Genomic DNA, 121,896 nt, shown 5'->3' on the forward strand with positions numbered 1-121,896 from the left:
GAAAGTGCGAGCTGGAGTTTGCTGTCAGCAGTTTATCTTATTCGCCTTAAACTTAAACTTTATTATCAAATATGTGTTTAGGTTAATAGGCTAAGTTGTACTTCCGTAGCTTTCTTTACAGGTTTCTATAGGTAAAATGGTGCAGTGTTTATTAAATATGATGAATTTTGTGATGTTTATGAAAATATTGCAACTATATCTAACTTTTGAAACAAGCTTTATTATATCTTTGGAAAGTTTGCATATCTGGGATATTGACAATGGATATATCGGCATAAAGTGTCATTAAATAGAGACTATTCTGTGGAATTTGAAGACCAGTTACATGTTCCTAATTAAGTCGGCTGCTGATCAAGGTAACGTTGTAATTTTTTTAATTTTAATTTACTTAATAGCATACTTAATAAATTTATTACATAACCTGTATGATTTTTGTTCATTTTATATGGGCAACAGAGTTTTTTTAACACTTTTAAGACTTTATTCTTATATTTGAGTTGTGCCCAAACCGCTATTATTACATGTTCATTGCCCCTTTCAGAATTTTGCACGTCCAAACTTTTTACCCACACAGTATCCCTACTGCATTTACTTTTCTTTATTTGGTGGATCCAAGCTTCCATTTTTAGTAACAGTCACCATGGTAGAAATCATGGGATGCTTTCACAGACTACGACAAATTACTTCTTTTAAAATATTTTTTAATGTAAGCGTGGAGGATGCCACATTTGTTTAACTTTTATCCATAAGTAAACATTAGGATTTTTGAATATTATATTTACATGCAGTTTAAATATTGAAAAATACACATCAAAAGCAATTTTGTATTGCACTTATAGATTTTAACTAAAATTTAAGGCAGATTTACAGGACTGCCTAACAGATTACGTTTGTAACCAAGTAGGCTACATCACAGATTACGTTTCTTATCAAGCAACTTAAAAGGCTTAAACATGAAAAAAATTTTTAATTGTGTTGTGTGGCACTTTCTTCATAGGACAAAATATATTCGTTCGACAACACCTGGTGATTTTGTGGGTATTTATCACATGAAATGGCTTTAAAACTATCTTTCTGCGAAACCAGCAAAAACAACTATTTGCGATTGAAAAATAGAACATTCAACCCAAATATATTCCTTAAGTTGAACTATGCACAGTTGTCAATGTTTTTGTGCGAAATGCTGTATGCAATTCCAATGGAATCAAATATTTGCAAGCTTTTATTATTGCGTTTATTATTTAAACAATTTATTACTCACGCCAGGGGTGCACAACCTGCGGCCGTTGACTATTACATGTTTAGGAAAATAAAAGTGTTGGCGGCCGTACGTTGATACCAACTCGTGTTTACTTAATGCCAAAATAGGAATTTTAAAAGTGGTATAACTTTTTTTATTTTTTTTTTTATTTCCGTCTGTCTTTATTCTGTTTTACAGTCCATTTGCACTATTTGTTACAGCATGAAATTGTAATATTGTGCGCCCTGTTACTAAAATAATATAAATCTATTTTCTGTTAAATTAAGACATAAATGCTGGTATTTTTCAACAATATGGGATTCTTTTTATGTGCCTAAGTCCATTTCATTTGAATTGAAAGTTTTGACAATTTAAACCCAATAAACGAATTTTTTTGCGCTTTACGCGATTAGACCGGTTTTCAGTTGTATGGTTTCGCACGAGTTCGTTAGAGAACTTCATGTATTTTTAGAATTAATTGGTTTATGACGCCACGTTATGACGTCAAAAATATTCCACTGGCGGCCGTGAGAAAAATATAGACTATCAATAGGGCCGTTACAGCTAAAAGGTTATGCACCCCTGACTTAAGCAAATAAATCGCAATCATATAGAAATGTATATCTAACAGGTATATATTTCTGAATTTCGTTATTTTATTTCCATTATAACACAAAGTTATTTTTAGGAACATCGAATTGCCAGTATCCAGCAGCGACATGTCCTCATGCTGCACAGCAGTACCCCCTACGTTGGATCAATCCGATTAAATGTGCCATTGATTCGTTGGGCGAGACTAATATTTGTTTAGTTTACGTCGGATGTCACCTAATATGCCATACAAACACGAATAATACCACGGGTTCTACTGTTTCGTTTCTTTTCTCAACTTTAATTTTTAATAAAATTTTAAAGCAAGCACAACGTTGTGAGTACGTTTCTGGTAGTCTACACATTTAAGTCCATATAACATTTTTGTACAACGTTATAGGAAAGTCAGTAATAAACGTTTGCGTTTAACTAACACATTCAGATCGCTACTTGAATTTCAGATCGGACCACCCTTTACAACACAAACTCTCGGTTGTGAGTTCCCTGCTACACCGAGCTTCAAAACTTTGCAGTAACTATCAGGACGAAGGCAACGAAATTAAACATGTTAAGAAGGCCATGAGATTAAACGGATACCCCGACTGGTTGTCCAAACCTCGTAACAAAACCAACCATTTAACACCTAAACCAGAATCTAAAGGTCTGGCCATTATTCCCTACATTCCAGGTCTGGGAGAAAAATTAAAACGCATTTTGAAGAGCCACGACATCTCTACAGCTTTTAAACCAGCCAGAAAAATTGGAAACATTTTACCTTCAACTAAAGATCCAGTCAAACCAGAAAAAACCTCAAGGGGCTGTTTATGAGATTCCCTGTGGAGGTTGTTCAGCAACATACATAGGGGAAACTAAACGTTCCTTTCATACCAGGAAACTCGAACACATGCGTGATGTCCGCCACGAAAAGGCATCCCGGTCAGCTCTGGCAGAGCATGCGGTTGAACTCCGACACGGAATTGATTGGGATAATTGTAAAATTCTAGACTGGGAACCGCACTATTACAAAAGACGGTTCATTGAATCATTCCGGATTGACAAATCTCCTAACACCATGAATAAAAAGGATTCATGGTATCCGGCAATCTACTCGTCGTTGTAGCTATACGCAATAGCTGATAAACGCCCGTTGTCCGACGGCGCAATTTTGCACCGGATGACTCCGGCGCGTCACAGCTTATCGCATACTTCAGCGATGTCTAGAATTATTAATTTTAATCTACATTTTTTACTTCCCAGTATATAAGATGGCTAACGCACTCTCGTTTTAATTATTAACCCTGATGAGGTCAGCTGGTATCTGCTGCCGAAACGTCGGTTTATACTTCGTTTACACCAGAAGAGCGATTTATATTTATTGTTTGCGTTTTACGTTTGTAATATTTATCGTTTTACAAACGGTAGTTAGAGTCTACACAATTACTTTCATACAACATTTCCGTACAACGTTATAGGAAAGTCAGAATTGATGTAAGTTATGTCGTTTTAAAAACAATGCTGGGAGTTCTACACTTCACGACAAAAAAACGGTCCGAGAAAACGTTATTGGGAGTTTAAATAGACCTTGCTGGGAAGTGATATATATTACACTTACAAATAATACTAATTATCGCATTTTGAATCGCATTGGCAAGTGCCCCCCCCCCCTTGCCCCTCCGTGCGGGCGCCCATGAGCACAGGGGTGGCCAACACGCGGCTATCTTCACCCAGATAAATGCGGCTCTTATGTTCATGCTGCGTTTATGATTGGTTAAAATGTTTCGATTTCGTTTGGTTAAGTTACGGAATATTGCCGGTTCCGGCTTAGACTGTTTATTTGAAGTATTTAAAACTTTTGAAACAAGATAAACTCAATATGCCCAAATAACATTGATAAATGACATTATATCGAGAAATTTGTATTTTTTCATTCAGTGTGTGGCGTATTCTTTAAAATTAATTTGTTTGTCTATTTAACGAAATAAAGAAACTTTTTTGCGCTTCGTGCGATCGCTTTGTGGGAGTGAGTAAGAAATGGAGTGATAGGCTATTCTTTTCGTTGCATGTGTATAAGGTGTGGCTCTTTGCGGTTAACCAAATACCAAATGCGGTTCTTGGTATCTGATTCGTTGGCCACACCTGATATAGCAGATGCCACTTGTAAATATATCAACGCTGTTAACAGTACAAGTCAAAAACTAAGAATGTTAGTTTTCAAGCGGATAACGGACTGGCCGCAGTATAATCAATAGCTAATTAGCATGTAACACTTTGGTGCGAGTTCACGGGTTGAAAGCTGATTTACTTCTGTTTACCCACACAAAATTTGATTTGCAAAATATGGGCTATGGCCCCTGTGGCTCCCCCTGGCTACGCCTATGTATTGTATAGGCCCGGTGAAAAGGAAGTTTGTATACGTTTATTGTATTTGCATGGTATCTAAGATTTACACACAGCCTCTCAATCTGTGATTCGAGTGTTGATGGGCCATCAAGAGGACAACTAAGAGTTTTGTGGACAAATGTGACTATGACACCCGTATTTTTCAGAGTTAGTTTAAAGTTGGGAATAGCTAGCCTTTCTTCTTTGTTGTAGTGCGTTTTCTGAAGAATGACAAGGACTAGGGCAGATGATAAAAGAAGCTATCTTGCTACCAGTAAGTCCCTCTGTGTTGAACTGCCAAGTGGTGGGTCGTAGGTACTTTTCGGCAGCAGTCTTGCCACCTCGCCTTGAAATTGGCGTTTTCCTCTTCACCTAGCGTTAAACATGTTTAGACCTGGCAGGGGCTCAAATTTTGCAACTTTCAATAACTCTGTATATTTTCTTTAATACTAACTCACGTCCATGTAATGTCATTTTAAATTAATAGCCAATTCAGTTAAGTCCAGTCATTTTTGCTTCGACGATTATCCAATCCAATTCGTTGAAGCAAAAAGTGAACCAGGTGCAGTTGACGAGGTTACGGTCACGGTTCAAGTCGTCGTAATAGCAAGTCAACTATCGTGCTACCACCTACTGAAATCACTAAAGATACATTTTTTCTCAGAAAAACCCTTCAGGTAAAAGGTAAATATTAAGTCAAACAGGTGAATTTAACCAACCACAACAAAAAACATATTTCAGTGGATATCACCCTAAACGCGACTAAATACCACTGCATGTATAAATTACAGGCAAGATAAGTCATTTAATTTATTGTGGATGAAAATGACAGGAACTTGTAACATTGTCGCAAATACCGAGTTTACATATTTAGTTAAATACAATGTGTTAAAAGGGTATAAGGCAACAGACATGCATATTGAACTAAATAAATGACCATTCTTGATGTTTTACGCCTTAATAATTCAATATTTCAGGCAAAATTACGTTCGTCCGATCCAAAAACGCAGTATTAAAAAAATAAAAATCAGGGAAAGCTTCATCTTCGTTCGTTAATTTACTGTTTTCTTAAAAGATTATTTGAGTAATCGTTGTTTGCAATTAAAAGTTATGGCTATAATCAATAATGTATATGTCATTGTGATATCGATTGATCACGATACACCAAGAAGACTACCAGAAATATAATTTAACCTCGAGTGTCGTCTCCTAACAAAAACTTTTGGCTAATTTATTTAGTAAGATACTCCATTATACAAAAAATAAACAATATAGATACTGCATAAAATTTATACAAAAACAATAAAGAGGCTGAGAAGTATAAATCAAAACGAATAAAACAATTATAGTATTTAAATGTTGATTCACGAAATTTTTTTCACAAAAATCACAATGGAATGATAAGAAATATAATGGCTAGTAATTTTACATAAAGCCAGTCATGCGGAATACATATACCCACTTTGCTTGAATAGTGTCAGGGTCAACAACAGGAAGAACTATAGAAACCCCTGTGGGTTTTAACTCTTCCCATGAGAGATCCAAAGCAGCACCAAGAAGGTTAATTGAAGCTTTTGTCCCAGTTGAAATGGGGGAGCCAAGAGTCAGTATACCAGAGGCTGGCCATTCAAATACAAAAGCATAAACTGTGTCTGTGTTTTTCGTGTACCTGAACAATACAAAAAAGATGAAGTAAGTAAGACAAAAACTAACCATTATTTTTTTAGTTCTTTAAAAATAGAAAAAAAATGGTGGTTCATTTACCATACACCAGGTGTAATTGAATCATTCTGATGTTTCCATGGTTTGCTGTAATAAATTCCAGCACCATTAACTCCAAGCCATTCACCCATTTCCTTGAGACGTTCTTCAAATATTGGGTCGATAATTCCGTCCTTAGTAGGACCCACATTGATCAAAAGGTTGCCATTGCAACTAACAGTAGTAACAAGCTCCTAAAGTGAACAAACAATGTAATTGATCAATTTATTTTGTGCAACTTATTAATAATATATCTTTTTCTTTAACGAGTTACAATTCTGATCAAAAATACACAAGAGATGGACACTTGTTTTTAACAAATAATCTGTGCTGTTAACAAATGTAGTAAAAAATTCTCATACAATATTGTGGATTAGTAAATAAAATATATGTCAATTTTACACCATTTTCGAAAAGATTGATACCTGTAACAATTCTTTAATGGAAATATAGTTTGACAGCTGTGCATTTCTTCTAAACCCCCATGAACCCTTGTCAATTGTCATGCAATTTTCCCATTTGCGAGGTTGCAGAGTTCCAGGATTAAAATGGTCAGAACATGTTAAAAATCCTCCATGTTTGCAAAGTGTATCAGAACCCCATCTATCATTTGTAACCACTGTATCCTATAAAACAAAAATAAAACATGCTTGATAGGCTGTTAGCAAAGTTTAAAAAATGTCAACAAGCTATTCTGCCTTAAAAAGGATACCCATTCATCAGGATGCAATTGAGGATTGGCTGTCTATTCCACAATAATTGTGCGACCAAAATAGGAAGGTTAGATACGTTTTTGTAGATATTTTAAAGTGCAAAAAATATTTAGATTCTGCAGTGCAAATTTTTTGGCACTTAACACTTTTCCCAAATTTCCTGACTTACACTGAATTGCTATACCATTAGATGAACTACTTTACTGGTAAAAAGTAGTGGCGTGTTTCTCTGTGTACAGGGTTTCCATACGATTTTATACAATAAATTGAAATACATTGAAGGTTTTTTAAATATATTTTTGGGTTACTCATAAACATACCATGCACTTAAAAAAAATCAAAATGTTTTCAAAAAAACTTTTCAATATACTAAATAATTCAATAACTAGTCAAAAACATATAGAGTTTTAAAGACTTTGTTGCAACCCTGGACTATATTTACACAAATCCATCATGGCGATTGGCGAGGCTGTGATTTTACTTCACAACAAGTCGGCAGAAGTCAACTGTTGGTATAGATAAGTGGCTGTTACACTTTTGGTGTTGCAAGCCTTTGGCAAAGTTTTGCTGGCATCGTGATGCACACAGCGATAGTTATTTTACTAATCACTTTTACTGATTGATTTGTATAACCAAATAATTAATTGCTGCAGGGTTTAACTTGAGTTTAGACACAAAATGAAATCCTTATAATTATGTTTGTTCTACAAACTTATACTGATGCACCAGTGTTTTGCAACGCTCAGTTTGAAAATACCTGGTTTAGAGGTTTAAGTTAACTAGACAAGCTTTTGAAATGGCAAAACTAGTATATATATATTTTTTTTTTACTGTTTTTTCAAAATCTTAGCTTTTTTATTCTAATTTAAACAAATAGTCTATTATGTATACCTTGACAGGACTTTTATTGTAAAGCCAAGCAATGAATTCTGTGCTATTCCAGTATTTTGAAGTTGCTTCCCACTGCCCATCTGACCAAATAACATCAGGCTTATAGTGGTTGACTATGTCGTACAATTCTGGCATTGTTTTTTCTCTATTGAAAAAGTAAATCGTAAATGTAATAATACAGGACAGGGGTATAAAGACAGTCTAGTTGGCTAACACTAACGGGCTACAGGATAGTCCTGTGTTAGCATAGGCGCCGAACTTTCTAAATTCCAGGGCGTTTTGTTTAAATCAGTCCAAAATGCTTTGTTTATCAGTAATTACCAACACATAACAAAACTTGGGAGCAGATTTAGTGCTTATTCCATAAGTTATTATTGAAACAACGCGGTATGTCTCTCGTAATTTCGTCATACCAAATTGCAAATGCGCGCTAAATGCTGAAAGACAATGTAGTTCATCTATATTCTGCTTGCAGCAAAAAAGTGGTCTGTCAGTGAACGACATAATACTTCGCAAATACACAGTTATTTATTATTTTTTTGTTGTAGTTGCTGACAAGTCGTAGCATATCTGGAGATCTGGGGAGCAAAGCGAGCGCAAAATTTTTTGTGGCATATTTGGAATTTTCTTGAATTGCTTGAAAATTTTTATTATGTAGGCCTTATCGTTGTGTTAGTGCTGCACACCAAATTTGTTTTATGTTGTATTTTTTTCGCTTTGGATTACCGTTTTTATCGTACTTAGCGGCCTAGTGTGACTCCTGTTTTAAAATAGAAGAATTGTTACGTCACACCAAGAAGTGTGCTATACGGCGTATCAAAATTAAAAAAATAACAAGCTCAGTTAATGGGTTGAGATTTTACCAGATGAGGTTAAACCTTAAACACAGAATTCTTATCAGCGTTTAAGGATTAATCCTACATCAGGGTTCGGCAACGTTTTTTTACACTCTTGTCAAAGGTGGGTCCATCAAAAATGTTTCAGAAGTGAAATTTCACATTAACTGCACCTGTAAATCGGTCAAAGAGGCTACTTTTGAATGTGTTTGCAAATTAGAGTAGATGCAATTCAACTTACATGGAGTTTAGCTTAGCACTTGTCAGGGGGTTAGTGGAGTACTATGTGTTACTGTGATAAAACAATTTAATGAAAACCAGTTATACCATGGAAGCAGAATTAACAGCGGTCAATACCAATGTTGGAAATCGCAAAAAGTAGGTTGGTTATAACAGAGTTGAGCATACCCAGTATGGCAGAATGCTGGTGACTTGGCGACTATGTCGGCCAAAGGATCAGCCGAAAAACAGAAATTGGTGCTAACAAATTTTGCTATATATGCCTTGTTTATCAAGTAAATTTACTAGATCGGGGATATTTCATGTAAAATGACATCACTGGCATACTTTTTAACAAGCATTCCATGCAGAAGATCTTGAATGCAATGGGGCACTGTGTGACTCATAAGCTTGGCAAACAATTTATATTAAATTTGATTATAAATATTGTTGTTTTGAGCAAATTCATTGAAAATTTCTCCCAATTTAACCCTGATTTTTTGTGTGCTTTTTAATCTGGTTTTGAGGTACGCATATTTGTACTCAAGTATGCCCAAAAACAGCTTATCTATGTTACAGTATTTGAGTGAGAAACGCAGACATGTGCACCCCCGGGCCTCAGGTTGTACTTTAGCATGCCCCTTATGTATTTGTTAATGTCACAACAAATTTTGCCTCTTCGGCAAAGCTTTTTGTTAACTAATTTACTTGTTAATAGCCTTGTTCATCGCCCATACATGGCAATGTTGTGTGCGACCAAAAAACCTAAGAATTTAGGTAAGATTCTTCCAGCCTGGGCACACCCTTAGGGTTAGTGTTTATCAAGGGCATCAATGTGCTAGCTAGTTCAAAACAATATCACAAAATGAAAGATAAACCTACAGCTTAACAGACAGACAAATCCAAGGTAGTTTACAAAGTAAGTTATTTCAAAACAATTCATATGATGCAAATTATGCAAAATTATCTTATTATATTTATTTTCCATTTTGACCCACAACAAAACAATCTTAATTTTACCAGACATTGATATACATTCAAAATATTTAAACGACTTTTAGACAAAATAGGTTTTCAAAGAAATTTTTTATTGTGCTCTTGAAGTCGCCAACATATGTTTATATAGCAAGAGAGAGACATAGAAAAGTCACGCACATTGCTTCGCCTTAGGGGAGGCAAATCGGCTAAAATGAAAAAGAAATAAATCATTTGCTTCCAGAGATCACAAAATTAGTATGAGAGAAAGGCGAAGCAACGAGTGAGGGTCATCGCAATACTCTTGAAAATGGCCAAATCAATTTCCATTGCCTTTTTTTGTTTTACAATTTAGGCTGTGTTCTCCGTATAGGGATGTTCGAAGTAGAATCCCAGGGGTCTTAGAATATTAGGTTTCAAATCTAGGATAACGAATCCAGAATATTGAATCCTAGCATTTATTTATTAATCATTTAACTTCTATTTTGTTTTAGGAGAGGATTGATCATAATATTCAGAGGGCGTACAGTGACAGCAAAAAAACGCAAAAAACGTTGCTAACATATGTTTAAAAAATAATTTTCCACATGTTTACCATTCTAAACAAAGTCTGCCATTTGAAGCAGTTGTGTAAACTGTAATGCATAACAATATAAAAAACAGGATACAAACCAGATTGTTGCCAAAACCGAATATTTAGCTTGTCCATATAGTGAGTACAATGCAACACAATAAACTCTTCAGCAATTTAATCCTGTTTTTTACAGCATTGTTGTGTGTCAGTTCTCACTTAACTACAAACGTAATCTGCTATACAGTCAAATAATGTGTTGCAAAGAATACAAAGTTACTATTGCCAGTAATGAGTAACCAATACTTTACAATTACACTGTGCATAACCTCGCTGAATATTGGCCTAAAGTTGACCTGAAGTAACCCCATAGTGCACTTTGTCCAAAGACAGCACGTTTGAGAATGAACTTTTGCATCTGTTACATTTAAGGAAATTGTGAAATCTGCACCTGGTATTAGATTTTGCTTGCCCAATAACGCTTGATTGACACTTATCGCGAGATGCGAAGTAATTGATCGTCAAAAACACACCGCACTACCTAGCAACATTTAAAGTAAGCAAGGCCTTTACTTAAACTTTGCCACTCGCCGCAACCATCCGCTGTAAAACGAAAAAATTATATGGGTTCCAATCACGGTACCCGCAATAAATGACAAAATTGGAGTTAGATTCGTAACCAAGGATTCAATAAACTTCTTTGAACATCCCTATCTTTGATCGCCTCGACATGCAAAATAATTCTATTTACCACATGTGTAGCGCCACATAGTGCAACGTATTTTTGCATTTAGCACTCTGACGAACCCATAACATTACTCTTTGGATATGTTTATTGCAGCAGTAAACAGTTTTAAACAGTAAGCAATTTTATTTTAAACGGGTTACAGGTTTATCTGACTTTGGAATCACCTTTTGTGTGACCCTAAAAATCAAATCAAAGTCATCGTCAAAACACTGTGAAATTACAAAGTGTAATCAGTAACTTTGCGAATTAGTTTGTTAGTGGTGGCTTTTCAAGTAAAATTTATATTTTTGTCACATATAAAAAACGGTAATACACGACTTTAGCAAACTTACTTTGGTATTATGTTACTGTAATGGCAATATACGTTGCTGATGGTGTGCTTACCGCCTCATTATTGAACCCAAAAGTAACATAATATGCAACAGCGATGAACACCCAGCATGGATTGTTTTATTTTGAATAATCACAAAAAATTTAAGTTGGTTTTATAAATTATCGTGCCTATTGCAGGTGTAATTAATTTGCATAGTCGGTAGAACTACATTAGTCCTTTAGCAGTTAGAATTGGACTAGTAAACACTCTTTTTAACCCAGGCAATGCCGGGTATTTGTCTAGTTTACGATAAACACAGATTGTAAAACCTGGTGTATGTATAATTATGCAAAACAAAAATGTTTTAAAGCAAATAATAACGGATCAGTTTGATGCAATATTCAAGAAACGATAACCAGAAATTCAAAATGCAATTCACTTACTTGACAAAATTACTTGTCTTAAAACCATTTTTTTTATCTTCCAAATACAATGGATGAAACCATTCAAACAGAGAATGATAAAGACCAAAATGCAAATCAGTTTTTGCTCTAATGGCCTCTGCTAATTCCCCAACTAGATCACGTTTAGGGCCAACATCCATTGAATTCCAGTTCCACGAGTTCTTTGATGGCCAATTAGTAAAACCTTCATGATGTTTGCTGGTTAAAACAACATACTTTGCACCAGAATCCTGAAAATGCAAATCTAGTTTTTGTTGGTGTTTTTCTGAACCAGTAAAAAAATACTTATTAACTTATACATATAATGTAACATATCATATGTAATAACAATGATTCAAACAATAACAGGTTGGGATTTTGCACTTGCATGCTAGCCTAAGCAAGTACAATTTAATTTGGGTTGAGCGAGTGCATGTCAGCCAACTCGACCAACCCAACTGCTCAGTGCCACTAGCAAAAATAAGTTGTTGTTATCAGACATGTTAGAGTACTAGACTTATTTTTGATCTGTGACAAACTATCTGAAATGCCCTGCTCCAGTGTTCCATGAAATTTTTTACTGCAGAAGCAAATGCTCAAAATTTTGACTATTAGGAGAAATCAGTGTCCATGGAAGGCAAGTTTTGCTCTTCACTTGCATTCAGTCTGCTAACTTAATTATCAAGCAGTGCCATTGCCTTCTAGCAATTCATTTGTTGTTCAAATAATCCTGTAGACATACCATTTGTCTTTCCTTTGACATCATGAGAAATGTGGAAACTCAACTAACTGGTAAATTTTATAAAAGTTGTTGAACATAAATATGTAATTAGTTTTAATATCTCTGTCTTAAAAACTCCCAAATATAATAAAATGTACAAATAAATTTTTCTTGGTCTGCCAGTCGCTGGGACAGCGCAATGCTGTAGCAAAAAAAGATAAAACAATGTGCATGACAGAGCCCGTAACTTAAGCAACCGGCGTCACAATGCTTTTCAGGTAGAATGAAAGTAATTTTCTCCCAGGCAGAAAAAATTAGATGGTTTTATATAGATATAACTTTAACCAATATTTTATCCTATATTTATCCATGCTACTAATGTTGCTTTTTGTTCTACTGTACAATAGTAACAAACATATATAGTTTTTACTTTTAATTGCTATAGACCAGTTTATATGTTTTAATGTTTTGTTTATTTCTAGAGACTTGTGATGCTTTACTTTGAACTTATAAATGACTGAATTTGATTACGACAGGAAGGCCTAAAGAATATTCGCTTAAACATGTACTCTTTGTCGCTATTTACCTGCAAGGGCAAGGAGATTTATTTTTTCACAACAAGATTGGCGCCAAAATGTTAGCATGCCGTTCGCTAGTCTTTGTCCTGCCTAATTGTTTTTCACAAATGATTTTACCTGCCTTTTATATGTGTGGTGACATACTTCTCTTATTGTTGGCCTCAATTTTCACAGTACTATTAAATACGTAAAACTTTTTTAACATGTGCAGTACGTTTGTATAATTAGATTTAGTAATTGCAAACGAGTTAACTTTTATTAGACATAGTTTAAATAAAACTAATTTAGGTGCTTTTTTGTCAAAGGTGGTTTCAATAAAACTAATTTGGGCAGTTTTTATTCACCGGTAGGTTGAATAGAAATAATATGGGCGATTTTTTTCCTACTTGATTTAAATTAATCAAATTTGACTATTTATTCAAAACAACAGAGACAACTGTATTAATGCTCTGAACAAATAGGCAGGTTAAATTATTGGTGAAAATTAATTAGACAGGGTTTGGGCATTTGGGCAAGTGTTATTTCATCTAGAGGAGTGCAAATTTTAAATCAATATCCACCCTTCTTTAAGAGAATTATGGGAATTCACCCAACTGGAAAATTATAAGAATTCACCCAACTGGCAAAAAAATTCCAGATGCAAAATATAGTTATTTTGGGTCCGTTTGTTTTTTAAAATCAGATATAGTCTTTTTAATCATTGAGCTTAGTTTGTCCCCTGATAATGTTTGGTTCACATAAAGCAGGGGTGGCCAACACGTTGAAAGCAATCAACTGATTGATCGCCACATCTAAGCTGGTCAATCGCATCAATCATGTGTCGGATTTTTAAAAAGAGTGTTCTTCAAGCAATACTTATGTGAATATAACTAAAACAGTCCATAAACTTGGATAAAATCAAGCAGCACAAGTAGTTTAATAGGGGCTGTTAATCCAAAGACTACCAGCTTGTATTAAAAGGTTTTATCATACCAGTTAAAGTGCAAAATTTCTTGAAAAAATTATAACATTTATTAATAGGGTGTAAAAATTATGATATATTTACATATTTGTTGCACTGCAAGCAAAAAGTTTGTTAAAATTTGAAAAACAAATGACACTAAAATTCTTTGCTGTACCCTTATCTTTGGATCAATTACTACTAGCTTGTCTTGTAAATTTATGAAGGAATATCATCCAGGTTCGTTTTTCTGGCTACATAATTACCTCAAAGTATGACATTTGTATTTTATATTTTAAATATATTCAATAGTTTCAAGCCTTACACTAATTAACCATAAAACTATAATTCAAGCATACAGAACATAGCAAGACAAGAGTACCTACTTGAAAAGTTTGTGCCCATTTTGCTGGATCATAAAACGAAGCCTTAAATTCTGGTGCAAAATCTGCATATTGAAAGGATGGCTTATAATTCTGTTCCATAAAATATAATGCCGCAGGACTGGCAACTCCTTTCCAGTTCCACCAAAACCATTCAGAAGCGAAACCCTGTCCGAAACTAGGAACTGAGAAAACACCCCAATGAATAAATATTCCAACCTTTGATTCATCATACCTTAAACACATTAAATTCATAAATTCATGTTGAGCAACACTAAAGTGGTAATGATTTGTCTGAAATGGCATAATCATGTTTTTTTTTAATTTTAAAACTAAACTCCAGGGTTTCCGGACAGGGGCATTTACAAGAGTGATCCTACAGTTTTTTTTAGAAAGTTTTTTATTTTGGTGATGTCTAAGGCACGTACAAATATTCATCATTTCAGAATTTAAATTTAATTCATTTTAATTAAGATGTCACTCAGAATTTGACGTGCTTACTATTCTATTTGAATAAGGGATAAGATAATAAAATCTACTAAAAAAAATTTTCTGGATTTACGCCATTTTTGGACTTACAACAGTATTTGTTTTTAGCGATGATATATTGTTTATCTACAAACTGTTAATTTCCAATTAGTGTTACTTTTAACATTGACACTCAATCTATTTTTTTTTTGATGGGCAGCCCGACTCAATGGCCGAAAGGTCCTTTCGCTGTCATTGTGTCATTCCTTGTGGGTTTTTTTCAATGTTTGCAAAGATCCACAAAAATAAATTAAATCTGAATCTAATTATGTAAAATGCGATATAAGCTAAATTACAAATATAATGTTTACAATACAATAGCAACAAATATAGTTACAAAATGTACTGATCAAATTTGTGCATCAGAATAGCCAAGAAGAGCTAGTTGTATTTTGGTGTACAATATACATAATAAGCCACATCCATCTTAGGGGCTGCGGTTTGACAATCCCATGTATAATATATATATACATAATCCCAATTTAAAGATAAATTTTTTGCGCAACAATAAGAATCCCAATATATGAAAGCTTAACATTGTTTCCGGTATTGATTTTGGTATTAATAATTAAATCGGGCAAAATTGGTGTGCAAGATCTTTCTGGTCTGTAAATACAATGTGGCTATCACTGCTAAATATAGCTATATTTTTTAATTAAAATCACATACGAAAAAAGAGTCAAAGTAAATATGAAACTGCAATTCAATTATTTGGTGTGTTTCCAGAATGAACTGCATCAAACATTCAGTTGCTTGTCAAACAAACGAAGCCAAATATATTTAGAGATTACTAAAAGTTATTCAAAACAGAGCCTTGTCTAGGTAAGGGGTAATCAAACATTTTAGCAAAGGCCTGATAACTGTAAATGGAATACTTTCAACATAAATATTTTTCCATTTTTTTATTTTTCTATGGCATTAAAAGGCTTGTAAAAGTGTCTTGTTAAAATTCTGTTCAATTCCAAATTTAATTTGGCAATTCACAGGCGTTTAAAAATTACAGCAATCGGTTATATGAATATTAGTATCGGTTATTAACAATCAATATTTCCCATGTCATGTGTGGCACCGTCAGAAAAGTTCGATTAAGCGCTACACAAATTTTATCGTCTTTTGGTGCATAAATGAATATTTCTGCCAATTTTGGTCAGATGTTGCTAGGATGAAAGTTCGCGATATTACACAGATAAAATGTTGAATATATATATGAAATATTGTCAACATTCATATTTTTAAATAATTTTTCTTTTAATGGCATTATAAGGTTTGTAAAAGTGTATAGGTAAAATTACAATTTGAATTGGGCAAGTCACATCTGTAAAAATTACTGCTATTGGTTATGAATATCGATGATAAAAACACATGGCCTCAATATTCACCGCGTCATGGGTGGCATCTTTGGAAAGGTTTGTTCAAGTGCTACACAAATTTGTTAGTCTCTTGGAGCATACATGATTTTTTTCTTTGAAATGATGGCGAATATTAGTAGAGTCAAACCATATCAAATCAACACACCCATATGACATGACCTCCTTTAATTTTATTCAAATTTAACATGAATAAAGTAGTTGTCATTAAAGTGGGATTTACCAAATTTCAGCCTGATCGGTCGAGAAATGTAGGAGTAATGATAGAGGAAAGTTTTTGCATAAATTCCACACGAGGGCGTACTTTTAGCATTGTTTTGTTGATAACTTTTGACTGGAAAATGACAAAAGCTTTTGTAATATATCAAAAGAAAGGTGAGAATGTATAGCATGCTACTTATTGGGTTATAAATTTGCTTTAGACCAGAAAAAATATTATAGGTGATTTTGTACTGAAGTTTCAGGGGGTAATTGGATGACTCCTGACATAAAAATAATATAATTTTTTTTTTTCAGAAAAATTGTTTAATTACTTCTTTTTCATAAAACATTAACATTTTAGTGGGGTTTTGTCCAATATATTTATAAAAAATATGTTATGTATCTGTAGTAATAAAAATCTGAAAGTTGCATTTGCAAAGAAAAAACAGTTATAAAGATTAAGGAAAAAAGGTTAAAAGGAAAAAAAATTACATTAGACTCTTTGTTATTAAGTAATGAATAAAGAAGGTATCATTTTTAAGCTGTGCTGGCAGGCAATTGAACAGAAAACTAGTGACAATAAAAACTTATAATGGCTTGCAGACTTGTAAGGCCTAAACAATAACATATTGTACATATATATATTTTTTTGGTAATCTTTAAAATGAACTGTGACATTGGATCAGTGTTAAATGAAGATAGCAACTTCTAGTAAAGAGACAATTTCTGAGTTAACAGCTGAGAAGCTTAAAATTATAAGAAGAAGGTGTAGACTTACAGACAATCTTACAACCCTGTGTGTTGTCATACAACAAAGTATTTACAACATTATGCATATCATAACAAAGCTTGCTGTGACCTATTCAGCAGGCACCAAAATAATGAAAAATGTTAGAAAAATGTATCTTCAGTTTCTGTTTGGAACATCCATATTTTAATCTGGTGCCAGAAAAAAAATTCTGCCATCGTTATCAGTAAAAAAAAAAAGTAGTGTGTTTACAAATGGTGCTGCTGGACAATATAAAATCAGAAAAAATCTCCTAAATCTAATGTTTCATCAAGACTTTAATTTATATGTTAAATGGCATTTTTTGCAATTTCACATGGCAAAGGACCATGTGACGGGTTAGGTGGAACTGTAAAAAGATTGGCTGCTCGGGCAAGTCTGCAGAAAATTGGAAAACATTGTATACAAACCCCAAAAGAGAGATGCCTGATTGGGCCACATTATCTGCAATATTAATTTTTCATTTGTATTGAAAAAGAAAGTAGAAAAAGAATGTAGATGGTTAAGAAGAGATTTAAATTGGCTAAATTACAATTTGTGGAACCCAAAAGTACCACTGCTTTATTCCAGAGGAATTTTGCCAGACTTACATCAAGGTGTCTGAATTTTTTGCATGTTTAGATTATTAAAAGGTCTGGATTTGTGACATTCCTTAAAACAACTATTACACTGGGATGAGCAAAGGGGGTTTGTTACTTGCAAATACAACAGCCAATGGTGGCTTTCCTGTATTTTAGACCTATTAAAGAAATCAGATGAAGTGATGGTTACTTTTCTACAAGTTTATCCATCAGCGGCCACAGAAAGATTTTTTTAATTGACCAGCAAAGAACAACAAAATGCATAACATGTCTTAAATATGTAAAGCAAAAAACAAAATTTGACTACAGAAATGTGGAGTGGAATTTTGTTTTGTACTTGCAATTTAGTTAGGTCCAATGAAGAAATGGCTCAGAAAGTGGCAATGTATGTTATAGATAAATTTCCATAATTGAATAAAAGCAAAGAACACCATACCCATTTTCCTGCTAGTTACCAAACAAATATAACTCTTTACCCTAAAGAAAAAAAATCGTAAAATAAAAGTATCAGAAGTGCCCGTTTTAACGGTTACATTTTTTTAAATGTTTACCATGTAGGGGTTATGTCAGATACTTATGTTCAAAAGATCCTTTTTAGGCCTTTAAGGCACAAAATTACCTTTCAAAGGATACATTACATGTTAATCTAGCTTTTGTATATCCAAAGATATGGCTGTTTTTATGCAGAAACAGCGCCCTCAAGTGGAAAATATGCATATTTTTAAAACCTAAATAACTTTGCAAATACACAACAGACTAGAATAAAATTTGGCACACATCTTCAATTATTTTTTTTTTTTTTTTTTTTTTTTTTTTTTTTTTTTCAATATTTTAATTTTTGTTAGAATCTGAGAAGGTCATGTCAAAAAAGTAACTTTTTTGTGTTGATTTGACATGGTTTGACTCAGTATTGAATATTAATATTTTTTTTAATTGGGAAAATATAGACCAAAAAAAAAATTTTTACAGTACTGTATTTTCATGTGGATACCAATTTGTATTTGGCATAAAAACATATGTAGCCATTCTTATAGTTTTAGTATAAATAAATGCTAAACAGAATAAAATTTTTGAGGCTGCTATTCTGTTCCCTTTCTCACATCATTAGAGCTATTATCAACATCCACTGCATCCACATCATCCACCAAACTTATCATTTTCCTTACTGAAACAATCTTGCAGCTGTAGCACATTACTTTTAACTTGTAGGGTACATTCATATAAATAAAGCACCATAAAAATTAAAGCATGTCAAATATGTTTACTATTCATATTTAGTGGATCACCGTGTTGTCAGGTTTGGCTGTGGTGGATCATGGCAGAAATCATTTGAACACCCATTTGAACATTTGAACATGATATAGACCAGTGGTTCTCAACCTTTTTAGCTTACGGACCGTTAAATTTTAAAACAAGTTTTGCGGACAGGTGGACCTTCAAAAATCAATCCCAAAATTTAATAACGCAACAGTAATGCAACTAAAACACTTCTTAGCTTTCACATACAACTGGTCTTAAAGTTTAAGACTTAAACGAGTTGTAGCCTACTTTTAAACAGTTGTCCGAAACACTTGCAGCATTGTGACGTACAATGAAGTCCAAAGTAGACCGTTGACTCTATGTTAAGTGACAATGCTGCAAATTACGGAGCTGGCAAAGTTCTAAATTTGATTGATAAGCCTTCAACATCTTGCATTTTGCAATTGAGATATAAAATTCTAATATATTTGGCTGATCGGCAGAGAAGTTGACGCGGACCGGCAGTTGAGAACCACTGATATAGACCATTAAAATTACTGTGGTCAATTTTTTTCCCAAAAAATTTAAGACAATAAGTTTATTTTTCAGTTAAAATTTTTTCTGAAATTTTGTGTGCTGGGAAGCTTTTGGTGTAAAGGTCTTAAGTGTGTATATTTCAACAGGTGAGACATAACCACTTATTAACCACCGTACTATCTGAACTCCACTATATCGAAACTAAACAAACTGTCATTGCATTTCAAAGTGCATACTGCCAGATCGCTTATAGATTTATTGTACATTCAAAGTCAGCATAGCTCGCTTTCAATAAAATAGCTTACAGCGCAGTAAAAGCGCGTCTTGCAAGTAAGGCATGCATTTGTTTGTGACTGTAGTTTTTAAATCCAGCAGCCACTTGACACTATATAGCACAAGAGCGACTGCGTTGGGGATTGGCTAAGTGGAAATGCCGGCTTGCCAGAACGGTCAGCAAAGGAAAACGGTATCAAGGTGAAATATTTAACACTTTACCAGACGAACACTCAATTTTACAAGCACAAAACAGACATGCGTCGTTTCTATGCAAGTGTAATATCTTACCATGATGGTAAAGGTCTGGTGTCCAGTGAGTCCCATGTTGGATTATATGTTGTAACACCTACCACACTCAGTATTACACAGCATAAAACGGAAGCACTTATAAAAACATTCATCACACAGCAGCCTTAAAATAGGATTGCCAAATTTGAATTTGAGGTATAACTAAACCGTACGAAATAAAACAAAGTATTTATATAAAACGCAGAAATAGACATTTAATAAAGACACGTATCGGGTAAACAATAAATTGAAACTTGCACTCAGCACATGGACACTCGCCTGGATGAAATTACACATGCTAAAGATGTTACAATACCATCTGCCTGCTCTGCTAAATTCTTTCCTACCGAAATATTATACACCACTGGTTTAAGCTTTATTTTCTATTTTGATGTGTTTACATAGTTCGCCTAGTGGGGGCGCTATCTGAACTGGAATGCATACGGTAGGTCAAGGGTTCTTAAACTTTTTTATCGCGGACCCCTAAAATTTTCTTTTACCTCGCGTGGACCACTGTAGGCAAAAAAAGATTCAAAAATGACGTCAGAAATTGGCGTCACAGTACAAATAGACTTCATAAATTTGCTGATTTTGGTCCAAAAATGTTGAAGTGAAGTGGAGTCTAAATACATTCAGTGCAAAACCTGTTTATTTTTAATTAAATTGTTTTCTTTGATTAATTGATTACTTCTTAAATATACGCTAATATTTCAACTAGGCCTTCATGGACCGATAAAAAATACTTCACGGACCCCAAGCAACAGGACTCAAAACCAAAACGTGACTTGTGATATGTGCACGGTTCGGTGCACATTCGAAGGTGCAGTTTGTGCACACATTGTGCACTTGCCATATGAACGCGAACCAAAACGTGCACATTGTGCGCACAAGGTGCACTTACGATATGTGGCGATTAAGTGCACATTGTGCACTATCGCTCAATGTGCAACTTACATGTACCAGTGCACGTTATACAGTAAAATAAATAACTTCATATGAAACGATTTTTTCGATGATGTTTTTGTATTGAGAAGATCAAGTAACGCATGTTATCTTTCGTGTAATTCTTTTTATTATTATATATTTTTTAATTGTGTCCCAATTCTATGGATTTCCGATTATATGGAGTGGATTTATTATGCATGTTATTTTTCTATCGATTCTTTTTTATAATTATATTATATTTTTTTAATTGAGTCCCATTTGTATGGATTTTTGATTATATGGGGTAAATTTACTAAAAAAATAATTTAACAACTGGAGATAACTAAACCTGCAAATTTAGCCTTGAAACTTGTAAAAAAAAATTAAACGTTCATAATTTTTATCTACTCTGCTTATGTGGGCATGGTTATGACGTCATTGGGTATCGGATTGTAAAGCCTTTTGTCCACGATATTGGTTATCGGAATAAAATGTCAAGTTTTGGGAACCCCAACCCAATTGCATGTTGATAGAACCTTTTAAACGTAAGGCAACACTTCTTGTATTTAAAGATCTATGTTTGACCATTTTTAATCTAATTCGACTTCAATATTGCTTTTTAATTTTTTTAACTTAGAACAAAAAATGTTAGAATTAGTTGAACATTGAATAGCGATACGTCAGCTTAGATTGTTTGTTCTTTAAATGATCAATGACTTCTAAAAATAACTTTCGTAATTAGTGGCTCTATCGACTCTGATTCACTGCATTTAAAAAAAATTCAAGCATTTTTATTATGAAATACATTTAAAATGAGTGATTGTACAACGTTAAGTCAGGCCATAGTTCCGTAAATTAAAAAAAAACTTTAACACAAAAGTTTATTTTACAAAACCAGAAAATTGAAGGCGTCACGGCACGCATATAGCACAAAAACAATTAAGGGAACAAAAAATACTCACTACAGGGCATAAACCAATCGTAACATAAAAAATGGAAATGGTTGAATACAAAATTTTTAAACAAAAAGCGCAACCTAAACTGCAGCAGCAATATTTGCGAAATAACCTACTTTAAACAAGATTATAAACGAAATACTATCGATAGATAGGTAATATAAAAATGCAACAGAAAAAAATTAAATATAACCTCAAACGATAAAGGAAAATGGAATTATAGTAAAAATAAAAGAAAAATGAACAAAAAATAAAAGGCTATCGAAATTAAAAAAATTAAAAATCAATTACACTGAAGGGAAATTGAAGACGAACGTAGAAAAATGCTACAGAAACATAAAAAAATATATAATGTTAGATTACAGAGAAATAAAATTACTGAGAATAACAAGTAAAGGCATACATTTATGCATCATCCAAAAATATAAAGAATCAAACACAAACTGAACAACGTTCCCCTAGCTTTATTTTGCAATTTTTTTCCACGTTAATTAATTGCACATTGCAAACCTATATTTCTTAGCCACGTTAACATAAAAACTTTTACTGCAAAAGTGCACACTTAAGTTTTTAGCCCTGCACCTGAATGTATTCATTTTCCTTTTCGTCAAACACTTCGAGCAATCAATACTTGTTTAATAGCCCTGTAAGTGACATTATCTGACGACGACGTGGCATGCCATAGCATTGTTTTACATTAAAATATCGCTTTTCGTGTTTGTAAATATATATTGCAGAATTGCTCATACAATTTTAAGTAACGAAAAATCTGGCGAGAACTGCGCGGTTCTTCTCCACGGAGATCGTTTTTCTTTTATCTGTATATCTCTAGCCACAAATCCTACATCTGCCTGTCTGTCTGATTTTAAGTTCGATTATAATCGGCTGCCGGACAAATACCGCCTTACCATCACAAGCGGTGGAAAAAGTAATCAGTGAACACAAAGTGTGAACCTTTTTAGCCACTTTTGGCGCACAGGCACATTAAGAGCACATCAAATTCACGTAAGGTGCACATTAGATGCAGCATCAGCGCTTTACCTCCGTTGCGAGGACACAAAGTCAAAGAAACTTATGCTGCGACAACAGCAGGGTAAAGGTACCCGAAATGTGCGAAATCCTTTTCTAGCAATTCCATAGTAGGTTTGGATGACATGGACTGCGTTCGGTGAATGCACGGATACTTCGAGTATGCATCGATTACCACCAGCCAATTGTAGCCCATAAAATTTACTGCATTATCAATGTGAATTCTGCTCCACGGCTTCTCTGGCATCATCCACGGATGAATGACTGATTTGGTTGGTGTGTTCTGGTGCTGTGTACAAGTAGTACATCGCTGGCACAATGACAGTATGTCTGCATTAATATTTGGCCAGTATACGGCAGTTCGTGCCAATTGCTTCATGCGCTGAACACCAAAGTCTTGGAGTCGAAAGGCTGAGCGGAATTACTATTCGCGATCCATAGAGCAAACATCCATGGCAAGTACTTACCGAATAGGATATTTTCCGAAACTTTTCCGCTTCATCCTCAGCACTTCGATTGCATTTAGGTGGCCAGCCTTCCATTGTAAATGGCACAACACGCGATAAGACAGAATCCATTTTGGTTTCCTTCTGGAGGGTGGCGCTATCGGCGGGCTTAACTTGTAAGCTCAATGTAGTGATGGAGCAAACTGTGTCCGGACGTCATCTACACTCTTCTCTCCGTCGAACTCTTTATCTTTACCCACAGTTAAACGACTGAGTGCGGCAGCATTGCCGTGTTCTGACATCTTTCTATACACAATGTCATAGTTAAATTGACCGAGAAAAGGTGCCCATCTTGCGTGTCGATTTGCCGCAAGTACCGGAGTAGGCTTGCTGGGCCCGAATAGTGCCAGTAACGGTTTGTGGTCGGTGACAAGAATAAATTTCCTCCCGAACAAGTACTGGTAAAACCAGTTCAAAAATTATAGAAAGTGCTTCCTTTTGAATTTGACTGTAATTGCGCTGAGTGGTTGAAAGCGTCTTTGAAGCATTAGAAATAGGCCTTTCAGTACCGTCAGGATGACGTTAAAATAAAACGGCGCCAATTCCCACATTAAATGCATCGCATTCAATTCCGATCCAAAGCGACGAATTGAAGTGAGTTAAAACATTATCTTCCGAAAGCCAAGCTTTTAACTGATCGGAAGATTTTTGTTGAACCGCTCCCCATTTCCAAGAAATGTTCGACCGGGTAAGTTGATATAAAGGTTGTGCCACATCGGCAAAGTTGGTCGGAAGAAACTTTCCATAAAATTGAACTGACCATAAGAATGAACGTAGAGTTGTTGACTCCTTCGGAGGTGACATATTCAATACAGCATCAAGCTTGAAACCTTTTGCAATTCCACTTTTAAACAATGTATGCCCCAAGTATTTCACTTTGGGTTGCGCAAACACACATTTCTCCAATCGGCAGCAAAGCCCTTTGTCATGCAACCGGTGGAAAACTTGACGAAGATTTCGAAGATGTTCCTCTGCACACGAACCAATGACTAAAAGATCATCCAAGTAGTCAGCAACTCCTGGAATATCTTTTGTAAGTTCATTAATTTTTTCCTTAAATATCCTGGAGCGTAGTGTATACCGAAAGGTAAAACATTTTGCATAATAACTCCACGATGTGTGCTAAGAGCAAACCTCTTCCGGCTTTCTGGTCCGAGGCGTATCTGATTGTACGCATCAGCAAAGTCGTTTTTCGTGAATGCATATCCACCTTGTAGCTTGCGTAACAAATCTTCTGGAAGCGGCAAAGGGTGGCGGTGCGTGGCATGTTGCGGGTTTACCGTCACCGAATAGTCACCACACACTCGCAATCGACCGTTGGATTTCCCTGGAAGCGGAGTTTTCCGTATGGGGACTACAGGCGTACCCCAGTCGTTGAACTTCGCTGGAGTCTAGATTCCTTTAGCGATGCCAACATCATATGCTTGACACATCTTGTTGAAGAGCAAACGGAACTGAGCGAGCTTCACAAAACACAGGCTTCGCTGCGGATTTGAACTGTACCTTTAATTCAAAGTCCTTTAGAGTTTAGACAACCTAACTCTTCTTTAAATCGGTCCGGAAATTGACTGCAAAGTTTCCGGCAATCCCTTTGTAAATGAATATCCGGTTGAGTATCGACAGATAAAGCACGTATAGTGGAACAACATCGATAAATATCAATTTGTCCGCTGATATTTTTAGCGACTGAATAGCATTTCTTCGAAGTAAATTAAGGTTCGGTATCTTAGATACGTGGAACTCTAGCGCAGTGGTTCTTAACCAGGGTTCGATCGAACCCTTGGGGTTCGACGCAGCTGTTTCAAGGGTTCGGCTAGAACAGACCTGGGAAACATGCGGCCCGCGGGCCGCATCGGGCTCGCCAAGCAGTTTAATCCGGCCCGCGGCTTATTTTCCTTAACATATATAAGCTAAGTAAAAACAAGTGAGAGTTCGACATATTTTGTTGTATCGTAAACACTCTTTTCAGGGCCGGATTTAGTCCGGCAAATGTAATTTTTAGCCTCTTTTAAATACTGAAACGTAAATTATTTTCGCGCTTCGCGCGAATCTCTTCTGTCTTTCTCGTATGTTCAACGCGCATCTTTGCAGACAAAAAGCGTCTTCTGCACTGTGGCAGTTAAATAACTTAGCTTAATATTTATATACTTTGGCGCTTATGTCGAAAGTATTACGCCTATAAAATATAAACTAGATACCGACGGTTTTCTGAACTCTAAAATATACCGTTTCACATTTTGTCAACCTAATTTAGTGAATATGATGTTGTGTGTTTCTCCCGATGGATAAACTTTAATATCAAGCAATGTACATTTTTAATTTGTGCTCAATCACGTCCCCCTCTAAATCTAAATTAATTTTGCATTTTAGAACAAATATAGTCGCATTTTTTTTCCGGCCGCCACAACATTTTAATCTTTCTCATGCGGCCCGCTGTTAAAAATAGTTGCCCACCCGTCGGCTATTACGTCCTCTGAAACATATGCTGTTATTTCAAGCTAAATTCGAATCTTTTTTATGTGCCAAAGTGTCATGTAACGATATAAATTGAAAGTTTGACCAATTTAACCTACATAAATGCAAGTTTATGATTTGAATATGCCCAGTTTCAGCTGCTAGGAGAAAGAAACGATACTAAACGAACATTTGGGGTTCGACGAACGCTTGCAGAATAACATAGGTGTTCGACAGGTTACCAAAGGTTAAGAACCACTGCTCTAGCGTATACACTTGGTTTCGTCATATGCTGCTTGTGCTTGAAAAATACCGATTAGGCGCACTGAATGCTCTGTCGACGAATTAAAACGATAAGTAGGCGTCTCCAGCGTTGGACTGCCAATTCGCTTCCATGTATCAACAGATAAGAAGTTGCCGGTAGTTGCAGTATCAAGCTCCAAGCAACACATCTTGTCTGAAACGTAAATATTGACGTCCAGCTTCGGAGTTGCCCCCAATGCTTGAAATGGGCTTCACCGTATGAACCACGCTAGATGGTTTTGTTGACGCCAGTTTCAATCGACAAGCCACTTCCAAATGACCGATACGTCTGCAAAATTTGCAAATAGAACTTCGGTGACGACATGTAGAAGCAAAATGTCCAGACTTGCCACAGCGATAGCAACATATGTTTGTCGTGGCTTTGCTGTCCCTCTTTAGAACAGACTCGTTGCCGATCGAGCAAATCAAACGCATGCGACGGGTCTCTGATTGCCGAAAAGTCGCAACTGATTGCCTCAAGACGAATGCGTGCAGTCAATTCTTGAACAGTCTCACCAGGCTTTCGTTGCCTATTGCTCCAAAATTTGAACCTTTCCCGAATGACGAATCGCTTTGGGTCAAACTGGTTCTTCATAAAACCCTCAATTTCGTCAATAGATAGATCATTAACAATTTTGGACGGGCTGCCCTGAAGTGCCTAGTTAGATAACAGCTTGTAAGTTGTAAGAGTTTGGTTTGTTAAGAAAACCGGAGCCTTTCGTTCGTCCGGGACCGCATGTGCTTTGATAAACGTGCTGAACCTCGACCAATAATCATTCCATAACTCAGACGTAGAATCAAATGGATTGAAACTTGGTACTGCTTCGGATGACGTAGCTGCTTGGGGTAGCCCAGCCTTTTCAACCAGAGCCATCATTACATGCATTTGTTCTTCGTAGCGTCTGGACTGTTTTTCGTGACGTTTGGATTGTTCATCCTGGCGTTCTGCTTGCTGTTGTAGTTGTGCTTGCATGAGCTTCAATATTTCTTCCATTGGTCAAAACAAAAGTAGTCATAATAGTCAACTGCGTAGATACCACGTTCAGAAGACCTTGAATCCTATATCCTCGTCGCCCAAACTCTGTTGTGTTTCTAACCTCTGTTTGCCTCGGAAGTATAGTAACAGAGTCCAAGTAAGCCAATGGTTTAATTCGACAAGGAATAATACAGGGAAGGACACGAGCATTTATAGGCGAGTAGTCGAGTAATTTACATTGCGATACAATTAACGTACAACACAATCAAAAAGCCCGTTTATATGCACCTTTCGCGGGCAGATTAGATTAAGGTTCAATCCGGATGGAAAAGTAATCCGTTCCAGCGTCGTAATTACATGACGCGAAATTCAAGCCAGCTTAAGTGTACAAAATGCACTGATATATATTACGTAACATTCCAGTAAACTTATGAAGCACAACCGCTTTTTCGGCAAAAAAAAGAATTACTTGCTATAGGTTTTTTGATTAAGTACGCTGTTGACTGTATAGTGCTTCAGTTTGCCTGGCACACAGAATGTAAGTACAGGAAAGTTGAGCTAATGTGTGCTGGTCAACGCTATAAAGCAGGGGTCGGCAACCTTTTTCTAGTCGCGGGCCAAAACCAAATCAGAAAGATCTCTGCGGCCCGCACAAAATGATAACTAAGAATCGTGTTATTTTCATGTTAGAATAACTGTGAATCAGCCGCGCCTCGGATTGTTTTTGCACTTGAAAACGTGTGTAATACTACTAATGAAAAGTGTAATAAATTACTTTGAGGGAACGCGATAACATTTAAAGTTGCTAGGTCAGGGTTTGTTAACCCTTTTTATTCAAGGCAGACCTGGCGAGCGAAGCGAGCGCGATTTTTTTTGGTATACCGGCATTTCTTTTAAATTTCATGCAAGTTTTATTACATTGCCGTAAATAAAAAAATGCTGGCCTAGAAACCTACCCAGCGTTGAGATAATTAATAAATCAATGCACAAGATTTGGGTGAAAGTGGGTCAAGTATTGCTATTTAATAACATTGCTTAACCTACCCAAACGCGCATCCTAACCCAATAATGTTCGCTGGGGTAGAATTCTAGACCAGTGCCTTAAATGTCCTTATGATAAAAATAAGACTAACAACCACACTAGATATACTTTAGCAGCCTAACTAGTGCATTTGCTGTTCTCCCCTGTCAAAAACTAGCAACTACATTTCATTTCGGAAATACTCTACTTCACACTTTGCTGTCGTAACTGTTAAAAATATAGTTAAGCTTCAACGCTCAATTTCGGCCGTCAGCGAAACAAACAGATTAAGCGGCGAACGGATTGAAAACCACTTCTTTTGACGGATTGAGAAACGAGAGAACCTAATCCATTCCAGCGCCAAAACGAGAGAGAATAGATTAACGAAATGGATTTGAATCCGGCTTAAACGTGCATATAAACGGGCTTAATGATTACAAACACGTGACTAGAGCACGCGGCTCAAGAGCCGCGGGCAACCTCTCGCAGGAGAACCATGTGAACACTCCATGACACAAATTTTACAGTAATTACAACGACGCGGGGGCTCTCCTTGTTCCGGGGCCCCGATGCACTCTACCGGCTGAACCGGTAATAGTTACGACCAGGGCTGCAGAGTCGGTTAAAAATAACCCGAGTCCGACTCCCGAGTCCGGCCCGGACCGGACTCTACAGCCTGTATTTCATCAAATTACGTAACTAAACGTGGATCTTCAGCAATCCACTTATATGGTTGTCAAATAATTCATTCACTCACAATACATTGTTGGAAAATATTCCACCATATATTATTCCACCTTTACAATTTCCATTTGGCGGCCATATCAGTTTTAAAATTTGGTACTGCGCATGCGCATGTCGGACGTTAGACCTTGTAAAACTACCCGAGTTCCGAGTCCGACTCCAGCAAAAACAAATCGACTCCTCGAGTCCCGAGTCCGACTCCGCAGCCCTGGTAACGACCATGCATAGATTGGACATCGAACGGTTTTATAATTTAATAAACATTCGTAACATCGTATTTTCTGTTTTTTTACTGCTGAAACTTGAAGGTCGTTTATATTGTGCAATTGTTTGGTAACCTAAACTTGCTGAGTGATTTTAGTTAGCCTCTTCGAAGAAATCTTGAGAACTATATAATGGGTGCCGATATCGACCAAGGCTAGGACCCAGAAGGGCTTGGTCACAGAATAAGCCTTCCGTTTCAAAAATACGGGTAGTTAATCGAGTTGTAGGCTTATGTAGCCTACGAATAGGATGTATAGCAGGCAATGGTGCTATGGTTGTTTCTGAACTCGTACCCTTCTGAGCCCGCGCTGTTCAGTTAGTAGGGCGACGCTCCCGGTATAGCCAGAGGTCGTGAGTTTGAACCTGTAGCGACAGGGGTCAATTTAGAGGTTAATTGAATATTTTTAACGTTTATAGAATCTGTGCATTTATCAAATATGTTATGATTATGTTATGATTTATGATTCTGTCATTCTTGCTCGCCTTTTACTAAAAGCATCCTCCGTTTCTGCTGCCGCTTGAGACCCGGGAGTCAGGCTCTTTCACATATGATTAATGTATATTATGACTTATTATTTCCGCTTTTCGCCGCCTGTGAAATGTCTCTCGGCACGTTTCACAGTAATCGCCAGGTAAAAACTTCCGCACCTTTTTGAGAATAAGCTGCTGTAAAATGTCGCAGTTTTTCATGCAAATTTTCACCTTGTTATAAGCAGCGCGTTATATCAATATATACCCAGTCTTGTCTAGTTAATACAGTAAGCGGTTGTGTTGCTTGCCAGCTTCTGGCTGGCCAGCTCAACACCAGCCAACAAAAACTGTGTGGATTTGTAATCAGACTACAGCAAATACCTTGAAGTAATAGTGTGGTTGATTGGTCGAGGCAAATTAGTTTAATGAGACTTGCAATTAAACGCTGCTTCAAATTGTTGCCATCGAGTGAGGAAGAAAGAACTGAGGGGGTGGGTCAGATTAATGAGTCTTCATTTATATAATTGCCAAGATGAATCGACCACACTCCTTCAAGATTTGAGATGGCCTGTCTTCGTGAGGCCAGATAGGTCCAATTCTTTCCTTTAGTTCAGATACATGAACAGTCCATTTTTGCTGTCTTCAGTCACAAAAGCACTCGAGTTTGCTGTCTGAGTAAAAGCTGTAAAAGCCTTCATTTTATATTGATTGAACACGCTATTTATAGACGAGAATCAGTTAAGAAAATTTCTGCGAACAAAGAAAGATTTACGTCATTAATTCTTATAATACTTAACAAAATACCACGTGACAAAAAGGGCGTGGTCTAAACCTTTTTCTCTCGACTCTTATAGACGGAAATAATATTTTTGTCCCAATATGGCTTGAACAATAGCGCTTCGATCTACATTGCGACGTAACTGGCGTTCGATTCTAAAAAATACCGGATTGTTGACAATAAGGCGAATTTCAAAACATGCGTTAACTTTAAACGGATGTTTGTATGAGCCGGCGAGGCCTGACTCAGTGAAAAATGATGTCTTTGCAAAATCTTGCTAGATCGGCATTTGATGTTTTTTTACAGAAAACTTTCCATGACGAAATATTAAAACGGTGATACAGCGATAAAACAAAAATTCTCTGTGTAAACAACAATATGACGAAGTGGCTGCTATAGAACTCTATTTTTTATGGCCAAGAAAAGTCGTCGAACGAAGCTCAAAGAAAAGATGTGCCTTAATCTGTACGGACCACCTACAAACGACCGCCTAAAAACTATTATGCTTGAAACCTGCAAGAAGCTAGCTGTTGGAAGAATTGATTTCGTCGAAATATACGTCGAAAGATACGTCGAAAGACGCTCCATCTCGTCAGTAAAGCATTTGCTTGGAATACGGAACACAAAATATAAACAAGCGTTGCCGATAAAGACATCACCACCGTTTGGAATCATGGATTTCACAATAACTGATTCTGCCTAGTTTATCAGGTGAAAAATCTATTATATTTTTAAAATAAAAATAAAGTAATATATATAATAAGTAAAAATATCGACTGAAAGGTCTATAAATTGTTTTTATGCGACTTTTTCTTAAACCATTTGAATGTGTCTAATTTTGCAAATCATGCATATATCAAAAAGATTTAATTTGTTGTGCGTGAAACAATTTTGGTGTAATGTCCAAATTGTTTTAAATAATTCACGCGTTTGAGTTTCAGTTCAGGAAAGTCTAAATTATATAGGCTACGCTGCACGCGAGTCGGAAGTACTTAAAAGCATAGTAATTCATTCACTCGCAAACTATATGTTTCAATTCGCGTAAGTCTTTAAACGCGACTTTAGGAATAAACCCTACTCACGTTTGTAATGTCTTAAATATTTCATGTAAATAATTTCAATGCATTGCTTACTTTAGTGCTCCCCGAATGCAACCCTAATTAAAAATTAAAAAAAAAGCGGAAATCAAGCGATTTCCTTAAGCCGCTCTACGATTGTGTTCTAACCGCATTTCCCTCACTTAAACAAACAGCGTTTCTAGAAACGGATTCGCAAATACTTTAAAATGCAAGCCAGTCAAATTGACTAATCTCGAGTGTACACTGCAACGTCTGCATTATATTACTTTATTTCATGAACCAATCTGCGCAAGTAAGTGCAGAAACTTTCTAATTAACAAGGATACAAAAGTACCGTAAGGACTCCTGAACCCTATCTAAAAAATAGCTTGTTCATCTGTAATCTTACGCCAAGGCGTGCCAGGCTTACAATGCTTAGTTGCCACTCTACCGCTTTTGGAATAGGTAGGAAAATCGCGAATCCAACCAACTCCATTAGCGGCGTTTTAGTAAGTCTGCGTTTTTCGACGCTAGTACTAAAATCCCACTCCTCGAAACGTAAAGCAGAATTCTACGTTTCAGGATAAATTTTACTTATCTTTCAACAGAATGCATGGCACAGCATCTACGATGTAAACTAACTTTCACCAGTGCCCAATGTATTTCACGTTACAAATTGCTTGCTGGTCACGGGCCCCATTGCTAGCGTAATGTTCTTGCTACGTTGACCCTAATAACCTATTACTACTATTGGGTGGTTAATTCTACCATTTCCATGATAAGAAAATTACTCTTATCCGACTAGGCCTATATGCGACCGCAATTACAAAATGGTTGGAGACTTACCTCCACCAACGCTTTTCCCTCTTCAGAAACCAACAAATCGTAGAGTTGCCGCGCAGAAATCAAATTATGAAGCCAATTTCAATGAAAATACACGTTGCACGAGCACTAATTACAAATGCTTCACTTGTGTGAATTATTATAACCTAAATCGTTGCATGGATCGCCTATTTATCGTATACAACCGAGATTGAGAAAATGTGTAATCGCTATAAAATATATGTGTCATTTCATTAAATCGCAAGAGATGTGTAATGTGGGTAATTATGTATTACAATAACAAATTTGTGCGTAATTAAATATAACCTAAAGCGCCTATATAAAAAAAAAATTAAAAAAAATGCAAAACCAAAAAGAAAAATTGATATATATATAAATTAAAAAAAAAAGTAAAGAATATGTTCGCAATCAAAGTGGAGGTGTTTGAATGGCCTAAAGTTGCGGCAGAGTTCTCCCAAATATGTGGACAACATATCTGCCGAAAATTATTTTAATATTCAGAAACAAACACAAACAAGCGTTGGCGCGACAGAGATCAGACGCAAGGCGCAGAACGGTTTTCCAAAAGAACACCGAACGGGGTTTCCCCCAGCTGCTTCACAAATTCCGACAACAAGGCGACACAGCACTGCTCTGTCATGGCGAACATTGGGTTCGAACAGCAAGCAAACGATGCTTCAAACAATCAGCGAATGCTGACGTCAAGATCGTTGCAACACTAAAGAAACGTCCCACCAGGCACACAAAACAATGAAACAAATGTCGAAGAAGCATGAATTGAAGCACAAGAAACAATTGCGCAAACGCGTTCAATGATCGGACAATTCGCGGCCAACGCTCCACGAGCACTCCACAACAAAAAAAAAACAATACCACAACATAAACAACAAACAAACAGCCAGGTTTTTATATTCAACCTGGCCAAAAAAATTAGCGGCCGAGTAATCTGTAGCGACAGGGGTCAACTTAGAGGTTAATTGAATATTTTAAACGTTTATAGAATCTGTGCATTTATCAAATATGTTATGATTATGTTATGATTTATGATTCTGTCATTCTTGCTCGCCTTTTACTAAAAGCATCCTCTGTTTCTGCTGCGGCTTAAGGCCCGGGAGTCAGGCTCTTTCACATATGATTAATGTATATTATGACTTATTATTTCCGCTTTTCGCCGCCTGTGAAATGTCTCTCGGCACGTTTCACAGTGAGTAATCGCCAGGTAAAAACTTCCGCACCTTTTTGAGAAGTAAGCTGCTGTAAAATGTCGCAATTTTTCATGCAAATTTTCACCTTGTTATAAGCAGCGCGTTATATCAATATATACCCAGTCTTGTCTAGTTAATACAGTAAGCGGTTGTGTTGCTTGCCGGCTTCTGGCTGGCCAGCTCAACACCAGCCAACAAAAACTGTGTGGATTTGTAATCAGACTACAGCAAATACCTTGAAGTAATAGTGTGGTTGATTGGTCGAGGCAAATTAGTTTAATGAGACTTGCAATTAAACGCTGCTTCAAACCTTACTGCAGGGAAGTTGTTTTTCTATCCTGGCCTTGCTTGCACTTATAATCCTGATTTCAATAGGCCTTTCTGAAAGCATCTTGTGTAGCCTAGCTACTAGTATAATAAAGTTAAGTCAATACAACACTTTGAACTCGTACGCAAATGCAAATAAAATCACGTCTAATCACGCGAAGCATGGGCAATACTTTTTTCTTATTCAGACGATTTCGATCTTACTCTATACTAACTATTATTGCGTATTTGGCTGCATTATGTAGTTGGTCTTAATACTACGGTGTTAAACATTTTTCTGATTTAGGTATTGTTGCTTTTTAGGTATTATTGTGTGTTCCCTTGTGAGGATCCGAAGCGGAATTTGGCGGATGGGGCCTGTCAAACAGAGGTTCACTCAAGCATGACGACGCACTTTATACAATCAGGAGACAAATTATACCATGTTCAAATTTGGTGCCGTTTTAAAGAAACATAAAAAAACAGCGGTGTAAAGCCTGATATTTGTAATATCATTTGTTTATGTTTTGAACGTAATTTAGTAAAATTACGATTGTCGGTTCTATATCACTGTCTAGCGCAGTGTTACTTAACCTTTTTTACTTTGGGGCGCACCATATAAAAAACGTGGCCGCGCACCTTGCGAGCAAAGCGAGTGCGATTTTGAGGTGTACCGGTATTTCTCTTAAATTGCTTGCAATTTTTTATATAGGCTTTATAGGTGCATATCTTTAAAGGGACTCCAGCCTTGAGACGAAAATTAGAACAACATCAAATTCGGAATAATAAAGTTAGGTAGGCCTACAAGGCGTAAATAGGACTAATACCTATAATAGTGGTAATAATGACGAAATCGAAATCAGACCTAAATGGCCAAATTAAGGCCTATACAAACCTTTATCTAACCACAAACCGCACCCATACCTATCACTAACTCCCCTAATATTTTCAACCCTAACCCAATTGTGAACACCACAAACTTCCCGCCCATAATCCCAAACAAGAGCAAAAAATCCGGGGCCTAAACAGCGGCGTCCAAATGTCGACAGCAAATGGCCAATGCCGGACATTTCCCATTCATCCCATATCATTTCCCAACAATTTGGGCGTTATTGTGTTGATACGTCTTATTCCGATTAATTTTGGACTTATTGCGACATGTTTAGGTCTTATTGAGACTATTTTAGATCTTATTTTGTCGTTGGTCTTAATACTATTGTATTATATATTATCTGATTTAGATATGGTTTCCTTGTAGATTTTATTGTGTTTTCTACCTGAAAGTACTGTGGATTCATTGAGCTAAGCTTAATAGGAAATTAAAAAATATATATTTTATATATTAAATTATTTTTTCCTTTTGCTCGCGGCGCACCTGGCAGCCTTCCATGGCGCACCGGTTGAGAAGCGCTGGTCTAGCGATATAGGCCTATCCGTTTTGTATTGCAATTCGCAATAATGAGAAATTGGCAAATATTGCTGTACAGTAGACCAACATTTCCAAAAATAGTGCACACGTTTATTTTATACTCTAATTGACTGTATTTTTTTCGCATTATCAAACAAACGTAATGTAACCAATAAAAAAACTAATCCATTTTTATTCCCAGTTCATCATCAGTAAGGTGTTCGTATTCGGTGTACACCACGCCTTTATTCTAAAAATATAATTTAAGTTAATAGCACCCAAATAGCAAAATAAAAAATAATGCAGTGAAAATAATTTGACCAAATATAAACCGCCTCGGCTGCACGAAAAACATTGCCGTAAATATTACTATAAATATATAAACTGTTGCTACCAGGCATAATAATAATAAAAGGGTTAAGGTGAACCCCTCCGAAGAAGGCGACTTGAAATTTTATAATAATAAACATTTTGTTGTCAGCTTATAAAAGTATTAAGAACGCAGTCTGTCGCAGACAATAAATTGTAAACCCGGACTTTACAACGGTACAACTATAACTATATGATTACCTAAAATTCTAAATACACGGAAAGATAGTACGTAAGTACCATAAAGATATCAGTTATATCATGGAAAATGTAAGCCTACATTTAAGTCTCGGATGCTTGGCTGCATGCCAATTTATAATAAAAATAGGTTATTTTCTAAAATTAGCAAAAGATCCACAACACACTTTAGGATGTCTCTAGACATACTGGGGTACCCCGAAGAACAGTTCGAGAATCACGGCTTTATATCCTATATTAAACCGGAGGAAAAACGGGTATAATTAAAATTTATTAATATAAAACAGATATAAGTGTTTTTCTCATATTGAATTGGCACAATAGTTTCAATAAAACAACCAAACGTAAATATGTTAAACGCAAAGGTTCGGTTGATCTGTCCAAGGCAGGGTTGCTATATTTTACAACGCGAAATCCCTGACAAATTTACCGCGGTTGCATTGGCCAAACTCTTAGTGAAATAACCCTCAGAAATGACGTTAAAACGTGACGCATTTTTATATTAAAAAATGGAAAACAATGGCGTGCTGAATGAAAAATACCTAAATTTTCATTTTCGATCGTTCGATGAGAGGTACGGCGCATTCTGGCTGATCCGATTTCAACAAAACGGGCAAGATATAGATTTCGCGCTTTTCATTTACAAATTTGTTACTAAGTTAGATTATGTTTATTATAGCAATTCGGCTAACAGCAGCTTGACAAGATAAAAATTTTAGTCAAATAATTAGACTTTAAACAACTCAACAAGTGTGTTTCCGCAGTAGGCTTAGCGGTAGGCAAATGATGTTTACCTGCAACTCCATATTAAAAAAAAAAATATATATATATATATATAATCTTGCTGGTTTGGGGTTTGCAATCATTTAACTTGCAGTACAAAAATGAAAAAACATGCTGGGTGAAAGTTTCTAACTGAGCTTGCTAAAATAGAACGCAATACGCAAAAACTCTTTTCAAAAGCGAAAACAAAACGATATATTGTTTTAAACAGTACAAAGATTTGAAGAAATTTTGGTATTAGCAAATATCGTTTTCGATATTGTAAATGTATTGGCGATATATTTTACACAGTACGCCTAAATCCCGGACATATAAGCAGATTTTGCCACTTCTCCCTGACCCAGATTTCAACGCTAAATTTCCTGACATGCTACGTGATCTTTGCACAAAGTACCCGTTAACCGTACGCACATAACATTTAATTGACACTTAACAATGTGATTAGGCGAAGATTACTGGCAAGTAGTTGGTCGCCTGAAAAAACGTCGACACCTCACTTATTTGCTACATTTAACGAAACGATTAATCAATGTTTCGCAACCGTGTCTGGTCTTTTTAAACTGCCTCTCGCGTATGTACAATTAGGCAAAACCTTTTTGCAGTTCCAAATTACCCAAAAATTAACTTTGAATACATTTCTACTATGAACATCCCTGGCCCTCACTCAATGTATTTAAACTCGGTCTAAGTGAATTGTTTTTGACGTGACTATGTAATCACAAATTAAGCATTCCAAATCCATCCCTTGGTGTTTTGTTAACACGTGGGGTAGGGGTGTTAAAAATCTGTTTAAGCCCATAAGGCACTAGTAAAAAAAGGTTGTTACTAGCATATTAGGAAAATACAAGAATTGTGTGAAAACACAGCTTTATGAAGTAAACATTGTTTGTTGTTTGGGTAATAGGCCATTTTGAAGATAGTGTTGTAAAGTTCATATTATGAAAATGTGGACGAGAAAGAAAGACACTTTTAGGTTAAAATGGTTGAACAATAAATTTTGACACTTATATTTTTTTCATGGCTGACTAATAATATTTGCAGAAATAGAATTAAATTTTATAAATTAATTTTAAAATAAATTGGGTGCACTGGATAGATTATCAAGGATCAGGTGAACATTTTAGCTTAGCAGCAACTACTTCAGATATTACACTCTCAACAACACAATGTTTCTTGCAACCTTTCGTTTGTTATTGTTGTTTAGACTTTCCCTTGTAAATGCAAATAAATTTGCATTAATTCTACTTCGCACAAAATTAATTTTCTAATTTCAGTATGTTAAGTCTTTATTGAGTTACCTTATACTAGCTTTAATTATTATTGGCCCTAAACTGTCCAAATTTCATACTAAATTTCTAGATCATGGCATACTAAATTTTTAATGACATACCTCAATAAGGTAGAGCAAAAATGCACATATGACTGGGTAAATACAACCTTACTTAAAATTCCCAGAAAAGTTTTACTGTTTATAAATGTTCAGGCATTAAATCCCATAATAATGTTTGAAAACTCTTAATAATAACTTTACAAAAAATATTTAAGCAACATACTACAATACTTACAATCAAGCTACCACCATTATGATAGAACATCCAAAACATGTAAAACCAAACCACAGTCATTGTAGCATCAAGTGCAAATTCAACAAGTGGGTCACTTGGAGGAGTACACCGGTAACCAACTCGGTAACTGCCACCACTGAAAAAAAAGGAGTTTTAACCCTGGAAAAATTATGTACTAGTGGTTAAAAAAAGTTTTTTGTATAATATACATAAAATTAGTAATTTTTAAGGCTGTAATAGTATATAGAAATCATATTGAAACAGCTGATACTAATTAAATCAGGGGTTTTCAAAAAATTAATTATCTTATTCAGTTACTTTTGTGTTTCAGTTTTAAGCCTTTTGCTTATTGATCTTTTAACAAATCAAGTCATTTTGCATAAGGTGGTCCAAACCCAGGGCCCTAGGCCACATGTGGCCAGTGACATCATTATCTGTTTCCCAAGCAACATTGTTTATTTTTTGTTTAAATTTTTAAATTTTATGCAAATGATTTTTTTCAAAGGCACGTGCACATCATGGCATGACGTTTTGCTTACCTAAACTGGATAAATCATAAAAGCTATTCTTTCCTAAAAATATTTTATTACACCTTTCTGTATAGTGCTGTGTGCAACAAAAATCAATTTATACAAGGTTTGTCAAGTAATACAACTTTTGTAAATTGTGTGAGTTTATAAATATAAATATATACATATGTCTCTGTAATTTGGTCATTGTATACTAAACATACCAGTAGAACTTTAGTTACCATAAAGCAATTTTACACTTTGTTACTTGGTTTCCATGCAGTCTAACAGCTGTGAAGTCAGTGGCCATAATAATTCGTTTTCAAAATTATTGTAATAAACATTATTGTATTGAGCAATGTGATTTTTTATGTGCCCAATGGATAAAATTTTTAAAAGTGAAAAGCTTTCTAATTTAATTGTTTTCTAGAGTAAAAGCTTTTCTTTAATTTAAACCATAAAATTTCCCACAGCGCAAATAGGCTTGACTGCAGTTGCTTGTTATCACATGAGTTCGCTTGACAACAGCATTTTTTTAGGATTACCTGTTTTAGGATGCTATGTTGTGACACAACAAATTAAACATATTTTAACCTACTATGTTTTGCCCACCAAGAATACTTCAATAATATGGTTCTCCTGGTACTGACAATCTTGGCCCACCCTAATATAGCGTATTGCAGCCAGTGGATTAATCAACATAGTTTCGGCCCTCAAAGCAATTCAAGTTAAAGACACTTGAAGTAAATTACATTTTGTTGAAAAATCTTTGTTCAACTTTTTACCTCATATTGAAAAACATTTAGGCATAAGACCTATCAGTAAAAGGTTGGCAGAAAAAAAAACAATAAAATATTTTAAAACTTCCTTCCAAAAACTTGGAATTTTAAATGATAACTTGAACCATAATCACATGCACAACTGGGAACTGAGAAACACCCACTAGATAAGTGACAGTAGCAAACGAAAATGGATCCATATCAATAGAAAATATAAAACCAATTATATCAATGGGCAATAAAAATTGTTTGCACTTTGAGATATCATACTGGCGCAAGTTATTATAATTGAAAATCATTACATTGTCCGTAATAACAAAAACTGTCGTAAGTCAAATTTATGGTTTTGAGAAAACGAATTTTAATGTTTTTGGTTTTAAAAAAGTTTTGTGTTTTTGTTGACACAGCTCAGTGCTCACATTTAAAAAAATACTCCATAAAATACCACAAAACAGGTTTATAACGTTATAGTGAAAACCACAAATGAGTTCAACTGGAGAATAATTAACACAACATACGTTAGTGGCACCCCAATGACTGCTTTATGAACCTTGAGCTTACTAAATTAGCTAACTAACAAAACTTTTAGTTTAAGACATGTTGAATTTGCTTTATTTTTATACTACCTAACCAAAGTGATCAGACCTCAGAAAATGTTAAAACTTTTTTAGCTTGACCTTGGTTTCAAGCAGGGCTGCAGAGTCGAGGCAGACTCGGGACTATTGTGATTGCTTTTTAAAATCAATAAGAATATACATTCGTTTGGTTCAGCATAGGGTTCCTCTCTGGCTATGTTTTGAGAGAAAATTCCTGTGATTTCCCGCGAAATAACGATCCCGAATCTCACAAAAATATTGTCAAATCTATTAAAGTCGTTGCCTGAGTTGCTTTATTTGCGCTTACCACCGAATAAACTAATTAAATTTATTATACCAATAAAAATGCGCCCCACAGTTTATATTATAAAAAAATGTGGACGAGAAAGAAAGACACTTTTAGGTTAATATGGTTGAACTATATATATTATTTCATGGCTGACTATTATTAATATTTGCAGAAATGGAATTAATATTTTATAAATTAATTTTTTTTAAATGTGGGTACACTGGATAGATTTATCAAGGATTGGGTGAACATTTTAGCTTAGCAGTCAACTACTTTCAGATATTACACTCTCAACAACACAGCACTCTTAGTCAAAAAAAAAGTTTGTTGTAAGTTGTAACCTTTCATTTGTTATTGTTGTTTAGACTTTCCCTTGTTAATGCAAATAAAATTGCACTAATTCAACTTCGCACAAAATTCCTTTCCTAACTTCAGTATGTTAAGTCATTATGGAGTGACTTTATACTACCTTTAATTAATGTTGGCCAAAAACTGTCCAAATTTCACACTAAATTTCTAGACCATGGCATACTAATAAGAATATATATTCATTTGGTTCAGCATAGCTTTCTCTCTGGCAATGTTTTGAAAGGAAATTCCTGGGATTTCCCACGAAATAACGATCCCGAATCTCACAAAAATATTGTCGAACCTATTAAAGTCGTTTACGGAGTTGCTTTATTTGCACTTACCAGCGAAAAAATAATTAAAGGAGTGAAAAAATCCGGGAAAAAGAGGAACCCTAGTTCAGCATATAAAACTTATCAAAGCAAAAACAAGTTATGAACAAGTAAATTGTAAGATAATTAAAAAACAGCAAATTTACCTTCTTGAGACAATTTTTGATAAAACATAAGTTTTGCAAAATTTGCTTTTCGGGGCAACGCGACAAGCTTGAAGGTAAGCACGAGGTAACCTTAGCAAGAACGTCATTTCGACTTGCCAACCAACGAAAATTCCAACCAATTTTTCAAAGAGGTGATTCAGCATTTATCGTCCTGCAATAAACATGACTCAGCATACGATTATTAACAAGTTTTTGTGGGATCACAAGGCCAGTGACAAACGTCAAAAAGGTAGATTAGATACTTGTATTGTGAGGTTCTAAATCAAAGCATAATAGGAAAGGGTCAACGCAATTTAATTTTATGTTAAATACTAATAGTTTAGTGTTTTTATCGTCAGTGTTTGTATTACTGGTACCGTTAGTTGTGAAAATACTGTTTTTTTTATTTTTTGTTATGCTTTTTACTAGGTCCAGACAACGACATAGAAACAAATGAATGGAAACTCCAGTCACGTGATCGGTTTTACGTGTGCTCCGTCACGGTCTGATTCAGACACCTACTGTTGACCAATACTACCCAATCGGACATTGTTTATAACCTTTAAACTTTGTTTTAAAGTCGTTTGTGTCAGCTGTAAAAATATATTTCATTGTTGTGACAACAGTAAAGGTAGTGAAAACAAAATAAAAAACAACAAGACAACTGCGAGTAAGTTTATTAAAAAACATTACATTAGTTTAGATTCTATTTAAATGTTTTTTGTGTGTGTTTTCAGTGGTACAGGTACAGCTATTTTTGTTTACTTACAACAAATTTAAGCCTAATGTTTTAGCGCAGAACAATGCCAAGTATTTGCTGCATTCCTTTTTGCCAGAATTGGCCACCAGATACCTTGTTTGATTTACCTAATAAAAAATTCTGTCACGGAACGAAATTGGAATGGGCTGAAAATTTAGAAAAAATATTTTAAGTCATTGTGATGATAAAAATATCAAACTAGGTAGTTTACAAAAAAGACAAAGTCAAAATTTGCGAAAATCACTTCACAGAGGAGGATATTATCAAAAGTTTGTATAAATTATATATATTTTCAACCAGCAGATTTTTTATATTATGTTCTATTTTTACCATAGTCTCTCTCAGTGCTATTTAAACAGTAATATGCATAGCCAGGTAGTCAATTACACCTAAATGATGAATGTTATTTACAGTAAAGAATATTAGTTTTTGTTTTAGTGTAGTATATATATACATTTAACTTTTTTTGAAAAGTCTTTTATTAAACCACAGCTTAACACAACATTTTATTTTTCTCCAAGCCCAAAACAGCAAATTAAATCGATAAATTGAACACTTAGAGTCCATGGTTGATTTAGTAAAAAAAATAATTTATTTCAGGTGAGTAGCATTTTGACATTTTGTTTGTATTATATAATACACGTTGCTTGCTGTAAGGCAGTACATTACACATGTTGGTAAATTTGATGGCAGTTTGCAAATACCAGTTGAGGTTCTGTTGGGGAAGTGGTACTCACATTCACTTTTTTGTGACAGACCCTGATTCGAGTTCAGGCGGAGCCATACCTAGCAACTGCTTAATTATTACTGGCATATTGTTAATGGCAACAACAGGCTTTTTTACTATACTGTTGGATGCCAAAGACATGTTAAACTTAATTGGTATTAACAATCTTTCCATGTAGATTGTTTGATTCCGCATAAAAACATTTGTCATAACTGGTTTATAATAAGAAAAAAATATTTTTTAGCCTACTGTAGTCTATTGTTTAAAAAACCAGCTGGCATAATCTGTGATGTCTCCTCATACTCGATGCCCATTCCCTACTTGTGAATCACTCCCCACCCATCTCTAAATTGACCTGCAAGATATTTAATTCTCTTTCTTTCATACACCTACATTTTTATTGTAAACTATAGTTATTAGTTTGAACGTTTAGGAGTAATCATATTTATATTGATAGGTTTTGCTTAAATCTTGCCTAGGGTTGTAAAGGGGTGGAAAGTTTCCGGGAATATTGGAAAATTTCCTGGAAACTTTCCGGGAATTTTGAAGGACTCGGGAATAATGGGAATATTGGGAATTTTTAAATTTGGCATTTATTATGTTTAAAACATTTGTTAAATACTTTATTAACCAGAAAAAAAAATTAAAAACCTATCTTGAGCATTTTTAGACGAGCAGGAGGAGATGCTAACCGGCAGCAACTAGTACAGGGGTCGGCAACCTTTTTGTGGTCGCGGGCCAAAACCAAACTAGAAAGGTCTCTGCGGGCCGCACAATAAGTTAACTAAGAATTGTGTTATTAAAATGTTAGAACAACTGTATATCAGGCGGGTATCGTTTGTTTGCACTTAAAGATGTGTTTAATTACATTTAAGGAGGCAGTAAAGTGTTCGCGCAAAGCGCTAAAAAAAGCGTTTGTTTGGTTAAAATTATAGTCCACACGTCGTCATCCATACTGCTAATGAAAAGTGTAATGATTACGTTTTCCGTTTGTCCGTGACGCACTTGTCAGCTTTCCACGCCGCAACGGTAAAAAAGCACTAATCTTTTGAAAAGACATTACAAAACGTAAACCAACCGGATGTATGAAGATCATTCGCGCTTAGCGAGAAAATTTTTCGAACTTACGTAGTTAAAATAGTCAAAAAGTATGTGAAATGGACTCGTGTCTATTTTGTCAAATAGGGGGCGGGCCGGGTGAATTACTTTGACGGGCCGTAGGTTGCCGACCCCTGAACTAGTAGCCTACAACGACTTTGTAACTCACAAAACAACAAATGTTAAAGATTTAGCTACCGTATAAGCTGGGGATATTTTGGCCCAGACCGGTCAGTGTTGTTTTCACAGTATAAGGCCATTATTTCCTGTTTCAATATCAAACTAAGATTGTTTTAAAAGTTTTCGGAAATTTCCCAAAATTTCCGTTAATTCCCAAAATTTCCATGGAAAGTTTCCGCTCTGAAAATTCCCGGGAATTTTGCAACCCTAGTCTTGCCAGTAAAAGTATGGCAACATATAAAGAATTGCATGAGAGCAAAATACTTCATCTTCCAAGCTACCGCACATTGAATGATTACAGGTTAAACACTAACTCTTGATGAAAAGTAAGTATAGGTAGTTTTCAAGAATGGTAAATGTAGGTTATTATTTTATGTTCTTAGTTGTTTAAGTAAGTCTTTTTGTATATTTCAGTTAAATCAAAAGTTGTTTACAAGGCTTTCATAGAGAAAATGGTGGGGTTTGTCGACCTAGGTGAAGACAGAAGTGTTAAGCCAGTTGCTGCAACACATGCTCTTCAACTTTATGCGCACTCTATTGTTTTTAACTTCTCCTTTTGATGTTTTTCGCTGCTTGCCAATTGAAAGCTTACCAGCTGAGAAGCTATAATAGGTGCTCTTCAAAAAAATTTTTTACTGTAATTGCAATAATTGCAGATGGAATAAGTATAAATCGTATTTGTTTTCTCTTTTAAACAACAGAAATCTTTCTATTCCGTTTGTGTACATCAACATATGTAATCCCCTTTTTTTTTTTTTTTTTTATTAATAAAATAGATAGCGAAAAAAACGAACAAGAAAAACAAATCAAAATAGTGAAGCTCTCAAGCAGCTAACGACCATTTACTTTTGTGTTTTGTCATACTTCCTCTTTTTAATGCCGAATATCGCTCGGAAGTTCGCACAGAAGATAGCAACAGTAAAAAGCGTAACATAGTCGGGACAGTGTCGGCATATTTACATTGATAAATAGCATATCGCGCGCATAAAAGGACACTATTCACAAATGTTTTGCACGGTTCGTTTTTGTGCACTCCAAAAAGTAATTGCTCGCGGGAAAAACAACACGATATTCGTAGTTTAGTACTTAACCACGCACTCACGTTTTCCAGTATCGACACGTAACAGGATACAAATAAAACAAGTGGTACAGGGTTTCCGTAGCCTTTTTGCAAAAAGTACATTGGTTAGATTCGGTTTTACCAAACGAATAAAGGGAGTCATTTGTAACAATTGCGCCCAAGTTAAGCTTTATCTGAAAGCTTCTTAGTTTGTTTTCGATTGTTGAATTGTAGAGGTTGCCCCCGCAATTTAAGGTCCAGTGCCATTTTAATTGAGCTTTTGGAGGAAAGATAATTGTTGTTTGTATTTTTTCGTAAACCGATTTGGTGGAGTTATACTGCTGGATAAATAATTTTAATGTTTGGGTTCTATACGATCGGAACGTTGTTGCGCTACCCGAATCCCATTCTTCTGGGAGACTCGATATTAATTTTATGAATTGGACAAAATCTGTGTTGTTCGGTGTAAAGCATATGTAATCCTGATTACCCTGTATTTCTTATTTCTGACCCACGCCATCTTTAAAAAACAACCAGAAATAACATTTCATCCAGTAGACAAATTGGTACCAAAATGCTTAAATACAGGGACCATTAAATACTGTGGGATCCCTTTCTTGAAGTCCCAAACCTTCACAAATCAGAGCAACTATGGTGCTGCAAATTATCAAATCAACACTTTCTTTGACTGTTCGCCAAATGGGTGCAAGTAGAGAATGCCCGGACATCAACACATATTCTTGTTTACAAAATCTAATATCATTAAAAAAAGAATAACTCCAGTTATTGGAAGCAATATTGATATGAAAGAGGAACAGCCAAAAAAGCAAAAATAATTATTTATTTTCAAGTCCCATTTTTTATGTTTTTTTCCAGATTTTATTTGTTGTTGTTTTTTCAGTTAAAAAATTACTATTAATTTTTTCACATTATTTATTTTAACGCACATACACATAATATATTTCATGGTTTGCTGTACATATTAAGTTACTGTTAAAAGCTTATTAAAAACTGTAATGTAGTCTTCTTTATCTGTGCGATTTACTTCTGCTAAAGAGTTTCGTCTTTAAAACTGCTTTTATGTGATTTTTAATTATTGTAAAGCTGCCAGATGTTTCCAGACAAATGCTTGTGTTTATTATTTCTGAAAAATAAAAAAACATTTTAAATTAGTAAGTTGTACATATGCTTGTGGAAATGTTTTTCTCATAATCAGTATGACTTTTCAAGGCCCCTGGCTGTGTGGCTTTAATGTTGAGGTAAACTTTTGTTCTGGGTTCGCCATTGTGTTTATTTGTAATTACCCTTATGCAATGCACGCCTTTGCAAACAGTTTAAAATTGATGCAACAATTATAATGTTTTGATAAATATTTTTGGCGCTGGTCTAAAATCCTACCACAATTATTAAATGAACGCACAATATTTGGGTTAGGGTGCGGGTTAGTCTTTGGGTGAGGGTGGGTCAAGTATTATTGTATTCATTATTCAATAACAATGCTTGACCCGCCCTAACCCAATTAATGTGCGTTGTGGTAGGGTTTTAGACCAGCGCCCAAATTTTAAACATGTTGTGTGCAGATCAGAATAAACTTAGACATATAGCAACTCACTTTAAAACGGTTCTTCACAACCTGGTATTTGTAGTGGATTCCTTCAGATTTTCTCTTTCATAAAACATTTAAATAAACTTAACCATTCATTAAAATCGACGGCGCTGGTTTAGAATCCTACCATAACGGACATTATTTGGGTTAGATGGGTCAAAGTATTATTATTAAATAATAAATATAATACTACTTGACCCACACAAACGCTAACTCTCACCCTAACCCAAATACTGTGCGTTGATTTAATATTTGTTGTGGTTGATTCTAGACCAGCGTCAAACCTACAATAAGCAGTAAATTATAGTTTATATTACTGTGCTGTGCTGTTTTAAATATTTTTCTTGTTTATAACGTTAAAAAACGCCCCACGGCCCATGGTAGTGGATTCTCGTCAAATTGCCTTTCTGTGTTTTTCCTGTACACAACTACAACAGATTTGTATAATGCGGGAAAGTAGGTATGTGAATCAGACCGTGACGGGGAGCAAGGTAAATTTTTGCGGTTATAATGGAAACATATAGGGATCACTGAACCGTAACGGCGAATTTTCCTTTCATCTCTTTATATGTCGTTGGTCCAGACAAGCGCTATCCTCTGCGTTTTCATACATATATCGTTTCGCTTGACCTATGACTATTAGCCAAACGAAATTTCACAAATGTAGGGCGTCTTGTAGAATATTGCCGACTACTGATTGTACTGTTAGCTGGTTTAGTTTATTCCATCACAGAAGGTCGCAGAATAGAAGTAAAGCAAGGAAACCAGAGATGGTTGTTCTGGCACGGCGAGAGACTAAGGCGGTCTCTAACAAAGACAGTAGGCCAGATAGATACAGTGGATATAAGCAGAAACGAGAAGAAGGCAATTAATATAATACAACAGGAATATCGTTTGACAGAGAAAGTTACAGCAAGAAGAGAGCAGTTAATTTTTCACTAATATGACAATGTTTCATGAAGAGAAAAAAAGTAAAAGCTATACGAAGAAAGAAAATAATTAAAAAAAAACAAAAAAAAACTGGGGCTTCAGTTAGTCACAGGTTATTTTCGATGACATGCGATGCAGTTGACTCGGATGAATTTACCATGTTTTCTTACGAGAGCACGGTTTTGAAGCAAGTTTATTTTTAACCTACCCGCAATTAAATCTTTGTCGTCTGGCAGGAACAGGCTGGGGTGCGTGCGCTTCAACATTGCGAACAGAAACCCTGGCGCTGGTTTACTCAGCCGCTGAGTAGCCTACTGTGCACCTGCCTGGTGTCGCAGCGCTTACACTTGCCTCATCGACACAACGCTTAACGAAACCTTGCGTATTGTCACAGGTCGACTGAGGCCAACACCAACGGCTTGTCTACCAATCCTTGCAGGTATTCCACAGCTGCAAAGAAGCGACATAATATATCTGGCCAGTCGAGCACTTGACCCAAACCACCTGCTTAACTCCGTGTTGGCCTACCCGCCGGGGAGGAGGGGTCGTGACTTTTTATTGACACCTTGTCAGTGTCACCAAACTGATGACACCTGTCACCGATTAGGTGACGCCCTGTCACCGATTCCGTGACACCCTGTCACGGATTTGCTGACATCCTGTCACGTATTTGTTGACATCCTGTCACCGATTTGGTGGCACCCTGTCACCGATTTGGTGACACCCTGTCACTGATTCCGTGAAACCCTGACAACGATTCAGTGACACCCTGTCACCGATTCATTGACACCCTGTCACTCATTATTTTTAAATCTGGAAAAAGTTTGCAGTGGACAAAAGCGCACTTTTATGTGGTTTAAAACGCAGTAGTTTGTCCCGCAGTAGTTCATTTGTTACCCATAACTAAGTCCAGTTTCATTTGACATGTCAACTGTTAACACCCTACAAACCCGTTTGCCTACATTTCAGTACTAATCCTGAAATAGACACATTGGTAGTCACAATGTATAACATCTTTGTTTTGTTACTTTTAACGTTATTAAGATTTTATTTAGAATAACGTGAGTTCTAATGTTAAATGATCTTTATGGGAATCCGGACACTTTATTTTAAGTAGTTCGCTCCAAGTATAATACCCAATAATATCCTTACTGCGTTTTCTTTTCTATGCCAATAAATGATTTACAGCAAATAGGAAAAACGCAAAATTGGAAAAAAAATTACAAACCAATTAGATTTCTTGATTGTTTATTACTCTTATAGACGTGTAATATAACATTCATCACAATTAAACATAGATATAATTTAGGCAAAACCTTTTTAAAACATGAGCTTGTTAAAAACTTTATCATAATTGTAATTGTGGATTTTCATAACTGATAAATTCTGCTGTTTAAATTTGTAGCGACTGGGGTAATTTAAAATGTTTTATTGAGTATTTAAGACGTTTATTTGAGTTGTGTTCTTTTCACAATGTAATAATTGACGATTTTGTAAATCGTGCATCCCTTTACCAAAACATCCCGTCGCTTGCGAACCAACGCTTGGCATTTTCACACATGATAAATGTTTTTGTGTGACACATATTTCCGTTATAGATAGAAGTATTTCACCTGTGTGAACGCGTTATTGTTGCAGTTCCCGGCTGCCAAAAAGGCTCCGGGTTATAAATCATTTCCGCTTTATGGTGTCGCCTTTTCTCTTTATATATGCGAAAGCTTATATCAATATAACCAGTCTTGTCTAGCTAATACACGGGACGGTTGTGTTGCTTGCCGGCTTCTGGCCGGCTTGCTAAACACCAGCCAATAAAAACTGTGTGGATTTGAATCAGACTACCAGCCAAACAAACTGCGTGGACTTGTAATCAGACTACAGCAATACTGATTGAAGGAGTGAGGTTGATTTCACCTAGGCAACAAGACATTAATGAGGCTCATAATTCAAACCATTGCTTCAAATTGGTGCCCCGAGTGAGGAACGAACTCACGACCTTGAGATTATTTAAGGAAACCATGCAACATGCACTCATGCAGCCTTTTGATTATAAGATGACTCTAATGTCTCCAAGACTAATACCTATTAGACTGTAATTCTGTAGGAAACAATTTTAAAGTGTTTTGTGAATAACATTATATATATTATAGTTATACCTCGTTTATTTATACCCCGAAGTTCTTAAGCTTAATTATTGTGGGCTTTTCAGTAGACCAGTATATGCAAAACGTTCGGTCTGGCGTCCAAAATGGCATAAAACAAGTTAGCTTTGAAGTCAGTAATTAACCTTGTTCGTACGTCACCTTGGCGTTTTTACAGGTTGCTTTGTGGTCCGCCAAAACGTTAAAAAATACCATTTTAAAACGTTTGAAATGACGTCAAAAGTGGCTGAAAAGACGTTAGTTTTGACGTCAGTAACCAACGTTTTTTGTACGTCATTTATGACGTTTTAAAATTAGTTGCATTTGGTTTGTCTCAACGTTATGAAAGAACGTTAATAAAACGTTTAAATTTACGTTACAATTTGTCTAAAACAAGTTAATTTTAATGTCAAAAATCAACGTTATTTCTACTTCACGTATGACGTTCTAAACTGGTTGCATTATAGTTTTACGCAACGTTAAAATACAGCGTTAGTTTAACGTGTAAACGACGCCTAAACTGGTCTAAAAATGTTAGTATTGATGTCAGTAATAAACGTTCTTTGCATGTCACGTATGACGTTGTAAATTTGTTTTATTGTGGTTCGTCGCAACGTTTAAAAATAACGTTCATAATACGTTCAGTGACGTCCGTAATGATGTAACACATGTTAGGTTCGACGTCTGGAATCAACGTCGTTTTTACGTTACAAATGACATTGAAATTTTGTCGCATTGCGGTTTGTTCTAACGTTAAATTAAACGTTATTGTTTTGGATTGCTTTTGATAACAACCCACGACACGTTTTCTTAACGTTCGTTTGAACACATTCCCACAACGTTTACGTCGAAAAAACGCTGTATGTTAACTGGGACATTCTGTTGATAAACAGCAATCAAAGATAAATTTTGAGGCACAGGTTCTAAGATGTAAACTAAGTAAAAAATAAAACCACGGTTGACAGTGCTTGTTTTTGCACATCTATCTAACTAAATTTAAAAGTTTGTCGGCCGGTCGGTCGACCACCACACATTGCGCACATGTTTGCCGCTCGGTCGCTGACAGGCAATGTTTAAGGATACAGACAGATCAGCGTCGCTCATACTGCATGCTCTCTCTTAAGCGAGACGCCGGGCGAGTGGGTAAAATAGAAAGAAACTCGTGTGCTCCCAGACAGAAAATAAATGTTTCTTTCTATGAGAGAAAGTCTTCTTAAAGCATTTAAGTTTCACTGATTTCTCTATTTTATATAATGCAACAATTGAAGGCTCAATAAAAAGTCATGTTGTTGCACACTTTGTAAACATAATTTAAAAAAATGTTATATCAAATAGTAGCCTATAGTAATGTTTTTTCAACTGATTTAGCATGAAGAAGTACGAATACTTTGAATAGTGTTGTAACTTTGTGCGACGTACCCTACTCTATGCTATTTATGTTATTATTTAATCTATGTTTATTTGTGCCTTTGTTGTGTTGCGGATTATGTTTACTTAAAACGCTGTTAATAAAAGCCTAGCAATCCCTAGGTAACCACAAATAGTATGATTTAAATCATTGGCCGGCAAACTTTTTTCGTCGTCACCAGGCAAACAGTGCCAGGATATTTGTTTTAAGTTGGGGGCATTAGAATGACGTCCCGAAGTTAGAAATACTTGTTTTACTCGAACTCACTCGTGCGCAAATATGAAGCTAAAGTCCAGTTGATTTGAGTGTATAAAAAAATAAAATATAAAAAACATACTTAGGTTGATTCGTTTTACATTGGCAAACCTTCAATTAAAAGGATATGTGACGCATAAGTCACATAAAAGAATTCGAATATTGTTCAATATAACGGCATTTATTGTAACATTTAACAGAAATTGGACTGTACCAGTTATGAGTCACAGGATGCAAGAAATTATAGATCACGCTCTTTTGGGCTGAATAGATTAAAGTATATAACTTAAGTACACAAAAATCCCTACATTTGACGTCACAAGTAACGCCGTAGTTCAAGTAATTTAAGAAACGTGTATGTTTTTCTCGAACCAACCAGTGTGGTATTATGTAACTAAAGCAAGTTTATCTCGCAAAACGCTTAAAAATTGCGTATATTTGTTTTTAGTTGGCGAATCTCTTACCATAGACGTGTACTTAAATGCATAAAATATTAACACTATATCAATTACAAAGCTGAATGGCGGCACCCGCAATCACGTAAAACGTTCCCACGAAACGCGTAAAAGGAATCCATTACGTAAGTCTTGTTTTAAAATTTGGATAAATGTTACTCATGATACGCGCCATATTAAGTTGAACAGAAAATTATTTTCAACTACATTTATTTTGGTAGAAATTGCATTTTGCAGGGAGTCTAACTAAGTTCATACAGTGCTGTTGACACCAAGAAAATGTGAAATATTATACGACTCCTTGATGCCGAAAACACTGCCTGAGACATTGTAAAAATACTTATCCACACCAACTTTTAAATCCAGTGTAATGAATGTACGGCTATCACGCGGCACACAACTACATGATAACACTAAGCTGTTCAAAAGTGACTCGCGGCCCACCAAAAATAGCTCTGCGGCCTACATTTGGGCCGCGGCCCACAGTTTGCCGACCACTGATTTAAATAGTCATGGTCGTTTATTAAATATTGCAAGTTACTGATGAAATTCATAAAAAATGGCAAATAAATCATTTTCTTTTTTGAGTAATTCTGCCATGCTATGCTTCCACTAACTGCAATATAGGCCTACCTGTATTTGTTTTGTTGTTTAAAATGTGTGTTACCAACATATTAAACCAATAAAGAGGTCTGTTTGTTTTGTCGCTTGGTTTTAAAAGTGTGCTTTTCTCTCTATAGGGTGTCACTAATCAGTGACAGGGTGTCACTGAATCAGTGACAGGGTGTCACTGAATGACAGGTGTCAGCATTTGGTGACAGGTGTCAGCATTTTGGTGACATTGACAAGGTGTCAGTAAAAAGTCACAACCCCTGTTGCCAAAGGGAGCACCCCGCCTTACAAACACGCCCGTAGAAAATTTTGCAGGAGGGGGCAATATGAATATATACACATTCTTGCCCATGTGGGGGCGCCCATGCCACCTTAAGCCTCGACGCCCATTCCTGCAAGCCGCTTTGATGCTGGTTCCCTACCCATTGGAATGTCTCTACCTAGAGCTTCATGGTTAGGTATAACCGGTTATGAACGGGTATAGTTTCGGCCCATCAATGTACAAATGGGGTCTTGCCCCGTCAGCAGACCATGAGAGCGGTGCCGAAGAACAAACCGTATATCACGTAATTGGGGATTGCCTAATACTGAGAGCACCGCATGGGGTAAATGGTTTCATGCAGAGGTTCTTAACCAGGGGTACGTGTACCCCTTGGGGGTACGAAGCACCACGGCAGGGGGTACGACAAACAATGTGAAATTATGCGCTCTTTGGGCATATTTGTGAAGAATGCGTAATTTACGAAAAGCAGCAACAAAAAAGCCATTAGTAAATTGACTGATTGTTTGTGTGTTGTGGGCTAAATATTGTTAAACTTACAAAACTGTTTTTAATGCATGCATTCAACACGTGATTTATAAATACACTGAGTTTAATTCCTAATATTACAATTTTATTTAATTCCGTCGACCATCGTAGATAGGTATGTACGTGGTTCATGAAAGCTGGGTACGAGCGCTAAAAAGGTTCAGAAACATTGGTCTAAAGACTTTGGACGACCAAACAATAAACTGGCTGGCCAACATCTGCCCCAAAATCTAGCCCGGAATATTGGAAAATCTTGGCTCATATAAAACACCTCCACGTCATCCTTAGAGTAAGATGTGCAAAGCGTGACCTCATTTCCTGCCTTTTGAACATCATCTTCTTCCACGCACTTGAATACCTTCGAATTGTCGGCCGCTTGCAATGATTCGCGGCCCAACTGAACGTCTTCAACCCACCGTTCATTTGCCGCTTCCAAAGCCTCGCTGTACAACTTAGCTTCTTCAGTACCGGTACACTTTTCATTGACACAGCCTCGCCATACAACTGACCTTCCTTAGTCGAGCTCTTTTCGGTCACTTTACTCTTAGTTGTTTGTCACACTTTTCGCGACTAGCAACGGATGCAAAGCACCTGTGACACAGTATTTCATCTTTGTAACACATTTTCACGTTAAAGGCACTTCTTGAAATACTTCTACTTGCTTGTCCACTTTCACTTCGATCTCCCCACCTTCTGTTTGTAGTCAACTCTTGACTATCATCGGGAGTATTCTTCTTTCTTTGCACCTAATTCGATCAGCTTTGTTATGATTGGTCTCTGATGTTGAATTTGAGCCAATTGGACTTCCAACCGATTTATCCAAGTGAAACTACTTTTCTCCTCAAGCTTCCTCACCCGCCTTCCTTCGGCGGTTGCCTCTGCTTTGGTCCGCCTTTCTTTGGCGGCTTTTGCTACTTCGCATACCGACGTTCTTTAGCTCGTTCCTCGCGTTCTGCGGTCTGCTGCACTAACTTCACGAGGTCATCATCTGCGAGTCCTATGTCTTTCCCTGCCTCGACTATCTTGTCCATTTCTACTGCGTCTTGAAGAGGTCTTTAAGTAAAACCTTGAAAAATCCCGAACGGGTCCCCAATTGTTGCAGAAACTAGTTCGGGACATGATCCCCATAGTAGCTGCTAAGGATAAGAATCGACTTAACGTTCTAGAGCTGGGCGTTTATTGGACAGTACGACAATCAGTATAAGGCAAACATACAAGCACATCAGGTGCTCGCATTAGGCTATAGCTTGTCTCTAACCACGAGATTGCAAACCGCGCTCAAAATGAGTCCGAATCGCTCGGTATCAACCCGACGAGTGGCGAATCAAATGCCATACAAACAAAATCGAGCCCAAAAAAATCACGCAACGCTGAAAAAACGGAGTCTGCGAATTTCAAGTATTTTTCCTCCCAGGGAAACGGAGTCGGTTGGTAACCGATGCGATAGGCGGTCCCCACGGCCAAACGTATTAGTTCGGCACATAAGGGCTACAATAAACTTTTTATTTAAAATTGTGCGCACATATTTTGCAAATTTTCGCGTGCACATTTTTGCGCACATGTGTCTACTCGGAAATATGCAGCGTCAGACTGATTTCTGCCGATTTGGGTACGGCCTTTCAGTTAGGTCAACAAATAAGCACAAAAAAAGTTTCAAAGCAAAACACACATTCCGCTCAAGAAAGTCGTTTACGAGGTGTTTATGGTGGGATTTTTGTCCCTATGGAAATACGCAATTGGGGCTCATCGCATAAATATAAGCAGTAGGCCTATACGTACCAAATTGTCTGCTCAATATGCCCTTGGTCTATAAGGTAAAATAACAACAGGTCACTATAGAAACCAAAATTAAACACTTAACTTGTTTTAAACGTGATCATAAGTTATGTTATAATTCATAACACACAAGGGTTTACGTGAATAGCATGACAATATATGCCTTTTTCAAAGGTCGTATACGTTGCTATTAAAAACTTATTGTCAGATAGTAAAGTGAAAGAAAGGACATAGCCTACAATTAGCAAGGTTACTACTAGGGAAAGGCGGGGCAAAAAGGAGACCCTAAGGGAGTGCTTCTCAACCTTTTTTTGCGGCGACCCAAATATTAAACGTAAATTAATAGCGAAGCTGGGGCGGCCCAATTTTTTTACCTAACTTTTTGTAAGCACAGGTAAACTACACACAAATAAGAGAATCTAATATAAAACATCAACGTTTCAATTCAATTATTGTGAGCCTTGATTTAGTATTGTTTCTACAACTTTGGAAAAATTTGGAGCAATATTGCTTAGTGCCAATCTCATTTCATCTTCGGGCTGAAGACAGTTTTTATTCTTTGTTTTAATGTCAGTAAGCGTAGAAAACCCGCTCTCACACAAACAGGTGGTAACAAATGGAAAAAGAGCTTAGGCCTACCTACCGGTACTGCGTGGTGCCAACAATACTTTTTTCGTTTTTGATTTTTGTCCAAAATTGACTAAGAGTTTCTTTTATGAATCTATTCATTAAAGATCTGTCGCACTAAACATCAATGAATTCATCTTCAAATCCAGTAATGCCTTGGTAGCTTTTAGGCAAGGCATCGACATTAATAACAAATTGATTGCGGACCCATTCCAAATCTTTTGCATTTTGGGGATAATCGAATGAAATTCTTGTATCAATGAAGCTAAATGTCTGATTATGACAAGCTGGACATCATCAAAGCATACCTTCAAATCTTCCAGAAACTGATTAAAACCAGGAAATGCATTGATGCTTTTTTTGAGATTCCATCTTGCTCTTTCACAACTTCAGCTTTTCCCAAAAAGCAATCAGTTTTTCAGATACATCAACCAACATTATGTTTGGTCCTTGCTAAGATTGATTCAACACATTCAACTGAGAAAAGATATCAGAAAGATATGCTACAAACAAAAGCCACTCTTGATCAGCAAACTTTTCTACCAAATTATGCTTCTTCTTTATCAAAAAAATCTTAAATTTCCTTGTGCAGAGTGACAAATCTCTCCAATACTTTGCCACGAGGTAGCCATCTTACATCAGAAAAGTATATCGTGTTGGAATTCAGCAATAAAATCTTGGCATACTTTTTGCCTTCACGAAGCTAACGATGTAGATTACGTCCAAAATGACATTTCCTGTTCGTTTGAATGTCTGTGAGATGCTAAATTTTTTCGGTGGACGAAGCACTGAATTGATTTTACATTAGGATTAATTTCTTGGATTTGATACCTTAGGATAAAAGATTGATTAATAAATTGTGAGTACTTTATTTTACACTAGACGTAAAACCTCTCCGGGATCCTGGCATGAATGGAGCTCCATCAGGGCAAATATTGGAGCAATTTATCCACTCTAAGCCCTCTTTATTCATAAATGGGTTTACCAAAGCAAAAATATCCTCACATCGGGTGGTTAATTGTTCCCATAGCTTTGCAACATAAAAAGTCTTCTTCCAAATTGTTTGCACCAAGGTAGCGCGGGCATAAGCAAGTAGCTGAGCATCATCGCTTATGTCTATACTTTCGTCAATTTGCAGGCCAAACTCTCGACCTCGTTTTATAGAAGAAATCTACTGTTCTTTGACATAGAAGCAATGCGCTTTCGAACTGTGTCATAAGATAACGGGACTATATCTAACTTCTTAATTGCTACGTCATCACCGCACAGATTGCGCACCATATTGATGGCTGCTGGCTTTATGCGATGCGCCAAGAAACTAAGCAAGACGCTATAGTTGTCAGCTTCAAAGTGCACATAAAAGGGTTGCTGACAGAATCGACTCCTTGCCGCTTCAAGCTTCGCTTTCTCCTTTTAAAAAAATTTCTATTTTTACCGGACAGAATATATATAATTTTGCCAGGGAGCCATTGACGCTGCGCAATTGTGCACCCTATAGGGAACGCTGAGAAAAAGTTTCTTTTTTTTAATTTCGACAACATTTACATTTTGCGTACTTTATTAGCTAGTAAAGGATAACAAACGATGCCTTTCTTTCAGCTGTTTTTGTGTTAATTACTAGCTAGAACTTCTAAGAGAATAAAGATATTTAAAAACAATTCAATCCGTATGAACATCTGTTGAATTTACTTCCCAATTAAAAAATGTTTCCACCACCCTTAGATTAGCTTTTCATCAAGTAGAATTGTTTTCTTTTCAGAGATAAATATCCTTAGAAAACCGGATGCTATCGTTCGATGTAGTGCACAATTACGCAACCAAAATCAAAAATATTTTACCGCAACCCTATTCAGGCTTACATAGACAAATAGGGTATGTAGTTTTGCTTGAAAGACGATGGTTAAGAAATTACCCAAAGAATAATAAAATTCGCCCCAAGTTAATAAATACTCTATTAATCATATAGTTGAGTTATTTTGAAAGTATTTAAAAAATAAAAGTTATCGCACACAACTTACAGAAAGGCAAATACGATGTGCCACTATATTAGACAGGGCTTGAAAAGCTGGAATGAGAACAACGTGTATAGCCTACATATTTCTTTAATTAAAAAAGTACTTAAAAGCACAAACAGTCGAACATATATAAAACATTTAATTTAATGATATCAACATACGCATTACACAACCCGAAGAAGACAAAACGAAAGTCCAAAAACGTGACTTTATAACAAATTGCGATAAGATCAGTTGATTGCACTTAAATTTATTTGCCTTTTTTCTTAAAAACATATCTCAGGAATAATAAATTGATCATTCAAACTTGTTCTTAAGCTTGTTTTTTAAAAGTACAGGTATCAGTGACATAATAGCTAGCATAGCCATTACGCCAATTCCAGTCCAAGAAATTGCATCGCCAGCCGTTGTCAACTGATAGAGGGTAGTTCCAGCCTTAAAATATAGTGTTCAAGATAAATATTAGACGCACATTGATGTTTACCTGATTGTGTTATTGGTAAAAAAATATTTTACTCTTTTAAGAGAATGTTTTTCTTGTGGAGTTACTAGTAACTACTAACTAGACTATCGACAGATCTAACCTCACAGACACAACACATCCCAACCTATAAAAAGTCTGCACAGCATTGTTATCACTTGGTTAAACAGACAAAAATGTAGCTTGGTGGGAATGGCCTCGCGCCCCTTGGATCCACCCACGTTTCTGATCGAAATGTTATTTATTTCGTGACGTCACAAAACTGAGTTGCAGACTAATCACAAAAATATTACGAAACCTTCAATGAAATAATACAACACACAAAACCTGTTTATGTTAAGTGTCGCTTCAAGTACAATTATAAGGTTTTACTTAGTTTTTACGGGACTCTAACTAAGGTGGTCCCAGGCCTTACGAAAACCAAAAAAATGTATGTCTAGCGTTAACGTAAAACGTTTTTTCAAAAAACACTTTCGGTTGCGGAAAGTTGAAATATTTCAACTTTGACGCTTTCGGTTAGAAGCAAGGAAACTTGCCGCTAACGCTGGCAACGCGTTATGTGTGAACTGGACGACGCTAGTGTTTTGCGCCATCGCTAACGCTAGAAACAAAACGCGAACCAACCTTAACATGTTTCTTAAAATTTAACATATTTATGTGGCCCGAAAAAAACAAATTTTTTTTTGGACACATGTTGTTTTTGTCCGAATTATTATGTGGCCCAAACAAAAAAAATTTTTTTTGGACACGTTGTTTTTGTCTGAATTTTTTTTTTCTTTTCAGTCAATTTTTTTGTGGCACACATTTTTGACAAGGAAAAAACATAGTTGGAACATGAAATTTTCACAACTGTTAAATACCCTCCCAAAGTTGTTTCTAATATAAAAAAAATTTGCCCAGGTTCTAAGGGGTGGTTTTTAGGGGGGAAAAACTGCCATTTTTTGTTAATTTTGGTTTTAAGCACTTTTCAGAGATAAAAAAATGTAAAAAAAATCTGATATATTTATGGATGATGGATACATGACATATACAATGCTAAGTAACAAAATTTTAAGCCTTACACCTGAACTGTTCATCCGGGGGGTCAAAATGCAAAACACTTTAGGAAATTTCAATGATATATTTACACTAGAAGGAAATGACATAAAAATCTGAAAATTTCACAAATGTTAGAGAACAATTTAAAGCTGATGTTAAAATAAACATTTTACCTCTTGAAAAAAGGGGAATATTTTAGGGGGAATAATTAAAATTCGGTCAGTTTTGTGTTTAAAGGTGTCTAAAAAACTAAAGAAAACAATGTTAAATTAATTATAAAGACAAATTATAGGTTGCTTCACAGCAAAATTTTGACCTTCAACTCAAAATAATTAACCCATGGGGGAAAATAATTAACCAAAAATATAAAAATTAAAGTGATTTTCTTATGGAATAAAAATTGCTAACAGAGTGGTGTACACTGCCTGGCAGATTTTTTATTTAAACTTGCGGCGGTAAAATATGTTGTTTGTAAGAGCAACAAGTTAATTTACTAAGAGAAGCCTCTTTCTAAAAGGCAAGTCGCACGCGCTTAGTTTTACTAAGACGAGACACTTTGCACAATGAATGTTGCATGTGCTGGACAAAAAAGCACAGCAGGGAGCCAGCCTTTTCGCGGCCAGAATAAGGCAAGCGATATGAACGAATTCTATATTGAAGGTTTTCTGCCGCTAGATTGGAGTAGATAGCTGTAAAGAACTAAATCGATTACGTCACAATATTGAATTTTGTTTCCAATCAGAGACGTATAGGGGTGCAAGAAAAATTTGTCAAATATTTTTTAATTATAAAGACAAGTTATAGGTTTGCTTCGCAGCAAAACTTATATTAAGACCACTGGCAATCAATCTTGCAAAACTGCACCATGTCCAACCTATAACACGCAACTTCGGGCCACATCCGCTTTTGCCTGCTAAAGCACCGAAACTGGAAGCACAACATTGGGAGTATATGGACACTGACAAATAAGACCCGTTGAAAGAATATAGAATAACTAAGAAATAACACCCTGGTAAAGTATAGTGGAACTGCGCTATACCCCCCTGGCATAATATAGTAGAACCGCGCTATAACCCCCTAGCAAAATATACAAAAACCGCATACCCTGTCTAGTTTTTTTTTAAATTCATGTTTAATACAAAATAGTGTAATCTAACATATAAAATTGATGTTATTTCTTCAGTTTGTTTTAATAAGTACTTTTACGAAAATTAACATAAACTAACTTATTATCCCTTAATTAGGAGTTAAAGTAACAGCATTGTACACTTAGCATCAATGTTGTTCCAAGCTGCATAAATATGCTTTTTATGCTTCACACATTAAAACAGATACAGAAATGTTTTTGCTTTTGTTCTAAAAATTTTTCCAAAAGACGGTCAGAATACATTTGCAGAATACTTGTAAACTCTGAAAAACTGAGGCTTCATCCTACTAGATTTAAAAAAACTTTGCTATGTAAGAACTTCATTCACAACTACAAAAGCAAACTTTTAAAAGAAAAAAAATTTTTTTTCACAATATCTAGACATAATACCTAATTAGGAGATATTGGTTAAAATAAAAAAACACGGAATGGCATAGGGTGGATATTTTCCAACCATTTATTGTGAGTGAATGAATTATATGACATCCCTATAAGTGGATTGCTGAATATCCATCGTATTTAGTTACGTAAATTGGCGGGATATAGGCTGTAGAGTCGAAGCTGAACTCTATGAAATCCAACATTTGGCCAGAGTTGTACTCATTGTTTTTTCTGGGCCGAAGTCGGACTCTGTTTATTTTTAACCGACTCCGCAGTCCTGCCCAACACACATAAATGGGTACTTAAAGTAACAACTTATAATTAGACAATATATGCTCACCTGTATCGCAATAAATGACAATGGGGCAACACCAATAAAAGTTGCAACAAAGAAGGTCGAAATAGGTATTTTGATAACAGGTGAAACAATATTAATAAACCAATTGGGTAAAAAAGGAGTTATCCTTAAAAACAATAAGTAGTTGAATAAATGTTCGCGGTGACCATCAACCTAAAATATAACATTGCTAATTAAACATTAAAAAAATACATAAAACAACTGCAATATTTGAATTTTGCTAAACCATCTCCAAATTTAAGTTTAGTGTTACATACTGCTAAATCAGTTTTTGTTAAGCCTTAATGGGAGGGGGCATGGAGGGTTAGCTTTTTTTAAAATTTTGACAACATTTACATATTGCCAACTTTATTAGCTAGTAAAGGATATTAAACGATGCCTTTCTTTCAGCTGTTTTTGTATTAATTACTAGCTGGAACTTTTAAGAGCAAAGGGGGTGCGATGGACTAGTGAGAAAAAACAACTTTTTTCAATGTATGTACTATTAAGTTTTATCAACACGAATAGTTTTTAAAACTACTTTTTTGCTTGACGTTTCTTTTAACTTAAAAGTTTAGCCAAAATATTTAATTTAAATATTGCTTAATCACCTAAGGTTATGCCGCAACTTTGTGACATAATTTCTTAGAAATGTTTTACCCCAAACAAAAAAAAACAGTCCCTAATCCAATTGTGTCCTATGGAGCTACTTTTTTACTTCTTTGTGTGTTAATATTGTAACTTGTAAGGTGTACAGAACTAGTAAGAGGGGCTTAATATTTATATAAAGATAGCTTTAGATACCTAACAAATGTTGTTAGAACACCAATTTACATTATAAGAACCTCTGCACTGTCTCTGTGATGTTTCTATTAATCTAAGAACACTCCCTGTATAGAGCATATATTCTACATTGAAAGCATACAGGCTTTGTGGTTACGAAACATTATTCCAAGAGGGGCATAAGTTGAGGTTCTTATAATGTAAACTGGTGTATTTTTTAATAAAAAGTGTCCAGGGGGGGGGGGGGGGGCTTTGTGGTTACGAAACATTATTCCAAGAGGGGCATAAGTTGAGGTTCTTATAATGTAAACTGGTGTATTTTTTAATAAAAAGTGTCCAGGGGGGGATAAATCCTATTCAAGGCCTTAGAAATTGCTACAGGAATAAAACATGAAAATATGGAACAATAAGGCTGATATAACATATACTTACTGTAGCATTCCAGTTTTCCACTCGTTCACTAAGATACTTGTTAACAAGAGGTTTACCAACAAAGTAAAAAATCAAGTAACAACCAGTGGCTCCAATACCAGAACACTAAACAAAATAATATTTTTCAACATGTTAACAAGGGTAATGGTACACAGTAAAACATCATCTAAATTAAAAACTATTCTTGATTTGTGAAAAGCTTACCAAACAGACAAGGAACAGTGCAATGTAAAATGGATAAAGAAACCCAGATAAAATGCTTAGAAACACAGAACCAGGAATTGCAAATGTCTGTAAGCTATGTAAAAATGGTTAAAAAAAATAAATTATAATATTATTGTAACGAAACACTACATCTTAATAAATTACCTAGTGCATAGTTCTGTGTTTCTTTCATGGTAATACACAACCACACACTAGTTTATTTCAGTAATTTTTTTTCAGTAAAGTTTTTGTAAAGCCTTTTTTACCCGAGTCATTGTGCAAACCTACCTAGTTTTTCTTTTATTTATTGAAAATGTGATAACATATATTTAAAAAACAATATTATAAAAACAAACAGGCTTAGCAGACCACATTAATGTCACTGGTTTTATTAAAGCTGTCTAGATCATTAATATATTAAATACATTAAGTAAAATACCTTACAAAACAATTTTTTTTGACAAAGATGAATAAAAGATTTAAATAGATTAATTTAATATATAAAGTATTAAATGTCTAGTTGGTAGGTCTGCTCGTTGAATAAAACTTAGATAGTATGACATAAAATCATGAAATTGGCACTAACTTGCTTCACTCATTGGTCTTAACATACCAAATAATAAATTGACATAATTGTATTTTATGTTTAAAGTATTTTCATTATTCAGAAAGCTATGTAATGTAAAAAAAGAAGGCTATGGGAAATATCTGTTTGTGTATAGAGATTTTATTTCTAAATATATATATAACTATAATGTACATAGAGTAAGCAAGGATACAATATATAAGTGATGAAGAAAGTTGACATGACCTCCAAATAATATGTGTCCTTGTATTTTGATAGGACACGACCTAATTCTTTCGCATCGCCCATGTCTTTTGGCAGTTTGATTTTTTCCTTCTCCTCACTGAAAAAGGTAATAACACAGTTATTTTATAATTCTGGGCGTATTAGAGGCTTTTAGGTATTCTTTATAATCCTGCATTGGGCAATCACCATACCAATTAGATTTTGTCAAATTTAATTACATTTTATTATAATCTTATTGCCACACTTTAAATACACAAAATAAAAAAATAAAATTGCTCATTTAATAGTTATAACTAGGGAGATTATTTTTTGGATTAAAAAATTATAAATTTTTACCTATAAGAAATAAATTGATTTAAACAACATATTGTTGTTTGAAGTACTGCATTAGTGTCTTGAACTCGCCAAACACTCGTTTTTGATGTACTACTGACTACCGGTGAAACACAATTCGGTAATTTTTTCGGGTTTATGCAATACTCTTGGGAATGTATAGTTGATATTTTTGTCATTTCCAAAAAAACAAGACACTGGTTATTTTAGAATTATGTTGTGTAAACAGTTAAAATACAAGGTATAAAAGGTAAAACAATCATAATAATGTTCAATACATTTGTCCAAATCAGAGATACACATTTAAATAAAGCAAAAACGAAGTTTGGTCTGAACCTAATGCGATACTAATATAATCCTTAAACTAATCTTTTATGATAAAACGTTAACTGAACGACCACTTCAAAAACCTGACTATAGTTTTTTTTTGTAAATTTTGTAAATGATTTTTATGTGCATTTTTAATCGATTTTGACTTGAAATAATTTTGACAAATTTTGACAGCTTTAGCTTTAATGCATTCCAAGTCAGCGATGGAGGTTAATTTGTTACGTCAAATATTGCTTCATTAGGCTTGTCCAGAAAACAATTGGTCATATTAATGTTCCGCTTGTATGCAACAGATACTGTAATGATGTAACACTTATTCGACTCAATCGATCAGGTGGAATGTGGTAATTGTTGTGTTGGCCCCTGATATATACATACAACTGTTTTTACTTACAGACTTAGTTCAGGAAAATTGCGATAAAGAGCAATCAATAGAAGTAGAGAACACAAAAATATAAACACAATTCCAACAATTGACAAGCTTGTAGATTGGACTGAATCTGTAAAACAAAAAGGTGGGATTTTTTTTATAAATATTAAATTACAGTGTCTTCCAAAATAGTTCATCTGACTTTTTCTATTTACCCTTCTGAGTGGAATATCCAGGGGCGGGGGAAGGGAGTTGTGGGGTTCTTACCCTCTTTTTTGTATGTGCCAATATCGTTTATTGTTTTTTTTTAAGCAGTCAATGTATGAAATTAGATTAAGCGTTTTAAGCTAATGCAAAACAAAAACTTGTGTTTTTTGTTTGCACCTGGGTTGACAGAAGGCACAGGACATTTAATCCCTGTAAAGTTTAATCCCTGTAAAGGGTGAGTCGATTAGTTGATTCCGTTTTCAGAAGAATTTGGGAATGAAACAAGAGTTCATGTAAAAATAATAAAAAAACAGTACACAATCCACAATACTAAATCAAGTCTTCTTTCTTTTCAAAGCGGTCAAGTTGAGGTAAGTTTAAGCTGTTTGCCATTATACTGCTGTAATATCTGGTGTTGGTGTAATAGCTACCTCTTCAGCTAAAGCAGATTCCCTAACAAAGTGGTCTAACTTTTACTGTTGTGTCTTCTCCATAATCATATTCTAATACTGCATGATTTATGAGCAATCAACACATTTATTTTCCCCTAGCAACCATAGCTTGGAGTTCAGCTACTTTGCACACAGCTGCAGTGCAGATGATGCGATAAAGGATCTACCTAAATCAATCACATTTCTCACGTGTTCGCTTTGCGTCTAAAGGTTCCCTTTTGCTGAAAATGCCCAATGGTCAAGGCAATCATTGCTGTATTGCAGCGGTTTTAACATTAAGCAATTTTTACTTTTAGATGGGTTAAGGATTTTTCTTTAGTTGATAACTTTGATAAAAATGAGATTTCGCCCTTGTGTCTTTCCTGTTTATAATAACATAAATTCAGCCTGGTCAATTAGTCGATCCATGTAGGACACAGCACACAAATTGCTTTTCTTTACTTGTTTGTTCGTACGTAGTTCGAATAAAACTTATTTGGTCACGGCACAAACCTAAGGAGTACTCGGTAAAAGTCTAAGCAGTGAACTACCATCCTTATTGTGAAGATTTTAGAGATAAGGCAAGCATCAAGGAGGGATTATGTAGTGTTGAATCTCAAACAAGTGCTCATCTGATTTTTGTCATTAAATGCTATAAAATCATAGAGAATATTTGCATTTGCCAAGTTTAAAATCGGCTAAAGAATAGCGGCAACACTGGCAAAATAAAAATGGCTACATTAATTAAAGATTGTGAGGAGCAGTGATTATCCATAATATACCCTATAATCAGGGGTGTGTCCAAGAAATCCAAAAAGGGCTCCCGGATTTTCAACTAAGGGAATTCCCCATTTTTCCGCCTGACATTAATGACGTCATAAAATAGTGACGGATATGACTTTATAAAATAGCGATTGCAATGACGTCATAAATAATTAAAAAAATCATCAGAAACAGCCAATTAACGCCAGCAAAAGCGAACCTTTAGACGCAAAGCGCTACATCTGTGTACCAAGTCAGCTAAAATACAAAGCACGTCTTACACCAGGGGTCGGCAACCTTTTTATAGTCACAAAAAAAAAAAACTCAGAAAGGGATTTGCGGGCCGCACAAAATGTTAACTAAGAATTGTGTTATTGAAATGTTAAAACAACTGTGAATCAGGCAGGCCTCGGATCTAAAATATGTTTAATTACATTAAAGGAGGCGGGAAAGTGTTGGCGGCAAGCGCGAAAAAAAGCGTTTGTTTGGTTTAAAATACAAGTTCACATGTCCTCATCCATACTACTAATAAAAAGTGTAATAAAACTACTTTGAAGGAACGCCATAAATTTGATAGTTAATCTAGTTCAGTGTTTGTTAATTGTTTAAAGTGAGGACACACCAGGCGAACGAAGCGAGCGCGTTTTTTTTTTATATTTCGGTATTTCTTTCAAATTTTTTGCAAGTTTTTATTACATTGCCAAAAAAAAAAAAAAGTTAAAAAAATTATGTCCAATATTTTTGAATATGTTTTCCGTTTGGCCGCGGCGCACTTGGGAGCCTTCCATCGAGCAACGGTAAAAAAGCACTGATCTAGTTCAAAAGACAGCATCAAAACGCAAAAAAAAGTAGGTAGAAAGATCATTCGCGCAAAAAGCGAAAATTTTTCGCATTTACGTAGTTAAAATACTCGAAAAGTGTTTTAAATGGACTCGTGTATAGTTTGTCAAGAGGTGGCAGGCACGAAGAACTACACCAGCCCGCGGGGCGTAGGTTGCCGATCCTATATTGACAGCAATGAATTCCAAAAATTTTTTTTTTATAAAAACTAGATGAAATACCCGGCGATATCCAGGTTGAATAGAGTATTTGGCAGTTTAATTCTAACTGATAACGGACTAATGTAGTTGTACCAGTTATGTATACTAAGCGAAATCTAACCGACTGGCGTGGTATAAAAGTTCGCTGAAGCTGCATGTTACAGCCGATGGTTTAAAAATATTGTGACAGTTTAACATGCAACCTAAGTGAATGTTGTGTTGTTTTGGAAATGGTATGACTATAGCTCTCAACACTTGGCTAAGCATGTCACACATCTTTTAAGTAACAAAAACCTGTGACATGTTTTGATTGGGATCACTTTTAGACATAGACTGCTGTTTTTTGATTAAATAGAACTTTAAGTTGTAGCTGATGTAAAACTTTAAGTTGAATGGCATCAAATGTAAGACAAATCCCTTTAAAAATAAAAATTAGTTACTAATGTTCAACCTGTTGCACTAACCATGGTGTGTGGTAGCAGTATATGTTTGCCTTGTGGGATATTCAAGCAAACACATAATCTTTGTACCAAATGGAGTACAAGGTAATGGGTAAACATACTGCCAGAAGTCAATTTAAGAGTAATTGCAAACGACTAGGGATGTTTAAAGTAGAATTCCGGATTCTAGACTTTTAGGTTTAGAATCTAGAATAATGAATCCAGAACATTTAATTCAAGCATCGCAAAACAATTTGATCTCTCAAATGTTTAACATTCTGAACAACTACTATTTCGGTCCTGTTTTTTAATACGTTATTGTGTGTCAGTTCTAATTTTTTGACTAGCATGATCTGTTAATAATTGTAAAATTGCTCTTCAGCAAAATTTTATTAAACTGCCAACATTTCGATTACCTATTTACGCAATCTTCTTCAGGGCAATATGCAACTATAGGCGAAAAAAGATATATAAATACTAGACAAACAATAAAAGAAAAACAACAATGGACAATGCGAAAATCTTGTTTAACCAGCACGTTTTACGATGGACTGTTGATACTATTACAACTTAATGCATTTAAGAAAATTGTGAACTCTGCACCTTGCATTACACATTATACGATCGCCCAATAAAACTGGATTAACTCTTAATGATAAGGCAAACATCATCGCAAAGTAAGCAGTCTCCAAAAAAATGTTGATGTTACACTACATGGCTACCTTCAAAGCAAGCACTATAAATGTGTAGCCTAGGTGACAGATCGTTATCAAAACATGCCACTAGTATGCAGGGTTGGGCTTAAGCACTCGCCCGCTCGCCAATGCGAGTGCAAATCGCTCCTGGCGAGAGCTGATTGACACCCACTCGGCCGACTGGCGAGTGGCTTCAGCGGGAAATTTAATAAGTTGGTGTAGGACAACTTGTGTTAAGCACCACTACTAAGCGAAATATTACTTAGCGCCAGTTATTTCCTTAACACTAAGGTGCAAATACATGCAACATTACAAAAATAATAAGGTTGATCGAAGTCACATTCGAAGCTCGTAATAAAGACTCTTTGTCCCGTTTAAAAAAGTTGTTTACCGGCAAACAACCAAAGACGTCATTGCTGCAGTAGTAAACAGTTATGAGGTTTATTGCTTAACTTGAACGTTGTTAAGGTTTAACCCGGTCATTGACACCTTTGGAAAAGTTTATTGGACGTACCCAGCGATAAAAAATTTACTTTTCTGTATTTATTGAAGAAAATTATAAGCAGTTGCTGCAGTTTTGGATGACAATAAGTTCGAAGCAAATGTCTTATAATAATATTTGTAAGCATTGTTTTTAAAATGTTTTGTGGGACTGAAACGGACCATTGAACACTACGATATTTGAAATATCGCCTTTAATTGTGTAACTACAGCTGATAATTAGTAATTAGTCTACATAAGTATGTTGTTGCGATCTTTTAAAGTTCATAGCGGTCAGTCAAGCCAAAGCTTAAAAAATAACTGTCTTTAAATATTTTATATCGTAATTAAGTTTAGATACGAATCGAAACCATTACGGACGCCCTTGGAAAATAGAAACGACCCACTATAGGGTGTCGCGCCGCACAGAACCTCTAGTGCAGGGGTCGGCAACCTTTTTCTAGTCGCGGGCCAAAACAAAACTTAAAAAGTTCTCTGCGGGCCCCACAAATTGATAACTAAGAATGGTGTTATTAAAATGTTAGAGAAATGCGAATCACGCAGGCCTCATATATTTTTGGCACTTAAAAATGTGTTTAATTACATTTACAGAGGCCTTAAAGTTATAGCGCAAAGTGTAATAAAACTACTTTGAGCGAACGCGATAACATTTAAAGTTAATCTAGCTCAGTGTTTGCTGTTTTAAGTCAAGACGCATCTGGCGAGCGAAGCGATCGCGATTTTTTTTGGTGTACCGATATTTCTTTTAAATTTTTTGTGAGTTTTTATTACATTGCCGAAAAAAGAAAAATGTTAAAAAATAGATATCCAATATTTTGCGCGACGTACTTGTCAGCCTTCCACGGCGCAACGGTAAAGAATCACTGATCTAGTTGAAAAGGCAGCATCAAACATAAACAAACCGGACGTATAATGAACATTCGCGCGAAGCGCAAAACATAAAATAGTCAAAAGGCATTTAAAATAGACTTGTGTCTAATTTGTCAAAGAGGCAGCAGGCCGGATAAATTACATTCACGGACCATAGGTTGCCCACCCATGCTCTAGTGCATGTGGTTGTTAGCTTTGCGAAAATTATTTTGTCATTTTTTGCTTTTGAACCAGTAACTATAGTGTTAGGCGAAATTTGGCGTTTTGTTTGTCGTGCAAAGCAACCTGCGATGAAACATCCTGCAAGCACATAAAAACAGAATACGAAAAAAATAGAGCGCGAGGAATTTTCAGTGTTATTTTTTTCACTAAAGTTTGTAAAAAAATTTCGGCTAAAAATCATTGTTTTAAGCGTAAACTGCTCTATGGGTCATTCATTTGTTCATACATGCATAAAACTAAACGACCAGACTTTTATAAAAAACTAATGTTTATGCGGGTTGGAAAGTACCCGCTCGGCCGCGCTGATTTTATGTAAAATCAACGTAAAATGCGGTCAGTCGCGAAAAATCGCTCAAACGCGCAAAACTTTCATCGCGCTAACGGTTTTCAGTATAGTATTCCATTTTCAGTTAAGCAAATTTTACAGATAACTTTATTACAGCCAAGCTGCAAAATTGTCTCTCCCGCGCAAAATCTAAAGTTTCCTGTTTACGTATAGAAAAGACAGGTTAACGATAACCCAAGAAATGACCGCGCTAGGACGGAAATTTGCAGACGGCGTGCCAACCAATTTGGCGAGTGTTATTTCGTCCTGGCGAGTGCTGATTGATAGCCAAATTTTTGCTTAGGAACAACCCTGGTATGTACAATTATGTGCAACAATCCATAGAAAAATAACATTATTATATGGGTTCCACACTTCCAATTACCTAAAATAAACATCAGAATTCAGTATGAATTTAATTTTAATTCAAATCCAAGGATTCAATATTCTAATTGAAATATTCCTATCCACTATTAAAACTTTAAAGCTTCCATCTCAATTTGCGTTATCTATTGTTGTGTAATAATAATACTTGACATGTAGGATTGTAATTGGGTGTGCCTGTTGCTGCTTAGATACAATACAGCATGAATAAATTTAATTATCATCTTAGGCCCAGATATCAACAGAAGAAAAACTGAAAGTCAATAAATTGTTATGTTGCTCATTTCAATGCATTAATATAAACTTTATTTGTGTTGTGCAAGATTGCTTTAATGCGTATAATGTTCTGTAGCTCAAAAAGGTTGAAAAACACTGTTCTATATAATATATTCAGATTGGTAATAGAAGCAATTGTTTAAAATGATGATGCCAAACCACAACTGATAAATTCTATAGAAAATGTAATGGATATGTAGTAGAAAATACATTTTACTTACTGCTATTATTGGATAAAGATCCAGTAGTAGCTTTCTGTAAATTAGACCCATAAAGTTCTTGTATGGGTATTATTGGCACAGGTAAATGGGATACTTCGAAGTTGTTCGTTCTTCTGATAGAATGTTTGGGATAGGTAAGCTTTGGTGTTGAACTGCTATTTGTTATCAGTTCTATAGTTTGTTCTGCACCGTCGAGCAAAGAAGATCTCCTATGAACAGCAATTCTTCCCACACACGAGTGAGTATTTAAATATGAAGGGAAAGCAACAGACATTATTTCACCAGTTTTTCTATGTCTTATTTCACTTTCAGGCAACGATCGATCACTAATAATGTACTCATCCTCAATATCCAGTTCTCTGTTTGGCATACATTTTGGATTTCGAATCCACTTTAAAGTATCAGAAAAAGTATTCGTTGATTCCATTTGGTTTTGTGTTAATGGCAAAATTGGTCTACCTCTAAACTGAACCCATTTGGAATACCAATCCATTTTATTCTAAGCAAATAAAAAAAATGCTTTAAGACAATTTTCATGCTCCAACCAATACACCTGATTTACTGAAAAAAAAGATAAATATCTCAAATTTTAATTAATGCCTTACAGCTAATTTAATATTTCAGTTATACCTACAGCACTAAACTACTCGCAACTGTAGCTGTTATAAGACTAGGGTTCCCCTCTGTTTGTCTGACCTATTTAAGTCAGGCAATTTACTGTGGTTGTAAACAGCACTGTTGAACTGTGGACTTCGTACAAGGGTTACTTTCAACAGCAAGTAACTAACATTTAAACTGACTGGAATCTACTTCAAGTACTGTAATGCATTTGGTAAAAGCTGTGTCAAAGTACACTTTGATAAGACAGCTGCAGTAAAATGTTAAAATATATTTTATATGTTAAAGATCTGTCTGAGAAAGTGTATTTACATGGTGATACACTACATACAGGTATTGATACTTCCAAAACAGCATTTATAAATTATTTTGATTGCTGTCAAACATGTTGAAATAGATAAAATGACTGATTTTAAATACCTGAAATACAGTAATACCACCTAATTAAATGTAAACTACATTCAGTTTATTTACCTATTCAAGTTAAAAAAATGAACAAATCTCTTTGTTTTAACAGAAACTTAATATATGTTTTTAAATAAAAATGCAGCAAAATATTGTCCAATGGGTTTTAGTTGTACTTGGTTCAAATTGTGATATATTTAAAATTCAAGTAATTTATTGCAAAAAATGCAATGTTAGTGCTAGCACTCTATTTGTTGAAAAATGATGTGTCACCTTTTTTGCGAAAATTTGACCTTGAGTAACTCCATAACGAATTTTGTCTGACACTAGCAAGCCTAAAACAATAGAATTAATGATACTTGATTATAATAGTTTATTTAATGTAATATTGCTTTGGCAACATAAAACACTTTAAGAGAATAACATAAGATTACCAGTATCAATTTAGATCCTTAGATTTGAATAAAAACTGGATGTAAATCCAGAAGTTAGTGCAGTTCCAAGCAAAAAGGTCCATAATCCATAGGATGGAAAATTCTGACTTTTCGACTTTGAAGTCTTGGATAATGCACTAATTTGACTTAACAAATCTTGATAAGAAGAGTAAATTTAATAATACCCACCCGTAGCTCATATAAAAGAAATTTGGGCACTTTTTTGCTCGTAACATAGCTAAAACAAAACTAATTTGGGCACTTTTTTGTTCGTATATAGCGCGAATAAAACTAATTTGGGCACTTTTTTTAGTGTACGTAGCTTAAATAAAAGAAATTTGGAAACTTTTGAAGTAAAAATGGGGTAACTAAGGTATTATATGTAATAATATTTGCTAAATAGTGATAATGTGGGCTTCAGGAGACGACTGGAGGTCAAATTTTAGTAAATAAAAACTTTTGGTCACAGTTAGACCATCTTTTAAGAGAATCTGCTTAAGTTAAAAAGGCCGTTGTTAGACCAACATCGGCTATTAGCACAGACAGCAAACAACGACAAACATTACTTATCTGCACCTAACTCAATGTTTTCGCAAGAAAAAAATTGCTAATTAGCCAACCTTAACGAATACGAAAGAAAGAGAAAAAAATATATAAACGACCAAACAAGAGACGAAAAACGAGTTTTGCATATGATTTTGGTTCCGCATTAGCCTAAGATGCGTGACCCAATTAAATTAAAAACATTGCCGCTTAGGACTTTGAGTTAAACCCTGACAAAAACGAACAAAAAAACAAGGGGGAGTCCAAACCACCAATCCCGCCCCCCTCACTATGATACTGGACTGGGTATGATTACTTTGTAGGTAGGAATGTTCAAAGTAGAACATCGAATCCAATTGTGCCGTACTGCCGTTTATTTCGGGTAATACAAACCGATATAATTTAATGTTTTACTGCTGACGGTTTCGTGCGTCTAATTGTACAAACGCGAGTGGCAAGTTTACATAAAGGCCTGTCGCTGCGGCGACACATTAAAGGAGCTTGCTTTAAATGTGGCCTTGTAGTGCAGTATCAGAGTTTTTTCGGGCGACCAATTACTTTGCGTCTCCTGATAACCTTCGCCTGATAATTAAATGTCAATTGAGCATTATTGGGTGAATGACTAACGTTTTAGTCGTGCAATGCCAGGTGCGGAGTTCGCAATTTTCTTAACTGCGTTAAGTTGCAAAAGTAACGTTTCCTGTAAAACTGCTTGCCTTGGACAAAATGCGCTACAGGTTTACTTACGGTCAACTTTAGGCCAATATTCAGCAAGGTTGTGCACAGCGTAAATTGTCAAGTATTGGTTATGGCAATAGTAATGTTATATTCTTTGCAGTACATTATTTTACTGCGTAACAGGTTCTGTTAGTTAAAAAAGTAAAACTAACACACAACTATATTTCAAAAAACAGGACCGAATTGCTGAAGAGTTTATTTTGTAGTGTAGCATTGTATTCACTATATTGGCAAAATATTAGGTTTTGGCAACAACTTGGACATATAATACCAGTTACACAACTGCTTCAAATGACAGTTGTTAAGAATGTTAAACATTTAGGAAATTATTGTTTTGTTATAATTTACACAGGTTAGCAAATTGTTTTGCGATTTATTGCTATGACTGTGGGCTAGGGATGTTCAGATTTAACGTTTCCTGCTTGATTTTCCCATTATGTGTCACATAAAGGTTTTTCTGTAGAAATTTTTTTATGTTAAACAATGGCAAAAAAGCATCACTAATCTATTTTCCGTTTTTATGTAATCTAAAATGTACTCTTAAAGCCCCTACTCCCGATTTTTAGAGCTGTCATTTAATTTATCACATATATGCAATAAAATATATTTAATGAATTGTTTATTATGAAAACAAAGTATTTTAATCAACATTGGACAAAGAAGGATGTAAGAGTTGAATAAAATGTAAGAGTTTAATAAATGTTGTAAGAAAACATCAATAAACAGCTTCCTTCATTTTTTTAGCCAAGGTTTTTTTTTAGACAATCTGGGTACGATCGCCTGTGATCTTCAACAGACTGCAGCAAGCTCACTTGTTGCTGAGGATTGCCATTAATATAGAACAGGGTTGTTTCTAAGCAAAAATTTACACTCGCCAGTCGGGCGAGCGGCTATCCATCACCACTCGCCCGGACGAAATAACACTCGCCAAATATGTTGGCACGCCGTCTGCAAATTTCCGTCCTAGCGCGGCCATTTCTTGGGTTATTGTTATTTTGTCTTGTGTTTTTTTATACATAAACATTAGTTTTTATAAAAGTCTGGTCGTTTATTTCCATGCACAGATGAACAAATTAATGACCCATAAAGCAGTTGACGCCTAAAACAATGTTTTTTAGCGAACACTGACAATTTAGTAGCCACGGCCTGCCTGTTTTCCATTTTTCTAAAAATCCTTGCGCTCTCTTTTTTTCGTATTCTGTTTTTTCTGTGCTTGAAGGCATTTAGCGCAGGTTGTTTAACGCCACATTTCGCCTAGCACTACAGTTTAACAGCAAATAATGTCAAAATAATTGTAAATTTACAACTAAACGATTCATTCGAAAAACATGCACCAGAGGTTATGTGCTGCACGACGCCGTATAGTGGGTCGATTCAATTTTCCAAGGGCTTTCTCGCCGGAGCCACTCGGGCGAGTGGGTGTCAATCAGCACTCGCCGGGAGCAATTTGCACTCGCTTTGGCGAGCGGGCGATTGCTTAAGGCCAACCCTGTAGAAGCATAATCAGTGTTTAATTTTACCAATCTTTCTGCGGCATCATTCACAACTTTAACATTAGGCTACATACAAACAAATTTATTTTGTTGTACCCATTATATGACCATGAATCGGGGAATGCCTAAGCCAATCACATTCCTGATTGAGAAGCGTAAAAAAATCTTCAGGTGTTGCAGTTGCAAGAAGTTTTTGGGCAATTGTTGCCTTCTTGTCGTTGATCATTTGTAGCGGGGCAAGTTTTGCATTGCCAAAAAATGTTTATGTAATGTAAACAGATTGGTTATGATGCTATTTTTCTAGCAAAACTTCAAAGTTTCACCACATTTCGGCTTAAAGCTAGCATTGCAATTGATGCACCAATCAATGACCCAAAGTTTCTCCATTTAATGCTGGCATACAGTGCAATCGATAAGAAAGTCGGTAAGGCTGCCTTTAATAATCTTCATCATCACCATTGATATCTTGTTGAAGAAACTATCATATTTTCCTGGTTTAGTAATCACCCACAAATGACAAGAAGGCAGCATTTTTCCCAAAACTTCTTGCAACGGCAAAACCAAAACCTGAAAAGTTTTAGTTAGACATTCCTGTTAAGCATCATAAAATCAACAGTTATACCACTTCAGAGGATTTGCTTGGCCCAGGTTCCTGGTTTATTTTTGATGCTACTCAATCAGGAATAGGGTTGGCAAGCCTGTCAATTGACTGGTCAAATACGGTCAATTGACCACACTTTATTTAACCAGTCAAATACTCATTTCGGAAGCAAATGTTGTAAATTTTATCGGCGGTTGTTTTGTGAAGTTTTTAATAATCCCAAGTGTAACTTTTTTAAAGAATTTAAATATAAAATGGTAGTGTTTACCTAATGCAAACACAAGTTTTGTGGTAATAACAAAGTGTTTGTAATAGCAAAAGTGATTTTATTTAGAATAAATGCATTTCATATTTTTGAGTCTTCCAGTCTGTTTACTAGTATGAGTTGCACAATACAGTGTAAATTCACTGGCTTTCTTTTGCTGTGACATCACAATGGTGGTGAATTGTGTTTGTCATAAAAGGAATAGAAGGAAAGTAATAGAATACTTGGTTTTGCAGTTTCAGATTTGATTTACAGCTTTGCAGTGTAGTCATCTTTTGTCAGTAGCTTAGGAGTAAATTTTAACAGGAAATATGCTTGTAACTTATTGATTATACTGAGCATTAATGTTTTTTTTATCTGTACAGAATTTGTCATTGCTAAAGTTATGGGTAAGCCAAAGACCTTTATTTGGAAATTTTACAACACAATTAAAAGGGGCAGCAAAGTTAAAGCACAGTGTAGGTTTTGTGCTAAAGAGTATGTAACCCATGTGGACAGGATGGTAAAACATTTACTGTCATAATGCAGTTCCTGTCCAACTAGTGTGAAGGAAACCATTATGCAACTTCAAACAGGAAAGCCAGGATCTACACAAGATATAGCCAGTACTAGCAGCAATGAAATAAGTGTAAATTTATTTGAAGAAGAAGAAAGTGATAAGATGTCAGTGTCTTCTGCATGTGCAGCTTCATATCAAAGTAGTATTAAAGGATTTGTAGACCGAATGACACCACTATCAAAACAGCATTTAGACCAATCATTTGCAAGGGCAGTGTATGCAAGTAACATGCCATTTCACATTGTGGAAAATCCATATGTAAAGGAGTTTTTTGAAAAGCTAAGACCAGTGTATAGTTTGCCATCTCGCAAGCTGTTATCTGGACGGTTTTTAGATGAGGAAGCAGACAAAATAAAGAAAAAGGTTCAGGATATTTTGCATGAAGCTGCATTTGTCTCAATTGTATCAGATGGCTGGAGTAACATGCGCAATGAGGGAATAATTAATTTCATGGTTACAACACCTCACCCTATCTTTTACTCTTTCCAAAACACTACAGAACATCGCCATACAGCAGCATATATTGCAGATCAATTCAAAAATGTTATACATGAGATTGGTTCTGAAAAGGTTATGTCTATTGTAACAGACAATGCTGCAAACATGAAAGCTGCTTGGCACATAATAAAGGAAGAGATTCCACATATCCAATGTTATGGATGTTCTGCACACACTTTACAACTTTTTATACAAGATCTCGAAAATTTTACAACAGTGTCATCCCATACTTCAAGTGTCAATAAAATTGTAAGAATTTTCAAAAACAAGCAAGTTCCAGCAGCAATCTTCAAACGACAGTTAATGCAGCACTCAATTTCTTCCACACTCAGTAGAATTTGTAACACACGTTGGGCGTCTATGATAACCTGCATTCAAAATCTGCAAACCTGTAAAAAGGCCCTGCAATCTGCAATTGTAGAAGATGAAGTATCAAGTGCATGTCCCAAAGATAAACAGAATAATATTTTAGATAATGATGTATTTTGGACCAAAAATGCAAAACTTTTAGATTTACTTAAGCCAATTGCTGATTCTATTTACAAACTAGAAAGTGATGTGACTACATTGTCTGATGTTAGACAAGAGTTTTCAACTATCCAAAAACACATTGATGGGGCTGTACATTCCAGCCCATTAAGATGCTTAGAAGAGGAAAATGTAAAGGCAAGAATTTTGTTCCGTAAAAATCAAGTAGTGACGCCGACACACAATGCGGCATACTTACTTGACCCGAGATTTCAAGGCCAGGAGCTTACATATGAAGAGTTTGATGAAGCATGTGATGTGATTACCTCTATTGCAAATTTTAAAGGAAGCTCATGCAATGATGAAGTAATTGCACAAATTGGAAATTTTAGAGCTAAAAGTGGCATATTTGCCAGAAAAATATTGTGGAATGCAATTTCGTCAGTAAAAGCAAACCGCCTTAAACCTAGCTCATGGTGGAAAGGCCTTGCCCCTTGTATTTTGAGTAAAGTAGCTGAAATACTACTTTCACTTGCAAGCTCTTCTGCTTGTGCTGAACGCAACTGGTCTGTCTGGGGAAATATCCACACAAAAAATCGCAACAGACTTAAAACATCAACGGTTGGCAAACTGGTTGGGGTATACCACAATCTCAGGCTACTTAGGAATTTTGAAGAACCGAATCCTTTGTCTCCAGTGGATCCTGATTCAGATACTGGTGATGACTTCGGAAATTCAGATAGTGACAAAAGTTCTGATGAGGCGTAAAAATGTTTTGTGTACTGATACATTTACTTGTTAAATTTCGTTAATAAACTTGTTGGCTTAACTTAGTGGTTGAAGTAGTGGTAAAAATTACTACGGTATATCTAGTGTTGCTTGCAAGATGTCATAGTTTTGGAAAAATTATTATTAATGTTTAAAAAATAATTGTTTTAGTTTTAAAAACCATTATACCTGAGCTAAAACGTTCATATATTTTATTTAAAGTAAAAATCAAGGTTGATTTTTACCTTCAATTGCATTTTGAAAGTGTGTATAGTATTTGACCAATATTTGACCTATTTGACGAGTATTTGACCGGTCAAATGCCCAACCCTAATCAGGAATGTGATTGGCTTAGGCATTCTCCTGATTCATGGTCCTCATATTGTGGCTACAACGAATTAAATTTGTTTGTACGCAGCCTACTGTTAAAGTTGTGAATGATGCTGCAGAAAGAGGGGTAAAATTAAACACTGATTATGCTGCTATATTAACCGACAATCCTCCGCACCTGCAAGCTTGCTGCAGGCTGTTGAAGATCACAGGCGAACATATCCAGAAAAAAAAAACTCGTGGCTAAAAAATGATTAAGGTAATCAAGCTTGCTGCAGGCTGTTGAAGATCAGAGGCGAACAAATCCAGAAAAAAAAACCTCGTGGCTAAAAAATGATTAAGGTAATTCATTGATGTTTCCTTGCTACATTTATTCAACTGTGAATGTGATACTGATAAATTAAATGCCAGCTCTGAAGCTGGGGTAGAGTAGGGCTTTAGTACATTTTGAGTTACATAAAATTGGAAAAATAGATTAGTAATGCTTGTTTAACATAAAAATTTCAAGGTTTCTATGTTTTTAAAGAAAAACGTACAGTATCGTGTTGGGGGAAGTCCCATATTTTAGCAATTTTAGTGTGGTAACTTTGGGGCGTCTGCGGGACCCCTAAATGTGGCCGATTGTTCTGAAAATTTATGAAACTGATTTTTATGTAACACATAATGGGAAATCAAGCAGAAAACATAAATTTTCATAAAAAAGTTAAATCTGAACATCCCTACGCCTAGTAGGGTCTATTAGGAATAATCCCTCCCCTAAACAAAACCGGGGATTAAAAATTTAGTAAAAATATATAGGATTCAATATTCTGTTTTTTTTATTTTTTATGAAAGTCACATTTTATTTTGGATAAACACTGGAATGCTACATAACGACCATTCTATTTTGTAAGAATAATAATGCTTTCCCCTTTCTTGACTGACTAATACATACCCACAAAAGTGTAAAACAACTAGTCTATGAATATAATAACACACATATACCGTTTTTATAAGATGAACTCTCCTGATTTGGCATCTCTTTTTCATTTGTTGTTGATGAAGTTTTACTTCGTAATGACATTTTTCAAATAATAAATCCAAAAGCTGTTGATATAAAGTTTAAGGCTATATCAATAAAACTTTAATTTAGTGTTTCCAGCCTGGGGGCAAGAAGAAAAAAACATGAAAATTTTGCCAAGTGGCATGTGATTAAAATCTCATTTATTGTTATGTACAATACTCTAAAGGTGTCAAAACAGCAGAAAAGGGGTTCAAAACAACAAAAAGGTTGGGAAATACTGCTTTATAGGTAAACCCCCAACTTACATAAATGGTGGTCTGTGCCAGTGTTGCAATGATCTCTTAAACAAATGACTTGGGTTAATTAAAATAAAGTGTTTTAATTTTTTTTTTCAACCTAATTTTTGCACATAAAACGGCGTTGGTCTGAAATTCTACTACAACGAATATTATTTGGGTTAGGGTGCGAGTTAGTGTTTGGGTAGGTTTAAGCAGTAATAAATAATAATACTTGACCCTACCCCCGTTTGGAAAGTATGGCGGATCTCGACGAGATCTCGCGGGTGCACGGCCGAAAAAGTTGGGGTGACCGGGTGCAACTGAGGTCAAAAGTGCATCCCGCTTTTATAACATATAGGAAAACCGGGTGCATATTTAATTTCCAGGGGTGCAGATCTAGTCTGTTGAGAAAAAAATCGCGGGTGCACTTGCCATACTTTCCGTAGTGGACCCTACCCAACCCAAACACTAATCCAAATCTTGTTTGTTGCTTTAATAATTGTTTCAGCACTGTGGTAGGATTCTAGACCAGCGCCCAATGCACCATAGTTGCCATTTTTTTCGGCGCTCTTTCACTATTGTACGTGAAAAGTTATGCAAAAAAAAAATAATACCGCATACCACAACGCATATTGTTTGGGTTAGGGTTAGCGTTTGGGTGAGGGTGGGTCAAGTAATTTGACCCACCCTCAACCAAACGCTAACCCGCACCCTAACCCAAACAATATGCGTTGTGGTATGCGGCATTTGAAAAAAGTTTTTTTTTTATTAATTTTTACGTACAATAGTGAAAGAGCGCCTTTTTTTCTCACAGTAATCATCTATATTTACCAAAAAAATAATCTAAAAACATCTAGATTTTTATGGAGAAATCTAAAAAAATAATCTAAAGAGATTTTTGAAAATATTCAATAAGGGACTTGCTTGATGCTTTAGATTTAAGATTTCTGCTTTATAAAACATTTCACGGAACATGACGAGTTACTGAAATTTCGATTTTATATCTCATCATTTTTTTTTCAATTTGCAAAAAACAACTTTTGAAATTACTGAAATATTTATCGTCAATAGCGAATCTGTCACTAATTTAGATTATACAATATTTTTTTATAATAATCTAAAAAACCATCTAACATCTAGATTGTATAATCCTACATCTAGATTCAAACCAAAACATCTAAATCTAGATTAAAATAATCTAGAATGGCAACTATGCAATGCACTAATTGGAACAACAGGGGTTGTGACTTTTTACTGACACCCTGTCACCGATTCGGTGACACCCTGTCATCGATTTAGTGACACCCTGTGACCACTGATCTCTATGAAACCTGGATAGCGCAACTAGTGATTGCAAATGGGATGGTTTCCACCACTAGAGGCGTTGCGTGAGTCAGATGAACAGTTGCGAGCGCCTATCTTTTACAGAAGTCTTTCGGATTATCGACGACTTCGGCGAAATGTCAGGCTGCAAGGTCAACATGTCCAAATCAAACGCCTTTTTTATCGGAACAAATCGTGAAAACTGTCACAAACCCATGGAACAAAGTGGACTTCTATGGCCATCAGGTACTATCAAATACTTAGGCGTTGAAATTCCCACTAGCTCGAGTAACGACGCAGAGCTAATTGAAAAAAATTTCACACCACTTCTGAAAAAAATTAAAATAGTATCAAATATTTGGTCCGCGAGGGGTCTCTCTCTTCTCGGAAAAATAACAGTTATCAAGACCCTCATGATTCCAATCTTAACCTTTGAAATGAGTGTTGTCCCGGTTAATATACCCAAATGCTTTATCTCAAAAGTTAAACGAATCCTCTTTACATTCTTATGGGGGTCCAAATGGGAGTGAAAAGAGAAACTTTGAGTGCGAGTATTGCAAATGGGGGGGCAGGAATGATCAATATAGATATTTACTTGTTAGCCTTACATACGAAATGGATCTCTAAACTACTTGACGAAAACGCGGAAGCTGATTGGAAACAAATCGAAGGCCCCTTTATCCAAGGTAACAGATTAGAAGCGCTTCTTAATGGGAACATAGGAACAAACAATTCAATCACAAGGCGCATACTTCCTATGCGAACGTTACGTTGCGCAATAACGACGTGCAAACAACTCTTGGAAATTATAGATCCAAAGTCAAACAGCCGTCCGCTTTGGCTAAACAAAAAAGTAAAATTCCGCTCAAATGTTTTTTTTATGCCATCACTTATAGATTCCAATATAATTTTTCACCAGGATTTATTGAATAGAAACGGCGAGTATCTACAATATGACACATTAGTAAATAAATTTAACTTTACACCTAACAACACAGATTTTGTCCAATTCATAAAATTAATATCGAGTCTCCCAGAAGAATGGGATTCGGGTAGCGCAACAACGTCCCATTCGTATAGAACCCCAACATTAAAATTATTTATCCAGCAGTATAACTCCACCAAATCGGTTTACGAAAAAATACAAACAACAATTATCTTTCCTCCAAAAGCTCAATTAAAATGGCACTGGACCTTAAATTGCGGGAGGGCACGTCTGCCATGGGAGAAAATTTACCGCAACGTCTACTATTCAACAATCGAAAACAAACTGAGAAGCTTTCAGATAAAGTTTAACTTGGGCGCAATTGTTACAAATGACTCCCTTTATTCGTTTGGTAAAACCGAATCTAACCAATGTACTTTTTGCAAAAAGGCTACGGAAACCCTGTACCACTTGTTTTATTTGTGTCCTGTTACGTGTCTATACTGGTACTAAACTACGAATATCGCGCGATATGTTATTTATCAATGTAAATATGCCGACACTGTCCCGACTATGTTACGCTTTTTACTGTTGCTATCTTCTGTGCAAACTTCCGAGCGATATTCGGCTTGAAAAAGAGGAAGTATGACAAAACACAAAAGTAAATGGTCGTTAGCTGCTTGAGAGCTTCACTATTTTGATTTGTTTTTCTTGTTCGTTTTTTCGCTATCTATTTTATTAATAAAAAAAAAAAAATATATATATCTTTTACAACGGTTATCCGTGGTTTTCAATTACGTGTTTTCGCGTTTTGTTTTTGTAGAATCTATTGTGAAGCTAATTATTCGTTTTAAGTTAACTTTAATTAATATCTATAATAACTTTTTATTCGCAATTTCTTCAAATACTGGTAGCGAGAAGTTGTTAAACATGTACTGTTACAACTTTAATTTTGTAGGAGGTTTGAATACGTTTGTTATATTATATCCACTAACATTTGTCTGAAAATTTTAAAGTCCTACGTAAACCCAATACTTTTTAGAAGGATAGTTGCAAACTGCATTTTCTGAGAATTTTAACAAAATAAAATGATTTCAGAGGTGCGCAGGGGCGCATTCAAAACGAAAATTACAAAAAAACAGTATTAACTAAATTACCCCATTTGTTTCATTGTATTTGCATCACTACAATCATACAGAAGTACAACATAATGAAATGTGCAAGAGCGACTGCACCTTGCCAAAATACCAATTGGACTTTATATTGCACAACACATATAAAGGCAAATATATATATACATATACATAATATGTTTGTATATTTGCGCTAGAGAATTATGAAAAACAAAACTGAAGACAACACTAAACAATCAGAAAATTGCTACGTAATAAGCATATGGAAAGCAGTGGTAAAAGCGGAAAAATCCAAGAGTCAACATACTTGGAACTTTTAAAAACAAACATTGAAGTATTTGGCCAGCTCTGTTGTTTAAAATAAATTGTTTACGTTAAACGTACACAGCAAGTAGAATATTAAAATGATCTAATGTGGGAATCATTCGTTGACATTATTTTATCATAAAGAGCCCAAAACGTGGCTTGCATAACAGATTCGATACAATTCACAGCTGTGAAATAAGCACAAAACGTAAAAATTAGAAACGATCGCTCAAGCTTCAACTGAATCAGGAAAAGCGGACTTTTGTTTTGTTATAGGAAGTTTGGTATAAACACAATACATAAAATCCAACCAAGGTTTGACTTTTTTGCATTTATGCAAAAACAAAAGCAGTGTTTGCACTTCGGGGTTGATTTTTTTAGGCTAGTAATTTTTATACTATCAGAGGCAATCAAGAACAACATTCGAAGCGTTAATAGCAAATTCTGGCTAAACTCTACCAGTGAAACTAATCAAGCTATCAATTTCAGTACATGCATTTTTGTTTACATGTACCATTTGCAAAGTAATTATAAGATTGCGACTTTTCTCAAGGGTTTTTACAATCCGAGGTTAAGTAATACACTGCCAACATATTGTAGCACAACCTCAATACCAACGAATACGGTGAACTATCGGACTAAAACAGCACTGCTTTGATACTGATTTTCAAATAAAAACACTTGGTACATGCGTAAAAGTATTAATTCATCAGAAGTCGACCGAGGCATTAGAGGAAATATTTAACATCTTCAATTTTTAGGACGCCTAATAAAATTACAGTATCTAGCCAAATAAACAGAGTTCGCGGCATGCTGTTAAAGGCCTTGAACAACAACAAAGTAAAAAATGCTGCTAAGGTTTACAAAGAACTTAGCACACACCACGTCAATTTTTGAATAATTTAACTAAAAAACAGTTTATTTATCAAATATAAAATAAATTAAAAATACAGCGATAACAGCTCACTTGAAATAAACACAAGGAATGCTTTGCGCGTTTTAAAAAGTAACTGGATCGTAGGTAAAAGTAGAAGCACAAGCAAGCTGTGTGACGTCAAACACAGAGCACAGAAACCTTCGGCGGTGAAGCGACTTATATCGCCGGAGGAAAAACCGAAGTTATGGGACAGCCTCGCCAATGACCAGAACCTCTCCAAGGTTGACAACAAACGCCCATTACTTATTGGGAGGCGAGTCAAGCTTGCATAGCAAGTTCTCCACCTTAATAAAAAAATGGAGCGTCAAACGAAATCAAATGTTATACTACAGAACATACACAGGAAATAATTTTGGTAAAATAACTAATATCCTGAACGTTGATCAACATGTATTCGAATTATTTTATAGTATGTGGTTAACACGCCCAACAACACATGGAATCGCAGTGTCTCGTAAAAGCATGTGGCTTATGATTTAAATAAACATATGAATATATAGTCTTATTGCTGCGTATCACCTCAAACTTAAGTTTATTAAAGTTATATAGTATTAGAAAACATCACAAAACAGTTTAAATTAAAAAAAAACAGCCTAAGAAATATCCGACAAGAATGCTAACTTGGCGTTAACACTTTTAGTTTTTAGTATGGTGCTTTTTATTCTCGATAATGCGCAAAATTTGAAATACCCACACGTAAACTTTTAACAAGATTAATATTTTTGAAGGGTCGATCCAAGCATGACGGTAAATTATATCTGATGAAAGAAGTATTGTGAAAACCAGAGTATAAAAATAATAAAAATACGCGAGATTTGGATCAAGTCGCTGTTTAAGCAAACTTAATATCATCGATGTATTAAAAAGGGTTTTCACGCACTGTGGTAATGGCAACTATTCCCGATTTTGTTGGATTGCAGTAACAATACTTGATGTATCCAGTGCTGTACTAATACTTTTTAGTTTGTTATGTTGTAATTATTATAGTCAATAAACAAGAAAAAAAGCACTTTACCGAAGAACTACCATTACCAGTCAAACGTACACAATAGGGGATCCGGGCCGGATAGCGACTGTTAGAACGGCGGCCGTCAGTAGAGCGACCTCACGATAGCGATTCATTTGAAACAGCCACTGTTACGATAGCAACTTTACTGACCGGTCAAAATGAAATATGTTCACAAGGTCGCAGACTGATGTTTTAATTGTTGGTGTTTTCGTGTTTGTGTTCCCTTTGTAAGATAAGTGAATATCCTGATAAGTCGTTACATTGTAAACTGAAAAGGAAATTTTTACCTTCGCTTTTTACCTTCGTGGATCCATTTTTATGCTCCTGGGGATTATTTTCCGTAAACCACCCAAAGGTCGATATAACGTTCTAACCTCCAGGGCGGATAATGCTGTTTACACCCTATGTTAATCCACCGCAAATGGGGAGAAATTGTACGAAACCATCCTGATTTAACAATATCTTCCACATGTAAAACAGGGGACCTGGCGTTGTTTTGCACGATATGCGCAAAAATGTGCATGTGAAAATGTACGCGAACATTTTAAAATGCTTTTAAGAATGTGTGGACATCTTAGAGTTTGTTAGAGTTTTTTCATTTAAAAATGTGCGCACATTCTGAAAAAAGTGCGCACATTTTGGGAGGCATATTTAAATGTGCGTACATTGTGAAAAAAAGTGCGCCCATTTTCAAAGGCATTTTAAAATATCCGCGTACATATTTTTGCGCACATTGTGTAAAAATTTTCTGCACTTCTGCGAAAAATCCAACTATTGCAAAAATATAGTGATGTCGCTGTTGCGGCAGTCGTTATACTGGTGGTTGCTTTTCTAACAGTCACTATTCGGAACTCGAGCCCAGCAATCGAATGTCATTAACGCCGCTCAGCCAATACATTCAACCGAAACAAGGAGAAAGCGTTATTTTATCTCCCCCAACATGAATTTGTTGCGATTCTTGATTTGAAATATTGAATAAAACAAAAGCTACTTGCGTATTACTTGGAAAGCTTCCGTGAACAACAGAAAAAAAAGAAGTTGAGAATCAACTAAACCGGGTTAACAAACCTTCTGTTCTAGCGACATCCAATTGGTCATTAGGTGCCGCCACTTGTCCTCAGTATTGGTCACGTGACGCTTGACGAGATCTTCGAGATGAGCGATTCGACGTTCGAGCAAGTTGAGAACCCTGGGGTTGAGTGTTTCTCCGCTTTCATTTGGCATTCCATAGATTCTACTACAAGCACAAATGTTAGATTACTGTTATTGCTGTTTTTGTAATATGCTAGAGCTAGAGCAGGGGTTACCGACCTTTTTTAGTCACGGACACCTTTTTAAAACATATCAAGCTTACGGAACCCTAACTTAAAACTAATCATACCAAACCACGGGACTTTTGGCTTAGGTTAGGTCACTAAACACTGTATAGTTTACATTAACAGTCAGATTCGAGACTATACCGGTAAGAATAAACTGAAATATGCTTTTATGAACATTCGTAAACGATCTTATAAATTATTCCAGTACTTCAAGTGAGGCGTTAAAACATTTTTTTAATACGATTTTCCCCGCATTGTTTTTTTACCTGTTGGTAGGTTTCGGTAGATTATTCCACTGCGTTCTCTCTTCGCTTGGAGCATGAATTAGCTCAAGAGAATTTAATCGCTGATACATTGAATAATTACTAAAGATGAGCATTGCAAATCTAAACAAAAAACGATTTTGAGCTCAAAATGAAAATTTCGTAAAAATGACAACAACCAAAACAATCGTCATACATAAGAAGAATAGCGCCGTGCCGCCATCTTTGACGAAACGGTTTATCACCGGGCATTTTCGATGAAGAATGAACTAGGGTGCCGTTATTGTTGAGGTCAGGGTGTGAGGGGTGAGCCAGGGGAGTCGTGGTAGGAGCTGCTATTATGTGATCCTCTGTAAGAGTTTTAGCTCTCGAGATACCATTCGGAAGCGTCGGGAAATCTTAATAAAGATTAAAATTAAAAAAAACATTATACTTGAAATAAAAAGAAGCATTTTTTTCCGTTACCTTTTTTATTTTCTTCAAGCATGGCTGATTCGCTGGTATGTGCTGGTTGTTTTTTGTCGATTGATATCGATTTTCTTAACCTAGGGTAAGCGTCAAGTGTAGACAAAGGTGGAGACGGAATACGACGTTCTTTAACTTCAAAATACTCCTCTAGTTCAGGCCCTATTAACAATATAAAAAGCAAAAGTAAAAAATTACATACCTAAACATAATCTTATACGTAGTTAACTTTATCGTTTAGCACTTTTCGGAAAAATATATTTACGTTAACAAAAAGTGTCAGTACGGTACAATTCTGCATATTTGTTGTTCTGTTTTATGTAGTTTATTTATTAAATAATATCCGACAAAATATTCCTTGTTGCCCAGGCATAATAGGGTATTTACCAGTAGTAGTACAGTGTCGCCTCAAACTTTTATCTAACGTTGCAACCCCCTTGTCTTTTACGCTATTTTTACTTTTTTTGTAGTACAATGAATACGCGAATATATTTACGCAAGAAGAGCTATTTTCGATTCTTTAAAAACGTTAAACCATAAATTTGAAAAAAAAATACATTACAAATGTGAGATATTTTTTAATTTTGTTACCTATTCTTGATATTAAGCGTTCAAATAAAATGTGCTTCACTTTATTTCAAGTTTTTACAAACCATGTAAATCCTTTTGCGGCACTAACCTAATTTACTAAAGTTTTCCTCGATTCCGCTGTGACAATTCTTCTCTATGAAATTTTTTACCAGCCCCCATGGCGTTTTGATGAACTTGATATCTGCGGAGACCCTAAAACAACGATACACATAAGTCATAGCTTAACTCTTTTTTTCAAACAACTTTAAATACTGACAAGCTACAAAAAAATAAACGGTATTTTCATCTCCAAAATCACCGAAACAACAGCTAAATAATAGGACACCTCAGTTCACAGCTTGTTTTCGTCAGTCTTCTTATACTGTATCTCATGATGGTGATAAAATATTCGCTGTATGGAACACCATGCATCTTAGCGTTACAATCAACAGCGTAGCTCCAGCCTTCCTGACTACCCTTGTACAAAACCTGTATATCATAGAAATGCGATATTATCATCTTAACAACCGTGGTGTGCCGGTGTGGCCAAAGTGTAAAAGCAAAAAAAAGAAATGCGATAGTATTAACAGATTGTGTGTAGCCATTTTGCTTAGGGAATGCCTATATTTTTAAATGTTTGGACTGGCATTCGGTCGTGTACCCATTTTTGTAAGTGATATCATCGTGTTTTGTTCGTTTTTATCAGGGTTTAACTCACTGTCCGAAGCGGAAACGTTTTACGTTTTTTTAATATAATTCTTTTCAATTTTAAACGCGTCTTAAGCTAATGTAAAACCAAAATGCAAAACGCCGTTTTTCGTCTTCTGTTTACACAGGGGTCGACCTTATATTAAACGCAGGATAGTTCTTCTCTTTCGCCTTTCGTTATTGGTTCAGGTTGGCTGATCAGCAAGTGTGCATTTGACCATCGACAACGCTAAGTCAAGCCTTCCCTTTTTCTGGCTAAAAACGTAGAGTTAGGCAAAGGTAATATTCCTCGCTGTTAGCGCTAATAACTGATGTTGATGTAACAACGGCATTTTTTAACTGAAGCAGATTTTCTTTAAAGGTTGTTTCGTTTCAAAGTTGCCAATTTTATGTAATGCTAGTTACCGCCAAATTATTCTTTGAGCATATTCTAAGACCACGTTTTTAGTGTGCAATTGACGCAACTTATTTTGCCTCAACCGGAGTTTGTATTTTTGCCGAATTTTGTATTTTAGCTGAAAACGTGCTTGTAATTTAGCGTAGGCCCGTACATGTAACTTAGGAAACTGCACTGCTGATGACCAAAATCAATCACATATTTTCAAGTTTTTCGCCTGAAGTTAAATATTGCACACTTGACGGTTTCGCAGCTGGCGCCTGGCAGGAGCGTTGACGACGCACGTCGCACGTGTTCGCTTGGCGTCTAAAGGTTTCGCTTTTGTTGGAGGTTAATTGGCGGTTTTTGATTGTCTTTTGTTCAGTTTATGACGTAATTACAATCGCTTTTTTAAACGCCATTTTTATGACGTCATACCGTCACTATTTATGACGTCATTATTCATTAACGTCAGACGGAAAAAGGGGAATTCCCTAAGTTCACAATTCCGAACCCCCTGTCAAGATTTCTGGATACGCCCCTACTGGCAATTCAAATATTTTTTCCGACATTCTAAACCCAACAAATATAAAACATTTTAAATAAAATTGCAAACCTGGGTCTCGGTTACCCGCGACGTCTTCGGACCGAGAGGGTTGCTTAGCGACAAGATGTAGTCGAGCGTGCGATTTCGGTTGCCACCATCGGCCTCTACCCATTTGCAGATGCTAATTTCTGGACGAAAAAAATATATAATGTATTAGGAGTCATATTATCGTAACCAGTCGTCCGTTTGGGCTACTTTTTAATAGTAACATTGGATACTTTGTGATAAACGCAATACAATACAATACAAACAAACAAACTTTAAATTAAAACTTAAAAATTTAATACATTTAGTTTACTGCAACATACTAGACCAGGGGTTCCCAACCTGTGGTACGCGAGGTTTTTCGGGTGGTACGCGAGTAGCTTCTGTTTTTTAATATTTTTCCCCGAAGCCCATTCTTATTGTTACGTAACTATTCCTGTTGTTTCGGATTCGATATTCAAAATACAGGCCATTTCAATTGTCGACAAGGAGCACAGTTGCTTTGAAAAGCGTACAACGCTGTGGGACAGTGGGCGTTAATTAAGTCAAATGATTGATCTTAATAGATATAATCTACTGTTTATAGCTTAAGCTGCAAATACCGTTGAGTAATGCTAGTTGTAAGCTAAAAATACATTAAAATATGATTCGAGCAAATTAGTTGTTTTACAAGAAGTGGTACGCGTGGCAGTATAAAGGGTCCAAGTGGTACGAGATCGCAAAAAGGTTGGGAATCCCTGTACTAGACAAATGTTTTTAAAACTAATTTTGCATTTGGCTTGTGAGGGATACCAGTATGTCACTTTCCATCAGTAATCTCCTACAATCAAGCATGGTTTTTATATACAAATGAATAAATATTTAAATATGCGTACAAATATCTACACATGTACATTGTAAAGAACTGTATTAATTATAACAGCGTTTCGCTCACGGTCACCTCTACTACAGAATTCTATTTACTCAAATGCAAAAATATATATAAATTGTTGCTACCAGACATAGTAATACAAATCAAAAATCAGCTCCTCTGGTGATATTAATTCTTGACCAACGTTTCGGCAACCTATGCAAGCCACCTTCTTCAGGGTGAATGACACTGAACGCTTGTACAACAAACGGAAAAGACACGAAGGAAAAAGGGCAGAAAAAACGCGAGCAACGAAACGATAAGAAAACAATTTGCGATAACGTTTAGTCCTTCAGCAGGGTAGTAAACGTAGTAATCCGTTATGTTTTAATAACAAAATTGTTCAACAGAATACTTAGAATCACTCAAAAAAAAACACAGTTAAAATGATTGCAATAGAGACGTTCACAAACTTAACTAGGCATTTTTTTAAATTGAGATTAAATCATATTTTATGTGCCACTTCAATCAAACATTGACAGATTTCAGTGCTTTTCGCTTGATAAATCTGTTCTTAAATGCATTTAGTATGCATAAGAACAAGTTGCTTAGCTTGTTGCATTTATAATATTATTAACACTTAATGTGATAAGTTGTATATCTATATATTGTGTACTGTAGACCAGTGTTACTTTTTTACGTCAGGGTTCACCTGTAACCCTCTTTAACCGTGGTAGCGCACCTGGTAAGCAAAGAGAACGCTAATTTTTTTAGGTCCATATACCGGCATTTCTCTTGTATTGCTTGCAAGTTTTTGTTACATAATTTAATTTACCCTGGGCGAATCATTCACCTTTAAGGAAGAGTGAATTTACGAGTTTAAGAAACACTGATTTATATCATAATTTTTACCGTTTGCTTCTTTGCTCAAATGATTTTTCCAGAATGGACAGTTATCACCATATATAGTATCGAATAAACGAGCAGCAGAAACATTAAAGTTTTGCTGCAGGTAGGTTCGCTTGAAAGGTTCGATGACATAATCAGCAGGACCTATGTAAAAATAAAAAGATTTATCATGCAAAAACTCAACGCTAATTTATAATTTAAAATAAATAGGCCAATTTAACAATAATAAAACTATTTTTGCCTTAATATACTTATAATAGTGACGTATTTCGGGTACAGAAGTCAATTACCGTCGAGAAACAGTGACAGAACAGCTATTGAGAGAAACTAAAACATACCGAATGCTTAAGTATGGCCCACCTGAAAACAAACTCGCAAGGTTTTTTTTAAAGGACATATCATACTTTAATAAATGTCTGTAAATGTTTCAGTTAACTCAATAACACAATTCGTGAGTTATAACAGTGTCCCGCAACCGGCGTGCTGTTAAGTCCATTTCCGGTGTGTCGCTGTGTTACGGGATATGTTTACGGCTTTTCGACCGTATGGAATATGCGCATTATATGATAAAAAATATAAGATAAAGAAATGTAATACGTATTTTTTGTGTCTTCGAAGCATTTCTTTGAAAAATGCCTATTTTGCTAATAGGACTGCCTTGGATAGTTGCCCATGTCTATTGTCTACTGGTCGAATGGCATATATTTTGCAGGTGTCATTTTCTCTGTCAGTGTGCCGCAAGTGACAACAAGGTTGATGAGCACGAGTTATAATGTCATTCAAGTTTGTGTTTTTTAGCCTTTCCTCAACAAAGATCTTTGATAAGTCACCAAAGCTCCGTACGTTTTAAACCCAATATTTAGAATTACCCAAAACATTGGTGACAATATTGGCAATAATTAAATTCACACGCACCAATTTCTTCCGAATCATCTTCTTCTGCCGCATAGTCATTTCCCAGTGGCAACGAATCATCGTCGTCTTTAAATAAGTCTTCTGTTTCGTCTATTGAACCCTGTGCAAAAAAAAACGATCAAACTTTAGTAAACCCGTAAGTGCTTCAGTTGATTGGTAAATTGTTATATGTTAAAATTTCATACTATAATATATACAGTATAACACCAAAGAACATGAATTACAACAGTAGGAACCCGAAGCGACGATTTTTCGTCTCCGGTAGAATGGTCGGTGATGGATGCCAGCCTGTCGCTGTCCAATAGTAATCTGCTACCGTTAACCGGGGATATTTGGTTCAACATAGCACGGTTGGAAGGAACAGCTTGCTGTCGGAAAAATATTTACAACAAGAAATAATACGAGTCCTTGGAGTAGTGAAAAATGATTAGATTAGGGTAAGCAAACTAAAGGGGAATAACTAGCTACACAACTTAAGCTATCGGTTACTTTTTCGCACTGCTAACGCCGCTGCGGTATAACATGTAAAATATTCTCCACATTTAGCAGCTTACTCTGGCGTATTCACGCAGTATAATACTTTGCAAAAATAGGTAAACTTCCGGTAGTCGTATAGTAATTTTCTGAATGTATTTTTATGTAACGCTTAAAGCATCTGCAGTGCCAGGACCTTCGCCACTTAAATGCGGCCGTCCTGATAAAATTCCGATTTTGAATCACAACTTAAAGGGTAAACTCCTTTTGGTACGTAAGCAAAAAAAAGCAAACGAGGTAAAATCTTTTGAGGTACATTGCATAATATATAATATTGCGTCAATGCCGTAAGCATACCTGCAGGTTCTTTTTCTTGTGTCGACGTTTCGAGCCGTTTGCAGAAGAATCGACTGAATCACCGCCTAAGTAAAACATATTTAGTAAGATTACACTAAAACTATAATGGAGAATAATTAAATTTCATTGTTGTAATGGCATTATAGTGAAATAAAAATACCTAATTAACAAATAAACTACAAAGATAAATCGACAAAACACTGACCAATCGAAAAGTTCAAAGACTTGTTTTCTGGTTTCACATAATCATCATCAGAGCTACAACCAAGACTGTTGCCATATTGGTGGCGAATATTACCCCAAAGCTCCTGCGGAGTCATCGGCTAAGAATAGTTGTATACAGATAAGATTTACAACTAACACACAGCGCACACGTTATAGTTTACAATTGTGTAAACTAAACAATAAGAGTACTTCTGAACGATTAAAATAAAATCTGTTTCTAAAAATACTGCAGTAAATTTTACATTTTCAGGCATACAATAATTGAACGATTTTTATAGACTAAGCATCGCGCTTAAAATTTGAATACCTTTTTCTTTATTTTTACATCTAACAAAACTACCCTTGGGTTTAACGATGGAATAGTCATAGATCATTACATAAACAATAAAATTATAATTTATCCAGTTGTACAATATATTAATTTTTACACAGATGTACAATATAAACCTCATCTCTGAGTTGCCATAGTTTAAGAATTTGTTGATAGGCTCGATCTCGTGCCGTGAAACTGGTGAAAGTTAATTTTCCTCTCAATATGGTTTGAAACTGAATGGCGTTTGGGATAACCTTTACAGTTTTTTCTTTGGTAAGGGATGTAATATCCTTGTAGCTTATCTGGATCTAGTGAAAAAATAAAAAAGTTGTTTGTAATATGTAACGAAAATGTTTCTATTGTGATAAAATATAAAACGATCAATTCAATTAATCCAGGAAATTCGTGTTACAATGCGCAATAGTAAAATATTGTCTAATTTTATTCTACGCAAAGCACTATCTAACGTTGCCTATTTTGTACCATATACTTTTACCGGGAATGTTTTCATATGCAAGCCACGAAGCCAATTATAACAAAAAACAAGAAACTGGGCTGATTTAAAACATTCAAGAACATCGGTTATACATGTTGGCAATGTTTTACCAAAAGATGAAAAAATAAAAATATTCGCTGAAAAATAGCGGAATGTTTTTAATTTTTACAACTAAAGCAAAGCACACGCCGACTATGAAAATGCTAATGTATTATATTTAAAGAAAGCTGGGACAAAATTTGATTTTCAAACATTTTAGTGAATTTTGTGTAATACCATGGGGACTCACTTACCGCGGTTTGAAGCTTGAGAAATTTAGAGTGAAAACAAACGAAGTTTTGCGACACGTACAACCTTCCTTGTATAAGAATGTCCTTTACCAAAGCACAAGAGTAGTCTAAAGACAAAAAAAAATATTGTAAGATCAGTGAAATGTAATAGATCATTACCTACGCTTTTGTGCAGATTAGAAAACATTTTAAATTCTTGATTAGTCTAATATACTGAGGTTAAGTGATTAAAGATACCGACCATATAGTGACTTACTCCCAGTCTAAAAAGAGCGTATAACACGGCGTTGCCTTACCGACAAGTAATCTCTCCATTTCGGGAAGAGTTTTAAAAAACTTATGAAAATCTTCATTTTTCTGCTTGTACGATGGACTGAGAACCTGTAGAAAACAGACACTTTATGGTTTGAACTACAAATAAGTAAGTGAAATATATAACGATTAGTATATTTAAAAGTAATTTTATTCAAGTTGAATTTACTAATAGACAAAAAATTAAGTTACTTCTCTATTAGACTAATACTATATTTAAATATTTTGGTGACAAATTTAAAAATAATTTTGGAAAAAAATATAGTTGGTTGACGTTGAAGTTTCACGTGTAATTAAAACTACGGACGCGTTTGATTCACTTTTATAGTACAGAATGTGTAATTGTGCCTTACTTTAAATATTACCAATATTTGTAATATACTACCGAACAAAAATATCACAATAAAGCGCGTTCACGCAAGCTGTTTTTTAAATAAAAAACTTGCTAGCAAATCAACCTAAAAACAAGCAAACGTGCACAAATTCATATCAGATATCTTTAGGGTTGGAGTTATGAGTAAAATAGGTTTACTATTTAATGGGAAGCCAACGAGTAAGCTTAGGGTGTGACGGTACACCTATTACAACCAATTAAGGTAATCATAATGCAAAAAAGACATGTCAGGGATTTGATAGATTTCAGCAATTCGGTGTGAAGCACCTTGAAATCAAAATGCAATATCGTGAAGCGGGGCGGGGGAGAGAAACCTGGCGCACACTCGGACTACGGCCATCGATAAATTTAACTGTCACTTGTAGCTAAATAATGTTGGGTTAAAAATACTATTTTGTTTAGAAACTGGTCATATACAACAAATAGGAAATCAACTTTCTGAATTAGTATTGCTAATATGACCGTTAGGTCGGTAGGTAATATTTAATTATTGCGCGCCCTTCATCTTATCAAGTCAATATGCGCCAAAGTTAGGGTGACTATAGATTGGACTTGTTACTGAAGCAATGAAATATATTTTACTTAAAGTTGTTTGTTGAATGGTACTTAAAAATCAAAAACCTGAATTCAGTTACACAAAACGTTTTTTTGTTTGGTTTTCATGTAAAACTATTGTTTTCCGCGTCAACATTTAAAAATTAAAAAAAACTAGCCAGACACGAAAAAGCTTGCATATCCCTGGCTTAGATCAAAATTCTTCTTTTAACCAATGTCTTATGATGATTAAGTTCACGCCATGCGAACCTACTTTATCAACTCCCTCCAAAACATCATTAAGAAAGGGTGAAAACGAAGTGCCACTCACCTGCTATCATAAAAATTGGAATCGAATTAAAATAAATAGAAACAAGCAACATGCATATTTGAGTGTTCTTGCAGTAACTTAACCAACAGCGGACCTTGTGATAATAGATGCATTTATAATTTGACGACCACGCGCAATGTTTAAAAAATTGATTCTGAATTTAAACTTAAAATCGTAATGCTGAATAATTAGGGTTGCTACCTTAAAATCGGATTTTTTTAAAGCGTTGTAATAAAACTTTTTGGATCGCATTCCACGTTTCGATTTACTTCGTTTTACACTTGATTTCGAGGTGGCATCGGCTACTTGGACATTATTAGGTTTCCATTCACACAAGACATCTTCGCCGTCAAGGGCTAAGTCAACATCAGAGAAATGCATCTTTGACCTCAGCTTTAAACGCATTTTTTTCAAACTGTGTTTTACAGTTTTACGGGACACCCTTTCTTCATAGACTAGTTTTTCGTTTGTGGTGCCAAAATCCCGACTGGTTTCGTTTGGGGTGATTTCGCTGTCATTACTAGTGATGTTACTAATCCAACTTGAGTCACTGTCATACTCGATTTCAAAATTTTTCGGGATGGTCAATTCAGAAAAAGACTCTTTCTTCAAAAAATTCCCCGACAAACTACGTGTGGGTGATATTACAGGAAGTTGGAGCAATGAGCGACGTGTGTGATTGATGTCATCGCTGTTATCAACCGGTACTTTAACAACAGGCAAATCACCATTGAATTCCGTATCTGTCATGTCCAAAAACAACCTAGACAACTTTATTTAACAGTTCAGTTACAGCCGAGTGGACAAATAAATAGATTTACTCAAACAAAAATTGGTATCACCTGAAAGTAGACCGCACAATGGTTATTATTCTAATAATACTGACATTTGTATGATTTGTTAACGCATGAGATAATCTAAATTTTGAACAGTTTGTTTCTCTGTAGTTCTGTCTACTGTCCCGTTTGTTAGATTAAGCTGCAGGACGAGTTTGCGCGACACGCAAATCAAAGGCACTTAGTCTTTGAGGAAATATACTAAAATGTGCATAGGGGTTGGGCACCATTCCACCATCTCCATAAACTGCGTTTCGGCGAACTTTCACACAAAACTGCGAAATGCTTTTGAGCTTCGCGCGAACCTGTCATTTATTTACCACAATTGGTTAGTGCCGGGAAATACAAGATATTTTGCGCGAATTTTAAATTCTATTTTCAGTAACGCATTGCATTGTTTGTTATCACACCATTTAAAACACAATTAACGCAATGTTTAATTTTTGCGCTTCGGGCGCCATTTTACGTGGTTTCTACGCAGCCTTACAACTGTGGAACTAATGTATTGACTACATGTTTGTCAAAATACCCTCGATGAAAACCAACATTTTGAGCATGAGCATTTTTTTGGTGCCTGGTCCCAATTCAAACAAAAAAACAAAATTGTTTTCGCGTTACGCGCGATTAAGAGTCAACTTTTGTATTCTCATGTTGTCTCACTGAATATGTATTTGAAAAATAATATGATAATTTTTGCACGGTGGCAAAAAGGTCAAGAAACACTGGCCTAAATCATTTGATTGATATAATGAATCATACACCAGTCAGATACCAACAGCCACATTTCTTATTTGGTTAAATCACACACAGACACACCTTGAAAAATGCACATTGGCAGAAATAAATAATACCGTTTCTTCTTTTCTTTAACAATATATACCTTTGTTCGGCTATATTTTCCATAAATACTACACACTAACAATATTGCGCAGGCCAAATTTGGGCAAATTTTTCTTATACTATAAGACTTTTAAAACAAATGCTATTTAGCTGTCCGAGTTTTTTAAATCTGTTGGCTTCATTCAGCAAGAAATAATACGATCTTAAAAGGGGTAGATTTTGACAATATTTCACATATGGGGCAATACATCCCGAAGAAAACATAAAATAGCCTAAATTTTATCTAAATACACATATAGGGGTTATGATTTGTAGTATGTCCTGCACATTATGATTCTCAGATTTATTTTGGTTAGTTTTGTCCAGGTCTTAAATTTGGATGCAATTATTTTAAAAAATCGTTGGAATTTATTGCGAAATTTAAATCTATTCGCGGTTACGGGAGAACATGAACATTGTAGAATATCGAATACATATATTATCGTATATGTTATATATTATATTGTTAGAATGTTATTCTCCGGAAGATTTATCAAACCAGAAGTGGGCACAAACAGAATATTTGTGTTTCACCAGAAAGAAATATTCAAAGTGGAGTAGGTAAACCAGGCAGCGCTACAATGTTCAATGTTCGTGTTTTTCGTGACTTTGTAACGATTGGGTTTATTCAGGGCTTCTCCACTTGATTTCATCAGTGGACTGCAATGCCAATTCAGATAACTCTATGGACTCTCAGCAGACACAAGTAAAACGCATATTTGCAAAGCTACGGTTCTTTTTAAACAGCATGAACTTTATCGCCGCTCAGCAAACAAAACTAACATATTACACAAAAGTATGTGATTGTGGACTTCTTCGATAGGTCACTATGGACACTTGGGGTCCATGGACACCAAGTTGAGAAGCCCTGGTTTGGTTGTTTAAGTTTGAAGAATAAGTTTCACATGAATGTTAATGTAATAGCTTCTTCAAAGCCCGGCGCCTATGCCATACGCAATCAATTTTATGAACCAGTATTGCAGTGAGTAGCATTAGGCACTGGCTTAATTGTTACGGTCTCCAGCTATTATCTGCAACAATAAAACGCAAACTATAACAGAATTTGACCTGCCTAAAAGTTTGTCCTCTGGGTGTGCAGTTTAAATTAGGTTCATGCCGCCAAAAACAATAACAGAAATAGCGATGTTATGCTTTGCAAAAAATAGGTTTTATGTATGAAAAGTATTAGATTTCGCATATACAACGACAATCAACCTAAATAAACCATTTTTAAATACGAAAAAGCTACTTACAATTTAGTATTTTACAAAAAGTTATAATATTACACATCTTCGATCATCTAGTTTGTCCACGTCCGCATACGACGTTAGGGTCTAGGTCTGGGATAATGGCTAATTACAGTCTAAGGATCAAATTTGACCGAGAAAGCCTTTCTATATGGCCCGTGGTGTTGTATAAATCTAGGCACTGACATCGGGAAGTATATAAAACTTTACAATGGCTCAACCTGCTGATTTATATTGTAGAGTTCTAATGTTAAAAACATTGGTGTCAACACTTTCCTGAGATTTTGAACTTTAAAAATTTATTGGCACCCTGTGAGTTTTGAGGTACAAAGAAAAAAAAATACACGAACTTTTTCTGGTTTACACTAAGATTTTTGTGCTGAAGCCTAGCGTTGAACAAGGGATTTCATCACTAAACTTGATGTGCTAAAAAGATATGACATTTTGTCACGTTTTTCCGTCCCGTGTTTTCAAGCCGACGGTTTAAATGACTGCGTAACAAAACAGCTATGAAAGAGAAAAACAGCACCCATAAACAGTAACGTTAAGTAGTAATAAAGAAGCGTAACTTGTTTTTCTGGCTAATGATTCAAGAAATTCTGCTCAGCATCAAAAATCTTCTACTAATTTGACTTCTAACTTGTAAAGTAAGACATATTTTCTGACACTCTTTGATAGTCAAAAAAATTTAACAAGATAACCGATCCTTCAGTTTCCAAAACTTTCTTAACATTTTAATCCAAAACCTGTGGGAGGGCAAACATTTTGTTAAATAAAATTGGCCTTTGAAATAAACTTATTAAACAGATAAAGCTGTACATAACATAATTTAAAAACTTTTTGGGAAACAGAGATTTACATTTAACCTACGCAAGTTAATTCAGAGACAACCAACGACGGTTTAAAGATTCAAAGTTAATATAACAGCATATCATCAACCCATTGACAGCTCAACCAGCATCGTCGAACTCACTTCCTTTAAGCTGATGACTACTTGTTTACAGGCAATAATCGATCAGCAGTAAACGGGGATTTTATGCTGTGAATCGTGCGATTCATCGTCAGTGACCATTAACTAACAAATTTCTAGATACAATTTGATACACATTCTGTGCAACTGCTTTTGAAACAGAAACCATCAAGTTACCACTAGGCTAAAGCTAGGGCTTTCCGGTTAATGTGTTTATTTGTATACCACCAACTTGCCGCTAATCTGACTATATCCTTTTATCATTGTAGAAGAAATAAATTTTATAATCGCGTGTTGAAAAAACGTAAAATATAAATCAACAAATTACATAAATAAGCTGTTAATCGGTGAACTCGTAACAAAGCATTGGCTGACATGTGGTGTAATACGAAGATCTGTCGCAAACACTCACTCTCTTCAGCATTTACATATTAGCATACATATAAAACATATAGTCTTAAGCGCAAGTAAATTTATGCCCCGGGCTACACGTGTTTCTTTCACAAAGAACCAACCTATAAAAATAGAGCGACATACTTAACACCAGCTTTGCCACCAAAATAAATGTATTGGTCAAAAACTCTGATCTAATTGCCTACATAAAAAAACGCCATACAAGTTTTAGGAGTTTTTCTGTAATTACCGCAACACTTATTGTTATAGATATAAATTTAGTTGAGAAATAAAAGATTCATGAACAAATATTAACTTACGTTATACCAGGAACCGGATCGCTGAAAAAAAAAATAAATGATTTATTTATAGTTCTACTAACATTTTTTCTAAACTAGTTGTTATAATTTTCATAAAATTGCTGCAAAACTTACTAATTATTGCTCCATGGGAACATATTACTTTGCATGCTGCACTATATGCAAAACACTACTATTTTTTGTGGTTATAAAACAAAACAATCTTCCAATGATTGAACTTACTAGGTTATTTGAAAAACAACAAAAACAAACACACCTTCTTTTTACGTGATCCTTGCTTAAGGCTTGCTCCACTCGGGCTCTTTTTCGCCATTTCGTGAGTAGGCGTTTCTTTTATTGCTGGCGCTATAGGGAGGTAGAGAGTGCCAGTGTCTCGGCGATATAACGCAGCGGATGAGCCGGGTAACTATCGTTAAGGATTTCGGTTAAAAAATCAGTGTCTATTAGGTTAAGCAAATAGAAGATAGCCGTACAAAACACAAAATTGTACGAAAGAGTAAGCGCAGAACTACTAAATTAATGATATCCTACTGAAAGCATATTCAACCTCGAAGTTTACTATACCTCAACCATAAATTGCTTAAAGTTTAATGTAACCAGATGACTGTACACTGTAATAGTTCGCATAGGTTTCACCTGTGTAAGGGACGGTGTGGGTGACAGGGTGCTGCCTCTTGAAATGGCTGGTTCGCTAGACACTTCGCGCGAAGAAATCGCGACTGGAGATAATGGATTGATCTGTTGTTTATTGCGTGAAGTCACAGTTTCATTGCTATATGAAAGATGGTTTGGATCAATGCAAAAATTGCTATTTGACACATTCCCGACGTCAACTCTAAGGTCGCCTGAATATTAAAAACAATACAAGTTGAAGTGATTCTGTTTCATTGTTTACCTTGCAAAAGCAATTAAACGTCAAACCGAAACAAAAAAATATTAATAATCACGGGTCACATTACATTTCGATTAGATATTCCAACTTTCAAGATAAATGCACAAAATGGAACTTTGGATAATAACATAAATTCCAAAGAAAAAATATTTCCTTAAAACTGCGTTGAATGGTAAGCGTCAGCACGATACTAGGCTAAATGTTCGGAATTATAAACACGACCACGGACCAGGCTGAATCACGAAACTATCTTCATTCAAATAAAAAAATAAAGGTAAACGCAATCATGTGTATAGCCTAATGCCTGTCTTTAATTATTGCCTACCTGACCAAAAAGTCCTGCTATACCAAATCAATCTTAAACTCAACTATACACAGTTCAATCTAAGAACCGTTCAGTAGTTTTTATAATTTATTTCTACAAAGGCTTTACATCGTTAGCAACAAAACAATGTAATAATTATAAATACTATCCTTTATTATGTCACAATGGGTTGCTGTCTACATTTTGAATAAGTACTTTGATATATATTAATTATTATTATTGTCCTATACTTTGTGAATACCTCCTTTTGCTAAAATATTTGACGATGATATTCTAATGTATGCATAAAATCAGAATTCTAGTACATTTATCATTCATGCTATATTATAAGATTAATTAATCCACAAATGTTTTACTTTACAAGTTATAAGCTTACCAAAAGGACACACAAAATACAATTCTTTCGTGTTTTTTTGGAACGGGTAAAACAACGAGCAAATTGTGGTTGTAACACTGGCATTTTAAACTTAGTAAACACTCACCAGGCAGAGACTTGCTTTCCCCATTGGTTGCATTGACGTATAGTGATTCAGTCGGAGTAGATGGGCCGGTTGAAAAGGTTTGACTTAGCACCTAAACAGAATTATGTCGGGTTTGGCATTAACTTAAAATTTGCACTCGCCAGGCAAGTACCAATCAGAACTCGACCAGAAGAACCACGATTCGCCAAAACACGCCCTCTGCGAATTTCCGTTACTGTTTTCAATAATTTTTACCCTGCCTTACTATTTCGGTGCGTATACATTCTGTAGTTCTTTAAACGCCAAATCAGCGTGCAAATTACACGCATGGATGGACACACGGAATGTAGATATGTGCTTAACACAACTTTTATCGGCAAATCCTGCACAAGTAAACACATTGGATAAAATAACAATTATTCGACCTATTGATATATCCTTAAAAACGATTCATAGATTTATAGTCATTACAAACCTCTTAAACAAAGTAAGAAATATTTAAACGCGCTCTGAAATTGCTCTTTATAGGTCGTACAATAATTTGACCTAATAAAACAAGACATGTCCCCAATAATAGAAGCAAGCAAATCATAGTCTGATTCTTAAAATAAAAAGGGATAAAATCGGACAGTTAAAATAAACGATCTTGCTCACAATAAGTAAGTCATGCTGGCATACGTGTGGGTGATATTGGCATGTTGCTAATATTTTTTTATCACGTTTATAGGTCGTAAAAAACACGTTAATAGGTATTAATAGACATTAGTATTTAGGAGGCTATTTTATTCCACAGCGCAAAATCTCTCTCGAGAAATATTTAAATAAAGCAGATGCCCAGCGAAATAACTATTTCCTACACCTTGGAAATCACCTTGACCCTTGCAAGATAAAGGTCGACCTTAATTTCTCATTACTGTGATCATGACAGCAGAATACTCTAGCTAGCTGGCGATGCCTTGGCTGGCAATATATATAGATCTATATCTTAAAATATTTTAATAGTGTCTGACCTAAATTGCTAGCTTAGCTAGAGTATTCTGCTGTTTAGTATACAAAAAGAAACAGTTAAAATCAAGCGCCAAATCGACAAATATGTTTGCCAATCCAAAAGTGATCTTATTTTCTTAATCTAAATTGAATTGGAAAATCTAAATTGTAATCTAAATTGAATTGGAACCAGACTATGTATAACCATCACCTGGTTCTCATTTGTAGATGACACATCGAGATTTATTCCATTCTTTAGGTCCTGTTCAATGACCACATACCGTCCGTTGGCATCGTTGAATTCCTTCATGGCGGTGGTTGCATGAAGCGGAGCCAAACTGCGTCACAAAAATCCTACTATTACAACCGAAAAACATTGACTTGCTTTAGATATAATCGAGCGAATACCCCGCCATGTAGCAAAAAAAAACTTCATGATCCAGGGCAGTGGTTCTTGAAGTTTGTTCTTTGAAATAAAAACAAATCACTACCATGATTTTACAAAGCAACGTCAATCATCCTTACTACGTATTTAGGTAAATGCCATAATATTAAATTAGGATTAGTGTGCATTTGAAGCTTTATACCTGCCTGTATAGATATTTGTATTACAAATAAGTTATTTTTCAAATTTACATAAAAAAATTGGTACACTAGAATCCTCTCAGACACACTGAGACGCCGTCAGCCGTGGCATACAATTTGAGTACCACTCTTCCTTGAGGTTTATCTTTTAAGGCTCTCCGCAACCGGAGAAGTATCAGACATTGGAAATGAAAAACTTAAAAAGGTAAGTAAACCTTAGATTCCCCTTCGTTTTGTTTATTTGCGTTTCGCGCTACTAGTAAGTGACACTTGGATGTTTTAGTCGAAGGTAATGAAATGTTTAAAACGAACATAGAGAAATGAAATTTATACAAAGCAACTTATTTCAGTAAAAATACATACCATTACTTATTTAACAAATATAAATATGTTTAATCAAGAAAAGACAAATTGTTTATCAAATCAGGGAATTTATCATTATATAGCTTATTCGGTACGTTTTGTCAATAAAACATTCACATTTCTACTTTTATTGTACGGCCCATTTTTATCAAAAGCGCGTAAAATCTCGCATAGATATATTTTTACTTATTTAAGTGGTTTGATTTTATCCAATGACCTTATAATTCAAACCTAGTAGCAATTGAGGTTGATGCCACAAGCTTCAATACAAGTATGCAAAGCTTAAATGAGTATTCGACAAGAGTGAACATCACAGTTTATTCAATACGCAATGAGACAAATGTCCATGTAAACACAAATCGCAGTTGGTGGCTGTTTGCTGTATGCGCTAATATCCGGTGTTGGTATTACAACATAACTGCAAATTCTCTAAAAACGTGGTCTAACTTCCACTGTCGTGCGCGTTATAGGGATCTCCACTCTTAAGACATGATAGTTACCACAAAAAGTATTCCCTGTAGGAATATTTAAATACCACGTGTGTGCTTTGACGCAATTTTTTTCACTTAAACACAGCTTAAATTTGTGCTGCGGTGCAGTTGTTGCGATAATAATCATTACACAATAACACCAGGAAATAAAGATCTTTTTTAAAGGTATTTCCCTATTTTATAACGTCATTAACGCCGGCATAAATGGGGAAATTCTGAGTTAAAAATTCAACCCTTTTTGGGATTTTTTAAACGCCTCTGGAATCAAAGCATTTTTAAAAACGGTTATATCGTTCAAATTTCTTGCGCTGATTTCAGATATACAGTTGCGTTTTGCTAGTATTATCTTGGTTGCTTTTGATGTACCAAAACTGGGGGCGTCAAAGGTTCAGCGAACATTTCTGAAAGCATAAAAAAATTGAAAACCACTGCTTTAATTGGTTTGCATTAAGGCATTTCAGGATTCTATTATTGCTTTTTAGGTACAGTTTCTTTTTCTTCATGTATATCCTTTTTTGCACTATATAATTTTCTTACTATTTAACTATTTTAATATTCTTAATTTTTTTCAATCGTTTTAAAGACATTCTTTTTAGTCCAATTGTGCTCTTCAGAGTTGATTTGTGTAGATTTGTGTCAGGCATATTTTACTAATCGTTTTATGAAAGAAGCTTACTTTACTTATTTGACTTAATAACAGCCCAAAGACAACTAGCCTGCAGTAAGGTTCGAAAAAACAATTATGAAGAATTTTGTTAGCACAAACCACTTCATATTGAAGGGAAGCTACAGTAGCATATCCATTTAAGTGAAAGCTAGCCTTCAAATATTAACTAGATGTTTTTCTAGCCTGTCTTGCTTGCATCATTGATCGACTGATTTCGTTAGTCTGTCCAAGGCTTCCGGTGTACTATGATACGTAAGCCGTTGTCGTTGGTCAAAAAGCGACTACAGTGAGGCTAGATTGCAGTAATTGTAAACGAATGTATATTTATCTTTCCTAAGGTAAAGCATATTAACTTTGGGGCAAACATACTTGGTAACAGGAGGTTGAAAAGATGGCGAAGGGGTTGATGCTTCTGGTGTTTCAGCTTGATTGGATATCTCATCATGCTCAACCTCGCTGTCATGCGATGCTAATTCTGACCTAACAATAGTAATTAGTAAATATGACGTTTGGAACGAAAAATAGGATTTGCACTAAAACGATACATCACCAATTAAAAATGTAATCCATAACGTGCTTAAACCTGCAGATTTGCTACAATTTGAAAATAGTGAGTAACGTTCAACAAGTAGGGCTTAACTCACCTGTGAGATAAATTTTTCAATCTGGTTTTTGATTTTACTTTGTCAGACATCATTACACATTAACGATTAACTGGGTTGTAATTTGCAGTTCCCAAGTTTACCATATAGTCATAGTTCGAAATAGCAAACTTCAATTCTTATAAAATTCAGTTCCTTTAACGTAGAAATGTATGATAAAGCCAGTCACTAGTTACCGTTTAGTATAAAAAATGCTTCCAACTCTTATAGCGTCTAACAAGCATTAAAACTGCTCACGTTCAGAAAAGCTGGACATTGAACAACACAACGTACGTTAATTAACAACTAGAAGAATGACGTCACCTCTGGCTACATTAGCCAGTTGTCAGATCGCTGTCAGGTCGTAGTAAAAAAATACACGACAAATTTTTCACACATGTTTTTTGTTATATCGCAAAATGTTAAGAAAGAAAATGATTAAAAATATTTTACGCTTTCCAATAGGTTGATATGTTGACAAAGCAAACAATACACGCTAACAAACATCAGGCCACCAAAATCAACCAATCCAAAGAACGATATATAACATAGGTCAGGACGAATTGTTTGAGCTTGTTCGCTTACCAAGTATGCCTTACGGCCAGCTTCGACAATACGTTAAAAATAGTTCATAAAAAGAAATAACTTTAAAAAGAGATACAGTTCAGAGACTTGTTAAGTTTCGTGAAACAACGATAATAGGGGTCATAAAATTAATCAATATCGAGTTTTGCGAAACATGGTAAAGTAGTTGCAAGTTTCCCCCTGTACGATTTTGTTTTCATGAATTCTCAAAGGTCAGTAATAAACAGTCAAAATATAATCTAATCTAAATGGAACGTAACTACATCATTCCATATAAAACGTTCCCTTAAAAACTTTCATGATAGAGTGTTGTACTCGCACTAAATGTTTGTAATGTTTTCCAAACTTAATTTTGCCGTTCTCGAAGCAATGTTAAAAAAACACGCCTTTGTAAGGCTTTCAACAAACAAACACACAATGTCAAACGTTAAAGTTATTTGCCAAAAATTTTGACGGAAAACAAACCAATGACAGGACAGCAGGTGATAGTTAGGTATGGAAAGTAAATGAAGAAAGCAAATAACCAAATAAATTTGACCCGCTTAATGAGGTACAAAAGTCCAGTTGATTTTATACAAGTCAAATACTAATACCTGAACACTTGTTCTTAAAAATAGGATATACATTAAGCATTGGAAATTTTTATAGAAACGGATTATATGATTGAGAGTAGGATCATTTATTAACAACAACAGGGCATCCAGAACAGCACTATTTCACAATTTGTTTGTACGATTTTCCGGGTAAAGCGCGAATCTATTTATAATGATTATATTATTTCAAAAAAATATATTATTTGCAATGTGTTTCGTTTTAGCTACCGAGCGCTGAAAATATGTTAAAATATTAAATGGAGTAAAAATTAGATTTTGGTGAGCTACTAAAACAGAACAGAAATCCCGATAATTAGTTGTATTAAACCAAAAGTGTGATTCGACTTTACACGCGTCATATCAGATTTGCAGGGGAAATCATAAGTTACAGCGATAGATTCAAAAACCCACCCAAAACATCAAAAACGTCTATCGGCAATTGACATCAACTTACTTGACACGCAGAGTATTTAGAAGCGACTTTTGGACTTTAACTATTTTTTTCTTAAGCGAGTGAGTCCTTTTCCCTGTCAACAACTTTTTGGCATTTAGAGGTACAATGCTGTAAGAAATATCTTCAAATTTCGGTGGCATAATATTGTTTCGGGTGCTTTTACTTTTCATCTGTACCCCATTATCGTACGTGCTCCAGTTGAGTTGGTTTACGATAGATGTACAATGCTGAACATTGGTCTCGGGTCGAATGACAGATTCGTAAGACTCCTTCGTTGTGCAAAGGTCATAAGGAATAGTTCCGCTACTGTTTTCGATTACGAACGACGGCATTTCTTGTACAGAACAGGGCAACACGTAACATCAATATGCTGTTGGGTGGACGATTTTTTAAAGAAAATCTTCTTCCGAGATCATTTTACTACAAACTTGGCGGTACAATCGCTAACCGACAGATAATTTTCTAAACCCTAAAATAACTTAACTTATAAACTAATACGTGTATACAGAAATTTACGATCATCTATTCTAAACAACGCTAGAATATTAACTAATAGGTGTCACAAACTTAAAAGCTCGTAAACAAGGTGACACCACACTAATCTATTGACAAAACCCACAGTCAAATATTTTATATTGAAAAAGCAGAAAATACCTACGCACGTCGCACGACCTAGTCGAAAGCATTTTTGCTTTCAAAATTATTGCCACGTTTTCAGTTACCAAAAATACTACAACAATATTATCTCAGAAGAAAATATTATTTCAAAACAACCATACGCCTTAGAACAGGCTTTTATATAGATTCAAAATACTGGCGGTATTTGCATACTAAACAAGCATGTGGTGCTATACAAATATATAGGTATAGCAGCAGCTAAATAAAAAACAGTTAAACTATGAGTTATTTTTTTTAATTTAAAGAAGAATAGAATTCCGACTTATTGTCGTATGTAGACAAGTTAATGTAACACAGAATAAACGGTGAACGGTTGACTAAATTAATGGCAACAAAAATAAACCCTTGCCTGATAAAATAATGCTTTGGCCTAATAACAAAAAAAATTGATAAATAAAACCACAGAGTTTGAAACAAGAAATACTAACTGCTGGTGTTGTGGTTTTGCCTTAGCGCAAAATGCGGCAAAAGCACATCACCTGATCATGGCGTGATTACCCGGCTGTGACTAAAGCTATCAAGCGTGACGCTCTGTTGTGACGACGGAAACAACTGAACAATGTGGTTTGGTTTATTAATGCCCGTTTCGGATCTATCCAGTGGTTAACCCCCTTAAATCAAAGTAATCACAAACTTAGGAAAATATCAAACTGATAAAATGTTGCAACACAGGCCTCTTTTGATATTTTAAAAGCCATGTTGTGCCATTTTTTACGAAATCACTTCACAAGTAAAGCAAAATATGAAGTAGGCCACTGTAACCTAAGAGTGTAGCAATAACTACAACGCTGCTTGCACACGAAATCTTTTATTGTTAGCTGGGGTTAGTTATGTATTTTTTCATGAATTAAATATACTTAAAACAATTAGCTGTTTGATTATGTTCTTGAAACAAAATAAATACATATAAAATATTGTGTTGGGCCCAAGGGTTGGATATACATGACAGCAAAGTGCATAGAAAACAAAGCTAGCGTATACAAATGGCAAAGAGGTATACGGGGGTAGACAGATTAGGTCAGTAGTCACAAAAGTGACATAATACTTTTTAATTTATACTTACCTATGGTATACTTAGTAAACTTTCGGCTCTTGTATCATAATTACTACTTCTATTACTTGAAAGTTTAAATAAGGGGAAAAAACAGAAACCTGTATTTTTGTAAAACCATCCATTTATTGTTAAGTCATACAACTTTGTTTGAAATATTATCTATATGTCACTACGGAAGAAGTCCTGAACTCGTCGAAATAAAACCAAAATGGCCTAAATAACGCCGAAAACAGAAGGGAAATGGTGTGGTGCGATTGGGGCCACTGGTCTGGTATCGGCCGTTTTGGTAACAAAGTTTGGGCGCCGCTATTTTGGCTCTGGATTACTTGACTTTGCTTGTGGTCAGTAGTGAGTAATGGATGCTTGGTATTACTAGGAGAGTTAGTGATGAAGTTAAAAGTGGTGATTGGATTTACGTAAAAGGTCCTTTAGACCTTATTCTGTCCATTCAGGTCTTATTCTGATTTAAACCTTAGTTTGATTATCAGGTATTACTCCTAATTTGTTCTTTTTTAACTGTGTTTTATTTCGACCTTGATGTTTTTTTAAACATGGTGTTATGCCTGGAGACCTTTAACATATACAAAAATGATTTTTAAAGTTTATACGAACGCTGACAACCAACGAAATATCATTGAATAACGATAGTCATTTTTGTCCTTATTATTATAATTTAATCTTGGCCGCTGTTCCAAAAGTAAATTAGCCAAAAAAGTGCGAAGCACAATTGTCAGGTTTCAGTTCTTTAATGTTATTTGAAAACACCAATATTTACTGATCCGCTATCATAAGGATGTAAAATTATTTTCGATACCCATTTCGTGAGTGTGTCGCCCAATTTTTTGTTTTGGTGCCGCAAGTAAAATCTGGGTTTGACATGGGTTTCCCAAGCTTTTATACTTTTAAATAGAAATGCATTTTCTCCCAGACAGAAAAAATGGCTCCCCTTCTCTTTGAAATACTGCCCTCGGTTGAGACCAAGTTATTAAGACGAAGTTTTACGCAATTTATAAAAACCAATAAATAAAAAACGCTTCCACACAGATCGTATATTTTCCATTTCAGACACAGTTAGCGGCAAACAGCATAGGTAGGACCAGCGCCTTCGTTGTTTTACAACCTACATGTTTCCGATTACCGCGAAAATACATTACATAATACAGAATTTATAATTACCGAACATGTAGCGCAACGCTGTACAACGTTTATTAGAGCGAACCGAAAATGCTAAGTCATTTGTAGCTTTTTTTTAATAACGCGTTAAATTGTTGCAATCTTTAAATCATCGGCTATATACAGGGTGGTCCAAGGTTACAATTATCGCGGGCCATGCAATGATTTGCGTATTGTTCGCGGGCCACATGAAGACTCAGAAACACGTAATCATTATAATTAATAGCTATACCATAAACATTTTTAGGCGTTAAACAAGCAATTTGAACTGGATTGCTGTTGTAGAGTACTTATCCTTAATTTAACCAGTCGAATAGAAAAACATCCAAAGTTTGGAGTACATTGAATAAAACAACATTTCACAGATCACAAAAAATGAGGCCAGGTCTGGGTTTGGACCACCGCCGGCCCTAACAAACTTTAACAAACTCTACCAGTTGGCCGTGGTACAACATACTATGCAATAGCGTTTGTATTATAACAAGTTTAGGCGACAAAGCATCAAATAGTAAATACCCTATTAAATGACAGGTATTTTGTCTAGATTAAAATGTAAAATTATGTCCAAAAGATGATAGACTATTTTTGTCATTATTTATGCTAAAACCGGGCCACGTACCTGCGTATTAATAGAAGTACACAGTGCTAGACGGCCTTGACCAGGCTAAATGAGGTATTTATAAAATATTAAACATATGTTAAGGCCTACATTGTACAATCGCGAGATCACGTATAGCAGGCAACTCAGCATCTAAAGCAGTGATTTACTGGACATTTAAAGCAGTGTTTTATGTGAGTCTCGACCAGTTAGTCGCCTGATAAAATAATTCTCCTGGTCCTGGGTAGCAGAATATATACCAGTGAAGCCAAAAATACTTTCTGTAAACACCTAACTAGCAACCAGCTGTTTGCCCTAATTATGTGGCCAGAACAAAAAAATTTTTTTGGACACATGTTGTTTTTGTTCGAATTATTTTTTATTTTAGTTTCAAAACAGATAACCATCATACACCACTGAGTTCTCATCGTATTACCAATAACCTATTCTCCTTGCTATGAATTAAACAGTAGTTTAAAAGTATCATACATTTTCCACACTATGATCCACGAGCCAGGGTCTTCAACCTTCTGAACCTATTTTTGTGGCCCACAAACAGACGTCAAGTACATTATTTGACTGAAAAATAGTATGTTGCTGTTTTCAATAGGATCTTTGTAATTTGGAACTACACATTACGTTACACCAATTAACTAATATCCTTGGCACCACTTTTAATAAATTTATTCTACTGTAGCTACCCCATTGGTGTTCTTAATGATGAAAGGAGTCATTCTTTAAAATCCTAATGCTGATACAGTTTGTAATATTGGCATTCTTCTTGGTAAATTTGCATTTTACATGTTTGTTGTGTACTATTAAGGGTAGGTACCACGTACAATGTATTTTGCAATTATTTTTGTGCTAGTCAAAAAATAAAAAAAAAAACAATTTTGGGTACAAAGATTTACTATTTTGATATCTGCATGCATTTTGGTTCACTATGAAAAATGGCTGTGAAACACTTATCTAAACCAGGTCTTCCAAAATTTTCTTACTCTAAAACCCTACTTTAGAAAAGGAATTTATATGTGATCTTTTGATGGGTATAGCCTATACACGTGAATGATTAAAGCTAAACATCCCATTGCTAGTCCCAAATGGAATTTTTCTCTTTTAGAGGTAAAAATGTTGCATTTTTCCCGAAGAGACATGGTAAAATCATTCAATTTACCCAAAATTCATCGCAAAAAATCTACTTCTGTTTAGTTAGGAACATTACAAGGTCATCTTTAAAATTCAATAGGCCTTGTTAACTGTAGGCCTGTTAGCTATCACATTTCTGCGTGCATTGGTAAGCTTGTAAAATTTGAATCATGGTAATTACAAATATTCTAAAACAAACACATGCTAAGAGAACTGCTTCCTATAAAATTGATTTTTTGACAACGGCGTGTTTAACAATATCAAGCTAACATGACATTCGCTTTAATGTAAGTGCCTCTCTGTAGAATATACGAGCACTTCTAACAATGTGTCCATGATTAAGTAATAACAAACAGTTTGAATAACTATTAATTTTGTTTCAACTTAAAAATACTCAAAACATTAAATATGCTACCTACTTCTGTAAGTGTTGTGACATTCATTCTATCTACGACCTCTAGCCATTTTGCTTCAAACCAGTGGTTCTCAACCACTGAACCAGTCAAAGCTATGTTATATAATTCAGGCGTGATCATGGCGGAGGCAAATTAAATGGAAACTTTGTCAGCAATATGGATTGGCAGGTGTACAACAAGTGGTATACTGCAACACCACAAGTACTGAGTACTTTAAAAAAAAAAATATATATATATATATATATATATATATAAGAAGGGTTGTTTCTACGTACTTTTTTACACTTTTTGAAACAAGAAGATAAAGTTCAAAATTACACAACAATAATGTCTTTAAAATTACTGTGGTTTCTATCAAAAAGAATCTTTAAAAGTATTGAACATGCTATCTTGCTAAAAACGAGTTTAATCACGCACGACTGCTTTGCGTCGGCGTCGGATTTGCATCAAGTCTGGTCAATGGGGATACAACAAAAGAAGCAGCGTTTCACTTCATTAGGCTTGGTCAGTCTGCTTTAAAGCATTTTCAATTAACCTGTGGTCATTCAGCCTTATACTAAAATCAATTTACCTTCAATCTTAAGTAATAAAGTGATGACACATTCATGAAATGGTCCAATAAGTATACCATAAACTTTTGTGACATCAAAACAAATCAATGTAATAAGACTGAGTACAATAGGCTATGCTTTCCTGTATGGTCAAAGTGCAGTTTCGCAGCATATAAACCAGGGGTTCCCAACCTGTGGTACGCAAAGGTTTTTCAGGTGGTACGCTTTTTATAATCAGTTCCATTTTGCTTTAGTTACTAAATCTGCTTGTATGCTGTCTTATGCATAACATCAAAATTACACATGTTTAGAAAAGTAACTGAAGAAACACAATCATAATTTAGCCATTTGCGAACTTTGGGGCTGTGTTTATTCAGAACAGTATGATACGGTTGAAGAAGATCTAAGTTGTGCAGCATGCCAGCCTCTCCACAAACTGTGTTTTGCCAATTTTAACAACAAAACTACAAAAAATTTTGCGCTTTGCACAAACTACAAACAACTTTTTGCGCATCACTAATTGGGGGGAACTCCGACTTTATTGCGCGAATTTGTGATGTTATTTGCAGTATATAGCCTTTGCATTGTGTGCCATCACCCCCTTTAAAACACGATTAACGCAATGTTTCAATTTTTACAACATGTTTGTCTAAATTAGCTTGATGAAAAGCAATATATCAAGCATTAGCAGCTTTTGTGTGTCTCGAATATTAAGGTTTAGCCAATACAAACCAAATAAATGCAATTTCTTTGGCGCGGTAGAAAAAAGGCGAAGAACCACTGTTATACAAAAAGTGATACGCACGGCGTTAGAAAACATCCAAGTGGTACGGGATTGGAAAAAGGTTGGGAACCTCTGATATAAACAGTAACAAAACCAGGAGGGCCAAAAATATATGCCAAGTTTCACTACATAAATTTGTGATTTTATGTGAATCTCTTAGATGTGCCCAATTGATGCATCATGTTTCCTTTAATTTAAAATTTTAGCAAATTTAAACCAAATAAATTATTTTTTTGTTCGCACTGGCAAGATTACACTGGATTTCAGCTGCAATTGCACAATATTTAGTTAGAGAACCGAAAGTGTTTTTATGATAAATTGTTTTCTGACTTAACTGGCGAAATCCCTGAAGAATAGTAACGATATCCCTAAAAGAATGCCATCAGTCAAGTCAAAATTCTTGATTTAACGTTGCACATTACATGCCGCGATATTACACTACCATCTAAAAAAATCTTGTCTTGTTCACAAATAAAATAGTTTTCTATATACCTACAGTTGTCAACCTAATATATATTTATAAATTTGTCTCTTGCAACAGAAATTTTAGCTAAAAATATCAATTTGGTATCGGATTGGAGCCGATACTATCCCAGTATCAGATGGATACAGATACTCACTTGGTATTGGGTATCGGTTCCAAATTGATACTAATAGATATTGCTAATCGCAGCCAGGAGAAAAATACAGACTGTTTATGGGGCTGGCAAGACTATTTTGCCTCAAAAAGAAGTGCTGCAGAGCGTACTTATGCTTTTCACTTAGTACTGTGAATTTGTATAAGTTGAATACAGAAAACTTCTTTCTCATGGCAAGACTCGCTTCTTTTCAAAAGAACATCCACCTACAATCATCAAACAATTCTTTGAGAATGAAATGAGTGAAATAAACATCTGGTATCTCCACTCACTATTGTTTGTTTTTCAAACACATAAATTCAAAGAGTAGAAAAAGCAAGCAAAAAAAGTTGTTTAAAATATACAAACAAGGTGACAAAATCACTATTAAGAGGATTGGTCTTTAGTGGCAAGTGAATGCCAATTAGCACTCTCCTAAAATGCCGTAACACCAGTGCGAAGTCCCTTTCTACAATTGCTTTATTAACATGCCTTACAATTTTGGTCTTTATAAATCATTATTATTTAGTGAGCTTTTGTCATTGTCATTTCGACAGCACAAAATCTCTCTTCAGAAATATAATTAAACAAGTAGGATACTCAGCTTAATAAATATTTTCTAATGAGACTGTTATGAATTTACGATTGTTATCTTAATATTGAATGCATATACTATTTACTATGTGATGCGTTGTGATGCGTTTCGTCAATATGTGACGCATTTGGTCAATTTTTTGTTGCCATTGCATAAAAGTGTATCAGAAGCGGTAAAACAAAATATTTGGCCATAAGTCATTGAAATTAAACATTTATTACGGATTAATAAATTAATACCATCAGTTGGTCTATAACCAAATTTTAAGACACCAGTAAGTCTCGTGAGTGGGTGTCAATCAGCATCGCCTGGAGCGATTTGCACTCACATTGATGAGTGCAAAATCCCAAGCCTCATTAAGAAGTTTACTTGTTTCAAGTAAATGTCCCAAGAATTGCCCAGTTTTTCTTTGCTGTGGTGCCACACAAGGCAAACTCAGTGGTCAAAAGAAAGAAAAGAGATCAACATTGAAACAATAAAAATAGTTTTAACACTTGACTACAACTTTAAAAGCATGTCATGTTGCAAGAGTTTTTAAAGTGTAACATGGGTGTGTTTAAGAAAAGGCAATAGAGATAGACCAACAGATGCATTCATCAATGATGATTAACGTCAATTTAAACTTTATTTGCTCTAAAACTATTATTACCAAAACACAAAAACTACTCAATAGAAGCACTGATGAAAAACAATATATATTGATTTGGTATTTATTAACTCTTAATGAATACATAGGAAATAAAAAAATACTAAGGATTGCACACATTTTGTGCGCAGAAGCAGATGTTTTATACAAGAAAAATATTTTTAAAACAAAGTGCAATGAATATGTACGGCCACCTCGCGGCCCACTAAAAATGGCTCTGCGGCCCACAGTTTGCCGACCACTGGTCTAAGTCATCAAATCGTTACTGGTATATCAATATGTTCACTAAAAACCAGTATATGTGCATGTCCAAAGAAAAATATGACAAAAAGTTCTAAACTTGTTTAAAATAAGGTTACATAACCTTATAACAAGTTCATATATTGTGGGTAATTAATACATTTAGTATGCACACATTTTATCACAATATGTCAAAATACCTACAACCGTATTTATTTATTAACTTACTGTATCTGAATTGGTGAATCCATCAGAATGATGCCAATATTACAAAGCCAGTCGACTTCTCTTTATGTTGAAACATTTCCTTTTAGCATGCTTTGATATGAAATCTAATGTAAAAACTAAATGTTATTTAAATGCGGAAACAAAATAAAATAGTAGCTGAAATTTAAAATACAATTTTTTAGCAACTCTAGCTATGGTAATGGGAACACATAGTATTAAAACCAATGACATAAGAATACCAAATGTGCAGTAATGTCCACGACAGAATATGTACCTAATCATCTGAATAAAAGGAATAAGCCATAAATTCATTGGAATGAGGCCTAAATAACGCCTGAAACTGTATGGATGATCCCCCAGTGTGAAGTTGCTTGTACTAACAAAAATGTGCAAGTATTGGCTCTCTGAGCCTGCATAGCTCAGTTGGTAGAGCGACGGTCCCGGCTTGACCGGAGGTCGTGAGTTCGAACTTCACTGCAGGCCAGTTGTTTTTCTGGCTTGCTCTGCTTGCATCATAGATCGACAGATTCGGCGAGTCTGCGATGGCTTTTCGGTGTACTATTGATACGGAAGCCGTAATCGTTGGTCATAAAGCAACTTCCGAGGGGCTAGATCACAGATGTTATTAAACACATATGTTTGTGTGTGTCTTTCATTGATTGATACGGACTGATGATCCCCCAGTGTGAAGTTGCTTGTACTAACAAAAATGTGCAAGTATTGGCGCATGGTTGTTTCTCGACTCGCTCCTCTCTGAGCCTGCATAGCTCAGTTGGTAGAGCGACGGTCCCGGCTTGACCGGAGGTCGTGAGTTCGAACCTCACTGCAGGCCAGTTGTTTTTCTGGCTTGCTCTGCTTGCATCATAGATCGACAGATTCGGCGAGTCTGCGATGGCTTTTCGGTGTACTATTGATACGGAAGCCGTAATCGTTGGTCATAAAGCAACTTCCGAGGGGCTAGATCACAGATGTTATTAAACACATATGTTTGTGTGTGTCTTTCATTGATTGATACGGACTGATGATCCCCCAGTGTGAAGTTGCTTGTACTAACAAAAATGTGCAAGTATTGGCGCATGGTTGTTTCTCGACTCGCTCCTCTCTGAGCCTGCATAGCTCAGTTGGTAGAGCGACGGTCCCGGCTTGACCGGAGGTCGTGAGTTCGAACCTCACTGCAGGCCAGTTGTTTTTCTGGCTTGCTCTGCTTGCATCATAGATCGACAGATTCGGCGAGTCTGCGATGGCTTTTCGGTGTACTATTGATACGGAAGCCGTAATCGTTGGTCATAAAGCAACTTCCGAGGGGCTAGATCACAGATGTTATTAAACACATATGTTTGTGTGTGTCTTTCATTGATTGATACGGACTGATGATCCCCCAGTGTGAAGTTGCTTGTACTAACAAAAATGTGCAAGTATTGGCGCATGGTTGTTTCTCGACTCGCTCCTCTCTGAGCCTGCATAGCTCAGTTGGTAGAGCGACGGTCCCGGCTTGACCGGAGGTCGTGAGTTCGAACCTCACTGCAGGCCAGTTGTTTTTCTGGCTTGCTCTGCTCGCATCATAGATCGACAGATTCGGCGAGTCTGCGATGGCTTTTCGGTGTACTATTGATACGGAAGCCGTAATCGTTGGTCATAAAGCAACTTCCGAGGGGCTAGATCACAGATGTTATTAAACACATATGTTTGTGTGTGTCTTTCATTGATTGATACGGACTGATGATCCCCCAGTGTGAAGTTGCTTGTACTAACAAAAATGTGCAAGTATTGGCGCATGGTTGTTTCTCGACTCGCTCCTCTCTGAGCCTGCATAGCTCAGTTGGTAGAGCGACGGTCCCGGCTTGACCGGAGGTCGTGAGTTCGAACCTCACTGCAGGCCAGTTGTTTTTCTGGCTTGCTCTGCTTGCATCATAGATCGACAGATTCGGCGAGTCTGCGATGGCTTTTCGGTGTACTATTGATACGGAAGCCGTAATCGTTGGTCATAAAGCAACTTCCGAGGGGCTAGATCACAGATGTTATTAAACACATATGTTTGTGTGTGTCTTTCATTGATTGATACGGACTGATGATCCCCCAGTGTGAAGTTGCTTGTACTAACAAAAATGTGCAAGTATTGGCGCATGGTTGTTTCTCGACTCGCTCCTCTCTGAGCCTGCATAGCTCAGTTGGTAGAGCGACGGTCCCGGCTTGACCGGAGGTCGTGAGTTCGAACCTCACTGCAGGCCAGTTGTTTTTCTGGCTTGCTCTGCTTGCATCATAGATCGACAGATTCGGCGAGTCTGCGATGGCTTTTCGGTGTACTATTGATACGGAAGCCGTAATCGTTGGTCATAAAGCAACTTCCGAGGGGCTAGATCACAGATGTTATTAAACACATATGTTTGTGTGTGTCTTTCATTGATTGATACGGACTGATGATCCCCCAGTGTGAAGTTGCTTGTACTAACAAAAATGTGCAAGTATTGGCGCATGGTTGTTTCTCGACTCGCTCCTCTCTGAGCCTGCATAGCTCAGTTGGTAGAGCGACGGCGACGGTCCCGGCTTGACCGGAGGTCGTGAGTTCGAACCTCACTGCAGGCCAGTTGTTTTTCTGGCTTGCTCTGCTTGCATCATAGATCGACAGATTCGGCGAGTCTGCGATGGCTTTTCGGTGTACTATTGATACGGAAGCCGTAATCGTTGGTCATAAAGCAACTTCCGAGGGGCTAGATCACAGATGTTATTAAACACATATGTTTGTGTGTGTCTTTCATTGATTGATACGGACTGATGATCCCCCAGTGTGAAGTTGCTTGTACTAACAAAAATGTGCAAGTATTGGCGCATGGTTGTTTCTCGACTCGCTCCTCTCTGAGCCTGCATAGCTCAGTTGGTAGAGCGACGGTCCCGGCTTGACCGGAGGTCGTGAGTTCGAACCTCACTGCAGGCCAGTTGTTTTTCTGGCTTGCTCTGCTTGCATCATAGATCGACAGATTCGGCGAGTCTGCGATGGCTTTTCGGTGTACTATTGATACGGAAGCCGTAATCGTTGGTCATAAAGCAACTTCCGAGGGGCTAGATCACAGATGTTATTAAACACATATGTTTGTGTGTGTCTTTCATTGATTGATACGGACTGATGATAGATCGACAGATTCGGCGAGTCTGCGATGGCTTTTCGGTGTACTATTGATACGGAAGCCGTAATCGTTGGTCATAAAGCAACTTCCGAGGGGCTAGATCACAGATGTTATTAAACACATATGTTTGTGTGTGTCTTTCATTGATTGATACGGACTGATGATCCCCCAGTGTGAAGTTGCTTGTACTAACAAAAATGTGCAAGTATTGGCGCATGGTTGTTTCTCGACTCGCTCCTCTCTGAGCCTGCATAGCTCAGTTGGTAGAGCGACGGTCCCGGCTTGACCGGAGGTCGTGAGTTCGAACCTCACTGCAGGCCAGTTGTTTTTCTGGCTTGCTCTGCTTGCATCATAGATCGACAGATTCGGCGAGTCTGCGATGGCTTTTCGGTGTACTATTGATACGGAAGCCGTAATCGTTGGTCATAAAGCAACTTCCGAGGGGCTAGATCACAGATGTTATTAAACACATATGTTTGTGTGTGTCTTTCATTGTATGGAGAGGGTATGAGACAATTGGGGGCTAGTTGGCGACATTGACTGTTTCGTTGTTAGCGTTTAGGCACACACTAGCTTGAATGGCGGCGTTGGAGCGCCGCTGTTTTGGCACTGGATTTTTTATACCTGTTTGGGGTTATTGATAGGTAATCGGTGGTGTTAGAAAATGGGTGAGGGATGAATTTTTTAGGGGAGTTAGTGATGTGCTTTGGATTGGGGTTTGGTAAAGTGTTGCATAGGCCTGATTCTGACCATTTCAGGTCTTATTTTTGAGTATATTATTCAAACAATGTGGTATATTGTAATGTTAACAGAACGTTAAGTAGTATGCAACCAGTTTGAGAAGAGATTATAAGCCTATAAGAGAACCATCAGTGGCTGATATCACAAACATTACCGCCCTAAGAAAATATTCTTGATTGTTACAAAAGTTGAGTTCTATGTTTAGCATTTTTCTACAAATAGTTTTCACTTCTAAGCAAAGCTAAATAAAAAAAATTAAAATTTCATTTTTTTCTGGTATTTGTTGATGATCTACTTAGGTTTACATGTTAATCGGTTATGCATATCAATCAAAATGCAATTTCTGCACTCTTACTTACCTTGGTTCAGTTAGTGACAATCAAAAGCGACCTTTTAAGCTATAAAATCCCGTCATGAAGGACTTTAACAGAGGGAAATAATTGAAAATACCTGATAGAAGGGCCATATACCATACAGGTCTGTTGGTTTTAATGCGTTTTTTCGGAAAAATTAAACTTGACGACACCTTAAAAATGTGATGTGCTAGAGAAAAACTCAAGGTATAGTCAAAATCAGCGCGAAAAATACATCTAAAATAAAATACTCACATTCTCGTTTGAAAAACAAGTAAAATTTTGTTGACCAGTGTAATTAAAAGAGAAGACTAAAAGGAAGTGGTGTAGCTAGGTGATAATATGTGGAATGGATATGGGCATTAGATGCCTGAATAAAAAAAATGAAGACAACACAAAATGGTCTTCCGTTAAGCTTCTTTGGGAAACTTACACACAGTTTAACATAAAATTTTAGGAATCCGTGCATGTGGTAAACATTACAGGTAATACTGTAACTACTCCTTTCTGGTTTCAGAATACTTTGCATAACTTTTAGAAAGAGCAACAGCAGCAGAAAAATAAAAACTGAGTAAAATCGCAATAAAAAGTTGATTTAAAGATTCCTGTATGTTAACTATCTACTGTTGAGTATGAAAGAAAGTGTACTGAACAATTTATTAAACACATTGTTCATTGCACACTTTGTTAAAATTACAGTATAGTCATTAAAGAATACTTACCTTAAATTTTCATTCAAGTTGACAACGATATACACTTGGACCATCACTTTCTGCAACACAAATTCAACTAACAAGGGGCAAACTACTCAGAAAGCCTAAAATTAGAACATTGCACAAGGTTATATAACAATTACACAATTTTACATTTCAGTCAAGTAAATCATTAGAATTTGGGGTTAAAATAAATTTTATATCTGTTGTTGGTGTAACAACTGTGTTTTTTTAACTGAAGCAGATTCTTTTTAAAAGTGGTCTAAATGTGACTGTCATGTTTGTGCTTTGAAGCCTTCATTTTTAGGAAATGATAGTTACCGTAATATTTATTCTTTATAAGCATATTCTTATACCACATGACTAGAGGCAATTGACACATTTTTTTCCTTAACCACAGATTGAATTTTAGATATTTGTCACATAGCTGTGGTGCAGATGTAGCAATAATCATGGTACATTAACACCATGTAAGAATATCTT

The 121,896-nt window shown here is 35.6% G+C and overlaps 3 protein-coding genes, 1 long non-coding RNA gene and 1 other non-coding gene across 10 annotated transcripts; 1 reads left to right on the forward strand and 4 right to left on the reverse strand.

Moving 5' to 3' along the window:
- Positions 1 to 5,007: 5,007 nt before the first annotated feature.
- On the reverse strand, positions 5,008 to 20,839 carry LOC146136218 (alpha-L-fucosidase-like). Its single transcript, XM_083396019.1, has 7 exons — positions 20,107 to 20,839; positions 14,306 to 14,537; positions 11,681 to 11,931; positions 7,576 to 7,720; positions 6,397 to 6,597; positions 5,975 to 6,165; positions 5,008 to 5,879 (listed from the first exon to the last, which is right to left on the reverse strand). Exons 1-7 carry the CDS (start codon positions 20,217 to 20,219, stop codon positions 5,636 to 5,638), a joined length of 1,377 nt encoding a protein of 458 aa, XP_083252145.1. The 5' UTR covers positions 20,220 to 20,839; the 3' UTR covers positions 5,008 to 5,635.
- Positions 20,840 to 38,267: 17,428 nt separating this feature from the next.
- Positions 38,268 to 41,461, reverse strand: LOC146136219 (uncharacterized). Its single transcript, XR_014501619.1, has 2 exons — positions 41,267 to 41,461; positions 38,268 to 38,403 (listed from the first exon to the last, which is right to left on the reverse strand). It is a non-coding gene; the product is annotated as an uncharacterized LOC146136219 (long non-coding RNA).
- Positions 41,462 to 57,843: 16,382 nt separating this feature from the next.
- Positions 57,844 to 79,600, reverse strand: LOC146136220 (transmembrane protein 41B-like). Of its 2 annotated transcripts, none has more exons than XM_083395023.1 (7): positions 79,447 to 79,600; positions 64,393 to 64,498; positions 63,304 to 63,432; positions 62,525 to 62,618; positions 62,321 to 62,425; positions 61,109 to 61,279; positions 57,844 to 58,156 (listed from the first exon to the last, which is right to left on the reverse strand). In XM_083395023.1, exons 1-7 carry the CDS (start codon positions 79,523 to 79,525, stop codon positions 58,019 to 58,021), a joined length of 822 nt encoding a protein of 273 aa, XP_083251149.1. In that variant the 5' UTR covers positions 79,526 to 79,600; the 3' UTR covers positions 57,844 to 58,018. The 2 variants fall into 2 exon arrangements, with proteins under 2 accessions (XP_083251149.1, XP_083251148.1); XM_083395022.1 differs by lacking the exon at positions 79,447 to 79,600 and adding an exon at positions 70,743 to 71,295.
- Positions 79,601 to 83,146: 3,546 nt separating this feature from the next.
- Positions 83,147 to 121,519, reverse strand: LOC146136221 (protein Aster-B-like). Of its 5 annotated transcripts, XM_083395988.1 has the most exons (24): positions 121,423 to 121,519; positions 116,485 to 116,588; positions 105,855 to 105,965; positions 103,591 to 103,717; positions 102,414 to 102,504; positions 101,351 to 101,559; positions 100,971 to 101,120; positions 100,715 to 100,735; positions 94,795 to 94,879; positions 94,502 to 94,605; positions 93,847 to 94,020; positions 93,380 to 93,497; positions 93,175 to 93,239; positions 92,568 to 92,711; positions 92,344 to 92,443; positions 91,432 to 91,572; positions 89,694 to 89,812; positions 88,340 to 88,482; positions 88,103 to 88,206; positions 87,424 to 87,585; positions 87,155 to 87,356; positions 86,962 to 87,081; positions 86,445 to 86,613; positions 83,147 to 84,651 (listed from the first exon to the last, which is right to left on the reverse strand). In XM_083395988.1, the coding sequence occupies exons 2-24, from the start codon at positions 116,505 to 116,507 to the stop codon at positions 84,607 to 84,609; spliced, it is 2,727 nt and encodes a 908-aa protein (XP_083252114.1). In that variant the 5' UTR covers positions 116,508 to 116,588; positions 121,423 to 121,519; the 3' UTR covers positions 83,147 to 84,606. The 5 variants fall into 5 exon arrangements, with proteins under 5 accessions (XP_083252114.1, XP_083252111.1, XP_083252112.1 ...); XM_083395985.1 differs by lacking the exons at positions 116,485 to 116,588; positions 121,423 to 121,519 and adding an exon at positions 107,759 to 108,944; XM_083395986.1 differs by lacking the exons at positions 116,485 to 116,588; positions 121,423 to 121,519 and adding an exon at positions 107,759 to 108,938 and having other exon boundaries at positions 92,580 to 92,711.
- Trnaq-uug (transfer RNA glutamine (anticodon UUG)) lies at positions 118,987 to 119,067 on the forward strand. Its single transcript has one exon. It is a non-coding gene; the product is annotated as a tRNA-Gln (tRNA).
- Positions 121,520 to 121,896: the final 377 nt, after the last annotated feature.

Source organism: Ascidiella aspersa, chromosome 8 (genome assembly GCF_963924565.1).
Source record: "Ascidiella aspersa chromosome 8, kaAscAspe10.2, whole genome shotgun sequence".
In the NCBI taxonomy this organism is placed as follows: domain Eukaryota; kingdom Metazoa; phylum Chordata; class Ascidiacea; order Phlebobranchia; family Ascidiidae; genus Ascidiella; species Ascidiella aspersa.

Bases quoted from the DNA above. Each gene is read 5' to 3' on its own strand.
- LOC146136220 (XM_083395022.1), bottom strand. From the start codon at position 71,235: ATGGATTGGTATTCCAAATGGGTTCAGTTTAGAGGTAGACCAATTTTG. The intron at 62,619-63,303 runs GTATCCTTGCTT...ATTTTTACATAG, and splicing joins TTCTTCATCACTTATATATT to CTTACAGACATTTGCAATTC. The intron at 62,426-62,524 runs GTAAGCTTTTCA...TATTTTGTTTAG, and splicing joins CACTGTTCCTTGTCTGTTTG to TGTTCTGGTATTGGAGCCAC.
- LOC146136218 (XM_083396019.1), bottom strand. From the start codon at position 20,219: ATGAATGTTTTTATAAGTGCTTCCGTTTTATGCTGTGTAATACTGAGT. The intron at 11,932-14,305 runs GTAGGTACTCTT...TTGCATTTTCAG, and splicing joins AATGGGCACAAACTTTTCAA to GATTCTGGTGCAAAGTATGT. The intron at 5,880-5,974 runs GTAAATGAACCA...TGTATTGTTCAG, and splicing joins TCAATTACACCTGGTGTATG to GTACACGAAAAACACAGACA.
- LOC146136221 (XM_083395985.1), bottom strand. From the start codon at position 108,090: ATGCCGTCGTTCGTAATCGAAAACAGTAGCGGAACTATTCCTTATGAC. The intron at 102,505-103,590 runs GTGATGGTTATA...AATTCTGTTTAG, and splicing joins CATCTACAAATGAGAACCAG to GTGCTAAGTCAAACCTTTTC. The intron at 87,082-87,154 runs GTATGACGATTG...TTTTTTGTTTAG, and splicing joins CACGGCGCTATTCTTCTTAT to ATTTGCAATGCTCATCTTTA.